Source organism: Drosophila innubila, chromosome X (assembly GCF_004354385.1).
Source record: "Drosophila innubila isolate TH190305 chromosome X, UK_Dinn_1.0, whole genome shotgun sequence".
In the NCBI taxonomy this organism is placed as follows: domain Eukaryota; kingdom Metazoa; phylum Arthropoda; class Insecta; order Diptera; family Drosophilidae; genus Drosophila; species Drosophila innubila.
This window is the reverse complement of record NC_047626.1, coordinates 25,243,022-25,387,200: the sequence shown is the minus strand read 5'-3', so window position 1 is coordinate 25,387,200 and position 144,179 is coordinate 25,243,022. Positions and strand designations below refer to the sequence as shown.

The window sequence follows — 144,179 nt, the reverse complement described above, 5'->3', positions numbered from 1 at the left end:
GTGGAGCATTGCAAGCAAATGAGAAAATTTATCAACACTATTTTTGTGTATAAAGTAAAAGGAGTAGGAGAAACAGATCTGCGAACATAATCGAAATTTCGGAGGATAGCAGCCTTGATAAGAAGAAATACTTTAAAGAGAGAGAGAGAGAGAGAGAGACCATTTAAAAGACACTTTCTTCTTTTCTGCTCTAACCTTTTTCCCTCGCTTTCAATGTGCTTGGCAACATGAAAGAAGAGGCCGTTAAATTCCTCTTTGAATGCTTTACATATTTGTTTCCTTTGTTAAGAAAATCGACGCACTTGCCACTTGCAAGCTGACCTCCACAGCTGTTGACCAATGAACTTTTTGCATGCATGTGTGTGTGAGTGTGAGTGTGTGTGTGTGTGTGCTTGCGCGCTTTGTTGTGTCTTACAGTTATGCTTCTTACTTGTCATCATCGATTGTCGCCTGCTGCTAATTATTGTTGCATATGCATACGTTGTTAAGGGTTAAACAATGGCACAAAAAGAGGTGTTCATAAGGTAGTGTAGTGTAGTGTAGTGTAATGTATTGTGGGGTTGTGTAGTGTCGGCTATTGTGGCCGATTATTAAGCACGGACAGCGGGCGAGTGTTTTGCCCTTGGGCCTAGCTTAAATTGCGCTAACATGCACGCGTGCTGTTCTCACCCCTTCCCCCTTCCCCCTTCCACCTTTTCACCACCCCTCGTAGCCGTTCGGTACATTGTTAAACCTTTCCATTGTTTGCATCGTTTTTCATTGCAATTTTTCATTTCGATTATGAAAGACGCCACTCGGTCAGCTGGTCTGTCATAATTTCAACACCCCTCTCTCTCTCTCTTTCTCTCTGTCTCTGTCTTTAGCTTTCTTTTCTCTGTTTCTCTGTGCATTTCCGGCGCTGTGTAAAAGCCAAGGTTTGTAAAGCAACCCTCGCTGAGTTGAAAATTAAATTAGAAACATGTTTGCCGATCGCTGGACATAACGAAACTAAAACCGAGGGAGGCCGACTGCGAAAGACCCTGTTCTTGTCTTGTAGTATCTGATACAAGCCAAGAAATTACTGTTCTCTTTTCTTCTGTTTGGAAGGTCTGTTAAATTGTTGGCTGAATAACTAGCACAGATCGCAACTACGATACTTATCATGCGTACCAAAGTTTTAGGCTATATACTATATAATTTGATATGGGAAGGGGAGCCAGACTCATTCTTATTTAAATTAAATAAGCATTGTATATATAGGGCTGTTAATGATCAAGCTGATCAAGAATATATATTATACTATTAACTATAGTTTCTTGGTGAAAACATTTTAGAATCGACCGTAGATTACGAATTTGGATTACCATTTTTTTTGCACCCTAATATATATATATAAATATATACTTTATAAGGTCTGTCAACAACTCTGAGCACACTTTATAGACCTTTTGTACTTTGTATGTACAGGGCTTAAAAAACCAATGCGAGTGAAAACATAGACCAGAGTCGTATTCCCGAAACCAAGACCCGTACCCGTACCCACACCCGGATGCAGACCCGAGGCATATACGCTATATGAACTGCACTTTAAAGTGACGCGCGTGTCTGTTAACATCATCATCGAGGTGCTCTGAATGTTGTCGTTGTTATCATTGCAATCGTTGTTATCGTTGTTATCATTTCGGTGGTTGTTGTTAATTGCGGTGCGAGGCGGGACAATTAAACTACAAAGCTGGTGTCGGGAATTATGCACGCGGCGACCGCGGTGCGTTCGCCAGCTGAGATGCGCCACAAGAAGAAGAGGTAGAGGATGATTTAACCAGTAGCAGTTGCAATTTCGATAGGTTAACGGTTCAACGGTTCAACCGTGTTAATGCAAATCTAACGAGCAACAAAGATTTTATTAAGGAGCGAGAGTTACGTAAAAGACAGTGCCAAATGTTGTAGCCCTATTTAAAGTTCTTTATTTTCTTCTCTCTTTTTTTTTCATTTACTTTTTTTGCATGTGTTTTGTCGTTGTGCCGTGTATTGTTATTTGTGGTCCAAACATCGATCAGGCAGAAGCAGTTCGTCATGCAGGACAACTTTAAGATGATGTAACTATATATTGATATTAATTATGTTAATAAATTATCTTGTTGATTAAGCTCGACTTGATTGAAGCGCTCTTCGGACTGTCTGACAGTAACGTAAAAATATTTCGATAAGCAGACAGATGTAAACAATAATAATTTAAAATATTTTAGCTAATTTAGATATATATATTCGTACCTTAATCGAGTTATCGATAAGCCACGACGATAATGCAAGCTCTGTTAAAGAGTTAATATCGTTAATAAGCTCTTTTCCAATAGAAATGTTATTTTAACTTTATATAATTTATAGTTAACGACTTTATCAAAAGCTTAACTATCGATAGTAAAACGCATACCTTCAATACGATCATTCCGATACTTTTGATAACTTTAATCTTATTTCAATTAATATTAAACCCATTTGATAGACATTTTTTCGCACATATTCTCAAATTTATTTTCAATCAGAAGAAATGTATTATTATTAGGTACGTTAAATATATCTAACAAATTCATGTAAAATTTATTTTATGCATTTTTATTAAATTTAAAAAATAGTTTAATGTTTTACTTAAAGTTACTTAAATTTTGGAATACCAACAATTGTAAATCAAAGATTGGAGAATTGTAGAACAGAAGCGATATTCTCTCTTTAGTCATTTCCATTTTTGATCTATCTACATTGTATTAACAGGGTATGATTTGTCAACAGAACCTTGAACATTATACAACACTGCACTATGGTCGTTTCTTCGATTTAGGCGGCATAAACTCTAAATGTGAAGCTAGAAGAAGCTATTCAAATTTTTTTTTTGGAAATTGGACCACTCCACCCCCAATCGGCTCTGGGCATAAAATTAGACATATTGTAAAAAACTCTAAACTCTACTCAAACAAAAGGACATTTTTTAAATGTGATTTATTTGAAAAGTAGCAAAAAGGAGTAAAAAAGGATAATAACATTATAGACTATAGATTTGCACCAGCGTGCACCACAAAAGTAATAGTCCACGAAAAACAACTTCTTTGGTTAGATTTTTGATATAAAAAATATATACTAACAATAACAATGGACAACAACAACACAACACATATAAATTTACTTATGACAGCAGATATATATTTTAAATACCTCAAGAATATTTATCCATATCAAACTTATTTTACTTTTAATAGTTTTGCTTATATATTATCTTTTAAAAGTCACCATGCATTGGTCGCCAAATTTCACAAGCACGTTTTATGAAAAATCAGCTGACTTTGCAGAGCTGCCACAAAATAAGTGTTGCCCCCCAACCGAAAAAATAATATTTTTGAATCTTACTGAAATATCTACTTGTAATAAATTAATTAATTTCTTGATTATGCTACCATAAAATCTTGGACTTTATGCCGCCTAAGCCGAAAAATCGCCCATAGTGCACTGTTAATATTCCAATACTTAAGATATTTGCATTGTCAGCAGTTCAGCTGAAATCTCAGACAGTCCGAATAAATAAAAAAATTATAAAAGTAAAAATTAGCTTGTGACTTAAACTTTAATCGTAGTTTTGCTAGTGCTAGTTGTAGCTGAATTTAAAGTGACCCCCCCCTCCATCTGTCTGCCCCTGCCAGAGACCGGAGGGCGAGAGAGGGGAGGAGAAGGGAGCTGTCTGAAGAGAGGCACAATGACTCGACCGCAGTTGAAGTCGCTGCCGGAAATGTCAGGCGGCACGAAAGAATTCCATCAAGTGGCGCTGCGAGGTCAAATACCGAACGAGAGGGGTTGGGGGAGGGGGCTAAACATAAAGTGAGGAAGGGCGGCGCTACTGAGAGTGGGTCAAAGGAATCTTGGACTCTTTGGGGGCCACCACAAACAATAAATATATATTTCGCAGTTCAGTCAACGTACACGTATTTCTTTTGCTTATTCGCTTAACGAAATTTTTTAATTGATTTGCTTGTTTTTCGCCTTCACCGTGGCCATGACCAGCTAGCCGACAAGCGAGCAGGCCTCCCCCTGCAATCCGATTGCCCCCCTGAGCCCCCCTAACCCAATACCCTAAAAACCAAACGTTCGCTCGCTTTGTCGTCATTTTGCTTGTTGTATGAAACACACACGCATACAAATGCAGCTCGCGTGTGTGTGTGTGTGTGTGTGCGCGGGAAAGTGAGCACTTGTGGGTTGGGGTAGTGCCAGCAGGGGTAGGGGCTGCAGGGAGGCTAAAAGACGCCATCAATTTTGTTATTTTTAGCACGCAAATCGTTTTGCCATTGTATGTGCTGCCTTCTGACAGAACACCAAGAGCCAGAGCAGGGGAAGGTGGAGGGGTGAGTGCAGGAGTTGGAGGGGTAGAGAACATGGTGGACATACCATATGTCAAATGCAAAGTGCAGCTGGAGAGACAGCCACACAGCGGGTAGAGTCTCCAGATGATGATGATGATCCATTACAGAGCGCGGTTGGAAACTGACAATTTATTTGTTTGTTTGTTTGCTTGACATTTCTTGTAGGCGGACAGACGATGGGAGTGGGTGGAACCACCAGGGAAGGGGGAGGAGGGAGAACGTTGGAGGTTGAGCGATTTATTTGTCCCGTGTTGCTGTTGTGGCAACGCTGGCAAACAAAAATTTGATCAATAATTTTTGTTACCTTTCCTCCCTATCTCACTCTCTCTCTTTCTCCCTTTGTCCTTCTCTCCGTTGGAGCAAGAGTGACCTATGCAAAATGCTGAGACCGAAAAATCAGGTCGTATATTCCACGTGCCGTGACTACAGCAGTCAGGCTGCTTATTAGCCATGAAGGTTGCCACTGTTTGTTGCCACAAATGCAAAACGAAACACAGAGAGAGCAACAACAACAACGACAACAACAACAACAACAACAATTATAAGTATATTCACAATGACACTGGCAATTTGCATGGCCCACAGGCAGCGTATGTCATGATCTGGCCATGCTTTGGGCTACGTTGCGTATGCGTCATATGACGACGCCATATTGCGCATGCGACGCGTTGTGCATGCAAAGCACTAAACTACAGCCAGCTGGTGACCTCCGAACTTTGTGAGGCCATAGTGCATGTACAAGTATAGCAGATAATCTGGACGTCATTAGAGTTGCCATCATGTGACCATGGATGGCATAAATGACAGACTAGCATTCAAACATGTTTAGGGATATAACAAGATAAATGTGTGAGTTTTGCTTTCATCGAGCGAAAAATACATAGGTATTTTAATGAACGCATATACAAATAATGTGACCATGGAGGACATTAATGACAGACTAACATGCTACAATGCGTAGGGTAATAAAAAAACACTAACAAATGGGACGAAACAGAGAAAGGGAGAGAGAGAGAGTTAATTCACGATTAATGTGACCATGGAGGACTTAAATCCCAGGTGAATGCATTAGTTTCTTGATAAGCAAAAGGGCTACGAATATATTTTAAAAGATCAGCTGATAGAAATTACAAAATGTGGCCATGGAAGTTGTTATTGACTAACTAATAATGCTAATATAAGGCAGTAAAACATGTATTTTATTCAAAAGTTATGTGACAATAAGTGTGGAATATGCAAAACAAACCAAAAATTGGGCGCTTATTATTTTGGGAAGGGGTACCTTAAATCTATGTTCATTTGGAACAAATTTTACCATAAAGGATTTGAGTCAAAAATGAATTCACATAAAGTCGCAAACATGAAGAACATGTGGGTAATAAATGAAAGGATTTCTTTGCAAATTAAATTCCCAATAATTCAAAATTAAGGTTGACTCTTATATGTAATATACCTCACATAAGTTTGTCGTGTCTACAGGGTATAAATGCACTGCTTAAAATTCATAAGTTTTCAATTGAGAATGCAGCTGGAATTGAGTTTATTGGCCAAGGAGAATATTTGTTATGGTTGTCTGAGCTGATTCATAAGGGGTTAAAGTATCATTGCTGCTGTCGCTGTCAACAACAGCAATGGCAACAGCAACAGCAACAGCAACAGCAACAACAACAATGACAACGAATGTTGTTGACAATGAAGCGACGCCGCGTGTTGCAGATGTTGTTGATTTTAAGCTGCGGCAATTGAACAAGCAGCAGCAGCTGCTGCAGCAACTGCAAAGAGAAAAGAGAGAGAAAGAGAGTGAGAGAGAGAAGGAGACACATTTATATTAATCGTCACACACACACACACACACACTCACTCACAGTAAAAGCTGTTACGAAATCCGACAAAAAAGGAAGCATGAGAAAAAGAGCAACTACAATAAGGATGACGAGAAACGAGAACTAAAAAAAAAAGCGGCTGCCGCACGAATCGCTAAATCCGAATTGAAATGTTGCCTTCTCGGCTGGCAGCAACAGCAACAACAGCAACAACAATAACATGAACAACAATAATATATTAGTTACAGTTACAGTTTTTGTCAGAGCTCACGAGTTGCCAGCCGATGAGTAGCCGAGTTGAGTTTAACTCGAGGGCATGTGTGTGTGTGTGTGATTGTGTGTGTGTGTGTGTGTGTGTGTGTGTGTGTGTGTGTGTGTGTGTGTGTGCGCCTGCTGCAGCAGCGCGGCATTTAGTTAAGTTAGCCATGAAGTGAACTCAACTGAACCGAAACAGTCCCGAAATTCAGCCCGAACACGACAACAACTATGTGTGTGTGTGTGTGTTTGTGTGTGTGTGCTTCAAGTGGTTTGTCTGCCGCTTTTGGCTTAGATTTCTGGCCAATTGTTTGGCATTTTTTGAAGAAGTCGCGACGCTGGCAGACAGAAAGCGCGCTCGATTCTCCAGGACTCAAACTTCGACTCTGAGTCTCGAGTCTCGAGTCTCCAGTTAGCCAACTCGTCGGCCCAGTTAACAGCAGCGTGCGCCTTCGTGCGTGTGCGTTTATATACCTCTCTCTCTCGCTCGCTCAATCTGTGTTCCTGTGTGTGTGTTTGTTTGTTTGTGTGTGTGTTACGACTTCGTCGTTGCTGCTGCTGCTGTTGGCGCTGGGGCATTGTCAACGTGGCGGCACAGAGTTCATACAATTGTGGCACGCGGCGCGTTAAGCACGTGGCTCTGACTGATAACAGTGTCTAGTGGCTAGCTCACAGTGTAGGCTAAGCAAGTGACAGAGACTGAGACAGAGGCAGAAGAGTGAAAGAGACAGAGCAAGAGACAGAGCCGCGATCCGTGCAGATTTTTTGCAACATTTTTTTTCTGTGCAATTTTTAAAACAACTTTTAAATACAATAATCATATGCGTGTGTATGTGTGTGTGTGTGTTTGTGTGTCTAGCCTTATCAATGCACTTACCAACACTGTGATAAACAAGTGGCTTACCACAACAACAACTGTTTTTTTTTTTTGTGTGCAATGTGCAGTGAATACAACACGAAAACTCATGTGCTTATCAACTTATTAAACTAAAAATTAATTAATAAAAAGCTTAAGCAGCACCACAATAATATAAAAATGCACAATTTTAAATAAAAACTTCACAATTTTTAGAGCAAACTTAAACCGACAAATAGAAATTATTTAAACGCTTTAACAACCAAAAATAAATATAAAATAGCAAAATTAAAACATAATAAAAATATATTTAAAAAGCCATCGTTTTAAAATAAAAATAAAAATTAATTGCAAAATTACAAAATTTTATAAACATTTTTAAAGTCACTTGCAAGAAGCTAAGCTTTTAATCAGAGTAGAAAAAAGAGAGTAAATAGTATTATACACTGTGAAAAATATCTGCAAATATATATCAATAAACAAAGTTGAAAATTTGCTCATCAATTGGTTTCAACAATGAGTGCACCAAATGGCAATGGCAACACCAACAGCAATGGCAACGAGCAGCAACAGCCACGTGCAACAGCAACAGCAACAGCCACAGCAACCAGCAGCAGTCGGCAAGTTGTTGACATTTCGACGACAACAGGAGCAACAACATCTGCAACACCGCCACGCCCAGCGACAGCACCAGCTCGCAGCAGCAACAACAATAACAATAATGACAACAACAACTGCAACAACAACCACCAGCCGCACAGCAACAACAATGCACCGCAAGCCAGCAACAACAACAATCCCAGCAACAACAATAATGAGAGCAGCAACAGCAGCAGGCTTGTTGTCAGCGGCATTGCAACATCAGCAACATCAGCAACAGCAACAACAACTCACGGCAGCAACAGCAACACCAACAGCAGCAGCAGCAACAACAACCACATCTATGTGAATCCACATAGCTATGATAGCAGCACCGCCGGCAGCGGCAACATCAGTGGCTCCACGGCGGTTATGTTGCCGCTGCCATTGACCTTGCAACTGCTGCCCGACAGCAATCAGAGCAGCAGCAATGGCTTCAGCCTTGGCGCGATCAGTCGACCTGCAACATCGACAACACTGAGCACTCTCAATACATATCTGTTTCCCTGTGGCGCCGACTCAGCTGGCACAATTGGCGGTGGCACGTTCAATGGCAGTGCCAGCTGTGATCTCGACAGCAATTTCAGCCAAATGGTTGCTGGCTGCGGCAATGGCAATGGCTACAATGGCAATGGCTACAATGGCAGCGATGCCGGCAGCTCGGCGGCCCACAGTCCGTGTCCAGTTGGTGGCACGGGACTCGGATTGGCCGTCAACTTTGGTGGATTTATCAACAAGCGACGCATCAGAAAGCTCTTTGGTGTTGGCGGTGGTGGTGCGGCCAATGGCGATGGCTTTGGACCCTACGGCGCCGCATTGCGTCGCCGCAGCTCCCAGATGGTGCAGTTCCACAAGAAGAAGCAGCAGCAGGAGCAACTCGAGCAGCAGCAGCGTATTGCCACCGTTGCCTCAGCGAATGCGGCGTTTCTCGAACGCAAGGAGCAACAGCAGCAACAGCAACAATTGCAGCTGCAGTTGCAACAGCCACACCAACACCAGCAGCAGCAGCAACAGTTGCAGCCACTTTTATTGCTGCCACAGCCCGAGAAAAAGAAGAAGAAGCCACCAGGTCCGCCGGCTCAAGTGCGACAACAAGCCTCACGCACCATGGATGATCCCATGATGAATCGACCGAGAAAGAATACGCCGGCAATCAACAAGAAGAAAGACAAGGACAAGGAGAAGGACAAATTCAAGGACTACGGCTATGAGAAGTACCCAAAACAAAGCAAAGCTCTTAACCCAAAAAAACAAAAAAAAAAAAACCAAAACACACACTCAACTTAGATACAAACACAGCCAAAATACCAAAAATGCTATAATGCCACCTGCCAATGGCCAATTGCCAATTGCCAATTCTCCAGCTGATCTTTGATTTTAACTTACTATACAATATTTATCATTTAGTAACATATTCTAGTATTTTAATACATTAGTCATTTAGTATACTTAGCATATTTTATTGTTGTTCTTTTTGTTGCCATTTGCTGCGTCATTTTGTTACATTTTAAAACCAAAAAAAAAATAATAATACATATTTGAATAAATACGTTTTAAAGCATATCAAATTTTGCCGTTTTCTTTATTGCTTTCTCTTCTTCCCATATTCCCCTCTCTACCACATTGAGGCTTCAGCTTTAGCTTCCTTATGAACCACAATTTCTTATTTTTCTTTGGCTTTGCACAGCTTTACACAGCGTTTGGAGACTGCTTAAGGCAGCTAACACGACTATTGTATACCCTTCACATACTTTATATGTAAAAAGTGGAATTTATTGCAATTTTTATTGTGAATAAGCTCACATATATTTATATATATAGCCTTTATAAGTTTGCATACAAATTTTTTTGGTATCTTGATGATCTTATTCAAATTTGGCCCAATTTAGCAATTGTCTCAGTTTGCGTGCGATTTAACCGTAAGTTAATTAACTATTTTGACAACATAAAAAATTCCCATATTTGCATTTTTTTTCTTCTTAACATTAGTAATAATAATTTCAATGGATCTAATGAAATACATTTAATAAAAAAAAATAAGTAAATAACCGATGAAAGGTGTTCTTGTTTACATAAGTATATATGTAAATTACTTATTTTTTTTTCGAAAAAAACTTACTTTAGTAAATTTATGTGTGTTTATTAGGGTACATCAATGTTTTTCACAAAAAATGTTTACCCAAATTCGTAATTTACGGTAAATTTAAAGATGTTTTCACCAAGAAACCATCGTTCTAAAATTTATTCACAAAATCCAGTCCTTTTTGGGTTGAACAATTTTGTGTTTTAGTCCTTGCATGGTTGAAAAATATGTTTTTAAGACAATTGGTCCTTTGATTCTATAAAACTAAAAGCACTAAAAATATGCCTTTAATAACAAGCTAAATGTCAAAAAGATCAATTTTTCCACTTAAAAAGCGGGAATTGTTTTAAGAACTTTTATTTATTGCTGAAAACATCTTTGAATTGACCTTGTTTGAAAATTTGGGTTACCATTTTAAAAATTTTTTAGGCCCAAACAAATCAAAGCAACTTTCTGTGTATTATTTTAGGGTGTAATGCAAATATGTACATAGGATATTATGCAGATATTTAGAAACCCAACATTTCAGTTTAAAGTTTGCTACATGAGTCTATATAGATATTAAGATATAAAAAATCGATAAAACTTTTCAATGTTAAAGTTGGTACAGGGTATCCTTTGAGTAGTGCAGACTCTGGTTACAGCTTCACTGCTTGTTTTACATGGCGTATGCGTAATGCCAGTCGTCTGGTGACGGCGACGGGTTCAAAATGCCAAGTCCAAGTCATTGCCCTGTCGCACTGAGACAACGACTCCAAAAAAGGCAATCACTTCCGCCTTCTTGGCCAGCCATTTTCTGCTTGTTAGTGTATATCTTGGCCAGATTTTGTAGCCGGCGCCGTTGTTGTCGTCTGTCGTCTGCTGTCTGTCGACTGTCGACTGTCGACTGTCGACAGTTGTTGGTCGTTGGTCGTTGTCGCCATTGTCGCAGCCAAAAATCGCACAAAAATATTCGATTCAGCAGAACAAAATAAAACGAATATGCGTAGTCATCTGTGCGACTAACTGGAGCCGACATAACTCAACACAACTCCACTCACAATCGCAATCACACTCACACACACACAATCGCAAACACGCAGAGTTGGTGACGCTCAATGCCTCATTACGCATACGCCATGTTGCATAAGAGAAGTTCCTGTAATTAACTTGTGTGTGTGTGTGTGTGTGTGTGTGTGTGTGTGTGTGTGTGTGTTAGCACATGAGCTCAAGGTCAAAGCCAAAACAGGTGCAAAAATATTCAAGTCAAATTTATTTGTTATGCAAAAGACTTGCAAACCAAACTTATCGATAAATATATACAAGACATTTTGTTGCTTTATATAAATTTAAGTAGTTTGATTGATTTAATTATTTTTTGAAGAGATTTTAGATCGATTTTAATGCGACAATATATTTTGTAAATTCAGAATATATATTATATTACCACATATAACTTAAACTGGTTATCGAAGATTTTATCTATTTGAATTTGTATTTTGACAATATTTATTTAGGTAATAGGGTAACTGGTAGTCGGATATTCCTTTAATCTTCTTCAATAAAAAACAGACTCAAATGATTCGTTGGTTTTTGGCGACATTTGACGGTAACCTTGAGAGATAAACGAAAAATATGCATTTCAGAATATACAATAAAACCATTTTAATGGCATCTGGGATGTGTATTCAAGAGATTGCTTACACTTGGCAAATAATATCATAAAAATAAAAATATAAAAATAATATAATATAATAATTATCACAGATCTTAAAGAGAACTATCTGAATAATTTCCTTAGTCTTTGACAACTTTTTCTATTTCAGACATCATAGATAAAAATATTCCTATGATATTAGGAGTTTCGATTTTGACATTTTTTCATCTCAGAATGACATTTGGGTACGATGTAGTTTATTTGGTATTTATGTAATGTGTCACAAGCACACCAACATCAACAACAACTATAGCAATAACAAAATTGCAGAAATAAGTAACAACAACAACAACAAGTAAAAAAAAACAACTAATAATAAAATGCAAACAGAAAAAAATGTTGCGAGAAAATTGCTTTAATGTTCCTTGCGTGTGTCGTGTGTGTGTGTCGTGTGTGTGTGTAGTGTGTGTGTGTGTGTGTGTCGTGTGTCGCGTGTGTTGTTTGCCCTTTGCATTGCGGTTGTTGTTGTTGCTATAATTATTTGCTTTGTTGCTGCCATTTCATTTGGCCAACCAAAATGTATGTCAATGCCACAACAACAACAACAACACGAACAACAACAGCCGGCACACAACAACAATAACTTAAATAATAAACACAAAGTCATTGTTTAAGTGTGTGTGTGTGTGTGGGTGTGTGCATTGTACAGGTGTACAAGTATGTGTGTGTGTGTGTGTGTCGACATGCAAAATAAAGTCAAACTTCTGACTGAGCTTCGCGCCTGGCAAACATTACTCTGCAGTTTCAGTTAATTGGCAACACCAACACAAGCAGCCACGCCCACTCAAACGGCCAGCCAGCCACCCACACACATATGCTGCAGCGGGGGGTAACAGGGCTTCTTTCTTGTGTCAGGCGACAAAAAATAAAAAGAGAAAAACAAACACCAAAAAAAAAAAAAAAAAAAAACATGCGACGTCGCGGCGACTTTTAGCCGCCATTTTAACTGCTATTGCCCGGCAACTCGCCCACTTGCCCCCTTCGAGTAGTAGGCGTGGCTGGGGGAGGGGGGAGCATGGGAGCAGGGAGCATTGGGGGGTAGTAACATGGGCCAAATGCCCTTGATTTGTGTGCACGGCATGTGGCGGCGTGTTGACTATTTGCATTGCATGTCAGAGACGCAGTCTATGTGTGTGTGTGTGTGTGTGTGTGTGCATGAGTGGTGTGCGAGTGTGTGTGCGAGTGTGTGTGCGTCGAATAATTTCGTAACATGGCCTTTGTGGCGATCTTTGTGGTGCGATAAGTGAAAGCAAAGTTGAAAAAAATTCAAAGCTTTTAAATGCTCGACTAAGACATACCCTGTTTCGTGATATATAAAATGTGATACATCAAGACTTTATGTTAATCGCAAATAAGAGTTATTTTAAATATTACAATTTATTTAAGCTCTTGTTTTTCTGCAAACATTTTTATAAAAATCATCATATTACTCTAATTTCACAATTTTTATAATCAAAATTGTAATCGTTACGGTCTCTGGTTAATGTACTATATTAAATAAAATGTGTAAGACTAGCGGAAACAAAGACGTTCGATTTAATACTTCAACTCTTCACAATTGCCTACAGGGTATACATAATGGCATACAAAATTTCGACGCCCAGTCGCAACTTTATTTTGCACTTTGTAACTGAAGCTAATTACAAAAAAGCTTGTGGCGAGTTTATTTCATAGGAATGAGAGAGAGAGAGAGAATAGGATAGGACAATCGAAGGAAAAAGCAAGGGAAGTGTATAGAGTTCCTTGGCGAGGTCAATTGGTTGCATGTGGGCGTGGCATTGTGCAAGTATTCAAATATTCAAACGCCTTCAGCAATTGATTTGCATACTTTAACGCCTTCGATTGTTTTCGATTGTTATCGATAACACTGTGTTAGCAGCAGTTTATATCGGCGTAAACCAACGGCGCCAGGCAAATATCGAGTACTTTTAAAAGTGTTTGAGGTTAAACTACTTTAGAAGTAATTATTTAAGGACTAACTTAAGCAACGAGCATTGTGTACTATTTACATACAGAGTCACAGATGAGGAAAGTCTTTATTTATCGATAGTTAACGATATATTGTAAAATATACAGAAGCTACTCTCAAACTGAAAGTCACACAAGAAATTATGGGAGGTTGTATAGTAATAGTGAGTGTAAGAAACAGTTAGATAGTGAAGAAGAAAGGGAGAGAGGAAAAGAGGGAAAGAGGGAAAACAGGAAAGAAGGATAGGCTATGATAAAAAAATGTCCAACGATTGAGAAATATAGATAGACTAAACTTTCTAAAGTAGATGCGAAAGATAGGACAATTGAAGAATCACATTGTTCACGTTTCTCTATCGAATCTACACTCATTTCATGTTATATTCATGTGTGCACTCGTTCTTAAATGAATAAATTTCATGTCACGTCATACGAGCATACAGTATAGAATATAACTCATATAAAATTGGACAATTGCAACTATTTTTGGGGCACGCGACATGAAATCCTTTACCACATAAATGACTTCACAAGGCTGTCGTCGCCTTGATTCATTCAGACATGTTGAGTATGGAAGAGAATGCCTAGCAAATGTGCATGAATATGCACAACTATTCGACGCTGAAAAGTATGCTATGAAATTTGTAATGTGGAGTATGTGTGTGTTTTGTGTATAGAAAATTTCTGTTCAAATGCCGCCAATTAGCTGCCGCTATTAACGAAACAAACTACCCAATGCCACGCCCCCCGCCCCGCTGAACCACCGCACCACCGCACCATCGGCCCATTGTGTTTGGCACTCACTTGGCCTTGAACTCGCGCCGGCAAATTGAACACGAAACAAACAGAAGGCGAATGAAAGTAAAAGTTGCACGTCGTCGTCGTTGCTTGCCACTTGCGGCAGCTGCATGAATAATGTGCATACGCTTATGTGTGTGTGTGTGTGTGCTTTCCGCATGCTGCAAGTGAAACGAAGGTCGGGACTGCGACGGCGCCTGACTGCAGCGCTCCCATTAGCCATGCCCACACTTCCTTGCCACTTGCCACTTGCCACTTGCCACCTGCCACGTGCCTCTTGCCTACTTAGCTCAGTTGATGAACTCACTGACGTCATGGCGTCTAGCCGTAGCACAAGACTTTGCACTCTCACCTGTCTCCACCTGTGCCACCTTTGTCTTATGACCTGCTGCCGACCCGCCCCCTCTGCTCACAATGTTGCTGCTGCTGCTGCTGCTGCTGCTGTTGATGCATTTATTTATTGGCCGCTGCGACAAAGTTGCCAAAGTTTCTGCCAATTGCCACAGTTGCCACTTGGGCTGCCCCGTGGCGACGATGACAGCGACGTCAGCAGCGATTTATTTGCTGCCTGCCTGTCTGTCTGTCGTTCATCTTTTTTTATTGCCTGACGCTGACTTTTAGCTGTTGTCATTTGGCTACGGCTGTCGTTCTTCATCTTCTTCTTCTTCTTCTTATTGCTGTTGCTGTTGTTGATGTTGCTGCTGCTGCTGCTGTTGTCATTTATTTGCAGTCATAAACTTTTCGTTCACATCACGCGAGCAACTCTCAGATTTCATTAGATCGCCCGCCTGCTGATTGCTTTTATTACACACACACGCACACACGTTCACTCTCTCTCTCTCTGTCTCTCTCTCTCTTTCTGTCTCAGTATCCCATGCTGTGCTGTTTTCAGGCGCTCTCATTGCATTAACTGCTGCTGCCAGCAACAGTAGCAACTTTGACATTGTTGTCGTTTATGATGTACTGTAAGATGTTCTTCTAAGTTACACAAACACTCTCTCTTTCACACACATTCTCATTCAAGCACACATACTCATATATATACATACATCTATATACATTTGTATATATATATATGTGTCTGCTTTGTGCTTAAATCAAATGTCTAAATATGATTCTTATTTTTGTCGCTTGTCAACAAATCAGCTGCAGAAAGCCAATAAAAATTGTCATAGTCGTCTAGAAAATACCCTGTACTGACATCTTAAAAAAAGCTCACCGATTACAGTTAATACGTTTTTTAATGAAAGTTTAGTGAAAGTAACTGACCACATTAACAGATACCCTGTACTTACGTTTTCTAATTTTGAACGCTATTACAGTTTTAATTATAATAAAACTAGCTTTTTAGGTTGACTAGCAGTTAGCCTGTAAAAACATTTCAATAATCATAACAATGTCGCCCAATTAAAAAATCAGGACCCTTACGGCAGGAAAACCTGTTCTAAGTGAGCAGTGAAATATCCTGTAATTTAGACAATGTGAATTAAAAGTATATGCGTACTTCCCAGATAGCTTAAAAAATCCAACACAAATAATTGGTCTGTGCAAATGCAAAAATACCAGATATATATTTTTTGAATTTGGCATTTTGGAAAAGGACCCAGTTATTTTCTCAATTTATATTAATAAAATTTAATTTTAGTTTGCAAATAAATATGCATGATAAAACATAAAATTAAATATTAAATTTCCATTCTTATAATAAAAAATATAAATTTTTTGTATAAAAAGCAAGAAATAATTGTTCAATATGTCGATTTGCCTAATTTTTAAAAACTACTAGTAATGCTCTTAAAGTCGACTGGCAGATACCCTGTACAAACACTTTAAAGTAACAAATTGTTTCATCTTGTTTATCAGCAACTTTGAACATAATAGAAACAACGAAACAGCCATATACCCCTTAGGGTATAGGTATAGGGTATAGTGTGACAACTGTTGCCTAGAGTTTGGTAAATCAATCGTACTCAGCAATTTGTCTTATACATAGATATTGCTTAACTTTCAGATATGATACACCCAATTGCTTTTACTTTTACAGGGTAGCAAGATCCAAACAGAGAGCGGGCAACAATATTGAGTCAAATGCCAACAAGCAAACAATAAGCGCATTGACTAAAGGGCGTGCAGCAACAACAATAAAAAGAGAGAGCAACAACTACAACAACAACAACAACAAGAACAACAACAGCAGCAAGAGAAACTCTTGGCCTGTATAAATAACTTTTTTGTTGAAGCGCCTTGTATGACAAAGTGTCCGCTTAAATGTGCGCGACACACACACACACACACACATATATACATTATATATATATATATACCTATTGCGGACTCAAGTGGCTGCATTTACTGCTGTCGTTGCTGTTGTTGCTGCTGTCGCAGTTCAAACGCCAAAAACAGCAGCAACTGCAACTTTGACGCTGACGCTGACGCTGACGTTAGCGTCGCTGCTGCAGCGCTGCGTTTTATAATGTCTTGAGCTGTTTTTGCTGTTGTTATTGCTGTTGTTGCTGTTGTTGCTGCTGTTGTTACTGCTGTTGCTGCTGTTGCTGTTGTTGCTGCTGAGGCCGACGCCTTTCGTCAATTGATGAGCGTCGGGGCCAAAGTTGAGCGGCAGCTGCGTCGCTGTTGGCGTCGTTTGTTCCACTTGTTGTTGTTGTTTTAATTTTTTGCTGTTGTAAGTTGACATTTTTACAGGCGACTGTTGTTGCCATTGCTGCTGCTGCTGCTGCTGCTGGTGACAAAAATGTTGTTAGTGTTGCAGCTGCTTCTGTCCCTTATGATTCTCTCAATGTTGTTGTTGTTGCTGTTGCTGTTGTTGTTGCTGTGGAGCGTGTGCCTTTCAGCTGTCAGCCCTTTTGCAATATTTGCAGTATGTTGTCGTTGTTTTAGTTCTGTGTTGTTGCTGCTTTTTTCGGCAGTCAGGCAAACATTTTTGGTTGTCGGCTGATTTTATTTCTTTTTTTCTTTTTGAGCCTGATGTTGCTGGCGGTTGCTAGTTGCCGTTGCAGTTGCAGTTGCAATCGGCGCGGCGCGGCGCACAAATAAAAGCGGAAGCGTCGCCAGTTAAAAGCACTTGCTAATTTTTTTTCCAGTGTATTTACCGGTGTGTCCCGTTTTCTTTCCGGTTAGTTTCCTCTATCTTCTTGCCGTTCTTTGTGGCCTGCGTTTTCCCGTTTTTTCCTCGCACACAAAAAAGAAGGAGAAATAAAAAAAAAGCATGACCACCGCGTGCAGCGCCCGCAAAGTTGTTGGGCCTGCGGTTTGTTTTGTTTTTGTTTTTGTTCAAGTGGCAGCAACATTTCTGTGACTGTGACCAACGTCGAGAGGAGCAGCAGCCGCAGCAGGAGCAGCAGGAGCAGCAGTTGCAGGAGGAGCAGCAGGAGCAGCAGTTGCAGGAGGAGCAACAGTAGTTGCTGCCAAGGATCTACCACGCCCCTGAGGATGTCCTGCACAAAATGTAAATACTCGTATTTACTGTATATGCCACCCATGCCATCCCTCTGACCATGCAACAAATACTACATACATACATAGTTAAATATTTCGCAAATTTCCTTCAATTTGACAACGGATATCACAGCACCAGACCACGCCCACTTGCCGCCCTCATTTGCTTAGCTTCTGCTTCAAAATCTAAATTTTATATGGAAAATGCGTTCAAGCATTTGCGCAAAATGTTGCAAATGGGGCAAAATCAATTGGTACGCAAATCAAATTGTCCTTTCTCGTCATACGTGTGAGTGTGTGTGTGTGTGTGTGTGTGTGTGTGTGTGTGTGTGTTTCTGGTTGACCCAGTCTAAAATAAAATATTTGCTTTATTGACCGCTTTCCTTTCACAATGACAACAACAACAAGAGCATTGAAGCCATTTCTACACTGCCAAAAAATCCTCGAAACTTTTTCAAAATGTCACTGATTCTGCAATTATTTTGTTGGCTTAAATGGTTGATATTTGGTTTCTCAACCTAATTAGAATTTCTAATGCGTATCATATACATGTTTCTACAGGGTATTCGTATTAATATCTGATCTGTAGACTTTAAGTAGAGGTCAAAAACAGTTTCTACAATTTTGTCAGTTTTAAATTGCGTTATGTGTATTTTGCGTGCTCTAAAGAAGTTTCATTAGAATCGGATCACTGTATCCCATAGTTGATATAGGAATCAAAAGTTATTTCCAGGGACGTTAAATAATGATTATTTGGTTTTGTTTTTTTTTTTTAATTGAAAAAATTCACTTACATATAGTAACTTTAAAGTAGCGTGAAATATACCAATATTCTTCTTTAAGATATTGGTATTATGAGATTTGAGGTTCAAACCATCGTCAAAGTCACTTCTTTTTGTAAAAATTTATTAAATAATAATATATTATATTAATATATAAAATTATAAATGGTATATAATGACAATATCGAATACAAAATATTTTAAAATGAGATTTTTTTTATGAAAAATATTTTTGTAAGTTGCTTTTTTTTTGTTCAAAAATGTATTTCAGAACTTTGTCTTTGTTCACTGACTAGAAATATAGTATTTAAATGTTGCCCATATTTTCTATGACAAAATCAAAATAATTACTGGTTGTTTAATATAACTCAAAATTAATCATTATTTCGTACATAAATCAGTAAAAATTACATATATTCAATATGTTGTAATTTGTATCATAAAACTTATAATAATTACAGTCCCTGAATAAAATACCTTTATTATATGAATGACAATACAGGTAGTAATGAAATTTTAACATAATCAAATGTGGTATTTAAGAAAAAAAAAAAAAAAAACTTGGTTTTTTATTTTACTATATTGTAGCTGACCATGGGTCTTAAAATAAAAAAAGTATAATACATTTTTTTTATATTGTCAGAACAATTACTTCACACACTGTATTTTCATTAATACATAAAAATGTTTGGGGTAATTAAATTTGATTCTCCAATAGTATTAAAAGATTGATAATTTGAGCTGTGATCTATAAATGTATAGTTCCCCTTTTCTCCAGTGTACATGTTATGGTTAAGTCCATTCGATATTCAATCAATTGAGTGAACTGCGTCAAATGCATGTAATAAGGGTAACTGTTATCTCCTCCCTCCATCTCTTCTGTCTCAGTTGCTGGCAGCTTCTGTTTTCCCTAGAATGTGAAAATTGCATCAATTACAATACGGAATTAATTGGACATTGATAATTAATAAAACACTTAAGTGTGCTCGTCTGACACTTGGGCCAATAATTAAATTGACATGCACTTAATTGAGTTATCGGTACGCATAGTGTATAAGTAAAAAAACACAGATAAACGATGTGGCAGTTTGTTTTGGCAAATTATAGCAATATCATAAATTACGTACAGTTAAGTCTGGTTTTATCGAACAGTCGATATACCTCAAGACTATAAGTATAAAGTAAATATGAGAATATATAATTTATTTAAAAACTCTTATGAAAGGATTGGAATTTTTTAAATTTTACTTTTATGTTTTTGTACCAATGAGATAAAAGAAAACAAACACTCTAGCCATAATATGTTAATAGAAAATTGAATTAAAAAACAGACAATTTTTATAGGCCATGAGTATATGTGCAATTACTAACGTTCTTAACAAAAAGAACAAGGGGGTTTCGCCCCCTGCTCGCTTCGCTCGCGGTGAGGTGCGGCTACAGTCAAACACGCTCGACAGTAGAATACCCTGTGCCCAGGTACTCTGTATTAAAAGTTGATTTTCGACTTAGCGTCTCTATGGCAGCTATATAATACATTGGACTGATTTGAACAAACTTCAGTCAGAATGCATAAAGCCAACTTAAATGTATATTCTATCAGTTTGGTTAAGATATCTTAAAAAACAAAAAACTTTTTTCATACTAAAACTTGAATTTTGACTGAGCGCCTCTATGGTATGATATGATATAGAGGTCAGATCCAAAGAAAAAAAAACAAACTTCTTACCAAGTTTGAAGTTTCTAGCACTTATGGTCTCTAAGATCGACTCGTCAAACAGACGGACGGACAGACGGACGGGCAGACGGACATGGCTCAATCGACTCTGCTGTTGATCCTGATCACGTAAATATATATTTTTTGGGGTCTGCCACGCTCCCTTCTGCCTTTTACATTCATTATGCCTCACACAGTATACCCTTTTTTGCCCAGTTCTAATGGGCTGAGGGTATAATAGCTACACAAATATGTTAACGGGCCTTGTACAAATTATTTGCAATACTATATACGGGCAATTTTCCAGAAATGTCAATCGCAGCCAAAAACTTAAAATTTATCAAAAACTCACATCTTGTAAAATTTTCTTCCAAAAACATTTTTAAGTTACTTGTTTTAACATTTTACACTTAAATTAGTTCATTAGTTTGAGCATGCCGACTGCATCTTTGAATTAATTAAGTTTTTTTCATTTTTTTTGGCCAGTTTTGCGGAAAGTTGACTTCCAAAATCGATTTTTTTTTATTATAATGATTTTTTGACGATATCTTTCTTTTAGGACCAACAATTTAATGAAAATGCAAAGAAAACACTTTCATTCTAGTAATACAGCTTCTTGGTGACTTAAAAAGTTTAAAAGTAATTCATACGAAGTAAACAAAAAACATAAAAAACATGATTGAACAAAATGTCGCGTGCGACAGTGATTCAAATTAAATTTAAAAAAAAACTACTGAATATTTGTAATTCAAACAAAAAATATTATTAAGAAATATCAATACATAACATTTTAAAATTAATTGCATCAAAATAATCGTTCACATTCGTTCGTCGCGTGCGAATGCCTTGGTTTTTTGACATTTTTTTGAAAACGAACAATTGCCCAAAATCCACCTTAGCACCAATAATAGTGCTAATCAAGACCTATAAGTTTTGCGTCTTGTCACAATAATATAATGTTTTGGCATATGTTTTTATTTCACTTTGAATGAGTACGAATGTTGCAGTCGACATTAGAGAATAACCCATATCCAGAATTAACTGTAATTAATAAATTTCAACAATTATTTATCGATATGTTTATCGATAATCAGCTGAACAAAAGATAAACAAATAAGCAACCGCAAATCCACAAACAATCGAATCATTCATTTAGCCAAAACTCATCAAAGTCAGCCACAACATGGCCAATTGTTGTTGTTGTTTAAACTGACTGACTGAGTGACTGACTGACTGATTGACTGACTGGCAGATCGATATCGATATGTTTATCGATAATCGGCTGAACAAAAGATAAACAAATAGGCAACCGCAAATCCACAAACAATCGAATCATTCATTTAGCCAAAACTCATCAAAGTCAGCCACAACATGGCCAATTGTTGTTGTTGTTTAAACTGACTGACTGAGTGACTGACTGAGTGACTGACTGACTGATTGACTGACTGGCAGCTTAAGCGTCATTAGAGCGAACACTTTGCGTGTTTTGTTTGCCCTGTCGCTTGTTGTTTGTTGTCTAAGCCCCAAGACGGTCTGAAATGCATATATATACATACATGTACCTACATAAGTACATACATGCAAACATATATATTACGAATACATATAAATATACAAATACATATCTTGGCAATGTGGAGCAGCTGTCTATAATTACACATGTATGTGTATGTCTGTGTGTGTGTGTGTGTGTGTGTGTGTGTATTTTGGTCTGTTTATAGAGTATTGTGTAACCAAGTCACAGCAATAAAATTAAAAGTAATAGTAAAAGTAAGAGAAACAAATTTTACGCCCCAATCTGTCCCCAGTCCCCAAGTCCGCTCCTGTCCCTCCCCTGTCCCCATCCCTGTCCCTCTCCGCAGGCTGTCTCGCTTGCACTCTATAGCCTTACACTTTCGAGCAAATTACTACAAGCATAAATTGCTGGCGCTAAAGTGCAAGTGACGATGAGGAAATGAGAAAGAAGCAGAAGGCGATGGCAATAGGTATTTTTTTTTTTTTTTTTTGGGTGAGCCGGTTAGAGGAGGTGTGTGGCGGTGTGGGGAGGGGAGGGGAGTGGAGAGGTTGGGTGGGTTGGACCAGCTGATGGCGCCAAAGAAAACGTTAAACGTTATTTTCATTCGCCATTTTCATTTTCATTGCATTTTCATTGCATTGTTTTGTGAGTCCTTCAGCGTTTAGCAATCAATTTTTTTTTTGTTTTTGACTTGCTGTAGTTCTTGTTCTTGCCATTTCAATTTCTAAAGCACCGAAACTCATCGAGGTGTGTGTGCGAGCTTATATATGTATATATATATATATATATATATTTATGTGTGTGTGTGTGTGTGTGTCGCTGCAATGGTAAAATTGTTCTGTGCCATCGCCAGTTGCATAAACGGAGCACGCGGACGCGCATGAAACGAGCGAACATTTTAATTTTAATGAAAATTACATAAATGAGTTGGTAAAAACTTAAAGACAACTGCAGCAATAACAACAACAACAACAACAACAGCAACAAGACGCCAAGCGGTCCAGCTGAGAGTTGAAGAGCGAGAGCGAGAACGAGAGCGATACAAAGTCCTTCATTTTATTGTTGGCTCATTACGCGCTTTGTCACAAAAGCACAACAAAAAATAGCATAGACAAAAAAATTAAAAAAAATAAAAACGCTGTGATTAACTTATGCCAAGACAATAACAACAATAATGGGAGCAACGACTGCCGCATGCTGCATTCCATCTCGTTCCCACACATGTGCACAATACGCTCTCACAAACTCAACTGAAATTGAAACGAAAGCAATGCCAAAGGCAAATGCAAAGTCAAAGACACGCTCTTGCTCTTGCTCTCGCTCTCTTACTCTCTTACTCTCTTTTGGTGTGTGTGTGTGTGTGTTTGTGTGTGTGACCTGCTCTCTGAACAGAATACTCTCACTTCGCATCTCATTGAGTGAGGCTGGAAACGTATTGGCAAAATGTGAAACTTGCAACGTATTTGTTGTTGCGCAGCATTGTCCGTTGACCGTTTATCGTTTACCGTTTACCGCTTACCGTTTACCGCTCACCGTTTGTCGCTTGTTTTCGCCGTCACGTTTATCAATTTCTTTAAAATTGATATATTTTTTCTACATATTTTTTGGATGTGAAGTTTAAAGTTTTGAGTGTCGAATGTTAATTTTGTTCGTCTGCTTTGACTTGCGCGTAACGTGACAAAACAAAGAAGTGCGTATGTGTGTGTGTGTGTGTGTGTGTGTGTGTGTGTGTGTGTGCCTTTACCACACTGTGCACTTAATTGCATTTGCAAACCACAAACATTTGACTAAAATGCAAATCAAGTTGAAATGTTTACAACAAAAGTTCCTGCCGCACCACATTACCTCCGTCTGCTCCCCATCCTTCCCTCCACCCCCTTGCACTTCCACTCTTACACTGAAAAATATAAAATTAGAAGTACGCTTATACCGAATTTTTTTAAACCAAATACAAAATGCTTGATTCAAGCACAAATTTTCTCAGCAAATAAGTATTTTGATTTTTAGGGCTCTGTAAGATATTTTCTTAACTAGCTCAAATATTTTAGGCTCATTGGACATTTTTTATTTTTATCCTCATACGGTCTTTAACAATAATATCTGGAATACATACTCAAAAAAAAATACATGCGAAAATCAAGAATTTTAAACTTGAACTTTAGAATGTGATTATTATTTTTTCCTGTGTACTCAATGTTTATGTGCCTGTGTCCCTGTGTGTGTGTAGTGTATGTCAGTGTGTCAGTGTTACATTGCCAAAGCCGGCGCTAGAAATTGTTTCATTGCCAAAACGTTCCCTTTGCCCGATGGCCATTGCCCGCTGGCCGTGTCTCAGCTGCTGAAACGTTTTGGGAATTGGAACATGCCCACAAATAGAATTGTTGTACTAGTTTCTGTTGTTGTTTTCCCATTCGCTAATGTTGTTGTTCTCATTGTTGTTGTTGTTGTTCTTGTTTACTTCATTGCGTTTGGCATCAACGCGCGCGCGGCATTTACGTTACGTATACGCAATGTGTGCCGCGAATGCTGATGTAAATTTGTTCGATGTGTTAATTTTTACAAAATTGTGTTGCTTGCAAATTGCTGCGGAATGCATGTTAAATTCGCTGATATTGCGTTTAATCTGATTAACAATGCAGCAAAACATAAAATGAATGAAAAGCACTTGCAATAGCAGCACCTTTATTCACAGTGCCTGCTGTATGTACTCGCACATGTACATGCATACATGCATGTACAGATCTGTGAGTGTGTGTGTGTTGCATCTTACCGCAGCGTTTACGTCGTCTTTTTTTTTCTTGTGCCCGGTTTTTGCAAATGTAAACAAATATTTTGAATGTCAAAAAAAAAACGGAAGGAAGTAAAAAGAAAGTGACGAGACCGCGTTTTTCCCAATTTATATGTATATGTATATTTTTTTTGGTGTATTTGTGTGTGTGTACATTTGTATGTGTTGCTGTCCGCTTGGCGCATGCTTATCCTACAAGCTCCTAAGCCAAGCGCCGCACACCACACACCGCACACCGCTTACTGCCCAAATGGCCATAACAATGACACATTTGCCGCAACTGTCGTCGTTTATTTACGTTTATTTAACGCCAACCAACTAACTGTTTTATTGTCTGTGTATATGTGTGTCTGTCTCTCTGGCTGTGTGTGTGTGTGTCTCTGTGTGGCGGCTTCTCTGCAGCCTCATGGGAATTGTTGGCGCCTTGTGGCGTATACTTAATATTTAGTTTTGTAATTATATGCGCGACCCCGTCGCATAAACGAAATTGTGCTTAATTAATTAATTAAAATACAGCAGTGACAACGACATTGACAACAGCAACAACAACAACAACAGTAGCAGCAGCAGCAGCTAAAAAAACGACAACAAAATTTGTGAGCTTTCGTTGCCGTTGGCGTCGTTGTCAGTTGGCCGCGTGGCGCCAAGTCGAGCGCAACTCAATTGCAGTTAACGCCGTCGCTTAGCTGAAAACTAAAAGACATTGGCCTTTCGCCGACACCCCCTTACCCGCAACCCCCTCAGCCACACTGTCCACCCGCCGCCTGACTGCGTTGCCTTCTCTCTCTCTCTCTCTCTCTCTCTCAGTAACAACAGCTGCTTGCAGCAGCAGCAGCAACGGTGGTAACGGTAGCAACGGTGGCAGAGAGCGACAGATGTGGCAAACAGCTGTGCGCGTGTGCAAGAGAGATGGCAATATGCCGTCGACCTTGTGGAACGCAACGAAATGTAACGAAACGAGACGATATGAAACGAAACAAAAGAGTCGAAATAAATAAGATACAAATTCAAATTCCAATTAACATTCAAAGCAAAATCAAAATCAAAGAAAAGCGCAAATGAAAAACTAGCAAAACAAAACAAAATCTAAAAAAGATCCAGGGAAAATGCATTTAAAAATGTTTTTGGGAATGCCCGAATAAGTAGGCAATGCCAAAGTGCGAAAGAGACAAAGTGTGCAACAACAATAATAACAGCAGCAGCAACAGCAACAACAACAACAAGAACAACAATTATTATAACGACAGCAGTACAACAACAGCAACATGTGGCCAAAGACAAACCACAACAACATCAGCAACAGCAACAACTGCAACTGCAACTGCAACTAAAATGTAATTGTGAGCAACCAAAAAATCACCAAAAAACTATCCACAACAACAACAACAACAGCAGCAACAACAAATGCGACAGTGCTTATGAAAAGTATGCAACCAACTAAGCGGAATTAAGCACATTTCTGTTTCCTCTTTTAGCTTGTTAGCAAGCCAACTGTCAACAAGACATAGAACTAAATACAAAGCTCAATTAGAATTGCAAAAGTAACTGCAAGTGTTAAGTAACTTATATGTAGCACTGTCAAGTGTGTGCCAACTTGTACATGAAAATAGTTTTAGTCCAAAAGTTTTGCAAAACTTTCATTTAATGCGAGCGAAACAAACACAAAACTTTTACCACATGCAGACATACTATACTTTTAAATAAACAACATTTGATACTAAACAGCTGACTGCCCAATGAGATATGGCATAACGTCAGACCGACAGTGTACACACTGCTTACAGTGGGCATTTTGAAAAGGAAACTGTGATTTACTTGGCATTTTTCGTACACAAGTAATGTGCAATGACACCAGCTGATAATAGATTTTTCTAAATTAATCAAACAAGGCATGCTCTTTCGTTCCTTTTCGGATTTTGGATTGATTTGAACTTTTTTAAGCCCAAAGTTTAGTTCGAACCTTGGTTCAATTTTATTCCAAATAATAAATTTTTATTGTATATAGTTTTTTTTTTTAATTTTTTTTAACGAAGTTAATTTAATAAAAGTTCAATTGTCTAAAAGTCTAAATTATTATTATAAACATGACTAATTACTCTATGATTTTTAGGTTATAATATAATTTAAGTGAACTTGTTTTGTTTCGAGTGATTGAATTCACTTCAATTCTCAATAATCACTAAATTCCAAGAAAAGTTTTGATTGTAGATCAATTAGTTCTGCAAATGAACTACGATGAACAAGCTCCACTGAGTTTTTGATGTTCTCATGGAAATCGATATTATCAACTCGATAGATTCGCTTTCGCAAAAATCAAGTTGTCGGTATTTTTCATCACTAATAAAAAGTATGTTAATATTTTTTTTTTCGAACCGAACCTTTTATTTAAGAAATTGGTTCGGTTCAGGTTCGGGTTCACGGAGTATATATTATTAAAGTTTTGGCTCATGATCCGGTTCGGATTGTTTAAAAGCCCGAACCGAACCGTTTCAGTCCGTTTTGCAGCCTTGCCTTTAACTTAATTCTGTTTAATTGGAGAGTAATAATTTTTTTTCAATTTACTAACTGATTATACATTTGAATTTTGCAAGTGTTGAACTTTTAAGGTATTGTATCAACGATTATAAAATGAGTCATAAGTTTAGATCGTGATTATATACTTATGTAGATTAAAATTTGATTCTAAATTTCTACTCAAGCTTTGAAAAAATCTTTGAATTCATGTTAGATAAAAAAAAAATATTTGTAATAATTCGAATTTTATCGATTTACAATTCGTATAATCTGAAAAGCATTTATATGATTATAGCAATTATCTTTTGGATTTAAAGTGTGCTCTACACGTATAAGTAAATAGCATCTGCAGCTAAACTTTACTAATTCTATATAGCTATTAACAAGATACAAACTTACTGTATAACAACTAACATAAATTCAATTATTCTGCAATTTATCTGATTTTAAAATATTTTCTGATTAGTAACAAAATGAGTGTATTCGTTGTTTTGTCTGCAATCAGATTTGCAGCTGGTGTCATTGGTTTCCAGCTTTCATCTGGCATTGAGAGCATTTCCCACTGATTACAGATATTGTCAACTTGTGATTGAATCTGTGGCTCGGATGCATTGCAAACTGTTATTATGTGCTTCAAATGACAGACTTCAGATTGGTTGGAAAATGATAGGATATTGTTGCCAATTGCTGTTGTTGTTGTTGTTGCCCACTTTTTCATTCACTCTTGATTAATGTGTGTTTGGGTGTATTTATATGTGTGTGTATGTGTGTGTGTGTGTGTGTGTGTGTGTGTGTTGCAGTGATAAACTAAAGTAAGCAAATGCTGTGCAGCAAATGAAAGTTGACAGCGGCAGTGACAGTGAAGCATCGCTAATACGACTAACCACTCGACAATAAAGCAAAATACTCGTTAAAAGGGCTAAAAAGCTGCCTGGCAAATTGTATGCTGGCCGTCATGTTGCAGTTGCAAGTGTTGCAGTTGCAGCCTCAGACCATGTGGCCAGGAGATGACCAGAAGCCAACTCGCAACAACAACAACAACAACAACAACATGAAGAGCGACAGCATTGCTGTGTGTAAGCGTGTGTGAGTGGAGAAAAGGATATACGCACACACTCACACACACACACACTCGCACATCCGACACACGGCACAACAAAGAAGCGTGCAACATGCAGATGATACTTGTTGCTGGCGGGTAAGTTAAAACCATGTCTATGACCCTTGACCACTTTCACCACCCCCCTTCCGCCACCCCCCTCTCAGTGAATCGGATAACCCCTAACCGTAACTAAATGTGTGGGTGTGGGTGTGGGTGTGTGTGTGTGTGTGTGGGTGTATATATACAACTCGTTGTCTAACAAAATCAATTGCAATTCTCGATTCTCGATTCTCGATTCGTATATTTATCTCAAACGCTTACCTTAACCTGAACTTTAACTTTAACTTTAACTTTATCTGTGCCTTTGCTTTGGGCTTTTTATTGCTTATAAGCACTTTGCACATTGCTTCTCGTTGCCTTTGCTTAATGCTCAACTGCAATTGTAATTGCCATCGTGTATCTATGATCTGTCAATATCTTATATCTTATCCCCCCTTTAACCACACATTTACTAATCGAAAACTATTTATTCTCTATTTCCATTACCATCTCTCGAATGTGGCTGCCTCTTTAATTGCAGGTAAGTGCAAAACAAATATATATTCTCAATCAAATATATTAGAACTGTAAGTCTATGGGTTAACTAAGTATATATCTATCTGTTTAGGAGTATGTATTCCTTCATATATTTAAAACAACTCAATTCTGATTATTTTCATGAGTTTGCAAAATAAATTGATTGAAATCATTTACCTTTCTAAAAATCATTGAAGGAAAATACAAATTTATATTAGAAATTTATTAGATTTGAATAAGTTATGAGATTTGACAGTCAAGTTTGTATCTGGATATTTTATACGTCGAAAATTGGTGGGCATTGTATTCCTGCATCTTGACAAAACAATGTTTATTATATCCGAATATGATTTACGGAATTAAAAAAGAGTCGTAATAAACTCCATTAAGTAATCAGAAATTCTCTTTTGAGCAAAGTAGTCCTATTACTTAACTTCTTGACTTGACATCCTATTTTTCAGATTTGTTAATTCTGATAAATGATATGTTTGATTTTATGCAGACATTAATATTTAGTGTTTCTTAAATTCGAAACAAATTTAACATGCAATTATCATCGGAATCGCAAAAATAAGTTTTTGTTGGAATAAATTGTTCAAGCTATGGCAATAATCAACCAGGGTATTAAGTGGGCGGCATACCACACTTTGTAATTTCGGATGCATGCAATAACGCCCAGTGCAATAACGCCCATGGGCATTATCTCACTTTTTAAATTGCAATAACGCCCGCGACAAGTGTGAATTAACCCGCGGACGTTATTACACTTTTGAATGTCCCATGAGTTGCAAACATTTTTTTTAAATCGGACTAATATTCGACGAGATCTTAGATCGATACAGTGTGACATCAACAAAAAATATAATTTCTTGAAATGGAATACTTCACTTGAAGCTTCCGATTCGGATTTCGAGTCTGCTCAAGATGATGTGAAGAGTAATGATCCTCTATTCGAATTAAGCCAAATGGTGGACGATCTTTTATTCAATATATGTTCCGATTTGCCACGCGATTTGTCTTTAATGTCCTGTAGCCACTTTAAGATTTCCGAAAATTGTTTCGAAAAGTAAGCTGCGAAAGCAAAGGAAAATAATTCTCTATTGCTCTGCCCATATTGCCGACAAATAGTTGAAAGTCATAATAAAATATACCAATTAAAAAAATAAAAAAATATTTAATTTGTGTTAAAAAGTTAAAAAAAAAATCGCGCGAATCCGTTTTCTTATTTTTATAGTCCTCGAACTTCCTTTTCAACGGAATTGAAACTTGGCAAAATATCAAAATGTATAGATATTTTTCATGACATTATTGATGGATTAAGCTTATTTACAATAGTATTGGTAAATATATTAGATTTTCAGAAAACTAATGTTGGTAAACGGGTCGTAGTATTGACATTTTGTATTAAAATTTTAAAAATATACTTGAGACTCTTAACTAATATTTATCTATGAATTCATTAAAATCGCTCTTTTTTGGGTTTTTTTTTTTTTAGGGTGCAATGCATGCACCCCTAATTTCCTCCTGCTTTCTTGAACAACTCTTAGACTTGACATAAATATTACACATACGCCTCGTGGCCGGCTCTAAAGCGCCATAGTCGGCTTTCAATTGTGCTTTGGCGGTGAGCTTTTTTGTTGCTTTCGCTGGCAGCTTTTGTGACTGCTAAACATAGCGAAAGCTTTCGGTTTGTGTCCTGCGGCAGCTTAAAGCCAACAGTGTGATGGTTGCTTGCAAAGCTCGCAGTGTAAGCTTGCTTTTGGAGGCAAAGCTCTTGCTCAAAGCTTTAACACACACACACATACACACATAAGCGCAGGGTGCAAAGCGTGCCAGGGATTGTGTGTTTACTTATTTATGATTGCATTACACATACGCAGCGTAGGCACACTTCGGATGTTGTTTTCGTTGTCGCTGTTGTGGCTGTTGTTGTTGGTGTTTGCGGCGCTTGTGGCTTATAGTTGGCGCGCTCAAGTGCACACGTGACACAAAGCGCCGCAGCACACACGAGCGAGCGAGAGCGCGAGAGAGAGAGAGAGAGAGAGTGTGTGCGATATGTCGAAAGAGTTGTGGTTGAAGTATATTAATTATATTTATAGTTTTTAAAAGCTTCAATAATTATTGATTGTAATCAAAGTCTAAGAGTTACTTTTATGGCGATCTGCCTCTATCTCCCTCTTTGTCTCTCTCTCTCTCTCTCTCTCTTTCTTTCTTTGTGTCGCTCTGCTTTTAACCAACATTGCTTACAGCCAATGCCTTTCAATTCGATTTTCACTTTGTTGTGTATTGCTTTATTTTTCTTTTATTTTCTTTTTTTTTTTTCATTTACACTTTTCACCTACTTTCGTTTTGGGCGCTTCAAAGCCAACGGCATTTGTTTGCCTCCCCACATATGACCAACTCTCTCCCCCTCTCTCTATCGCTCTCTCTATCTCTCTCTCTCTCGTTCTATCTGTATCTGTATCTGTGTATGAGTGTTGTTGTTCGTGCCACACGCTTCACTGAGCGCTGACCGGTCTGAATGACGCCTGTTTGCCTATTCGCCTAGTTCGTTTCATTCGCGACCGCGGTCTTTGGTAAGTCCAATGTTCCATGTTCATGGCTTTTAGCCTTATCCTCCTACCCCTACCCAAACTCATACGTCTGCCCCTGTCCCTGTCCCTGTCCCTTTTCCACTAGCTGGCTCTTTAGCTTTGGGCTTAGCTCTGTTTTTAGCCGTTACCCGTTACCCGTTGCCGGTTACCCGTTACCCGTTACCCTTTACCAGCTGCCCATTCTTATGCTCAGGCAATGCTCAGTCAGCGCTTCGTTTTGCATATATACTTAGCTACCAATATTTAGTATATATGTTCGCCGTTTAGGATTTTTGGTCTTTTGCTTAAGGCGTGCTCGAGTCCTTGTCGTTGTTCTTGTTGTTGTTGTTGTCCTAGTCCGAGTCCCATTCCGATTCCCGTTTGCCGCTTACCGCTTACCGCTTCCCGCTTTTTAGTGTCCAAGTCGCCGTCTCAGTTGCCGCTTTTATTTTCGTATATATGTATATTTGTTGTTGTTGCTGCCTTCTTTTTCGGTGTTCTTTTACATGTTCGTGCCAAGTGGCACTAAAACTATTTGCCTTTGCTTTTGGCAGTTGTTTGTTGTTGTTGTTGTTGTTGTTGCTGCTGCTGTCGAGCTGCTCAGCAGCAGCAGCACCTGCCGGGCACGCAACACGCAGAGTGCAGCAGCAGCGGCGACAGCAGCAACAGCAACAACAGCAACAACAGCGGCGGCAGCAGCACTGGAGCCGAGGCACTGCAGCAATCGCACGTGCTTGCCTCGGCATTCAGTAGTTTGTGTGTTGTTGTTGTTTTGTGATAGGAGCCGAAGCCTGAGTCGAGTCTGTTACGATTTGTGGATTCGGCACTGCGGCCTCGGGACTGCGGCGGAATCGGTCTACGGCTCGGGCCAGCTTTCATTTGCAGCGCTCAGTCGTCGCAGTCGCAGTCACGTCGTCACAACGTACCGCGTTTCACGTAGCGCGTTTTGGCCCAGGCGGCGGCTGTCGTCGTTTACGTCGTCGTCAGTCAGTCAAGCAGTCAAACAGTCAAATATTCAGACAAGCAGTCAGTCAATCAGTCAGTCAGTCAGTGAGTCAGTCAGTCAGTCGGTCAAACAGTGTGTCAATCAGTGAGTCAATCAGCTGGTCAGTCAGCCAGTCAGCCAGTCAGTCTGACCGTCAGTGAGGCGGTTGCAAGTACGGCCGCCTCGGGGCCCGGCAGATGCGTGCAACATTCCGTTTCCCGCGCGTGTGAATTTCTTCATTTTTTTTTTAATACTAATAATAATAATTTTTTTAATGTTTTTTTCACTCCGTTTGTTCATCGCTTGGTGGTGATGGTGATGGTGGTGTTGGTGGTGAAGGTGGTGATGGTGGTTAGTGCCTGTGCGTGTCACGTTAACTTGCAACTTCAAAAGGTGTTTAAAGCGTCGCCAAACACCTGAGAAAGAAACTTTAGCTGCTCGCTGCTTGAAACTTAAATCCTCAAGTCTCTGCTGCATGCTACCGACTACAACAACAATTATAGCAACAAGAACAACAACAGAAAAAAACGGGAACAACAACAACAACAGAAACAATAACAAAATAATGAAGCAAATGTTGCACTGTTTAAATCTCAGTTACATTCGTCCTGCCACCTCCTTCTTCACCTCTCTTTCACTCACTCTTTTCCCTCCCCTCCTCTTCCCTCTCTCTCTTTCACTATTTCTATTTCAGTCTCCCTCTCTGTATTTCGCTCGTTTGTTTGTTTACCTTAATTAATGCACTGGCAACGGGACAAACGGAGGCAACGTGCAGCATAATTTGACTAGGCAGCAACGTCTCCTCTCCTCTCCTCTCCTCTTCGCTCCGCTTGTGCCTCAGGCCTACTCAGCCTCAGCTTGCCTCAAGCTAACTTGCAACATGGCAGCAGCACGGCAAGTCGCCAACTTGCCCCGGGGCGCCGTTAGTTGCCATTGCCACAGAAACTGGAGGCGCAGTTAATGAATATTTTAGCCAAGTTAATTTCCATTCCATTCTCTATACAAATTGGCATCGGCATCGTTCAAGTCGCTGCCATTTGCTTGTAACACTTTATTTTTTGGTTACATAAGCCATAAACGGTTGCAACTTCAAAAAAAAAAAGCCAGAAAATCATATGAAATTTATTACGCATACGACGCGTTGACCCAAATTATCAAATCAAAGCAAATGCAAATGCAAATTCTAAAAATGAGAACTACAACAAAATATGATATCATTGCTTAAAAAAATATTTTAGATTTTTGGGTTTTTCAAAATTTTTAAAAATTTGTTCATTTTTTTTTTGGCATTTTTTTGAAGCTTGAAATACTGGCGTGACGACGCCGCTTGCTTAGCCTTGGCTTAAGCAATGCTTCTTAACTTTGATTGAACTTTGAACATGCAAGCAGCCAAAGAACCAACCATACAACAACAACAAGAAGAACAGCAACCACAACAACAACAATTGGCTGTTGAGGGCAGTTGAAGAACTGCGAACAATTCGCACGCACATTTTCGCTCTCTATATATTTTGTTTGTGGCCAGCGGGATGGAGTGGCTATAGCGGGGTTGGATGCAGGGAAAAGGGGGGTTGGTTAAAGCAGTCGTCGAGTGGTGCTGCTTGTGTGTGTGTGTGTGTGTGTGTGTGGTGCTAATGAATGCCCCATGAAAATAGGCTCAAAGCCACTTGCAATTTTAGCGCTATGCTATGGCAACTCCATTAAAATTTGAATTTTCTCTTTACGTTATTCTCGCTTTCTCCTCACTTTTGTATTTGCTTATTGTTCCAACTGTTTTAAATTCGAAATTGATTTTCTGTTTTTGTGGTTTTTTGTGATTGTGCATATATTTGAAAATTTCAATAATTGAATACAGTTCCCTAGTGTTTCGTTTTATTCTTTTTTCTATTTTAGTTCTATTTCGATTTATTTTTATTGCGTTGAAATAAATTTTTAAAGTGGCAAATATACCTTAAATACTATGAGTACACTGATAAAAAAAATGTTCTAAAATGTTTTGGTCTGAAAACTAAGAATTTTGGTCTAAAAAATGCGTTGAGAACATAAACACATCTTGGTTTTGACAACATTTCAAATAAGACCAAGTTCTTATTTTAAGAATATATGTTCTTAAAATGAAAATAAAAAAAAACTAAAAATATTTTTTTAATTTATTAATAATTTTTTATTGTTAATTTTGACTTTTACACATTTTATTCTGTCTTGGTAATCTTATAAATGTTATTTTATATATTGCTTCTCAACTGAAGCGGTTTCTTAACCACGGGTCCACCATTTGTTTTATATAGTACATATTTATAGTTTCCCAACAATTTAAGACTTTCATTCTTATATAAAGTACTTTGAATTTAATTAGATTAATATGCTCACTATTAATAATATGGTCTTAAATTGTTCTTATTTAAAAAAAAAAAAAATTTTTAAGATGAATGTTCTTGATTTTAGAAGTTGGTCTTTTTTTTCAGTGTATACACTTCAAAATAAGAAGAATTAATAAAATTTAGCAAACTATTTTATAGTTTTATTGAGCTTTTCTGACATCTCTTTTCCCTTTACTACATAAACACAAACGACTTTTAGAAATGATAAAGATTATTTCCATGTTGATCATTTCTGCCTATTTAAACTTAAAACTAAATGAAATTCTTGATGCTGCTCGTATTTTATTTAGTTTAATAACTTTTCATATTTGCTTAGCTTCAATAAACTACGACGACAACGGCAAACATAAAATATCCACACTAAACGAATAACATTGTATCAAAACCAATTTGAATTATTTTGCAAACCCAGCAAAAATATTTCGAGCATGCACAAATAAGCTGAATCACATTTTAAAGTAGAATTCTTCTGTTTGTGCTCAATTTTTCTACATATTTGTCAATTTTAATAACCTCAACTGTCAATTTGTTCAAATAGCCTAAGGTGACAACTGCTATATTATTATTTATTGTGCTATTATACATACTATCAAAAACGAGTCTGTTTAGTTTGACGCAAAGCTGCCCGAATTTTGATATTTCAAATAAGCTACCTCTGAATAAGAAAAAAAAAATTTTAATAAATATACCAGACAATAGCGAAGCTTTAATGCAAAAAAATTATATTTATAACATATGAATATATATTTGTTTATAAAAATATATTTTCTGCATTTAAAAAATAATTAAGAGGCAATTAAAAATAACAATTTAATTTAGCTTACGGTTTTTAATTGAATCTTTAATACATATTGTTACTTTATTTTTCTCATATATATATTTTTTTTTTAAATAATAAAATTATTTAAGATTAAGATAATAATGAATGGTTCGGTTGGGGTAAGAGGCATAGATAATTTAAATAGTTTAGTTCATTGTACAGTTCAAGGATCTATAAAAAACAGAGTTTAACTAGTCTTGGATTCAAATAAAGTTGAAGCTTACTCTTTTCCTATTTGCATCTATAATAAGCTATAAGCTCTTTCTCTATTTGTTTTTTTTTTGACTCCTTATCTCACTCTTGAGAGCAAACTCAGACTCGTTTCATTAATTAGACTTGCTTTAATGGACACCACTGTAGTTCTTAACCGCATTGCGCTGTCCTCGTAGATCAATTTCTTCATTTAAATTTGTCCATATCTTAGTGTGCCAAATTGGCAGAAGTTTATGCTTCCATCTCTGTTAGGCTTAGCAGTGTCCTCTCTGTCTCTCTCTCCCCTCTTTCTATCTGAGTAAGACACATGCAATGCCATATATTTTGAGACCAATTTGACTTGCTTTAAAGTTGTGTTTTCTAAAACTACTTTACTGCTTGTCCTAGTTCTTTCCTCTGTCTCTCTCTCTCTCCCTCTCCATCTCTATGAGCTTGGCCATTAAATTAACATTTGTCTCTTTCTATTCAACTGCTGACTGGGCGCTATATGGCACATATTTTTGGCAGTAGTACGACTGGAGTGTGTGTGTGTGTGTGAGTGAGTATGTGAGTGTAGCTTAAGTCCTGACCGAAAGTTACGCACTGCGGCGAGTTTTGTTTTTAATATGCCGTGACCCAGGAATGTGTGTGTGAGTGTGTGTGTGTGTGAGTGTTGGTGAGTGTGTATTTCACGTGTGCTGCGTGATTTTAATTTGAAATAAACACAACACACACACAAACATGCACACACCTCAGCTGAACTTCCTCGCACTCGTTTTTAGCATTTTTAGAGTTGATTTTTTTTTTTTTTTGCGTCCCATTTTTACACTTGGCCTTTGCGTAATTCTTTTTACGACTCGACAAGCAGTAGAAACACACACAAAAAAAAAGCACAACAGCAACAAAAAACTAAAAAAAAAAAGCTTAAATGAAATGAAATGAAGAAGGGAATACAAGAACTTATTGATCGGCCGCTTGAAGCCAATTTGAAGGTCAAGCATACGCACCGTAGGCCGTGCCACCAAGTCTCAACTGATGCCTAACGGGCTTTGACGGGTCTCAGAGGTTGAGTGGGTGTTAGGGTGATGGACTGAGCGAGTGATAGGGTAAGAGGGTGTGCTGAGCCCCTCTGCATTGTTATATAAACATAACATTTATGCAAGGCAAGCGTGCTGTATTTCAAACTGAAGCTGAATGTGAAGCTGAATGTGAAGCTGAAGCTGGAACTGAAGCCGAGAATGTAGCTAAAAGCTGGGGCTGTGGAGCCCTTCTGGCTGTCATGCCACATACCACATGCCATGATGACGTCATTTTAAATTATTTTCAAATTTTGCGCCAAAGGCCAAGCAGCTGACACAGCTGCTGTCTCTGCGGAAACGGAAGCAGCGACAAGACAGTCCACAGCACGGCATACACAACATGAACGGCAACACACACACACACACACACACACTCTCACACACTCTCATGCCTGGGCTAACTGACTGCACTTTGCTTTTATCCGTGTCAAACATTTTCATCCACTTGTTCGCATTATACTTGCACAGCGGGCGCATTTCTCTCCTTGTCTCCTTTTCTCCTTCCCATTTTTTGCTGCCCTTCGCTAGACATCAAAAGAAGCCGCCAACAGCAGTTTTGGAAAATAGGAGGTGCTTGCCACAAAGCAAAACCGAATTCAAATCCCTGCGACCCAAAAAAAAAATTAAAAAATAAAAAGAAAGACCAAAAAAGCACTCACATAACAAAGAGAAAAAGTAGAAATGACAGAGATTTCGTAAAAGGCGACAAGGAAAAACTCGTTTGCCTCAAATCATGCAGATAATCGCAACAAGTTCAAATATACATTTACATACATACATTTTAATATATTGCTTAACCATATGCTGCCAGGCAACGGTGGGCGGTGGGCGTGGCGGCATCCTTTTCATTTGTTGCGAATTTTTATTAATGCTTAAAAAGAAACTCGATTTAGTTGCGTTTCGCTGCGCTTTGATTCGATTCGATTCGATTCGATTTTGTGTGCAATTGCATGACACAGCTGAGCGTACAGCAAAACCCTCTTTGCCATCTCCGTTCCCCTTTGATGGGCTTCCCAAGTCCCCCTCAGGAACCTCTCATCTTAACCCCATCGTCTGCTCAGCTTTGCAGAGCAGCTGCAACAGTCGCGAGCCAATCAGTTGAAGTCGTGGATTTCCTTTAATTATGCAGGCAATAGGCCAACGGTGCTGCTTCTTCTTTCTCTTCTCCAAAGTTAACAACGAATGTCACTCAAGTCCCCCCTTAAGTCCCCCCTTAAGTCCCAAGCTCTTTCTCTTCCAATCGTGATTAAAGAGTGGAAAACCTTAACACAGATTATATTGATTACATTCGGTAAATTTTCTTAGTCTACATATACTTTTAAGTGATTCACAATGAGTTCAAAGATATGTATAATTGTTAAGCTATTAGATACCATATATTTAAATATTATACAGGAATTGAAACTACAAAACCAGTTTGTACAAATATCAGTGATATAAATATATTAGCTATAAACAAACAATTGTGTATGAGGACTGATGTTGCTTGAATTATTTTGGGTAAAAATGTAAATATTTGACATATTTGTGTACACTGAAAAAAAGCACAAAAGATGGACAAAAAATCAATAAAATTCATCTTAAATATTTTGTTTTTGAAATTAGAACATTTTACGACCATATTACTAATAATAGGAATATTAATTTTAAAAATCAAAGTTCTTAATGCAAGAATAAAAATCTTAAATTGTTAGGAAACTATAAATATGTACTTTTTCATATAAAACAAGTGGTGGACCCGTGGTGTAGGCGCCGGTTAGAATCCCACTCGTAACAAAGTAAAATAACATTTATAAAATTACCAAACCAGAAAAAATTGTATATAAATCAAAATTAAAAAAAAAAAATTATTAATTTCAAACTCATTTTCAATATTTTTAATTTTTTGATTTTAATTTTAAGAATTTTATGCTCTCGACGCATTCCTTAGACCAAAATTTTTAATTTTCAAACCAAAATCTTGATTTTAGAACATTTTTTTTATCAAATAAATTTTAAACCGATTAAACTCACTTAGAAAATCTTTAGTGCTCACCACATTTGATGTGTTCTGAAATTTCAAACATAACTTTTCCATCTTTTCTTTCGTTTCTTATTCTTTTCCTCTCTTCCCTCGCCACTCTACTTTTCCATAGCTTTCTTATATATATTTGAAAATAAATGTTACATCTGCACTTCATTATAATTTACTTATTTTGATGATTTATTGCAAGAATATTGTAAGGAAATCCATTTAATTATTTTTCTTACGACTAAACAAATCACACTAGAAACACACACTAAACTAGAATACTATATTTTAATAAAAAGCTAAAATATATATATATATACCTTTTACTTAAACAAAAAAAGTATCTATTTTCTCGTTTTATGTATTTCTTTCGAGTCCCCAACATAAACATATCTGAATGTTTGTCAACTGGCTGAAACGTGTTTTCTCGAAATAATTCAAAGCCATAGTTCAGCCATTACTTCAGCTATATTATCAAAATTTAGACTATATGATGATCTTCTAGAATGGTGCAAGCTCAGCTTCATTGCGAGCGTCAATCATTAAAAGAAATCTCAACATTCGGATGGTAGAATCGACACGCAAAAAAAACTATTTGAAATGTAAACAGTAGAAGAGGAAGCAAATTGATTCAGAAGCTCTGGCAAATTCGCCAACAAATTCCAAATCGCATTATACAAGATGAATATTCTGCTGCATTATACAACGCGTGCTGCCAATTGGAACTCGAGTTGAATGAAATATATGTGTGTGTGTGTATGTGTGTATGTGTGTGCATAAACCCAACTCCTAACCACAAGCCGAAAGAGGATTCCGCGGTTCGCTTTTGCTGGCTTTATCCTTGCAACTAGAAATAAGCAAAATATATACATATATAAAGAGGACAACGAATAAGCTTTGCGTGTATTTAGGCGGATTGTCTATAATTGTGTGCATGAAATGACTCTAAATGCGTAAGTGTGTGTGTTGGTGTGGGTGAAAAAAATACGATTTTTCGAAACTAAAGTGAACGAATTTAACAACAACAACAACAAGCGCCACGTCAAATTAAGCAAAAGTAAATAAACAAGCAAAAAAATAAAATAAAATAAAGAGAGCAAAAAAGAAGCCCAAAAATAAATAAAATTAATTCAAATGGGAAACAGAAACAGAAACAACAACAAGAATAATAAAAATCAGCAACCAGCGAGCAATAAAAATTAACATAAAATACTCCAATGCCAAAACAAGCGACTACTCTGAACAGTTGCTTTCTCTTTCTCTCGCTCACTCTCTATTTCGCTCTCTTGCTTTCTCCCTGTCACTTTTTTTTGGTGTGTTGTGTGTGTTTGCGTGGAGGCTATAAAAAATTGCGTTTTGCCTCCTGGGGATCAGCATGTGAATCAGGTGCAACATTTCGTCGACCAGTCGCAACAAAACTTAATTTAGTCGCGGTTTAAATTTAAAAACAACTCACAGATTTCAAAACCTTATGAAATGCTAGAATTAAAAATGTTTAACTAGCCAATTTATTTGATTTTTAGAGTATTATATGAGGTTTCTTTTGGCTCAATGGAAGATGACAATTTTTGAAACATTGAGTTGAAAATTTAGCACTCACTTAAATAAAACGTAATTGCATTACATTTTTTTCGGATTCAGTTGCGTATTTAATTTTGCTGTAGTAATTTGTAATTTAATTTTAAGCTGACAAAATAGACATAAACAAATTTAAATAGGCGTATTTTTCTACCCTGAAAGGGTATAATGTGTTTGGCAAAATGTATGTAACAGGAAGAAGGGGGCTTGGCAGACCCCAAAGAGTATATATTCTGGATCAGGATCAACAGTCGAGTCGATTGAGCCATGTCCATCTGTCTATCCGTCTGTTTGAGCCCGTCGATTTCAGAGACCATAAGAGCTAGAGACTTCAAACTTGGTGTGTAGGCTCCTGGATACCATACGCAGATCATGTTTATTTTTATTTTTGGATCGGACCACTATATCATATAGCTGACATAGGAACGATAGATCGAAAATTAAGTTTTAGTATGAAAAAGATTTTTGTTTGTTGAGGTATCCTAGCCAAACTAATAGAATATGCATCTGGGCTGGTATTAAACATCCTGACCAAATTTGGTATAAATCGGCTTACTATATCATATAGCTGTTAAAGGACCGATCGGTCAAAAATCAACTTTTAGTATGAACAAATTTTTTGTTCTTTGAGATATTTTAACCAAACTGATAGAGTATGCCTTTAACTTGGTTTTGTCTATCCTGACTAAAGTTCGTTCAAATCGGTATATCATATAGCTGTCGTAGGATCGATCGCTCAAAATTCAACTTTTAGTAAGAAAAAATTTTTTTCTTTGAAATATCTTATTAAACTGATAGAGTGTGCATTTGGTTTTGTACATTCTCACCAATTTTGGTTTAATTCGGTTCCATATATCATATAGCTGCCATAGGATCGATCGGTCAAAAATTAACTTTTAGTATGAAAAAGTTGCATATTTTTTTGAGATATCTTAAGCAATCTGTTAGAATATTCATTTAAGTTGGTTTTGTACATTCTGACCAATTTTGGTATAGTTTGGTTCCATATATTCAGTACAGAGTTCCTGGGCACAGGGTATCCTACTGTCGAGCTTGCTCGACTGTAACCGCCCACTTGTTTTTTTATATTGTTGAATTTTGGGGTGGATCTGGTTGGATTGGCCGAATTGATTCTTAATCCAACTGCCTTTCAATAAATCATTTAATCAGTTATAGAAATATATAATAAGAATATAGATTTATCTTGACGACTTATTTAAACTGCAAACGAAAAGACCACAATTAAAAAAACTCTTAAAAAAAAGAACAGCGAAATTTATTTTCCGACTTTTCGTTTCAAATTTGGTTTAAACTTCTCGCTACATTGTAACACTCCGTGTTGATGTATTAGAAATAGGTTTCAATCCTATTCTCGTTTGTTAACAATGCAAAAAATCAGCTCGTCAATTAAGAGCACAACAAGACATCGTTTTTTTTAAGATGTTGGAAAGGTGGAAAAGGGGAAGCTAATAAATGCCAATAAAATAAAGAACGCAGATATAAATAAATATAAGAAAATAATTTAAAAGTTCCTTTCAATGATAATATTAATTAAATTAAATTAGGTTTATACAATAAGCATGCATAACTATGAAGTTACATGCATACAAATAGCTTCAATAATTAATTGAACGCCACCCTCAAATTTCTTTGTCTAAGTTTGCATTTAATTTGTTTTTGTCATTTTTTTTTTTGCCTATGAACAGCTGATTTGGTTGGACAGCCCACAGTAACTTTGTTTTGCTAATGAACAGCTGATTTGGCTTAACAGGACACAATAACAATGCAAGGTCAATTAAATGCGTATATCGATAAGCAAAATACTACTATTCAGTAACGTTAGCAAACATCTGATTTTCGCTGAGGAAAAAAGGCAATTGTAACGTTTTCATTTCGCTTTCAGTCTAAATAGGAAGTTTTTGTAATAATTGCTTTTCTATAATAATTGCTTTTCTATACTCCTAAAAATGCTTTCAGTCATCTGCTTTATCTGCCAAATTTGTATAACAGTCTATATCCATTATTGTCAATATCTAAGTTGCAAATTTACTTATGTCTTTGTCCTCCTTTAAAGGATAACATTGCTGTTGCTGTGTTGGCAATTGATTGGACTGCAATTATCTGTGTTTCTGCCTTCCATTTGAATAACTTTCTAAAAAGTTGACATGGTATATTAATTGGTACAACTGTAGTTTGTTCGTTTCCTGCGATGGCGACTGGTTGGGGCATGTTGCATGTTGAATGTGTTTACATTGTTTTTGAACTGGACTAAGCCTTTGCTTAGTTGGGGTCAGTTTGGTTTCCAAACTATGGGAATGTTTTGGGGTTCATTGAATTTAAAATGCACTTAGCTTAATTAAATGTTGGTCGCTCGCTTAATGCCAAACGCAATCGGTAGGCTCTTACCGCATGCCACAAGCCGCATAGTTTTCGGTGGCATTCTCAAGAAATTTTAGCAAAGTGCAACAATGCAAATCGAAGTTTGAGTGTCGCTTGCAACGTGCCACGAGTTGCCCAGCCGCAGCCGCGCCGCACTTTAAGCACTTATTTCAGGTGCAGCAGACAGTTTATAAATTGTTAACCAGAATGAAGCAATTTAAGCATAGACACACAACCACACAACTCAATTCAACTGAACTGAACTGACTCGACTCTACTCGAATTTGTTGCCTCGCCTCGACACGAAACTATAAATGTTAATAACAAGCAACATTGTTACCAGTTTTTCCCTTAGCTGCCCATGGGCTCATCCCCATCTGCCACGCCCCATATGCCACATTGTGCAGCACGGCGACTCGACTTTTTGTCTCTCTATCTCTATCTCTCCGGGTTGTTGTTGGTTACGGTCTGTTAGACAAAAAGTTTTAATGGTATTAAGCAAGACAAAAATAACACACAAAATAATAGAAACTACCAACAACAACTATATGAAATTAGAGGCACACTCACACTCACACACACATACACACACACGTGCATTGAGGAGTTACTCTGCACTATGGAGAATTTCTCCGATTTTTTGGAATAAATTCAATTTATGAAAGTTATTAAAATACGTTCTTAATAACAGCAATTGATCGGGAAATGTCCAAACTGAAAACTTGCATACCAGAAATCTTAACAGAACTCGTCACTGTTAAGTTTTTACGTGTTCAGAGAGGTTTGTACTTTGTGTTTAAAAGCTTGGGTTGTAGAATTTTGTGGTATTGTCTTTGTAATTGTATAAAAAAGAGAGCCATCTCACTCGATGAAAATTAAAATTAAATCTCAACTTTAAATGGAAATATAAATAAAACTCCACCTAAGTACACAATAATATTTATGACGTATTGTAGATAAGTTAGTTCTTGTTATGTCCATGTAATTACATTTTGCGATATTTTATGAAAATTAACTTTTTAACAAGTTCAAAATGCAGGGTTTGATTTTCACATGAAACTTTACGAAGGTTAAAAGAGCAAATGAGGTCGCATTTTTTAGCTACTTTAACGCGATAAATATTTGCATTTTTTTAAGACTATTAAACTAATTTTATGAGATAGAAGTTGGAGGTTTTCTTTAGTTTTAAGATAGAGAAAAACAAATCACTGAAAATTGGCGTTTTACAGTCGATTTTTCTATTTGATATGGTAGTCTAACGTTGACTTTAATGCCAGAAACTAACAATCACTTAAAACTAGTGAGCTTGGCCTGAAAATATTTAAAAATAACAAGGCTTTCACAAAAAGGTGTTTTTCTTACCGATAAAACTGGGCAACAAATTGGAACTTTTTGGCTATTAAACGAACGAAACCTACATTTTTGGATGGATTTGGGGCCACAAACGACGAAAAACTTTCTTTTTTTTTCTATGGCATAGTATTTTTTTTAGAATTTTTAAAAAATTGTGCTTTTTTTCTTACTTTTATATAGAGCTGCGCCCACTTTTGTCATCATTACTTGTGAATGCTCAAAAGCTTTAATTTTTCTTAAAGCTAATGAATAAATCTATATTTCATTTATACACAGTTTTAGATTTAAACCAGTAGCTTTAGAGCTTTCAATTTTTGAATTAAGAAAATTATGATTTTTTGATTAGCTTTTTTCAGCTATTTTTACTTTAAAATTCACGGAAAACGCGGAAGAAATGAATTAATTACACGTCGTTTATATAAAAAGCAAGAAAAAAAGCCAGATTTTTAAAATATTCTAAAAAAAAAAATTAATTCCAAAAAAATGGCAAAATTCCCCATAGTACTCTGTCACGTTGTGCAATTCGGCGTGCAAAACGGAGAACTACAAAAATCGCTGCATACTTTGTGGGGCGCCGCCATAATTGCAGCTGGCTTTGGGGCCGTTTTTGTTGTTGTTATTGCATTATTGCTGAATACCGTTATAAAATATGCACTTAAATTAAAATTGTCGTAAATTAATTGTAAAACCCGGCAACAGCAACAACAACAGACTGATCCTTCAGACCAAACTACAGTCGACTTTGTTTCCTATTTTTTCGAACTTTTGCCACAAAATGAAAGCAGAAGCAATTTTGCTGCAATTTTTTTTCTACTTGCCGCTTGCAGTGGAAGTCGCTGAGGCATGACAAGACACTGTGACTGAGGTTGGGTGTGTGTGTGTGAGTGTGTGTGAGTGTGTATGTGTGTGTGCCAATTATCTGTGCCCACCCAACAGCGACCACGTGGCAAGCCGCAAAAAAAGAATTACAAAAACAACGACAGCAAGAACAACAACAGCATGAACCATAACCAAAAGTTGCGTGCGAAATTCACAACAGCAACAGCAACAAGAACAACAACATTTACAAAACCAATAAAAAGAAAACCTAAAACAAGAATAACTACAACAAACAACGAACAACTACAACCGACCACAAAGTGTAAAGGCAACTTTGTAACCTTTGCACTTTTATGAATTTCAATCTCTCGTTGACCCAAACTCACACACAAATACGCACACACATACACATACACACACACAAACACAAGCACACATGTGCAGGCTTAGTGTTTGGGCCAGGACAATTAGTTGAAAATTTTGTAGAAATTGTGCGGCGAACCAAAAGAGAAAAAAAAGAAGAGGTGAAAACTTTTTTGGGAACGCTTAAAAAGTAACTTTTTTAGTACAATACTCCGCACACCTGCTGGGGCTGTAAACTGGCCATATTAGCTATTACCAAGAACAACAAACCATGATAAACGTTAGTCATTTAACAAACATTCAACCAAGCTAATATCAGCAGGCTCCAAAGCATATTTGTTTATAATTACTAATAAAATTGATATTTCCAAAACGGTGTTTGATTCATTGAAAAATTATAGTAGCTTGGAAATTGCTTTGCTTTAATAAAGAAAAAATCAAATGTGAACTTTAAATTTAATTAGTACACTTTAAAGCTATAATATTGTTTATATGAATTTATATTTAAATTTATTAACTTTTCTTTATTTATTATTTTATTTAATTTGTATTCGCTGTCAACTTTGCATGTTTTAACGTATGTCATTTTTCGAGAGCATCATCAAATTAACTACAATATGTCTGCTTTTTGTTGTTGCTTAAATTAGTTGTGACATGTGGAGTGAGTGAGTGTGTGTGGGTGTGTGTTATGTATGTGATGTATGCCTGGGTTCTGCAATTTCCTCATTTAAAGCAACAACAATTTGAGCGGTCACAATGGTCAACGGAAGTTGGTCAAATGCTTCACAGCACTGAGGGAAAAGTCCAAAATGTGTTCCTAGTCATTTCTATGAGTTTCAAGCAAAGCCATTAAAAACTCAGACTAAATAATGTACATATTAATTAGACGAGAGCATAAAACAAAGTCTGTGGGGAAGTCCAACAAAGTACGGTCGCAAAATTAATGCACTAAGTTGGGCGCCAATTTTGTGAGCCCTTCTGAGGTATTTTTAATCAGATGCGAAAGCTTGACATCAATGTCAAATGAAAACAAATGAGAAAGATTCGTAAACAGCAGATTAATGATGAATCTTCTTAGCAATTTTGTTGATATTTATCCTGAGTTATGCCTTGATTCGTCAATTACTTGACAGCTCTCGGACATTATTTATTTAGACAGCCTGAATCTATCGAAATCCAGGACTCCAACTGCTGACATCGACTCTTCAAATATGCATTGTGCCGATTTCATATGCATATTTTGATTCCCTGTCTGTGAAATGCATTTTCTGTGCTTTCCTTCTATTTCGTTGTTATTGCTATCATTTTTGTTTCTTTAGATTTTATCATTAGCAGTTAAATATGTATAGAACATACATATTTACCTGTATAAATACATTTATTTGTATGCAATTAAATAACTATGCAGATTTTCATTTTCATTTTCAATTTCATTTTGTTTCTTTCTCGCTTCGACTATGATTTTAATTGGAAAGTGCATACGAGCAGATTGCTTTTTATGCAGTTTGCCTCATTTGCACTCTGGCTCACTTTCTATAAATAAACGAAGCCTTAATTGCGCATACGCCGTGGGTGCCGCGCTAGGCACAATATATAAATATCTTTAAAGAAAATTTATTAAAACTGCATTCAAATGTTGCTCGATTTAGCATATACCCAGTAATATTCCTTTATTGGGTGTCTTACTCAAAAATTTTGAGAAACTTTTGTTTAATGGATAAAATTACACATTTAGATTTCAATTTCTATACTTTATTTCAGTTTTTTGTTAGTAAAGGCGCAACAAATATGACTAAATATTTAGTTTAGACTATGGTGCTCACTGCATTTGGTAGTTGTACTATATATACCCTATGTTTATAAACTGCTTTGTGCAGGCACAGCATCCAGAAATAAGGAATTAGCTGCAATAACAAAGCTGCCTAAAAGCTTAAAGCAAAGTATCTTTTGGCCATAAATAATCAGCTAGATGTGGGTGGGCGTATATAGTGGGTGTGGCAAAAATTGTCGGTGTCTAGCTTATGCAATGCATAGTACACACTCGCACACACTCGCACACACTGGCACACACTCGCTTTGCTACAAATTGAATGCCATGAACGATGGCGCACAATTTTCCAATGATTTGCCTTCTTTTATTTTTGTGTGTGTTTCATTCGGTTTGTTTACACAATTGGAAAGTGCCGGACATGGATAGAGGTAGCGGGTGGCTTTGTGTAATGAAGTTTACCTGCTATACATGCACACATACACACACACACACACACACAGAGAGAGTTATACACGCACAGCTGTGATATTTGTCGGCGCTTGTCTGTCAATTCCAATTTGTTGTCTATGCCCGTTGGTATTTCTCTGTCATTTACTAATCGATAAATTTGCTGTATTTTCTGTAAATGCTTTTCGTTTAGACAACGTTGCATGCAAATAGCTAAAGCACCTACACACATGCACACACCAACATATAGATTGGGTGAGAGAGAGAGAGAGAGAGAGAGAGAGGAGGACGGGACATGCGTCAAGTCTGTTAACTTGTTCAGATTTGCACTTTTCTGCATCTTTTGTTCAATCAAACCATCAATCAATTGGCTCAACAGGACACGCCCACTTAAAGACTGGCCCTCTTTTACTCCCTCCCCCGTACCATTCATAAAAATAAAGTAATGGAAAAGGTTTATAAATAATAGCGACGGTTACAAGTTGCCCCTGTGCATAACACAATAAATTTCGTCATAGAAGCTTAAGCCTTGCTCTGGTTAAAGTTCTTTATGGCACCTCTGGGAGTCGGGTAGGAGGCCTCATCTATGGGCTATATTTAAGCGCCAGATTGGGCACTCTCTCTATCTTTATCCTCTCTCTCTCTCTCTCTCTCTCTTTTTCTTTCTATATATAGAGAAAGGCCAAAGCGCCGCATCAGCGTCCTTTTATAATGTGTATAAATTATGCATATGTTTTGTTTGTTGTTTTAAAGCATTTCGCGGAAAATGCACTGCATATTAGAAGATAGACAGAGCAAGAGCAAAACAGACCATGACAATGAGAGAATGGGATGGCAAAGGGAAATTGTGTGGAAACCATGGAAAACTCCCATTTCCATTACACTCTGTCACTGCATAAATTACACAAATAATCGAGAATTTTTGGCCTTTGTGAGCTTTGTTCTCTGACAGAAAGAGACTGAGAGAGGAGGAGATGGGGAGAGCAAAAGACTCGGCCCAATTGTCAGTTTCAGTTTTTTGGTTATTAAAACCATATGATAAATTAACTTTTTTAACTTATATTAAACAAATGCTGACACAACGATCGCATTTCGCAAAAAGTTAATGTAAAACTAAAATGTAATCTTAATTTAAGTTTTTAATTAAATAATTTTAAATAATGTCTCTCGACATAACTACGATTTTTATCATAGAATCAAAACGGAACAAATATTGGTTACGGTACGTCCCGAAACAAGTTCATCCTTTCAGTACCGCTACGACAAATCAGTTAAAAAAAATATATAATGTTAAATTGCAATGAATTTGATTAAAAGTTAAAACTTAAGAGATAATTTTTTTTTTTGACATAGTTTGATGTTAGATTTAAAATTAAGATTAAAAAGAAAACACAGGGGAATAGATTTGCATAAGTTTGAATGAAGAATGAATTAAGAGGTCAAACCTTGATCAAAATGACATTCCACATTAAAATAAATTTATCAGTGGTTAAAAATAAGTTTTAAATTCGACAGACAAATTAAATTGATTGAAAAGTGTTTTATTAATCCTGTCAAAAGTGATTTACGTATCTCATATCAATTTGTTAAGCCTTAAACTGTTGCCACTTGCCACAATTTGCACTTCATTTGGCAGTTTAATAAACTAATTTAAAACCATTGGCTTTTTATTGAGCTATGTTTGAAAATTGTTTTGTTTTCCATTCGGCTTTCATACATAAATGCGCTCCTTGTGCAGCCCTGAGGGGAAACCAGGGCTGATGAATAAGCCAGTGTAGGGTGGAGAAGGTGAGCCGTGTGCATGGTATTCACTTCAAACGCGTTTAGCCTTTGGCAGCTGACAGATTTATGGCACATAAACATTAATTACTCTGCACAAGTCGAGCTGCCAGTCGGGTGCTGTTTAAAGGTGGTTCGAGGGTGCCTGGGCGGAGGGTGGTGGGTTGGTTCAGTGGTTCAGTGGCTTACCTGTTGGGCTGGCCGAAATGATGACGACGCTGCTAAAAGCGCATTAAATACGCATTATGCGAGCTGTAACACGCCCCCTCATAAAACTCGTACAACAAGCAGCGATTCTCAGCTCTTCATCCCCTTCGCCCACCCCCCTCTCCACCCCTCTCCAGCTGATGTGGCCAATAAGTGGAGTCTCGTCGTTGCTTTCAAATTAGCGCACAGCTCAATTAAATGCTCTTTCACTGGCGAGGGGCAAAGGTGGTGGTGAGGTTGAGTGGTTTAAGGGGGGTAAGTGGGGGTACGGGGGTTGACTACTCGTTGCTTGCCTGGATGCGCTTCGACGCGCATTTTATGCTTCGGCACTCATACACACACACACCCACACACACACACACAGGTATGCATATGCTGGTAGCACACACTTATTTCATTTAGAAAATTCTAATTTAATAACGAGGTGACTAAATTCAGATGCAACCAGCAAGCAACAACGATAACCACAGCATATTAATGTTAATGATAATGCTGATGAGCATTGAGCAACGTCGCACAGCGCTAGAGATGGCACGCTGTGGCGATTGTATTGCCACATGCAAAAATAATCGATAGCATAAGTTAAAAAGCAATTCTTTCACTACAAAATAGTTATCGATAGTACCTAAAGCGATAGTATTTATTAATCTTGCAAAACTTACTTAGATGCTCGAAAAATTATATAAAAGTACAACTTATCGATATATAAGGCAAATCAGAGACTATCGATATTTTATTGAGAAGACATAATGTCAATAATAATACAAAATAATCGATCAAAAATATATAATATTTATTATTGATATATATAAATTTAGACTAACTATCGGCAGTTGTTTTATCGATTTTACTTGATGAAAATATGATTGTTTATTTCAATAACATCAATGATGAGTAGTGCACCATCGAAATATTTATGCTAGTATAGTATATTTTAGGATATAATAAACTATCGATAGTTTTGATTATTTAATTATTATTATTACTTGACATATGAGCATATCAATTAACTCACAGCTCTTACAATTGACAAATCAGAGCTTAGCCATCGCAAGATTCAAACACATAACAGCTCTAATGGATTACTCGTTTTTCCCCTCTCACTCTCTCTCTTTCTTCTCTCACTCTCTCTCTTTATCTGTCTCGCTTTTGACATTGGCTTTAGCCCTGACCTTGGTTGATAGCTTGTCAAGGCGTATGACCACGCCTACAGCCGCCTCTTCTTTCCCCCTTTGCAAGCCACACCTGACCGCTGTTGTGGTACTTGGACTTGCTCTTGAAATCGGTGGAAAGCGGGGGGAAATCGGTTGCAACTTAATACGCTTACGTTGACGCTGACGCTGACGCTAACGCTGATGCAAGTGGTTCGCATTGCATTTTAAGCTGTGCACTTAATGACCCAGTGGCTTGGTCAGATTAGTGCAACAGTGCCATACTGCCACACTGTGACAGTGCCACAGCAATGCCGCAGTTGCAACAACAACAATAGCAACGAGGAGCAACAAGCAGCAACAGAAGCAACAGCAACAACAGCAACAACAGCAGCAGCCACAACAGCAGCAGCTGCTATGCTCGTCCAACACGACGTATACGTGATGTGTGAGGGCGCATAAATCAATAGAACAGCTCATGACATGGCAAATGCTAGCAATTCCACTTGTTCCACCATCGACACCTATCTCCACATGCATCTAGGTGCCTTTCGTATGCTACCTTTCACCTACCTGCCCCCTTCTCCATTCGATTTGCGGTCGAGCAGCCGAGCAGCCAGCCGAGCATTGTTAACTCAATTTCGACACGGAAGCAATTTTCAAAGTGGCAGCAAAGCCAGCGACAAGTGGCAACTACCTCGGTTAGCCTACCCCAGCCCCTCTGTCGACCCTCTTGAACTATCTCCTTTTCAATTCCCACCCAATTTACCATCGACCCTTCATTTGTCGGTTCAATTTCGCTCCACACGACTTTACTCGTTCTGCGGTCTATTAAACTCTACCCACACTGTCACAGCATGTGCTTCTCATGCCACAATCTGTGACAAACTGCAGTCGCTGTCAAATCGACCTGGGAAATAGTAGAGAGAGAGAGAAAGAGAGGGAGAGAGGAGGGAAAAAATGGAAAATGAGGGTCATGCACCAGAAAGTGCTTGAGAAAGCAATTAGCAACAGATCATTACGTGATTCTGCATTTCAAATTAAGACTTTAATGTTATACAGCTCACAATATATATATATAGTATGTATGTACGTGTATCTAGCGATGGGAATTGTTGTGGTCACAACATCCATGGTTACTTTAGTTCGTAATGCAATTACATATATACTGTAAATTGAAGTATACATTTTGAAATTATATATGGGCATTTCCAGAAAAAGGTCAACCACGACCATAATCTTAAAATTGATCAAAAACTCACATCTAGTAAAACTTTCTTCCGAAAACGAATTTAAGTTACTTGTTTTAACAATTTCCAATTTCAAATTTAAACAAATTGAGTTTTTTTATATTATATTTTCTATATATCGAACTAATTGTAGTCCTGTCTCTTTGTTTTGAGTTATATCTCCATGGTCACTTTAAGCATTTGCGATTCTGTAAATAAAATCCAGTTATTGATATCAATCTACGATTACATTATAACGACTTTCTCAATTTCTCACTCTTTCTCATTATTTATTCATTATTATCATGTTAGGCTTACCTCCATGTTCACTTTGAACATATTCACAATTTATATTGAATGTGTATTGAATTATATTCATACTGTTGCCCCTTCATAAATTTCAAATCTTATGTGTCACCTCCATGGTCACTTTAAGCACTCCACATTCCATAGGTTGTTGCTGGACTTTTTTATGTGACTTTGCAATATCAATGGTTGAAATATATACAATTTCTCTTTGGCATTTATTGTATTTAAGTTCTTCGTTTCACCTCCATGGTCATTTTAATTTCTTTAAATTAATTTTTTATTAGAAATAAGACCTTTGGTTGTCTAGTTTATTGTAGGTAACTTCACAATCTCTCTGTCTTTTACATTAATTTCATTTTACCTCCCTGGTGACTTGAAACACCTACACATTTCATAGCTTCTATGCAAATATTTATTTATTAAATGGTGCTTTATGAAGTATCCCACGTTTATTCCATTTCAATTTTCATTTTATCACCATCGTCACATTAAAATCCCTATCGTTCTCTTAAATTCACTGTCATCCACTGCACAAACATCAATTGAATGCCACAGTCAGCCTATTTCTCACACTTTTTCTCTCCTCTCTCCCTGTTTCACTCGCTCCCGATGACAAATAGTATTAGATGCCATTGATAGGTTACGAGATAATGTGTGTTCAATCTATATCCATTGCAAATTATCCCGCAGTTTGTTTGTTCGTCTCTCTGTGCGTGTCTCTGCCTGTATATTGTGCGTGTTTGTGCATGTCTGTTTCTCTGTGTGTGCGTGTGTGTGCTGTGTTTGCGTTGCTTGTGTGTGTTTGGCAAGCGATACGCTGTAATGCGATGCGATACAATGCGATTTGATTTCCTGGGGTTTGTTTATGTGGCTTTTGATTGGTATGGAAATTGTGGCGATATGCTTAAAATTATTGCAATTACCGAACGTGCAACTGTATTGGTGGCATTCACATTTACAGTTACGCCATTAACATGCACATTAACCTTAGCCACAACACTTGCCATTTGAGTTACGTTCCGTTCTGGCGTTGTTACGTTACGCAATCGATGCTTTCCGCTTTTACGTAACACAAAAACGCCTTTCATAATCAGGCCATAAATGTGAGCCAATTGTGGCAAGAGCAATGGCAGTTATGTGAAGGGGGGGTGGGGCGGGAGTACCGTTGCTAATTGATTTCTGCGCACAATGCGATTGCATGAGAGCAACAAGGACAGCAAGAAAGAAATACAAGTTTTGCTTTGGCGCCGCAAGGTATGCAACGATTTTTGCAGCTGCCTTTCAGACAGCGGAAATTGATATGACAAACGGCAGCGACAACGGCAGCTGAAAAAAACCACCCAACTACTCCTTTTATACTCTTGCAGAGGGTATTAAAAGCTTGTGACGAATTGTGACTCCCATAAAGTACATTTTGCTCATTTGCCTTAAAACAGTCAAGGCTCAAAACCAATATTTGAGAATGAAATGTATTATCCGTTTCTATATTGTGTTAAAATTTTATATTTATATCTAGAAAGATTTTTTAGTTATATTTTATTTATTTTCTATGCAAGATAGTCAATCAATTCTTAAAGATGAAACTAGACACAGATTCTTTATTTAACTATAGGCAGCATCGGATCAATTTATTATATAGTGATCGGCTTGTTGTTTCTGGAAATATCTCAGCTTATGCCACAAAATATGCATTTGGCATTGCCTCTTACTTTCAAAAGCAATTTTATTAATTTAGTATATCTAAATCAAATAGCTCTCATACAGGGGTGTTCCAGAAATGTAAGACAACGAAAACAAACAAACGAAATCAGTCGGAAAACAACCTTTAGTATGTAATACTTTGTTTGTTTCTGTAGATATCTCAAGCAATCTCACTGAATATGTATTTGGTATTGACTTATATACCGTGAACAAATCTGATGATAATCGGAAAACTATATCAGCCATATGTAAATACATGCAAGGTATGCAAGGGTATCAAATGTTCGGCGTGCCGAAAGCTAACATTCATTTTTGTTTTTATTTTTCTGGCTTGCCACTTTTTGTTGCACGAAAAACGAAGCGTAAATCACAAGAGGCAAAAGCGAAAGTCAAACAAAGTCGCCGCACTGTCGCCAGCCTTGAAAATTTTAACTCTTTCTCGTTTGTTGTTGTTGTTTTTGCCTTATGTTGTTGTTATCTTAGCAAAGAGAGGGAGAGAGACAGAGCGAGAGAGAGAGAGAGAGTGAGGGGGACAACAACTGAGATTGAACACGTGCGCTTGGTGAAAATTGTGCTAATGAAATGCGTTGCAAGTGCCCCAAATGAAATGTGAATGCCTAAATCAAATGCAAAAATGGCTGCGGCCCAATCAACAACAGTCACAACGACCACAATAACAACAACAAGAGCAGCAGCTGAAGTAGCAGCAACAGCAACAGCAACAGCAACAACAAACACAACAACAACAATAACAACTACAATCAACAGCAGTCGATCTGTAAATGAAACATTTCAATGCCGCAAAAGGCGCGTCCAGTGTTAAGTGACCAACGGCGTCGTCGTTGGCTTCGTTGGTGTCCACTGTCCAGCTGCCTTTAGGAGCTTGCAACAGCAGCAGTTGCAGTTGCAGAGATGGCCGCCGTTGCGGGCCTTTATGGCCTCGGAGAGGATCGACAACATCGCAAGAAACAGCAGCAACAGCAACAGCATCAAAAGGAGCAGCTCGAGCAGAAGGAGGAGCAAAAGAAAATTGCCGAGCGAAAGTTGCAGCTAAGGGAGGCACAACAGCTGCGCAACTCACTCGATGGCTATGGGTATGCTTAATATAAAACTATCTTACAGATATAATCAGAGCTGACATATATACATACTATATATTCATACATTTTTATATGTTTACCATCTATAATATTTAAACTTACAATTTAATCAATATCTTTAATACAATTCTTTAAAAATTAGAAATGTTGTTTATAATATTTCCATACAAAAAAAAAAAAAAAATCTATTTATCTTGAAAAAAAGAACAAATTGTTATTCAAAACAATATATATATACAGAGAGTTTAAAATGCAATTGTTGCCATTCTGAAGTAAATAACCATTCAATGTCAAATGAAAATGCCATAATTTTATTTTCATAAAATTGTATCTTTTTTGCTCATTTTGTTAGTGTTAATGTGAAGGTTCTATTTTAAAATACACTTAATTGCAGCATATCAATTTGACCTCCACTTGTAATAGTTTTAGCTGTATTATAATTTAGTTAGTTAAGTAATCTGTCAGACTATCTGTTTGCATACTATCCTGGCTGTTTGTTTATCTCTTTGACAACTTGACGTTAATACATTGTTTTTGATATGAAGCGGGTACTGTAACTGTATATTAAATAGATACAGAACTACAGATATAAAAATACATAAATGCTGACAGATAATTTGAAATTCAGATAAATTAATTTAGAAAAAAAATATATAGATAGATATAAATAAAGACGCAGGTATAAATAAAAATATAGCTGAAATCTAAGCACAAATACAGATAGGATTTGTGAAACTCTAGCTATCGATAGAACGGCAGATACAGATGCTGATACAGGATGCAGATACAAATTAAAATGCATTTTCTGATACATTTTTATGAACAGAATCAGACTCATATTGTCACGGTTATAGCTACAGATAAATATATTTAAAAAAAAAAAAATGGATGCATATGCAATCATCGAAAAAGTCATAAATACAGTTAAATTTTACAGATATAGATATAAATGAAAAATACAGAATAAGCTACATATATAAACGCATATACATATGTTCACAATGGGTGTTATCACAGATACAGATATAGATGGAGATGCAGATACATTCATAGATGTGAGTGCAAAAAACAAAGATAGCAGTTCGACTTTCAGATACATTTACAGATACAAATAAAAAAAAGTATTGTATTACAGATACAGATGTTAAAATAGTTATAGACAGAATTTCGTGTATAGATGCAGATACAAACACAGCTTTCGACAAGCATGCAGATACAATTAAGGAGATAAACATAAATTGAGATACATATAGAATTGACAATACGAATGCAGCTCAACTTACACACACACACAGATGCAGAGACAATAAAAATACAGTTTCAGATACAGATACATTTATATAGTCCAATCGTAAATGCATTTATATCGTGGCCAAACCAAACAAAACGATAACAACATCCTCAACAACAACAACAACAACAACAACAAGTTGCAACCACAAAAAAACATTTATTTATTTATTTTTTATATACTTGTACTCGTATTTTGCCACATGCCTCGTGAGTGGCAACTGCGACAGCGACGCTGACAGCGCTGCCTCTTTGGCGCCGTCGAGTGCGCCTCCAATATATGCAATGTATTTTTCAAAGCCTCTACAAAAATTGTTCTACAACATCAGCAGCAGTAGCAACAACAATAAGAACAACAACAACAACTGCTGTGTGCACATTTCGAAGTTTCTTATTGGACTTTGGCTTGTGCTTAAACTCGTATTTTATAGAATGATATTTTGGCATTCAGCCAACCAAACCAAAGTCCCTTTGTATGTACGTCTATATACGTGTGTGTGCTTGTGTGTGTGTGTGTGTGCGCGTGTGTGTGTGTGTGTTGTCGAGTGACTCTGACTTTAATGCTCGTGTGCATTGAAAGTCTTTTGGTAATTACATTAAACATGCCCAAAACGCAGCAGCAATTTACACATTTTTTTAGACCCTGTGTTTCGTTAGTGGAAGAGTTCAATAAGTTTGTCAAAATCGGCGTACCAATAAAGTGTATATATTTACATTCTTTATCAGCAACAAAAACCGATTCGATATTGCCAAAGGGACCATCTGTCTATATTTCAGAGTCCATAACAGCTAGAGGTTATTCCATCAAGTTTGTTTTAGAATTTTCCACGTCACCTCACCCTCACAAAAAAAACAAAAATACGATTTACAAGAATGTTTTAAAGCTAGAGTCTTGGCTCATGGTATTAATTGGAAAGTATTAAAACAACCATTTTACTAGTGATATAAAAATTCTTATAATTCGATAACGCTATTTCGGTTTAACTTAATCGATTTTCAGAAACTTCAGTGTCATAGCTGGTCATAACTTTGACCATTTTCTTGAGGGAGAGAAGTTTTTATCATTTTTTAACCTCTTCTTTGATTCCGCAACAAAAATTTATTCCGTTTGAAAATTTTTGTTTTTTTCTTCATCATATTTGGAGAAAACGCGATATATCGATATTATTTGCCGATGGATCGACAAATTTGTACATTTTTTTCGATCTTAACATTTTGATTTTAAATTCAATTCACATCACTAAATTTTTCGCTCCAATATTCACAGATGTGATTATGTAAAATTGTTACATAAAAATAATATATTTTTTGTCTAACTACAAAAAATTATCGGCAAAAGAATTTATCGAGCACTTTTAAGTTTTCTCTTAAGATTATCTTGTTTTTAAAAGTTAAATATGTAAGGGAACTTTCTTAAATTTATGAATCTATCATTTGTATTAGTAAATATATAACGTAACAGATTTGAACAGAAGCGATTTATGCCATTATTTGTTTTTTTTTTTTACAGAACAAGTACAGGGTCTCGTACAGTCGAGTGCATTGAACCAAAACCTTTTCTACTAGTTTTGCCCTCTTTCATCAGAAATGTATGTTTGTGTGTGTGTAAGTGACGTCACGTGCAGCTGATGCGGTAGTTTCCAAAAACTGCAACACAAACTCCTCTGGCCATAAAAAAAAGCGGACAGACACACACACACACACACACACACACACACACACACACACACACTCACACATATGCGGCAAGGGAAGCGTGAAACAGAAAGAGAAAGGTTGAAAAAAGGACTTTGCCTCTGGGCAACGGTTAAGCAACGACATATGTGTGTGAGGTTGTATGTGTTCATGTGTGTGTGTGTGTCTGTAGCAACTGCAGCATCAACATCAGCAGCAAACGTTGCCTCAAGGACATTTCCACTTGCATCTACTTCAATTTTGCTGCATTAGTGTCAGTGCTGGAGTTGCTGCTGCCTCTGCCTCTGCTTCTGCCTCTGTCGCTGCCATTGCCTCTGCTGCAGTCTCTGTCTCTGTCGCTGATGTTGGCGTTGGGCGGTGGGCGGTGGGTGGCCGAAATGTTTTGTCTATGGGCGTGGCAGGACAGCTGGTCATAATGGCGCGACAACGAGGCATTGCAAATTGCTAGGCACCAAGCAGGCTCGGGTCATGCACGTGTCACACACACAAACACACACACAAACACACACACATTACATTTCATGCACTCATTGAGTCAATTGAATGCAAGCAAATAAATGATAGAACAAGCTTAGGCAGCTTAAATGCATACACAGAGAAAAAAAAGCCGTACTAAAATTAAATTCGAATGAACTCGAATTAAGTAATTTCAATACTTAAGGTTTATACTTTTAATAAGTACAAAATACTGAAAATAAGTTTAAAAATTCGTTAACCAAGTACAAACCTTCTTTTTATAAGAACAAAGAATCTTGAATCAAGTAATAGGCTATTTCCAAGACCACTCACATTTGCCACATTTGCCACAAAATGATCATTCGGATTTTGTACTGAAATGAAGTCCACATTTCGGCCAAATGATGAAAATGGCGTCGAATGAGCCAAATGTGCTGTCGTGGAAATAGGCTATAAAAGTCTTATATTACTAGAAATGAGTATGAAAATTCTTAATATAAGATCGGGACTTCGGCTCGACACACAGATCAAGTTCGTCAAATCTTGAATTGAGTTCATTAATTCTTACATAATTTTTGTTCTAGCTTGCCAGCAATGAGGAGTAGTTTGTATATTTTATGTATATTTTAAAAGTCAAATTTACTAAGGCTTGTGGAGAAATGAATTAGAATGATTTAATGATTAAATATAAAATAACTTAAATGATTTAGTTTCATAGTAAACTAATAGATTTAACTCAGGGAATAAAACCGAAACAAATATGGGTTCCATTACGTCCCCAATCAGCCACTTAGCTAAATGGTTCTATTTCGGCTCTATCCTTTCGGTTCCGGTATCAGTATCGGTGAGTTCCTTTACAACATATCAAGCTTTTTAAAATTTAAAAGTTTTTAAATGTGGTAATTAACGTATAAAACAATGGAAATTTTAATATCTTGAATTTTCGAAAAATAAATTGAAATGCAAAATGAGTTTAGAGACCAAACTATGATCAAATTGAAATTTAGCTTGAAAGTCGCTTCAGCTTTAACAAAGTTATGAAAGTTTTAAGTTGGTCCAACTTTTTTGTGTGATTTTTTAATATTAACAAAAATTGTGTGCATACAAAACATACAATAAATTTTTGTGAAAAATTAGCCGAAAAGTCCCGGTACAATCGTTTCGGTCTTCGGTACTCAAAATTAAACGGTTAGTTTCGGTTATTGGTTACAGTACCAGTTCTTACATTAATCCCTGATTTAAATAACTTTAGTGCTTATTTGTATTTTCTAAATTGACTTATACACACATGTAAATAATAAACTCAAGAGATATCTGCTTGTAAATTATGGAAATGGCGTATATAATAATTCAAATGATTTTAACAGTTCGAAATTAAATCACATATATACCCAAGAGGAAGAAGTCAGACATTTTTGAAATTCATTTTGTGATTTCACAATTGGATTAAACCACAGGTTTCGAACTATTTCAAAAACTCGAATCAATTTATCAATTGAAAATTTTGATTAGGTTCATTACACATAGATAACTAAAGGGACTCGACACTTAAAGTAACTATATTTATTTATTTATTTTTTGTTATATAAGCAGCCGACACTTAACTATACATTTAAATTAAAAATTTAAGTAAAAAATTATAATAATATGATTAAATTTAAAACACAAATCGAGACTAAAATAAAAAGTTGATTATTTAATAAAATATGTCTATGATAGCTTAGTAACATAATTAAAAATTCCAATGAATTGAACATGATAAATGTAATTAGCAGTTAGCAAATTGAAACTTATAAATAACTAACACGTTGCTTAATGAATATAACAAATGCAGCCAGCAGTTGCAGCTGCAACAGCAACAGCAACAGCAACAGCAACAGCAACAGCAACAACAGCAACAGCAACAACAACAAGAGTTGCCGCAAGTGTTTGGCAGCCAAAAAGCGAATCAAATATTGTTGCCAACTGTAACAGCAGCTGTCAATGAAGCAGTCACAGTTTAAATCCCAATCCCAATCCCACTCAGAGTTAGAGTCCGAGTCCGAGTCAGAGTCACAGACAGGCTGACGACGAGGTATGTTGCATGCAGTCAACACGACGCCATCTACAGGATGTCTACGTCTCTCAGTCCTGAATCCCTGATTCGTCCTCGGTCCTCGACTCTTGGTCCGCTGTCTGTAGCCGGCGGTGCTGCAAATTAACAACAGATGACACACATTTAAATGCAGATGCGAGCAGTCATCATCGTCATCTCTTCACTTGCCCCACAGGTGCAAGGCGGAATCTATCAGGGGCGCAGCAGGGAGGGGACAGAAGAGCGGGAGACGAGATGCAGCCAAATTGAGGTTATGTGCCTCGTCGCACAGACACAGACACAGACGACAGCGGCCGTTGCACGTGTGGATCGAGCAACGTGCAACATGGAGCTGTGGAGTGTGGAGTGTAGAGTGTGGAGTGTAGAGTACATGTGGCACTGCAACATCATCCATCAGGTAGCATCTAGAGCGAGCTCAGAGCTAAATCAGTTAGTAATTGCATTGAAAGAGAAACTGGCACAAGGCCTTCTCTCTTCATTTCTCTCACTCTCTCTCTCTCTCTCTCTCTCTCACACTCTCTTGCTTTCTTTCACTCAATTTCTCTCTCCTTCTGTGGGCCAGCATCAATCATATTAAGTAGTCGCAATGGTTTTCCAAAGTTTTCGGCAACTTCTCGATGTGCTCCAGAAACCAAATGGGGAAAGTTGAAAGTTGCACGTGGCACGTTGCAAGCTGCAAGTTGCAAGTTGCAAGTTGCGATTCGCGAACTGAAAGTGGCATGCAAAGTGCACGTGCATATTAAAACAAGACATGGATGAAGCCAATAAATGTATGTACATTGCCTAAAGGGAAAATCGAAGGCCAAGTTTAGAGCAGAGCGAAAGTGAAACAGACAGAGTTGCAAGGAGCGAGAGCGAGAGAGAGTGTAGAAGAGCTAGAATGATGGCAAGATTGAGATAAAGAGAGTGGCGGCCGGAAGTGACAAGCAATTTAAAAGGCGACGATGCAAGTGCCATGAAAATATGCAGAGAGCAAGAGGGAGACGAAAACAAAGGGAGAGTGCAGGGAAGAAGGTGCCGCCATCGCCTCCTCCCGCTCACTTAACCCCCCCTCCCCCCTTTTTAAAGACTTGAGTCGCTGTGACGCCAATTCTGCCACTGCAACACACTCGAAGGACTTGCCATAAATTGAGTACGTTTCTTTTTGGCTTTGGCGCTGTTTTTTGCTTTTCACACAGCCACATAAACAAATCTATTTATGTATATTACACTTTTTCGGCTTGTAGAATATTTTTATTTTTATACTCATTTTCATGTTTCCTTCTGCATTTTTATAGGCAGTTCTTTGCTTTGGCTACCTTTGGGACTGCATATTTTATGCAGCGACTTTCAGTCTCGGATCTCAGCGGTTAAGGGTTGGGCGAATCCTACCCCTCACCCCACCCCCACCCTCAATAGCCTGCTCAGGCGCAGCCTAAATGTCGGCCAAGAACTAAAAGGGAATGCAGAAAGTCGATGCGGTAGGGGAACGGGAAGGAGAAGGGGGATTGGCGGCTTCTTTTTATTTATTTTCACTATTCATTTACTTAGCTTTGTCGTAATTAACATTGCACCAGTGTCAAATATTTTAAATGCTTTTACTGCTAATTGCCCAACATGACAGAAGCATCAGCTGCCGTTGCAGCTTCCCTGCACACCCCATCCACCCTTTGCTCATTTTACCCCTTTCACCCCGTTTTGGGTGTTCCAGGTTACGACCTACCCCACTTGGACTTGTTATATTTCTCGGTGTCGTGTTCAGCTATATATTTACAGCTTAACCGCCGGCAATTTGTCCCCAAATGTACACTGATAAAAAAAGTTCAAAATTTAAGATTATTGTTTCAAAACATTCAATTTGCGTATCTTCAAATTAGAGAAAATATCATGATTCTAAAACCACATATATCACTTATTATTATTATACCCGTTACTTAACAAATAAGTAAAAAGGGTATGTTGTGCTGGTTGAAATGTATTGTATGTAACAAGGAGGCATCTCCGACCTTATAAAGTATATATGTTCTTGATCAGCATCAACAGCCGAGTCAATATATCAATATGTGTCTGTCCGTCTGTCTGTCTGTATAAACAAAATGATCTCAGAGACTATAAGAGATAGAGTAACCAATTTCATTATCTTTTATTATTATCTATTACCCCACTTAATCGCAGTAAGATCGGACAATTATAACGGCTGGAATGGCTAATTACTGTTATTAATAATTAAATTTTTATTAATTTTATATTTGCATACCCCAGATATAATTTTAATTTTTTTCTTTACAGTTCATAATTTTTATATGTAATATTAATTTGATTTTAATTCTTAACTTAATTTTTATACTTAGTAATTTTGTTTGCCGTCTGCTTTTATTCGTTCATAAATAAATAAATAAATAAAGCAATACCAGCTTCTAAAAGTATGTTACGGATATTCCTATAGTCGGGGGCTCGACTATAGCCTTTCCGTCTGGTTTTTTTTTTATTTTCTTTTTTTTTGTAATTTTAAAAAAAATAAAATATTTAAAACAAATACTCCTGATTTTAGAAACTGTTTTTTTTTTATCAGTGTATGCAACGTATCCTTGCCACCATGCCACTTCGCGACTTTGCTATTCGAATTTTGAATTTGAATTTAAAGACAAGATGCAAAGCGTTGAACTGACATATTGACACAAGAGCTTGCCACACTTCCCATCACACTTGCCTCACTCTTTTGAGCCTGCGGTTAAGTGCACAAATTTTGCCTCCACTTTGACGTATTTGCGTCACAATTTGTGGCACTTTTGCCAAAAAAAAAAAGTAATTATAACGAGGCGGTCAACCAACAAACTGCAACTTATTGATGAATGCCACAACGCAACGCCTCTTGACCGCTCTGAAGTCCACAAAAATAATCTTTGATTTATTTGTTTGATGGAATTGTTACTGCAAAGATTTCAAAAATGATTCAATTCACATTTTGCGCTTTCTACTTTTTTTACCATTGCTCAGTGAAGCTCAATATTGGTTTCAATAATAAATATTTCACAACTTTCGGCTTTATTTTAATTACTTGAACTAATGGCTTACCTCAGGGTGTCACAGATACATTGAAAATGTACAATATGTTGATCGATTTCAATAAAATTTAATTGCAACAGAAAATTTATTTTATGGTTGCTCAACTTTTCAGTAGAAGTAATTCTTTATATTCATTTGATGGTCTTATTGAAGTGGAAAATGTGATTGATAAGCAGATGTGGTTAGCATCTTAATCAATTAGTGTTGACTTTGTAAGGCATTTCTTATTTATTGAAATTTCACACTTGATAATTCAAGAAATTGTATAAATAACATCAAAGCTGTCACCTTTTGGACAGCCTAGATTTAATCTGAATCTATTAATAAGTTAATTTCTATAAGATATACGCTATAAGATTTCATCGAAGTAGTAATCTTAGATGTATGTACGCTATTTTTATTGAAAAAATGTATTATCAATTCACGGAGGGTAAAAAAGTGGATTAAAATTGGTGTAAAAGATCTCAAACTTGCGGCTCTCAAAATAAATATTAAATTGATATAATAAATATAAGATGAGCTGTTATCAAAACACAGTCAGAAAAAAGTTATACTAATTGAAAAATTAAGCATGTAAATTCAAAAGATCCCGAATAAGAGTTATGAATGCAAATTTTAACAAAATAAATCAAAAAAAATAATTTTGAATCGTAAAAAAAAAATAAACTTTGATTATTATCTTGCCATTTTTAAATGAACATTAAAAATACATCTTATTTTGTAACTTAAAAAAAAAAATTAAAAATAGTTGTTAAAATGCAAGTTCTTTTTTTAAACTTAACATATATCCATGTTCACTGTGTGCTAAATATTTCTAATCATCAATGATAATGTAATATTTAGATGTTGCTTCTCTTAAATAATCTTGTTAAATCGGTTCAAGTGGAAAAGGGAGTGTTAATTGCTTTAAGCTTTACCTTGAAGTGGGTCAAGCGTTAGACGCTCTGACGTCACATTCGACAACCGGCAGCCGATGAGGCAACGACCCACAAGGACAACGACAACAGCTGAATCTTACAATCTTGTTGCAATCCGAATTTTGAATGAACGCGCGCGGCAACATCTGTTGGATGGCCGCCATCTTTGAGTGAGCGCTTCCGGAGCAAGGGAGTAGCGCCCTCTGTGTGTGGTAGCTGGGCAGCATAGCATGTTAGCTTGGCAACAGCTTTATGTGGAAGCTGTGCACAGCTTCCGATTTCCCGGCTTCCATTGAAAGCTCTAGTGATGACACTTGCCAATGTTTCATGTCCATTGCATTCCCCCATTGACAGTTGGCGGTGCATCCGTGTAAACGTAGATTTCATGTAACCTGGACCACAAAGGAAGACAATGAGTGTGTGAACCCAAAATAATAACAAACACGATAAATGGAACAGTGAGAGTGAACTCGAAAAGCACGACAAAATGGGGAACGCTGGCAATGGCACACAACACGTGCGACGTACAATGTGCTACATGCGACGGCGTCTGCGTCGGCAATGGCAACGCTCTCCCGCAGAGCATTTGACAAATGTCAAAAAGAAAAGCTTTTTTCATTGAGAAAACGCAAAGCGTCTCATCCCTGTCTCTCTCGCTCTCTCTCTCTCCTTCTGTCTCTATGTCTCTCTCCGCGCGCGCTTTAAAGCTTGAGACTGGAAAAAGGCTGCGCCAGCTGACGCTGACAGTCAACGGTTTCCAGCGACGCGTCGCAACGCTGCGAACTCTGCTTCGGCTCAGCTGTGCGCTCTGTGCAGCATCAACAAAAAAAAAAAAAACAGAGTCGAAAAGCGCTGCGAAACGAAATGGGAAATGGAACGAGCAAGGCAAAGCTGCGAAACATTTGACGTTTAGTTGCGCGCCGCCAGCAGCCGACAACAGATGCCGAGACGAGAACGAGAACGAGAACGAGAACGACAAACGAGAGAACCAAGACCGAATTCGAAGCCGAAACTGAAATTGAAACTAAAACTGAAACTGAAACTGAAACCAAAACCAAAACCGAAACCGAAATCGAGTTCGAGTCTCTGAGAACGGAAGAAAAAAGGAAAATAGAAAAAAGTGCGTCGTGTTTCAGTTCCGTTTCGTAACGCTTGCGATTTCGTTGCGTGCGAATAACAAAAAGAGCGAAAGCAAAGCAAACACAAAGCTAAACTGCCGCGGGCAACAAAACCAGCAGCAGCAGCAGCTACTGCTCAAAAAAAAAAAAAAAATACAAAAATAAAACGATTAACCATTTCAAAAATTACTACAGATAAAAGTATACAATTTCTAAATCTATAAAATAAAATATTAATACACAACGCGAATAAAGTGCCATAACAATTATTAAGCGTTTCTTTTTTTTTTGTTGTGTTTTTTGTTTGTTGTTACTCTGCATAAAAGTATAAGCTACAAAAACAAGTGCAACAATCAGTGAAAATGCTAAAAGTTTGACAATCAAGCGAAAAGTGCATGAATTTAGCTAAAGATCAGATCGAAACAAAAACGCTTTCTTAACCTTGACATAACTCAATGCAACAAACACACACACGATGCATTGAAAAATAGATAAATAACTTTATTATTTGTTGTTGTTCTTGTTGTTGTTGTTGTGGTGGTGGCATGCAATGTCTCAATGAATTGCGGCATGCCAAACATTTCAATAATTAAACCAACTGTCAATGCATTTTATTTATAAACAAAAAAATAAATAAATAAATAAAAACAAGTGGTCGAGCGTGAGAAACGTAGGCTGGGTTGATCGGGAGGGGTTGCTATGAATAGCTGCAGCACAGCATAATATAACATATTGTTAACTGCACACACACACACACACACACACATACACACACACACACACACAGCCAACTGAACTGAGACCCAACCAATGGCCAAACAGCTGAGCCACAGGCAACGTCTTCATTTTCAGCGCTTTCGTCTTCTTCTCCATTTTAATATGGTTCTACTCTGTTTGTTGTTGTTGTTGTTGTTGTTGCTGCTGCTGCTGTTTCTTCAAGCACACCTGCGCAACAACAAAAACCGCTTATGCCTGTACAACAATAACAACAACAACAAGACGAAGAACAACGCCAACGGCGGCCACATAAGCAACGTTTTCGAGCATATCCTTCTTAAGGACGTTCCAAAGGCAATTTGCTGGCTGCTGCGGTGTCTGTGCCTCTCTATATATATGTATTTATATGTATGTATATATATATATATATATATATATCTACGTGTGTGTGTGTGTGCCTGTACCTATGTGCGTGTGTGTGTGTCACTCGCTTGTGCCTGCGTTCTCATGCTCGCTCGCTTTCTCTATCGCTCTCTCTCTCTCTCTCTTTCCCTCTTACTCGACGAAAATGAAATGCACGAAAAAAAAAATAAATAGCTAAAGAAAAAGTAAAAGCAGAAAAGAAAATGTAACAAAACGAAAAGAAACCCCAAATTCGTGAAAATCACTGAAATCGAAAACCGCTTAAAAAGTTCGCGTCAATCTAATAATATAAAATCTTATTAAATTCAGAAAGCAGGACGCAAGTATAAAGGTTTATACACATACAAAAACACACACATATATCATATATATGTATATATATAATATGTGTAGATTTATTTGAGTGCTGTGATTGATTTGTTTGAATGCTTATCGTGATTTCACGTCAAAAAACAACATATAACACACTTATCTCGGCTTTGGTCGACTATTGAAGTCCTTCAAGGGTTTTGTCAGAGTTTAACGGGATAGATGAAAGTCATGGAAGCGAGAAGTGTAACGAGATAAGAAAGAAAGCAGCTTAGATCGAATTAATGCGAGAAGTGTAGTGAGAAGTTAGGCGAGATGAAGAGAAAGGAACTAGGTGAGAAGTTGAACAATGCGAGAAGCGAGGATAATCAAGATGTTAAAAGCGGCGATGACCGAAAAGAAAACAGGTATCGGAAATGGAAAATTTATCAAAAAACGAAAGTAGAAGCAATGCGAGAAGGGAGAGTAGGAGCAAAGTGAGAAGCAAAGAGGGAATTGAAGAAACGAGTACATTAAGTTATCAGAGAGATTGGAGATCCTAGGCGAGAGTTAAGGCACAGCGAGAAGAGATAGGTAAAGTGAGAAGTAGCGAAGAGCGAAATAAATGACGAAAACAAAAGAGAAGTTCTGCAAAATGGGAATAGCGGCTCAAAGTAAGAAAAAAAGAAATGCATATGCAATCTCAGAAGTAAAATAATAATAAAAGAGAGAAGTACAGGGAGAAAAAAATCATCATGCATAGTGATAATAATTGTAAGTAACACATAAAGTAAACGAAGAAGGGAAAGGAATAACAATGAGAAGATACAGTTGTAAAAATGTCTACTTTAGACACAGAAAAAAGAAGCTCTTTTCTTTGACATCTTTAAAAAAAATTAAATATATCTTTCACTTTATCATCAGCTTAGTAGTCAGTAATCAAAACAAAGAGTTGATATTTGCCAGTTATATAGATTTTATGATTCCATGCCAAAAGAGTCTGCTTAAATCAAATTACGTATACGTAATACTTAAGTTTTCTCTTGGCTTAGTTTCAACTTTAACACTTGTCGCTGGGGACACGTTGATGTTGCAGTTGCAGTTAGATTTGATGGCAACAAGAATTTGCCATTCACTGGCTACTACTTTAATTTGCCATTCAATTAAATGTCGCAGTGAGAGGTGAGAATAGTACAGAGCTGTTGACCTTTAAACAATGCCACACACACAAATTGATGGATGACATTATGCGATATTTGCTGCACTCAGCACACGTGCCACTGCAATGTGTGAACTTCAAACTGTTGCACTTTAAGCACACACACACACACACACACACACACAAAGAGCACACTCATCTCAACAACAAAGAACACTCCCATCGTTGCTTCAGTTTGCCACTAATCGAAATTGATTAAGAGCATCAGAATGCAGTTAGTTAATCAATCAATTTGCTGCAACATCTGATAGCCAACAAGCTGCACTCGACTCTTGTTGCTGCCACCTTAAATGAAAGTTGCCACAGATATTTCTAACGAGCTCAATATCGATTTGAAAACCACGCCAGATATGACTACAGAAGCTGCAATAACTTTCACCGATTTGTATGTATTATAATTTGTATTTTTTGTTTTTTACTTTTCTTGTTTTGGTTTTGTTGATATTTTATTACTTTCGTTTTTATTTTTTTGAATAATCAACTTTAACAGTTTAATTAAAGCAAAAAAAATTAAAGTATTACTAAATATTTTTTGCTTATTCTTGTTATAGGATTCGTATTCGAATTGTATTTTAGTTATTGGTAAATTTATTCATATTGATTTTCTATTACTTTAAAATGTGTGACTATGGCGTATACGCAATTTCTTTTCACTAGCCAATTTATTTTTGGTTTTAAATACTAATACTTAAAAATTTAAATTTAAATTAATTGGTATTGTTTTTTTATTAATATTATAAATTTATAGTTTCATTATTGCAATATCCATATTGTACTCTCGGATTTAAATTCGGCAATCAGCTTCTGATTTTAAATTTCATTTTATTGCTCATCTAAGTATCTTTACGCAGCTTTACATCTATTGTCAATTTAAACTAGAGTTTTGCATAAAGAACTTGTCTAAAAGTCAGAAGAGCTGCAACAATCTCAATCTTTAACAGAATGTTGAAGAATATAACTTGATTAGTATTAAGGTGAAAACTGTCTGTGTCTGTCTTTTATCTTAATTTATGACAAGATTTATATTTATATTCATTTTATTCATATAAATTTATTCATTCATTCATTCAGTCACTTTTTTCCTCGAGTTATTCCTTTCAGAATGCGAAATTCCTGTGCGAATTTCATTTTCGGCGGCATTTTCTTAGATCTTCTGCAGTGTATCTATGAATGTGTAGACGAATTCAAATATACATATATTTGTATGTATGTATGTATGTGTTGTGTATGTGTATATGTACATTGTACAATCTGACACTGTTGTAAAGGACGAACTCAGACCAACTCTCTTGCATAGGCCATAAAAACGCGTGACAGGACAAAAAGCAACTGAGAGGCGTTAGACTGGGTGAAATCGCTAGGTGGTTTCGGGTGGTTGGGCGGATGTTTTGGGCTATGCTTTCATTCAGCCCTCAATGTGTGTGTGTGTGGTGTGCGTGTGTGTGTGTGTGTGTGTGGTGGAGAAAGGGAGTGAGAAATAGGGACAAGGTGTTGAAGTAGACAAAGTATTTGCTGCTGCTGCGCAACCAAAAAGGAAGCGAAATTCCGAATGCAGTAATGGAGACAAAGTCGAGAGTGGTCCCCCAATGGGATACACAGACGATCCAAGACAAAAAGAGGGACAACAAGTGAGGAAGGGGTGGGTGAAAGGCAAGGAGGCATTCAGTTGCAGCAGCAGCTGTAACAGACGCAACGTGGTGATGTGAAAAAGTGCAAAGCAGAAAGTAGAAGGAATAATGTGTCAAAGCGAAACGGCAGAAGCAGAGAAAAGAGCGTAACATAAAACAGGCAACTGCTAAACGCTGTCAGCTTAAAAGAATAACGTTAATAACAACAACGTTATTGATGATGATGATGTTGTTGTTGTTGTTGTTGTTGTTGCTTAAAGATGCCACACTTTCTCATTAAACTGTACATACAGCAGCGAAGCAGCGTGCAAACAGCAATGGACGCCAATAAAGGACGGTGCAAAAGCCACTGCCAGTGTGAAACGGTAAACGCACACGCACAAACACGCACAGACACGCTACGCACACATGCACAGGGCGCGACTTTGGGCCATGTGCGTTGTCGTGTCCTTTCGTGTCGCTTCGCTGCTGCTGCGACAAGTCTATGTGTGTGTGTGTGTGTGTGTGTGTGTGCTGCATAAATCCGCCAACAAGTTTCCCATTGTGCATGGACAGCCACCCGGCACTCCCACAACGTCTACGCCTCAGTCGCTGTCGCTGTCGCTGCCTCTGCCGCTCTGCCACCGCCAACACAACATCGTCCACTCAGCAGCCATTTTGCCGTCGCTTTGTTGTGGCCAGTGATGCCAACTACTCGCCATAAATTCAAAAAAAAGGACAAAAAGTTTTTTTGTCCTAATAAATAATTTTTAACAGGCAGCTCTTGTTTTAACAAACTAAGTGAATTCACATAATTGTTTATAATTTTAAAAAAAGTTAGGCCCAATCAATTTTACATTAGAAGCAAATTTAATAACAAGTTTTTTTTCTTTGCCAAATTTAGTAAATTTACAATAACAAAGTCTAGTTTAATCATTTTAGTATTGGAGTTGAGTTTTATATCGAAATAGAAAATCGCCCAAAATAAGTATCGAATTGTCAAAATTTCGGAGTGCAAATATCGAGTTTTCTGAATAAAAAAGGTTATATATTTCGCTCGTTCATCAAAAATTGAATCGCTTTCGGGAAAAATTCAGTTGTCGATATTTCGATGTATTTTTACATCACTAGTTAATATGCGATAAATTCACATTGGCGATACTTGCAGCAATTTATGTGCCTATGTATAAGGAAATGCATGAATTATATTAACAAAATATATAGAGTTTTTTTTTTAATTTTTGAACTCGATGAGATTCCGGGATAAACTTAATCCGATGTTGATAGAATGGTAAACCCGGATATTCTTAAACCAAGAACAAAATATTTAATTCAAACACGTTCTTTATTTGGCTCTCAGCAAATACTATATGTATATATTGATTTTCGGGGTTCTGCAAACTTTGTTTTTAGTTAAATTAAATACGTATTTAAGGCTCCCTTGACTTTATTAATGTTGAGTCGTTACTATTTTATCCGCATATTGTCTTAATTTAACAATATACAAATACTAATATAACAATAATTAAATGTCCTGAATAGATACTTAAAGCTTAAAACTTTTGATTTTAGAATTATAGAACTTTAGAATTATTTTTTTAACAATTGGATCATACACAAATATAAGAACTCAAATATGGCAATTTTTAGCAAAACAGGATAGTTTTCGGAATAGTAAATATTTGATACTTTATTTGTTAAATGAAGTAGTTTGAAAAAAAAAGGACAACACTGGTTGTGGCTGCTGTTTAGCATTACTCTAGCTCTCTCTCGTTCTCATTCTTGTTGTCGCACACGTTTGCTCTCTGGCCTCTGTCACGCTCTCTCGCTTTCTGCGGCGCTAACTCACGCTCTCTCTAGAAAGTACGCAAGCAGCGCTGTTTATACACACATTCGTCTGCGTGTGTGTGCATGTGTATGTGTGTATGTGTGTGTTTTTGTGTGTTAGTGTTTTACAACGGCCGTTAAGCGCTTACACGCTTCAATTTCTCGCTGCCACTTTGGCCACATTTTCGTTGTTCGCTTTGCTTCGTGTTGTGTTTCGCTTTTTCCTTTCCATTCCTTTCCTTTCCTTTCCTTTCCTTTCATTTCATTTTGTTTCGTTTGTTGTCGCTTGTTGCCATTGCCTGCGTTTTCGCTTCAGCGTTACTGCTGCTGCTGCTGCGGCTGTTTTTCTTCTTCTTCTTCTTCTTCTTCTTCATACAGGCTAAATGTTTCGCGCTGCTGCGTTTTATGCTCGTGTGTCGTCGCTTCGTGTGTCGCCTCGTGTATCCTCGTGTGTTTTCCTATGTGTCGCTGGAAACAAAAAAAAAAAAAAGACGCTTTGCTTTTGCTGCTAATGCTGCTGCTGCTGCTGCTTCTTCTTCTTCTGCTTCTTCATCTGCTGCTTCTGCTTCTGCTTCTTCTAGTTTTCTACTTTACTGTTGTTCGCTGTGGCTCACTTGGGATTTATATTCAAGTTGTCGTTGTTGTTATTTCTCGTTTTCTCATGTTTTTGCTGCCGTTATTGTTATTGTTATTGTAGGATGCGTGTGTTTCATTACAAACCATTTCATTCCGTTTCGTCTCATTTCGTTTCTTAGCGTTTCCATCGTGTTTAGATTTTTATTTTGGGTTTCCTCGCATATTTAATTATATTATTTTATTGTTATTACGTGCAAAAGTAATGTGTGTGTGTGTGTTTCTGTACATTAAAGTGCCATTAGATCTTGAGCTGAATCCTCAATCAATCAAATAAATACAAGTATATAAAGAAATACTATGTATAAATAGTAAAAGTACTATAAACATATAAATAAAATGCTATAGTTAAAAATAAACCCGTCGGGCTAGCATTTTACAAAAATAAATAAATATAAATATATAAAAAATAACATTTTATTGCGGATATTTATAGCGGGGCAAAGCTGTCGGTCTTTATATATATATGTGTGTGTGTGTGTGAGTGTAAAAGAGTCTTTACCTGTGCGGCAGCTTTTCACACTCGCTTTCTCTTTCTTGGCTCTATCTATCCCACTCTGCTGCTCTGTCTAGCTCTGTGTGTGTGTGTGTGTGTGTGTGCTAGTACCAAAAGGTTCAAGGTTGTTCAGTTCAGTACATGAAATGGAGCAACAACAACAACAGCACATAAAGCGCGCCAAAAAACAACAACAACTTGCTGCCCCCCTCCCCTCACCCTTTATATGTACATTCCGCTACGCACTTTCGGATGAAAAAAAAATAGGAAGCAGATGCATTTAAACAACTTCAAATCAATTAGAGCAATTAAACGGCAAATCAGACGCACAGAGAGCACGGCAATTCCAGAGAATAAGAGAGAAAACGAGAGAGAGAGAGAGAGAGAGAGAGAGAGAGAGAGAGTGAGAGGGGAAAGCTTACACGTGTGTGTGTATAGGTAAGGTGTGTGTGTGTGTGTGTGTGTGTATGTGTGTGTGTGTGTGTGTCAAGAAGAACACCGCACGGAGTCTCTGAAAATCAATAGGCAAAGGACATGTAGGCCTTCTCGCTCGCACGCTATGCCCCAACAACAACAACAACAACAATTCCATTGCGCCTATTTTAGCAACATAAACAACAACAACAACAACAATGTATATGTGTATGTATGTGAGCTGCGCCTAAAAGCGGAAATTAACATTTTCACTTGCTGTTTCCGGTTGCCACAGCACAGCACATCACGACTTGACACGACGCGACACGACAGGACACGAATCGAATCGTCAAATTGGGCCTTTTATTGACACCAATGTGCGTGTGTATGTGTGTGTGTGTTGTGTTGTGTTCATAATAACCAAGAAGTCTCAATAATCCAAAAATCTGGTAATTACAAAATCAATGAAAGCAGCAGAAATAAAATATAATGCGACAAACTGTCAGCAGTTATCAACGACGACGACAACAACAATAACAACTTTCACATCATGCTACAAAAGTGCAACAACAACTGCAACAACAACAACAAATGCAATGCGACCTTCAGGCAAAATGCGTCGCAACGACATAAATAATATAAAAAACAGCACCAACAACAGCAGCAGCAACAATAACAAGTGCAACAGCAACAAACAACAAATATTTGCCACTCAAGTCAACTGCAAAACAACAACTCTAACTACAAACAACTTTAAGCATAAATAAATAATAAAAAGCAAAGTAAATATATATCAAAATCGAAATCAAAGTCTGTTTTTAACTTACGACAATGCAACAATTGGCAACCAGATGTTAAACGGAATAACAACAACAACAACAGCAACAACAGCAACGGCAACAACAGCAGCAACAATAACAATTCGTCGTCGAAGAAGAAGACACACATTACGGACGACAACAAATGCGAGCGCTTTAATGGCAACGCCCAAAAGTATGCAACGCTTTGTTGGCCAGCCAAAGTTGAACAGAAAATAGCATCAAGAGCCAACGTGTGCCGCACGTGGGCCAAGAAGAAGAGGCAAGTGTGGTGTTGCGGTGGTGGCAGGTGCACGTGGCAACAAGCTGTTACTATATAGGTAACAAGGAGCGGCGCTAAACGTTGGCGCATTTACAAATTCCAACAACTTGCTCGTCCTCAACCATTTCCCGCATCGATTTCATCGAGAGATGGGGCCTAACGCCGGTTCTGCGACCGCGACAGGAGCAACCCTTGAGCGGTGAAAATCTATCAAACGCTTCGCCCCCTCTTCTGCGTGATAGGTAAAAACTAAAACCAAATTTATTACTCAAAAAAAAGGATTCAATCCTTTTACAATTGTTTACAACCATTATTGTATTTCTTCTTTAACCAATTATCTCTTACATAAACCATCGTCCAACAAGGTTTTAAGCATTCCGTGTGTTCGCAATAGTATTCTATCAAAGGTGTTCTACTAATCCCTAACAGCGCCAAAGCAACTCAAAAGCAATTGTTAGTGTTCCTCAAAACAAGCAAGCATTGCTTTCAAATGTCTAAAAAATTGTTGAGAGATTTGACAAAATGTAATATTTATTGAATTAAAATACATTACTTTTTAAATTGAAAAAAAATGCATCTTCAGATAAATATGTCATCCTAAAATTAGGTACGACCGTACTGGAATTTATACCGTTTCGTTCTTAAAATTTTAAGATTGCTGTGTACTAAAAATCTTGAATTAAGTATGAATCGATTTTTAATTTGGCATTTTGACTGCACATTCCTATGGCAGCTGTCCGAAATAGTAGTACGCTTTTAACCAAACCTAGTCAGAATATATAAGACCATGGAAAATATATAATACCTGACTCTCGTTAAGATACCTCGAGAAACAACTGAGTTATTTTTCCTTAATTTTAGTATACATACTAGTGTATATTTCAAGATTAAAATAAATTAATTATGACAATGTTTTATACTAGAAGCAAGTACATTTTGGATTTAGCTCAAAATTTTTGTGTGCTTAAAGTAGTATGTTTTCAATTTTCATAGACTTGAATTAAAGTATCCCTGAAAAATCTCATTTTAAGATTGCCGTACTTGCGAAAACCGAAATTGATATAAGAATTTTGTTCTTAACTTTAGAAATTCCGAGCTTGAATTTTGTCTGAGTGCATAATATAAATTTTGTATGGTCTTGTTAATCATATAAAATATTCCGAAACCAAAAAAAATGTTATTGAAACTAGAAGTAAGCCAATTTTTTTTGCTTCGAAAATATGTTGGAAAAAACTATATTTCTGACATTCAAGAAACACCGACATTTTGAGCGGTTGTTTTCAAAAGCTATTCTTTTCAAAAACTCTAGAAATTTCTGAATAATACTGGATGGAAAGGAAAATGTTAAAAGTGAAAAAACATAAATTTAAAATGACTGCGACAAAATACTAACTTCAATTAAATTGGACTTAATGTGACCCAAATAACTTGGCTAAAATATGTGCAAACTTAAAGCAAATATATGTATGAGTGAGCGGAAAAGTAAATGAATGGATTCTGTAAAATTTCACCACCATATTTTTTTGGTCGGTACGGTATGGATTCTCTTGGCCTTTAGCTGGTCTGTTGGTTGCTGGGTTTCTGTGGAAATTGCATAGCACAGTGACATGACTCGGTCTGGGGATCGGACCTGGGGACTCTAACTCTGACTTTGATACTGACTCTGACACTGACTGTGGTTGTGGCATTTTCAGACCTCTGCAATTTACTTTATAAATGTGTGACCTGCAGTTGCCAGGGCGCGAAATAAATGAATAGAGTCGCACAGAAAAGAGTGTAAAGAGTAAAAGAGGGGATATGTCAACTCCATGCGCAGCACAAGAGATAGGAATGGAAATAGAAAGAGAGTGGCAGAGGCAGAGGGATGGAGAGAGGGGAAAAGGAGAATAAGGGCACACAATGCGTTGCTGACAATGGAATATGCAGATGATGCAGAGCTGGTTGCTCAATTGGCTAACATTAAATTGAGGATACACACACAACAGACACACACGCACACACGCACACATAACAGACACACACAGACACAGACACATACACATGGCCAATTTGATGCCTGACAATGTGGCGTATGCATAATGTGCCATCAATGACATTGACAGCAGTCACAGCAACAGCAGCTGTTAACACCACCAACAAGAAACAACAACAACAACAGCGACAACAACAATGAGCATCATCATCATAAACATTTTTCGGTCTGGATTGAGACATAACAATATCCTTTGACAATATGCCCCATAATCATCTCAATGAAAATTGACATCCGTTTGACATTGATAATGAGATGTGTGGCATGTGAATTTTGTGTGCGTGCGTGTGTGCTCTGTATGTGTGTGTGCCAAGAGCACTTAGCTCGAGTGCAAATAAACTATTGAACCCAAAAGACCCAACGCTGATTGAGGCACCCGCTAAAATGCTTCGACTTTCACTTTATCCTGCTCCCCGTTTGACCTCTCCTTCTCCTTCTCCCTATCTCTCTCACTCTTTTGGTCTGTCTGACTGGCAAGTCAAACAATTGCCGCATATTTCAACATGCAACTTGACTTTTCAACCTTTTTCGCTATACCCTGTACTCAAATAAATTGTCTGAAAAGGTATACTGCAAAATTATAGAGCATCTTACAATACAAGTATTAAATTTTAAGGTGTGTTCCACAAGATTTTGATGACTATTGTTTTTGTTTTTAAACAACAGTGTTGACCTGTATTTCTGCACTTTCAGAAATTTCATTTATGGAACATATTTTTAGAGTCACAAAAATTTTAATGCAAAAAAGATATTTATTTTAAATTAATTAACAATATTTTTATTCACTTTAAGAATTTATTACATTAATACAAATGTTTAGACATTTAAAAGTATCCAAAGTTGGCTTTAGGAACACTGTTTTGTTTGTTTTAGAGTTGCTTTGGGGTTGTTAGAGTTTTGAACAATGCCTGTTAAGCTGTATATTTATACAGGGTATCTTCTAGTTGTTCATTTGGGTCACGTGCGTGTTGTTATATGTTTTGTTTTGTTTTGTATCGCAGCTGCTGTCATTGTTCTTGACTTTTGATCCTTGCTGGCAGCGACAGGCGACAAGCGACAAGCGACGTCAACGTCAGCAACATGAGCAACAAAAGCACCAAACAATGGAAACAGTTACACTTACACTAAGACACACACAAATACACATACATACATGTATATCTACTTGTGTCTCGTTGACTGTCTGCTGCGCTTTGTGTGTCGCTTTCACTCGCTTAACTTTGTCGCCTTTGTTTACATTCTGGTTACTTTTATTTTGCTCACATGCGAAAAAGAGTTTGTCAAGCATTTACTATTATTCTCTACTTCTCATTTTATGCTTCGCCTTCATGTTCACTTTATTATTATTGCTGTGGTGGTTGTGTAAGCATAAAAATTAACACCGCATGTCAAGCGATAATGAGACTTGGCTTAGACTCCCAACTTTAATGCCAGGCCAGGCCAAAAGCCAATAACCAAATGACAATTGGCCCATTGTCAATGCTTACAAAGTCACAAAGCCAATTTCCCATTGTGTAAATGTCTAATTCTATTAACTGTGCAACTGCTGACAAGGCAATTGTCGGAAGTGGTAGCTCGACAAATCTCTATAAAAGTTGCACAAATTCCATCCGAGAACTGCATATTTCAAATTGCATATTCTTGTTACTGACAATATCATACATTGGTTCATGTCGAAAGAATTCCTCTGAAATGCAATTACTTTCAGCTTTGGCTTTGATTTCCATGCTCTAAAATGTATGCAATACTTTTTATCGTTAAATTTCTGCAAAAGCCTAAAATTGCAACTCAACTGCACTATGGGGCATTTGACCAGTTTTTGTGGCATTAATTAATAACTCGTAAACTACTCATGATATTCTGATGCGGTTTTTTTTTAGTCTTATGGATAACCCCAGAAGTATTTTGGAAAATTTTTTTTCTTTTTAATTTTAATTTTTTTCTGGAAAAATAAGTGGGAATATTGAACTATTACTATTGTTAATAAACATTTCTTATATTCTATATTATTAGCATTAAAAATAATCATGATTTTTTGATACAAAAAGATGTGAGCCCTCTCAGATAACTGTTAGCTTAACTTTAGAAAAAACATAAGTGGAGGGCGGGGCTAGTGCCACACCCACTTTTCTAAAATACTTCTGGCGTTTTCTATGACACTAGAAAACAAGCCGCATCAAAACATCTTGCGTAGCTTACGAGTTATTAAATAATGTCATTAAAACTGCTCAAATTCTCCATAGGGGTCTGCGAGCACATCGTAATTTAAAAATGTGAGGTTGTGTCCTAAAAAACTAACTTTCTCAAAAAGCGCACATTGAGACCAACTGTGATAAATAAAGAATTAATGTCTCTGGATTAACTCACTTGCTTAACAAGTGTTAACATTTTTTAGCTCTTTGCAAAGTTAAACTTTTGTTTCAAAAAGCATCTATAAACAGCAAGTGATGTCTACAGAATACACAATACACAAATTATTAATAAGACACTCACAAAAACAACAAAATATTAGTTGCAACATAAAGTACAATCCCGAACTGTTAACATCCATCGCCAATTTTGATTTTTTAAAGTGATTCACTTTACAAATGAAATATATTAAAATGCACTGCAAGCTTATACTTTACCAAACCACGTGGTCTTTGGATACAACATCTGACTTTAACAGCTGTTATTTCAACATTGGACTTTTATGTTTACACTTTTGGTATGTAACATAACAGTTTGATGTATTTATAATGTATTAGGGGGCTCCGCCTCGGCTCGCTTCGCTCGCGGAAACGAAGCGTGAAAAAAGCAGCACTTCTAATATTTTTCTTGAATAAACTTTAACGCAAACGAAAAAAACTCCTGCAGTTTTTTTTATGAAGTTTGACAGGAATTTTTATTACCGGGCCGGCTGGAGACAGGCCTTAAAAAAGAATATGAATCCGATTGTTCCTATTTCAGCTATATGATATAGTAACGCGATTTTCACCATATTATAAAATATCGTAAAATTTATAAAAATGTTATAAAAATAAATTTAAAAATACCTTCCTAAGTACTAAACCCGCTGGCTGACCAAACGCTGCTTTATGTAAATCAAAATAAACACGAACTTTGGGCTCGATTTTGACACACTTGCAGGTCGAATTTTCCAAAGCGCCTTGCGCCTTATCTCTCGATAAAATTGTCATACCTTTGTTGTCCCAAAAATTTCAGTCGAGATACCGACCATAGGATACCCGTTACTTATTTTAATATATATAAAAGTACTTTAAAGAAATTACTACCTAGTAAAAGCTACTGCATACTTTTAGGTGATTGTATTGAAATAAAACCTTTATTAAAACTTTGGTTTGCTAGTAATCCCTTTCTACTTGTCCGATATTGCTGCGGTTAAGTGACGTAATAGATTATATTAATAGATAACGTTATTTACCATAAAAACTATATTATCTTAAAAACTGTGGGTGTGGTGTTCGCGATTCGCGGGGGCGGAAGGGGCAAGTCATAAATTTAAAACAAACCTAACCTGCTCCAATGCATTTGGAGTCTGTGGGTGAAAGTTTTGTATCTCTATCTCTTATAGTCTCTGAGATCTTGGCGCTAACACAGACGGACGGACGGACAGACGGACAGAAGAACATGGATATTTCAACTCGGCTGTTGATGTCGTCGGAGATGCCTCCTTCTTTCTGTTACATACATTCCAACGAACACAATATACCCTTTTACTTATTATTTAGTAGCGGGTATAAACAGGTCAAACGGCCTATAGTGAAATGTAAACTAAGCACTTTACTTTCCTTTAGTATTAAAAATAACTGTGAAATTAAATGGAAAATGCAATTGAGTATAATTTGGTCACTTCCTCTCGAATTCAAGACAAACGTTTAAAATGCGCTATAATAAGGAAATGGCAGAGGATGTCCTGCATTCGTAATTGATACAGCAGTCTAACCCATAGACTGAATGATGATTTTTCTTTGGAGTGGAGAAAAGAAAAGCAACAATAATTTAAAGTATATTTTATGCATCAACAAAATTAACATATGAATAAGTGCCAATCGAAAACTTGTCGTCAGTTTGCTAAAAGTATTATCAAGAAACCTGATTTAAATCAATGCATTCACCTATACTCATATTACCATAATATTTTAATCAGATACAATTATTTTTATGTCAGTACTCACAATCGATTACTTAACTTAAGATAAGCAATGGTTTTTAGCTATTTTTTTTTACTTAAGTTAACGTACTTTCTGCATTCTACTATACGCCCATTCTCCAAATCAATTATCCACAAAAATATTCAAGTAATACAAGGAAAGCATGCAATTTAATAATTCGGATCATGGCTGCAGTCTTAATCAATAGATAATAGATAATTTATCCATAGTTTTTATATAGTTGTCATTGCTTTAATTTAAGAAATATATGTTATTAATGCTTTTAGCCTAGATAGTTTTTGAAAAGGTTTAATCAATTAATTATGTTCTTAGTAAAATGAGCATCTATTACTCTTATTTTGTTAATATAATAACGGAATGAATGCTTCTGAATGATATCAAAACTGTATTATGTGCTTTAACCAGTTATAATTTAAAGTACTTTCAATTTAATTTCTTGATTCCGACATAGAATATTGAAGTAGATATCCAATTAGCTTGGCATACTTGTGTTTAAGCCAGCACACTGCAATCACGCGCTGCACTTAAGTGCAACTATCTACTGAAGGAGAGCAACAACAATTGCAACAACAGCAACAACAAGCAGTTACATCACTTGAACGAATCGCTAAAGTTGCCAAAAAAAAAGAAATGGCAGATAAAACAAGTAACGGCAAAAGGTCTGTAAAAGAAAAGTAAAGGAAAAAGGCAAATGTTGAACGTAGACATTGCACACTTGGTCACGCTTCGAACTGAGAGATAGTTGTGTGGTTGTTGTCGTTGTTGCCTTTCAACTCCTCCGTTTGTGTGTTTGTGTAAATTGCGCACTTGCCTCAGTGAAGTTTAAATTTGCTGCTTTTTGGATAATCAACGAGCTGGGCTAAAGTTTCAACAAGGCGGCACAGTGGAACACATTTCAAATGACCCCCTTGTCTTCCCCACCTGCCCGCACGTGCATTACCAGAGTTGCAACAGCAACAAGCGTCGCGTCGCTTGCATGTTGCCACAGCACCACACAATTTCAGAATTGCTGCCAAAAATAACAGCCAAAACAAAACACAAATTGTGCACGCAAAGCTGCGCTGGCCAAGGTCAGCTACCAGCTAACAACAATAAGATGCTTGTAGAAAAAAAAAGGAGCGGATTCAGGTTCAGGTATTGCCAAGTGTAAGTCAGACTGGCATCCGCATGAAAATTTAAGCTGCATTTGCATAATTCCAGCGATTTTTTGGCCGTGATTTCAGCTGACTAAGAGATTGATTGCATCGGTATCTTCAGCACCTCCCATGTGACTCCTATCTCCTCTTTCCAATCTCATACCTTATATCTGCTGTATGCTGTCTTCTCTCTTCGTTTTTCTATTCCCTTGTCGATACAAGTCTGACTCAGACATTTCTTTGAATCAAACTGCACGTACAATTCAGCGAATGAGTTTGGGGACTCAACGTGCACTCGCTATAGAGTGCACTGAGAGAAAATCCATTTTCAATTGTTAAATTAAGGGGTATCAGCAAGTGTGGTATAGCTGAGATACGGTATTGCATAAGTTAATCGACACGTAAGTTTGAATTTATTTTGACTTATATTTATAAATATGATTGATTTTGCAAGTCAAAATTTGAATTCAAGCATACTTGGCTGTAAATGCATATTTTGTTAGTTTGGTTAAGATATCTTTAAAAAAAAAAAAACTAAAAAATTGTTTAATCCAAACACTTAATTTTCGATCGATCGGTTCAGTGGCAACTATATAATATAAACGAAAGCAGAAAATGAGTAACTTAATTTGGTATAGCTGAAAGTTTAAGTGATGAACAAATGGTTATAAATTTATTTTCAAAGGACACAGGCTTTTGCAAATTTCACCCGCTTGACAATTCAATTAACGGGAACAATGCCGTCCTCCACTTCCAAAGTTTTTTTCTATTATTCTCCTTAAATATTTTCTTAAGCTCATTGTTTTAGTTTTTCTCTCAGCGTAGCACGAAAGCAATTTGCTGCAGTTGGTTGAAAGCCACACGTTACGTCAGCTCACGATACGTTGCGGCTTCTCCGCAGAACGACAATAGCTTTAACATTTAATGGACTCGAATCGAGATGACCTAAACTGTCTGTTCAGCTTTTATAACACGCATCATTTAGTCTCTATCAAACTTAAGCTTTAATTTTCAACTTGAATAGAGATTCAGTCAGTTTATCAAGCTTACTCTTGAAGCTTCTTGTACTCGTATAGGATAACATGATAATAAAATAGTTTATTCTACACTGAAAAAAAAGACCAAGTTCTAAAATCAAGAACATTCATCTTAAATATTTTGTTCTTAAAATAAGATTATTTTAAGACCAAATTACTAAAACTAAGATTATTAATCTAAAAAATCTTAAAATTGTTAGGAAAGTATAAATAGGTACTATTTCGTATCAAACAAATGAGCACCGTGGCGCTCTGGTTAGAGAGGCCGCTTCAGTTGTGAAGCAGTAGGCGGCGGTTCGAATCCCCCTCGTAACAAATTAAAATAACATTTATAAAATTACTACAATAGAATAAAATATAAATAAAACAAAATTTAAAAATAAAAAAAAATATAAATATAAAAAATAATATTCATTTATTTTATTTTTTGATTTTAATTTTAAGAACATTTATTCTTAAAATAAGAACTTGGTCTTATTTAAAATGTTCTTAAAATCAAGATGTGATCTCTTAATTCAAGAATTTGATGTTCTCGACGCATTTTTTAGACCAAAAATCTTAGTTCTGAGACCAAAATCTTGATTTTAGAACATTTTTTTTATCAGTGTACTCTTGCAATAAATTTGAAATGAAAATCATATTAAAATAAATTTATGCAATTTGAAACGAATTTCACAATTTTGCTTCTCATTTAAATTCCATAATTTGAGAGACAATTTAAAATTTCATTGTAAACTCATAAATATATTTGCTATTATGCAAATTATGGAGTAATCAAATACTAAAGCTTATGAAACAAATTTATGGGAACTGCTGCAGTGGAATCGTATTTGTTGTGGGTTTGTTAATTTAACTGTTGATTAACTGCAAACTCATTGAGACAGTTGGCAAGAACATGCGGTGTGGCAAGCAGTTCAAGGCTCTTCTTGTGGCAAGTCGGTCAATTGATGTCACGTAGTTGGCGCGCAACAGAATGTGCTGCTTTTGCATTTTGCATTTTGCATTTGCATTTGCATTTAATTTTAAGCCATTAATTGGCCCCAGAGCTGGAGAAGTGTCGCAGCTGTGGCAGCTGCATTGAGGAATGCATGCTTACCGAAGAGATGCTTGCCACCTTGCCACCTTGCCACCTTGTCTAAAAATAGTCAAACGTCGAACGAGGAAGGCAGATGATGCCGAGTGCGAATGCGAGAGGCAGGTTGCTCGTTGCGTTGCCTTGACCGGCATGCATACAGACAAGAGTACAAAAAGAGACCGAGAGAGAGAGAGAGAGAGAGAAAGGCTAAGATGAGGCCAAGATACGAGCCCAAAAAGATTTATGAGATGATTTTCAGTTGAGGTGGCGACCTGCTTTGATTTGGCTTTGGCATTGCATTGAACTTCAAACAAAGAATCTTATGCAATAACTACCGGAAGTACAACAAAAACATATACAGCAGTGTGAGTGTATGGGTGTATGTGTGTATGGGTGTGAGTACGAATGCGAGTGGAAGCCGGACTTGTAAATAGGTCGCGTTGCTGCAGCTGGCAAATGGCAAATGGCGTTGCACGAATTTGTTGCACAATGACGTCACAAGCACTCAGTTTCTGTAGTAACCGCTCTAGTGCCGCTGACCTATATACACACACTCACACAGCCACAGACGAGACACAGTGTGTGCGTGTATGTGTTTGTGTGTGTGTGGGAGAGAGAGAGAGCGCAACAGCCGCATAGTGTAAGCAGCTGGGTTGAGTGTGAGACATTTACATAGATAAATGCACACACTCACAAAAAGCAGGCCGCCTATCATAGCCTATGCTTATGTGTGTGTGTGTGTGTGTGTTAGCATATTTTTCATTGACACACACAATCACACACACACACACATACACAAGTGTTTGTTGTGTTGGCGTTTTGCATAAAACTTCAATTGTTTGTTGACATTTCGATGCAAATGCCGTGTGTGTGTGTGTGTGTCGAACTACTTGCCGAATATGGATAATTATCCATAAGCCCAGATGCTGCACATAAAACACATTTCCAAGCTGACGTCATGCGCCCTGAAACATGCAATGAAAATGGGAACAGAAAGAGGAATGGGAATTGAAGGATATTCAACATAACCTGCAAGTTGTTAGGCCTTTGACAAACAATTTGACTCGCTTGGCATTTCAATTATGCACAAATGCATTTCAATGCCCCGGCCGGACTTCAATTATTTGGCAGGAAGCAGGGGGAAAGGGTTCGGGGGTCAGGGGTCAAAGGGCAGTGCCAAAAACCAAAGCTAAACTCTATGCTCCTTTGCTCGGCATAAGCATAATATCTGTGCGAGTCATCAAATATGCAATTATGTGGCCAAACATTAAGCCAGTCACTTCGTGCGACAGAGATAGAGACAGCGAGAGTGAGAGTGAGAGCAATTGAGAGTGAGAGTGTGAGGGGAAGATTGGCAGACCGTTTGGCCTGCCGCCTGTCGTGCACTTACACGCTTAATTAAATGCCTAGCGCCAAAAAGTAGGCAACATGCCATGCCAAAAAAACAGAATGGGAAAAAAAAACAACAAGAAATGCAGGAACAAAATAACAACAATTACAGCTGCATACGAGCACTCGTATTGTTGGCAACATCAGCGATAAGGGCACACCAAATTCTCTTTGCTGCCATTTTTTGGGCACATTGCCAGCGACGCCTTGCTCAATGCAATGCCGCCATTTAATATACTATATACAAGTGTGTGTGTATGTCTATGTGATTGTAATACAATTTCAATTACATGTGTAAACATATATTGCCTTCCTGTGGGTGGCCGAACTGTGGCTGCAACGTGTGGCAAACACACGGCACAAGACTGTAGGCCAAAACCATATCAACTTTCAATGCGAATTTAATTGGTGGGAGGCAGGGAGCGAGGTTGAATGTGGTTTATTATATGCTTGCCAAGAAATAGAAAAATACCACACTATCTACATACTGAAATATAGTACAATAAAATAAATACGAATACGAAATATCAAATATCAATTACAGCTCAGCATTTGATTTGATTGTTGCATTATGTATCGCATGCATTTTGCATTGCATATCAAATTGATTTGAATAAAATCAAATTTATGGCAATCCAATTCAATGTGCAAGACGCCAGCTAAATTTGCATTGCTCTCTCTCTCCATTTTTATTTCTATTTGCTTAAACTTGCTTAAGATGAAGCGTACTAAGATTTTGTTTTGATTGAACTCAAATTCAAATTCCCCTTCGCATAATATTCTTAAATGTTTTTTCTGAAAATAGCTTTAAATATCAGTCATTGAAAAGTTATTAGTGATAGGGACTGCAATCAATATAATTTTTGCTTATAAATATTACAAAATAATGATTATTTTTAATCCTTGTTTCAATATATAGATTAATTTTGAGTTATACTTTACAACTCGAAACATAATCATTATTTTTGAGCAATTAATAGAACTCAAGGAATAATAATTATTTAAGAGTTTTATTTTATTTGTTTTTTTAATTAATTATTATTTTTTGAGTAAATTAATAAAAAACGTAATTTATTAAATCATGGTAAAAATGCAATGATCGCAAAAAAAACAAGGGGGCTCCGCCCCCTGCTCGCTTCGCTCGCCTACCCCCGGCTCGCTTCGCTCGCGGTGAGGTGCGGCTACAGTCGAGCACGCTCGACAGTAGGATACCCTGAGCCCATGTACTCTTTTATAAAGTTGATTGTTGCCCATTTTCAATGGGCTCAGGGTATCAAAATTACACACGCGAAACTATGAACAACTTTCGGTTTTCTGAAGTCACTGTGCTTATCACTGCAGACTACGTTATTAATGCCTCACTGAACTAATACATCACTCGATTACGATTACGACTTGCGATTTACCAATTTATCAATTTCTAATTAATTTTAAATAAGTTTAATATAATAAACTTTAATATAATCAACTTATTTAAAATTAATTAGAAATTGATAAATTTAAATCGCAAGTCGTAATCGTAATCGCTTTCAATCGATGTAGCGTGTGTCAAGAGTAGCCACAAACTACAACTTTGCTCAGCCTGCAATCTGGCAGCACCCATTTTCCTCTCTCACTCTCTCCCACTTACGCAACAAATTCAAGCCTGCCAAAGGCTGCTGCAGTGCGCGCGAAATTTGAAATAAAAGGCAATGTCTAATTTTATGAGATTCTTAAAGCGGAAAATGCTAAGTTTTTTTTTACAACGATAATAAGCAGATACTTATTATATATATGTGTAAGGAATTGAAAATATTAATAACTAAAATTATTATTTTGCAGCTTTCAGTGCTCGGCAAAGATGCAAGAGTAGTGCTGCATAATGATCGCTATTTCTCTCATGCAATTTCATACATACATAGCTATCAGCTTCTGCTGATTTTTGGCATGCAAAAATACATATTTATATATTAACACAATTATATTTTAATCAAATTGTATATTTGTATATACATAAATTATACATTAACATTTTCATTACATGATATCGATAATATTTTTGCTTATCGCTTAATTCTTATTTGGTACCAAAAAAAAATGGGTACTAATTCGTTCTGTCTTTGTGCGCGCCTTGCATACAAACGTGAACATGCTGTCTCGCTCGCACGTTTGATTTGCCATCCAAATGTAATTATTCAACTAAATCTAAATTCCGAAATAACTTCTTTATTTATGGGTCAATCGCTTTGAAATTTTCAGGGTCGTTTAATACGCATACTTCTCAACTGATTGTTCAGTTAGGGATTGCTATGTCAAAAATTGCGCCTGTAAATCGTTTTGTGCGATTTGTGGGCGAAGGGGGCGTGGCACCTAAAATTGGAAACAAACTTGACCTGCGTATGGTATCCAGGAACCTACATAACAAATTTGAAGTCTCTAGGTCATATAGTACTTGAAATCGAAGCCCAAAAGAAAATTGGTACTATTTCTTACTGTGTTTGTGCGCGCCTTGCATACAAACGTGAACATGCTGTCTCGCTCGCACGTTTGATTTGCCATCCAAATGTAATTATTCAACTAAATCTAAATTCCGAAATAACTTCTTTATTTATGGGTCAATCGCTTTGAAATTTTCAGGGTCGTTTAATACGCATACTTCTCAACTGATTGTTCAGTTAGGGAGTGCTATGTCAAAAATTGCGCCTGTAAATCGTTTTTTTTCAATTTGTGGGCGAAGGGGGCGTGGCATCAAAAATTGGAAACAAACTTGACCTGCGTATGGTATTCACAAACCTGCATTCCAAATTTGAAGTCTCTAGCACTTACAGTCTCTGAGATCGACGCGTTCAAACAGACGGACAGACAGACGGACAGACGGACAGACGGACAGACGGACAGAAGGACAGACGGACAGACGGACAGACGGACAGACAGACGGACAGGGCTAGATCGACTCGGCTGTTGATCCTGATCAAGAATATATATACTTTATGGGGTCTGCCACCCCTCCTTCTGCCTGTTACATACATTCTGCCAAACACATTATACCCTTTTTTGCCCATTTTCAATGGGCTCAGGGTATAAAAATGGGTATAATATGTTTGCCAGAATATATGTAACAGACAGGTGGAGGCGTGGCTGATCCCACTGGGATCCCGGCAATTTTCCAGAAATGCCAATCGCAGCCAAAAACTTAAAATTTATCAAAAACTCACATCTTGTGAAATTTTCTTCCAAAAACATTTTCAAGTTACTTGTTTAAACATTTTACACATTAATAAGTTTATTAGTTTGAGCATACCGACTGCATCTTTGAATAAATTAAGTTCTTCAACATTTTTGCCTGTTTTGCCAAAAGTTTTCATCTACTATAAAATGGAGTGTTTGTATTATTATGATTTTTTGACGATATCTTTCTTTTAGGACCAACAAATCAATGAAAATGCAAAGAAAACACTTTAATTCTATTAATAAAGCTTATTAGTGACATAAAAAGCTAAAATATAAATTATACGAAGTAAAAAAAAACATGATGGAACAAAAAGTCGCGTGCGACATGTCACGTGCGAAAGTGATTAAAGTTAAATAAAAAATAAACTACTTCATTTTTTTAATTAAATAGAAGACAATATTAAGATGCATCAATGCACAACATTTTGAAACTAGTCGCATTAAAATATTCCCTCAGGTTTCTCTAAAATCAGTGTTTGAACTTGAAGCCGAAAAAAATACTGTTTGAGTCGCGTGCGAATGCCTTGGTGTTTTGTTATTTCCTTGAAAACGAACCATTGACCAAAATCAACCTTAACACCAATTATAGTGCCAATCAATAGCTGCATATTTCGCCACATTTTGTCAACATTCAAAAATGTTTTAGCATACGTTATTTTTATGTTGAATGCGTACGAATGAATATAGAAACTAAGAACTCTTCTTAACAAAATAATAGAAGAAGTATAGATTGCTCAAAATATCCAAATAGACTAAAGATCCGAGCTACTTTATCTCTCTAATTTCAACTTGCTCTGTGGATTTGTCAACATTACAAATATGTTATTTTTTTAATAAAAAAATCAAATCTACACTTGAGAGAACTATCTTCTAACATACGTCTATTGACTTGACGAATATGAAACTCTTTTCGAATTAATGTGAACTTTTGTTTTATTTGTACTATTGTTGAAGTTTATACTAAATCAAAACTTAATTAAATCTATTATTTTTTTATTATTTACAGGTCTTTGCCCAAATTGAGCAGTCAAGACGAAGAAGGGGGGGCTGGTCATGGCTTTGGTGGCGGACCACAACACTTTGAACCCATTCCTCACGATCATGATTTCTGCGAGAGAGTCGTTATAAATGTAAGTACAAACCTGTCCCCCTACCCCCTTCCACCTTCTTCCCGCCACTCACTTACCTGAATCTTTTCATTGCTTGGTTTTTGTACTTTGTATTCAATAGGTAAGCGGGTTAAGGTTTGAGACACAACTACGTACGCTAAATCAGTTCCCGGACACACTGCTTGGGGATCCAGCTCGGAGATTACGGTACTTTGACCCGCTTAGAAATGAATATTTTTTTGACCGTAGTCGTCCGAGCTTCGATGCGATTTTATACTATTATCAGAGTGGTAAGTATTACTTCTGTAGCCAAGTAAGTGTTATTCACTTACATTCAACGGTTGCAATATGATTAAAATTATAAATATTAATTATTTGTCTAATCCGAATAACTCTTCTCTTTTCTTTCTATCCAAAAAAAATCCTCCCATGCCTATAATTACCCTTTTACCCCCTATCACATCAAACTGAACAACAATCACAACATACTCTATAATCACACCCTCGCACACACACACACACACACACCTGCTCAACTCGCACAACAACAATATGTACACATCTATTCACAGGTGGCCGACTACGAAGACCGGTCAATGTCCCTTTAGACGTATTTAGTGAAGAAATAAAATTTTATGAATTAGGTGATCAAGCAATTAATAAATTCAGGTAAGCCTGTTGCCCAAAAAAAAATCCTCAAAAAAAAACAAAACATAAATTCCAAAACAATAACTATTGATATAAAATATATTCACAAAAAAACAACAAACATAAGGAAACTAATAACAAAAATACATAAAGTGAATACTAACAAAAAAGGTTAACAAACTCAAAGAGTGCAGCAAAAGGCAAATTGGTTTAGCTCATTGGAGGCAGAAAATTGTTGACGAGGCATGCAACACGGCACCAACAAACAAGTGCCAGACCAAGACGCACACACGTATACACACGCACATACACAGTAACAAATACATTTGAACACAAGTTAAAAAATAAAATCTTAAAAAATTGCTTATTCAACTTACTATACATTAGAAATCAAAGTTAATTGCGAGTAGTGTGCACCTTAATCTAAGTACTTGCATTACTTAAATTTAGAGTTCAACACATGCCAAGAAAAACAACACAACAATCACAGCAAAGTTAATAATCCCAATTTAATCAGATAATTTCCATTCAAACTTGATGAGGAAATTAAAATATAACTTATTTTCCTCAAAATTTAAGTTATCAACTATAAATAATAAATTGTTAAGAAAGTCATGAAACGTGGAACGTAGAAATGGAGAATTATTACAGCTTTCAACAAGGTTTTAGGTTTGAGCATTCATTTTAATGCAGTTGAAAAATGTGATATGTGTTAGTAAACATTGTATAATTGATAGAAAAATGCTAAGAAATGAATGAGGACATACATTTGTATTTTGTGTAATTAAACTGAACTTTCGGGTCTTATTGAAACTATATGGAATGTGAATCTTTCTTTCAATCGATCTATTATAAATAATTGCTTACATTTGAGCCTTTATTCAAATGGAAATTTTACGCAAAGATTATCATTTTTGTGCTCATTTGTAAGGCTGTTGTGCAGTATGTCATACAATGCAGACATACACAAACATATTATGAATGTCAAATTTGTTGTTGTCGTCCATTTACATTGTTGTTGAGTTTGTGAATGTCCATTGAATTGACATGTTTAGGAATTTATTGAGCGTTGAACATATTTTATGGCATCTAGAATGTCAATTTTCTATAGGCATTGCAGATGCATTCTTCGCAAGACAAAGAAAACACACACACACACACACATATACACATGCACACATAGAGACACACTCACACACACACACAGACAAAGACATAGACTACATATAACAGTACGTAGACTGAAGATGAACTCAAATACCGTTATACTCGTAGAAGCAGTTGTTAATCACTTGACCACCAGCCTAAAATTTTGTTGATACGGCAAAGAGGGGGGCACTGTGGCCGGGATCGTCAAAAAGCCGAAGATGAACGAGTCCACGAAATGGGTTAACAGACACGGCGAGTCCAGAGGCCAGAGCCAACATTTGCATTCCATTTGATTCAATTCCAATTTCAATTTCAATATCAATTACAAATATTCAATTTACGATTGCGAAATCACAAATAAATTTTACTCTTTTCCACAAAGTAACTTATGTTATGTTATCGATTTTTATGTTGCATATCGATTATCGATTCTGATCGCGTTTTATACCAATAATTTAATTATATAGCTTGCTCGCTTAGCTATTCAAGGGCTGCCAAACCAAATCGCTGCTTAGGGCTTCAAAAAACAAAAGAAACATGAACTAAAACAAAACTTAATGCTTAAACACACAAACACACACATATACGCATACATATGAATATGATACTCACACAGACACACACACACACACACACACTCATTCAATCACAATGTTAATTAAAAATGCATTATTTAACATATTCTTGAACTGTTACCATTTATTTCTTTATTTCAACAGAGAGGATGAAGGCTTTATTAAAGAGGAAGAAAGACCATTACCGGATAATGAGAAACAAAGAAAAGTCTGGCTGCTCTTTGAGTATCCAGAAAGCTCGCAAGCCGCCAGAGTTGTAGCCATAATTAGTGTATTTGTTATATTGCTATCAATTGTTATATTTTGTCTAGAAACATTACCCGAATTTAAGCATTACAAGGTGCGTATCGCCAACAAACAATCCAATTATATAATATTATTATTTATTTGAAATATATTGAATATGTCTTTTGAATCTCACATTTTCTTTGCAGGTGTTCAATACAACAACAAATGGCACAAAAATCGAGGAAGACGAGGTGCCTGACATCACAGATCCTTTCTTCCTTATAGAAACGTTATGTATTATTTGGTTTACATTTGAACTAACTGTCAGGTATGTGTACTATCCATAACAATTATAAAACGATCTGTCTATACATAGTATATCTAAGTTAATGAGATTTAGAAAGTTTTTCTAACTTAATTAGTTTTGGTCAGAACTGACCGCCAGGAGGCGCTGCAGTAGCTATCCATGCTTATTATTTTATATATACCCTTTACATATGTATATATATATATACCCTGTGCACAAAACTAAAGTAAAATCATAACGTCATTTTCTGAATTATTGTTTAAGAACTTATGATTTATATCTACGCAAAAGAGTAAAGTATGGCTCGTTTCGATAACTGTGTACAGGGTAGCGCTCATAGTCGTGCAGCTCGTCTTAACTATATATAGACTCTAAATTAACTTTTCACTTGTCTAATTTATAGTAATTATTGTTATATTGATAGAACATTTTGATATACATCTGCAATATTTGTACGTTTTCTTTTTTGCTTTTTCTTTCTTTTCTTTACTGTAATTCTATCTGTGTTTCTCTTCCTCTCTCTCCCTCTCCTTCTCTCATTCTCTCATACTCTCTCTCTCTCTCTCTCTCTCTCTCTCTCTCTATCTCTGTATCTCTCGTATCGGTTCTATCATATCGCGATTTTTTGTGTTGCACCTGTGCAGGTTCCTCGCATGTCCGAACAAATTAAATTTCTGCAGGGATGTCATGAATGTTATCGACATAATCGCCATCATTCCGTACTTTATAACACTAGCGACTGTCGTTGCCGAAGAGGAGGATACGTTAAATCTTCCAAAAGCGCCAGTCAGTCCACAGGTATGAGATTTTGTTTGGCCAAACTGTAAAGCTAATCGTACACACATACACACACCCACACACACATTACCTTGACAATACACACATAAAAAATTGTATGAAAATAAGCTATAATCATCATGGTTTTATTTTGCATACAAACAAGAAATTAACAAATTAATTTAAATAGATATTAAAAAATTGTCGCGTTGTTTGCTTTGATTTCTAAGTACAAAAAATTGCCTGCTTTGTGATAATTTTTGAATATTAATAATGGATGTGGTTCCTAAATTTGAGACTGAACATTAAATACATTGTGAGCCAGAGCTTATGATTTATGATAGAGCAATGCTTTTGCCTAAGTAAAAAATAAATATATATATATACTTGATACTTGATACTTGATCAACTTGATTTAAACGCTATCCTTAGTGCCTTTTGTACTACTCTTGTAGCAACGTACTAAACAAACACTTGCTACGAATTATTGTTGTATATTAACTAACTAACTAACACACAAGTACACACACGTATACACACATACAATCAGCCAACACACAAATATAAATATATATTTATACATAACTAAATATACTACTACTTCTACTACTACTCCTACTCCTACTACTATTACTACTACTGCTATTTTAAATATACACACCAATACTTACATATGTTGCATACATCAATATACATAATATATATATATATATATAAATAATTATAAATTTTTAGGACAAGTCATCGAATCAGGCTATGTCCTTGGCAATATTACGAGTGATACGATTAGTTCGAGTATTTCGAATATTTAAGTTATCTAGGCATTCGAAGGGTTTACAAATATTAGGACGAACTCTGAAAGCCTCAATGCGGGAATTAGGTTTACTTATATTTTTCTTATTTATAGGTAAGTTACAACAAAACAGCCAACAAGCAAATACAACAAACAAAAATGAAACAAAATGCACAACAACACCATATTTATACACTCTATCTATCTTAAACTACCTAACTTATTTATGACCTCTACGACCAGTGGACCTCTTAACTAAAACTATAACTCGTCCCACTCCTTAACTCAGACAGACTGTCACAATGCTCCAAAATGAAATACTCGTACCTACTCGCAACGTTAGCAAAACAAATACTTCTCCTCAGCTTAAACTAATTCAATCCAAAGCAAAAAAAAAAAAAATAAATAAAAAAAAAACACCAACAACTACAGTACAATTTTAGATATACATTTTTTAATTTAAGTACATAACAGCCAGCACATTTTTAACTGCTCACCATTTGTTTAACAACAACAACACTTTCCCACAAATAAATACTATATATCAATCCCCAGCAAACAAAAAGAATTTCAAAAGTAAATTCACTACGTCAATTTAATGCTTTTTAATTATAATTTGTCATTTCAATTACCAAAAAACAAATACTTGAGAACTTATGATCATAACAAGTGATCAAACTGCTGTCTGATGATATGCCAAGAGGGTTACTCTATATATCATGCTGAAGTACTTTCTTTTAAGTAAAATTACTTACCGTTAGTTAAAGCTAATCACACAGTATCTTTTACGTCTACCTAAAAGAGAAAATGATGAAGAAGAGTGAACATACCTCTATACAATAATACTAAAACTAAACTATATACTAACTTTATACTACTTACTATACCAACTACTTAGTTACATAATACAAGTAGCTTAACTAGTTATACAAGATGCAGAATACACTTAGAGACGCCCCTAGAGCGTATAATACCTATAGACTACCTTATATGTATACTTATCCAACTACGTATATACTATACATTCATATATATATATGATGTTATTGTCGTCAATACTTAGCTTAAGTAATACTTACATATTTACCAAAAGGAACATTGCCCCAACTTACAATACAAAACCGCCACAGTATTTTTGTTAGTATTTTTCGGTATATATCCTTAAATTTTTTTTTTTTTCTGGTGGGCCGCCGTTTGGAAACATACAGAGCTTTAGATAGTCGGTAAACCAAGTAAACGTAATCGTATCCTTAAAAGTGTACACATACATCAATGTGTATATCAATCTTTAGTATATGTCTATAACTTTTTGATCGTCTTTGGCTAGAGAACAATCAATGTTAATGTACTCGAATTTTAGTCTATTACTCCTGATATACTTTGACAGTGTAAAAACACTATAACTATGGTTTTTATAAACGCCCCTCGCATAAGTCGTTGGCAATTTTAAGGCTCACACGTATTTTGTTGCAGTACGCAAGGCATCTCTTTTTAAATCTACACATTAATATATTTTATCTATTATCATTTACCACCTCACCTTTTGATTTTCTGGGAGCATCTTTTTATATATACTCTTACCTTATCTGTTGTACTCGAAAGCATTAATTTTCTCAGCGTCTTTGCACACAAACTACGCACCAAATGCCTTAAAATTGGAAAACTTCTTTGCGTTGAATTGTCCAAAACAAACCACAAAAAAAAAGTTTAAAAAAAATAAATAAATAAATAGTATAAAATACTTAGCGAAATAAACACAACAATTAGTGAAGATTTTCAAAGCTAAAAAATATATATAACATATATTTATAATATAAATACTTATTCTATTATATAACTAAACATACCTTGTATTGTTGTTCATGTTTTACCATAATCAAGTTGTTCGCATTACGTAACCGTAACCGTAATCGTAATCGTTATCGTTATCGTAATTATCGTAAACGTAACTTCATCTACGTTATTTTGATGTCGTTTCTTTGGCTTTTAGTTTATAGTTTGTTGTTGTATATGTTTAACTAATTAACTTTAACCAAAATATATGTATATATGATATACGATATCAATTCTCTACATTTATAAAAAATATATATACATATATATATGTATACAATATATATACATCTATATTAAACAAAAAGATCAATCTGAGGTGTTCTAGTTCCGTTTCGTTGCATTGCGTTCAGTTAAGTTTTGTTTTGTTTGTTGTGTTAATTATAATTAATTATGGGAGCTTACTAAAATGTGGGATTAAAGTTATTTAACTAGCGCCTGCTACTGAATATATTAATTGATCGGTCGTTATGTACTTACCATATGTAGATACATAAATGCACCTATAAATGATATACATTTATTATTTGACAATTTAACAATTAAGCTAGTTCGCTAAGCTTGAAGAACTAAAAAAGGTGATTGTAATCGTACTATTAAATCTTATTTCTATATGTATAATTCACTGTTGTCTTTTGTCGCTATCACAAAGGAAATTGTCAAAGTTGTTTTCTTTCTACGTTTAATTCCATTTAATTTTATTATTTTTTTTTTACTTATATAATTAGCCTTGTTGTAGTGTAGTATATATATATATATATATATATATATACACTCGCTTATATGTTTATATATCTATATACATAATATCTACAAATTACGTCTGTATATCATATTGTACAAAGTACTCTAACTAGTTAGTTTCTGTTTATATCTCAATATAATAAAAAATAGCAATTGAAACGTTAACAAATAACTACATAATGTCATTTAGCTAGTTTGCAACAAATCTAGAAGCATTACTAACCCAACACAAGTATCGATAAATTGATAGAAATATCAAGCCATCGATTGTTTAATATTGCTGGAAAGTATGCTACATAAATGTTGAAATAAATATTCAACATTCGTGCAGTTGAACTTCGGATTTGATCGAAGACTTTCGTTGTGAGCATTCCCCTTTATTTCGATTTGTAATATTTTGCGATCTAATTATGTGACACACACACACATACATACAAATACAACCACACACACAAACTCACTTACTTACTTACACACATACAGAGAGACAACACCTGTTATATATATAATGTGATTTCATCACGTTTTTGCCACTTATAACCTCTTTCTGTAACACCTTTCATTATAGTTTCTGCACAGATTAATATTATATTAAATAAATATTAGATAGAAAACATTTAAAATTGAAAGTAAAAAAGGTCTTTCAATTAGTTGATTATTGTATGTATAATTCTCTTGTAGTTGTTTTGAAACAAGAATCAAAAAGAAAAAAGAAAACACTGTCGAAATACTTTTATATAAATATACATATGTAGATATATCGACATTCACAATACATACTCAAACCTTAAACCCACCAACGTGTGGGTGCCAACCCTTCGATTCATATTTTGCACTTGCATACTCGTAAATATGTAAGTTTTGTAATTTTTGAAGGTTGCCCCGATCGACGATCAGCGCTCAGACCCAAGCAGAAAATTGAACAAAATATATAAGAGAAATAAAATTTGAATTGTATAGTACTCATACTGTATTCAAAACTCACTCAATTTCTAACAACTTATAGATGATATAATCAATTAATTAATTAACTAATTATTAATCGATCTCTGTTTAAAATTACGCCCAGGCGTTGTACTATTCTCATCGGCGGTTTATTTCGCGGAGGCTGGCAGCGAGAGTTCGTTTTTCAAGTCCATACCCGATGGATTCTGGTGGGCTGTGGTGACCATGACTACGGTGGGATATGGTGATATGAGGTACAACTTACATTACATCTACTCATCTATCAATCCAAAATGTTAACAACAACCAATAACCAATAACAATTGCAACTGCAACTGCAACTGCAACTGCGCTCATCTAAGTTAATTTTTACCTGCTAACTGTAATATAGCGCTACTTTCTATCTCTCTCTCTCCCTCTATCTCTGTTTTCCTCTCTATCTCTTTGTCTGTCTAACTATCATTCCATTTTTTCACTCTTTTATTTTATCTTTGTATACAATTTCGGTCCCCTTTAAGCGTTTTCCTCTATCTGTTTGTTATAATGTCAGACGATCCTTCAAATAAGTATGCCAAGGAGAGCAAGTAAATAACATCGAGAGATAGCAGCTTTCTCTATCCCTTGTTCTGTCGTTCCTATGCTTTCTGTTCCTATTTCATCTTTTTTTTAGTATGTAAATATGTGAAATCCATTCGATCGTCTCTTTAAAGCCGAGACTACATCTGTTTCATTCAGATCTACAAGTTAGGAGGGATTGTGCTTTAAAAGTATTCCCAAGAGAAACTTCTCTAGTGTAAAGTTATGCAATATAGTTATGTATATATGAATACCGTTATGTGTTTTAACCATCTGTAACTGTAACTATACTCTCTGTGTATCCATATCACTAACTTTTACTCGTATCTTTGCCTTGTATAGCCCCCATTCATAATTTATATGTCCACAACATCATAATCATCATCATCATCATCATCATCATCATCATCGTTGTTGCATCGTCGTCGTCGTCGTCGTCACGTCGTTGATTGTTGTGATCGCTCGCTGTAATCCCGCCAAATTCTCCTCCGTCCATCCTATTTCGAGCTGTATCTTTGTATCTCGATATGATTGTTGCTGTCGTTGCTCACTCGCTTTTCGATTTGTTTTAACCATTTAACAAAATGCGCTATATAATTTCAATAATTTCTTTTTCTGTTTTTGTCTACAACAATTTGTTATGATTTGATTTTATTTAATTTTGAAAATGTTGTTTGAATTCTTGCGATCAAATATTTGAAGTTTGTTTCGGCATGTTCTGCATTTGGGCCTTCACTTTCCTCTTATTGTTTTGTCTGGTCCTTCAGTGTTGAGTTTCCAAATATCCCAAGCAGAATATAATCCATAATATAAAATCGATAAATCAAATACCACATAAGCAATCTGAAAACATCTCCAAATCATTTAAAAACCATTTGTCCATTGTCGTCATCTTCGTCAACGTCTACGTCTACGTCAACGTCTCTGTATACGTCTACTTCTCTGCTTTCATCTACGTTGTTAAGCTATAGGATCAGGATATCACCATATTTCTAGGCCAAGCAGAGCACACCAGAAACCGATTCAATTGCCACTCCTACGTCCCTTCCTTCAATTATCTCCTTCCCACTCGCTGGTCAGCGTTTTCTGCTTGGGAATGCCGCGGATTAGTTTCATTTTTGTCACGAAGCTGTATGAAATCCAAAACTCCAAATCTTTTTAGGACTACAAACAGAATATAGCTGCAAAGCGTGTTACACAATGTGATCTGTGGTCGAGGGGGAGATGTAAATGAACAAAAAAAAGCACACGAAAATTCCCAAAAAAGGAATTCAAAAGAGTTTCGGTGCCGTTGCCTGTTCCGTTTTGTCTGCAAAATACCCTTAAAATAATAATAAAAAAAAAAGTCAAGCATTGTGTAGCACGTTCAACAGACAACTCATACAAACACCTACACACTTACACAGACACACACACACACATGTAAAGAATATTACCTGCGGACCGTTACTGCGAATCCAGCCAGAGACAATCCAACAGACAAGGACAAAAAACTGATTTCATTTCAAATTTTTTTGAGTTATAAAAAAATAAAAATTATAATAAATTCAAATAGATTATTATATTAAAAGAAAATGAAAAAAAAAAAATATAGAAATTTATAATTATGATATACATATATCGAGCCGGAACCAATGCAAAGCAATTTCTCCCATCAATTTTTTTAGGCGTCGTACTCTTCTCATCAGCGGTTTATTTTGCGGAAGCTGGAAGCGAAAATTCCTTCTTCAAGTCCATACCCGATGCATTTTGGTGGGCTGTGGTTACCATGACCACCGTTGGATATGGTGACATGACGTATGCAAATCTATACAATTACAATTCTAACTTTTCTGATTATATAAATGATCATAATTTAAATATTTTAATTACCATTTTCGTTTGTGTTTCTGAGTTTTCTGTTCATTTATTTGTTTGTTTTATGGCGCCAATTATTGCGTCAACGCGTTGTAGTTTATTTATACAAAACTTTCGTAAAGCGTTTATCATTATTTATAAACCACATACTAACCATATACTAAGTCGTAAGCCAAAGCAAACATTAAAAGAATATACAAATTTAACGCTTCAATTTAAGTTACATCTATTTCCATTTTTATTCCAATCTGCAAACTTCATTGTTGTTGCTACTTACTTTGACTCGCTGAGCTGTTTCTCTACTTTCGTTTAATTACATGATTTTGTTTCATTCCATTCTGTCTGGTTGCGTTGCATTTCGTTTCGTTTCTCAGTTGGCTACAAACTAAGCGTAAATTATATATATTTAGCGATTTTTCTTGATTATTTCTCTAATTTATATGCCTATTTACCTAACTGTCTATAAATTGTTCCACTGTGTTCTGTTACCGTTCCATTCCATTTTGTTTCGTTCCGTTCCGTGCTGGTTCTTTTTCCCAGACAAAAAAAAAAAATAAAGGAAAGTCCTTTAGCAAAAGCAATATTTTCAGTTGTCCCAACTATTGATTTTGTTTAACAATTGAAATTTTGCTATTGCCTAGAGGAGAAATGCTATTGAGAAATGCTTAGAAAAGCTCTATAAACTTAACCAGTTTTTCTATCATTTTCAATGTAACGATGTGTCGTTGTTTAGTTCACATAAACCAACAAAGATACAAGTGATACCAAAAAACCATAAACTACACACTACACACACAACTCTCATTGCTATGCACTGTCACACTGTACAGTGTTCACTCCAATGACATTGATAAGCTCATCAAAACAAAAACACATACAACAGTTGGACTCTTTACACTTTGGTACATAGTGCAGCATGCCACGCCCATTACAGCCCAACTGCGTGGCTGTTTCGATAACTAATATCGATCTCAATACCGATTACACAAATATAACGCAATATTGTTAGCTGCTCTTATCAAATGCATGCCGCATGTTCACCCAAAAGAAATCAAATGAAAAAACTCCAACAAATACTTATTCACACAAACCCACACACCCGCACACACACGCACACACACGCACACCTGTACAAACTCGTATACAAACACATGCAAAGTTTTTCAGCCGTGGATCAATCAATGCATAGAGCTGGGCCCAGAGCATCCTCAATGCCCGCCCTGCCCTGCCCTGCCCTGCCCTGCTCCTACCTTGTCCAGCTCACGTTACCTGCTACCCGCTTCCTGCTCCCGTCCCGCCCTGCCCCGCCCACGCCCACGCCGCCAGTTGCGCATAACTTTGAGTAGTTCTGTCACTAAAAGTTTAGTTACTCGCAACTTTTTTCTCTCTCTCTCTCACACACTCTCTCTCTCTCTTTCTTACACACACCCTTATTTCACTCGTTCACTCGCCCCTTGGAGCGCACCTGTGTCACTCGCTCGCACTTCGACAATACTCGTTATAATGTCTGCATATGTATATAAATACACAAACACACATACGTTTACTACTTAATTACTTAAAAAGGAGTTGAGAAAGAACCTTAACCAAAATTCGAACCAAAACCTAAGCCAAAATCACAGACCACTCGTTACTCGTTACTCGTAACTCTTTACACGTAACGCTACTTGTTTTAAGTGTTGTGTGCCTAATTTCGAGTACTCCTTGCTAAACTATTATTTTGTTTTAACTGTTTCTACTGCTTTTGCCTCTATATAATCAACTCTATATATATACTCGTATCTGTATACGTATATATCGTATAATTATTACCAAAAATATTATATATATACAGAACTTAAAAACTAAAATATATAAAAAAAAAAACAATTATTATAAAAGAATACCAAAACGAGAATTATTCTTACTTTACATTTCTTATATATTTGTATTTTCATTTTATTTATCGTTCGTTCGTTAACATCGCTCGCTTCATCCAAACAAACAAACAAAAAAAACCAAATATAATATAAAAAAAATATATATTTATATTAAAAAAAAATATATATATATATATATATCTATACCTCAAATCAAATTAACCAAAACAACAACAACCAAATCCAAAACGAAACTCGTTAAAAAAAAAAACTTAAATTAAAAAACGCACCGAAAAATCCATAACAAAAATATCTCACAAAAATTAAACAAAATCCAAAAACGCCAAAAAAAAAATGAAAATAAATAAAATGAAAACTGATTTGTAATTGGAATTTTAATTGCATTGAAATTCGTTTGACATACGATATGCAATAACGAAAAACAATTTGAATTGAATATATGTATCGATAAACGATAAACGATAAACAGACCCGTCGGCGTTTGGGGCAAAATTGTGGGATCATTGTGTGCGATTGCTGGTGTACTGACAATCGCACTACCCGTACCGGTTATCGTCAGTAATTTCAATTACTTCTATCACCGCGAAACGGATCAGGAGGAGATGCAGAGCCAAAACTTTAATCATGTTACTAGTTGTCCATATTTGCCAGGTACATTAGGTAAGTTGTTACCTACTTCTCTACTCGCATCACAATCACAAATACGACTGGACTGGCATCAAAGTAAAATCACACACACACCCACACACACACCCACACCACACACACCACCCACACTCACACACACCAGAGAAACACAAACACACACACACACACAAAATCGTATACTCGAAAACAGTTACCCGAGTCGAATAAAAATAGAAACATTTACGAAGAAAGAAACGAAAACGTAGGCATTTGAAAAGAAAGGCCTGATGCGGCGACGTTGCCGTACCAGCCAAGCTGGCCGACAAACGATCTGGCAGCCCCTGACCGTACTGCAAATCGCACGCATCACGCACGCAGGGTCGCATCGGAGGTTGCCACATGTGCTGTGACAGTTGACCGCATGTGGCAACACTGTGTGCGGCTGTGCTACAGATGGACCTACCAAAACGTACTTACACGTACTGTGTGTTTTGTGTGTAACAAGAACTACAACAAAAAGCATTTTTGTAATTAATACATTACAACTGTATGTGTGATCTCCTCTTTCTCTCTTCTCTCTCTCTTCTTTTTGTTTCTCTCTTTATTCCGTCAATCAATCGTATTGTCAATTCGATAAACGTTCTATCGACAAAAAAAAAAAAAAAAAATTAAAATATATAATTATATATGAAATAAACGAATTATTTTGTAATCAAAAAATCCCAAAAACCAAACTCAAAATTCCTACAAAACCCCACTCCTGAATAAAAATTCCAATTGCATTCCCAATCACTGTTAATCTCTGTAACAATAAAACACACACACAAACTTTGTTAACACTTGCTACAAAAACACTGCGACAACAACAACAACTGCAAACAAACAAAAAACTGCAACAAACAAAAACAAAAACAAAACAAAAATGATCGATAACGATCGATAACGATCATGAAAACAACACTAAACAAATGCATAAAACTACAAGTAGGTCAACACTTGAAGAAATCATCGTTGTCTGAGTCCTCATCGGATATGATGGATTTGGATGATGGTGTTGAATCGACGCCAGGATTAACTGAAACACATCCTGGCCGTAGTGCAGCAGCTCCATTTTTGGGAGCATCACAGGCGCAACTGCAACTGCAACTGCAACTGCAACCGCCGCAGCCACAACAGCAGCAGCAGCAGCAGCAGCAACAACAGCAGCAACAGCAGCAGCAGCAGCTGCAACTGCAGCAACAAAATGGCTTCAAGCAGCAACAGTCAACAATAAGCGTCAATGCGGCCACCGGCAGCGCTGGCAGCAGTCTCACAATGAGGCACAACAATGCGCTAGCTGTTAGCATCGAGACCGACGTTTGACTACTGGGTAAGTGTTCGTTCTTACTTTCCCCCTAAGCTCCCCCCTCTCTCTCTCTCTCTCTCTCTCTCTCTATCTGTCTCTCTCAATTTCTCTCTTTGTTTCTGTGTCAATCTTTCTGTACACAAACCCCGCTGCCTTCCTTCCAACCAACCCAATTTCGAGCAGCATTTCGTATGCTTATCCAGTATCAGTTAGGAATCCAGAGAAGAGCTTTCAGAGCTCTCTCTCTCTCTCTATCATTCTCTTTTTATCCATTTTCAATTCTTCTGTTATGAGCACCTGTATTGATTCCCAATTTCTATTGCACCAGCACCAAAAACTTTAGCTAATTCTGCATATACAGCGCCAATGACAAGGGTTGAAAGTGAGCTTAAAATAGCTTTGAAAGCTGATCCAATTTTATTTAAAACGAAAAATACCCCAAATTTATTTCTGCAACATAGACTGAAAGCTCTGATCGAATTTAATTGTAATCGACAGTTTAATACATTGATAAAAAAAATTATGGCTTTTTTAAATCATAAATGTTTTAAATTTCAAATAATAATACGTTAAAAGATTACATGCAAAAATTATTTTTGCATTCATCAGAATTTTTGGTCTTAACTCATTGTTTAAAGGTAAAATCTTAGATTGGACTTTCTGTATCAGTGTGTTGTCAAGGAAACTGACAAAATAAATAACCTTGAAATCAGCATCAGCTAAGACTAAACGAAGCTTTATTGAAAGCTCCTAGCTTTATTAAATTATAGCCACTTTCAGCTTGTGTAGTTGGAGGATGAGATATAGCTTACTATTGACATGCCAATAATATTTAAATTTTGTAATCGATAAATGTCAATTATCAAAAGCATTTAACTATTTTCTCTCTTTTTTCTATCCACGTCGCGCGCTCTCTTGCTCCCTACCACGCGATTTGCCCATATGTATGCCTCATTCACTCTATATACATATATGCATACGAACAATTTCTATATTCTAAAATATGTATCTATTTTTATGTATCTGTATTTTATACTTACGTATGTATCTGGGCAACTCAATGACACTTTCCAATCAAATTGCAGTAAAAAAGATGTTAAGTGGTATAAGATTGGCCTTGTCAAGTGTTACGTTGGATGCCAGAAACGACTACAAAAGCTGTTTAAGTTTAATTTAAGTAGAACAAATAACAAACAAATTTAATCTATTGCTAAATTTAATTAATTTTAATTAATATTTAAAAATTTAATAACACAAAACTACCAAAAAAAATACAAAGAAAAAAACAAAAGGTAAATAATATATTTAAAATATATAATTTAAATAATTTAATGCGTAAAGTAAACAATTAACTAAATTTAACATTAATTAATTAATAACAACATCGAACAAACCAATTGAAAAATATAAAAAATAAAAAACAAATAAAGATAATAATATTAATTATATTACAAAAATTATTATATAAAAATAAATAAAAAGAAAACTTTAATGCATATTAAATATAATTTAATCACACACAGAATCGTAATCCCAGCAAACGAAATGCAGTTAACTTAAAAAGCAAATTTAAGTACATACATTAAGACAATACACACACACACAGACACACACACTCACACACACACATACAAAAACACACACACGCAATGAAATAACGCCTTAACATAAAGATATTCGCAGTTTGCTCAATAGATCAGATAAAGCGTATCTCTTGTTTCGGCGCTCCGAATATTAAATACCCTTGCAGAGTGTTTCCATTTTTGGCCCAGTATCCATAGCGTACAGAGGCTATTGGATTTGTGAGAATGTCTGTCCTTCCGTATGAACACCTAAATATCAGAGACTTTAAGAGTTAGACATGCCAAATTTAATACTCCCATTTTGTACCCCCGAACGATTCCCGAAACAGTGAAGAACATTTAAATAAACATATTTTTTCACTATTTCACATTTTATTCTTCAATGAATTTTGTATTTTGTTTTTTTTTTTTTTGGTTATTTATAAAAAAGAAGAACATAATTTCCGAGTTGCAATCAAAAAAGTATTTAACCAGGAATCTATTCGCGTGTAATATGCGCTTTATAAAATGCTTCCCGCTAATTAGAAATTAGAAACTCAGAATGCAATCAGCGAGCCAGCTCAACTTTAGTAAACAGTAAAATCTCTGTAAAAAGTATTTCATACACACACAAAGAATCTCATACTTACACTAACACGATCACACATATACACAGAGAGAGAAAAGTAAACAAAAAGCATAGTCAACAAAAAAAAAAAACTGCCGTAATATTAATAACTACAATTTGTATAGTAATTAACAAAGAAAATAATTCAAATGTCAAATATGTATATGCTTTTTAACTGTGACAGATTTAATGCCCGTAACACAACCAAAATAATACAGAAACGCATACTACAAAAGTCACTAAAGATACACTACTCTAATCTATAGGCAGACTTGAGCTAATGATCTATTTGGCATTGTTGCAAAGCAATATCTACAGCTCGCAAAAAGAAATCTTAAACTACAAATCAACCCACCCATCCACCCAACCACCCAGCCACCTACCCACCCAAAACAACAACAACACTGAGACACACAGAGTAACTGTATAACAAATGAGAGCAAACCTGCTAATTTTCTGCTTAAAACTCCCCCCGAATAAAAACGAAATAAAAAGTACAAATATTCATAAAACACCAAAAAAAAATGTAACCAGAGTAAACATCACAACATTTTATCAAAAATATGAACTAAAGACAACAATAAAAAGAAAAAGAAGAACAACTGTAACAGCAAATAACTAAATAAGAAATAAATAAAACGACTGCAATTAAATGAAACTAATATTAATTTATTAAACTTAAAGTCACAGATCAGATATGAAGTAAAGTAAAACCAAAGCAAAAGCAAATAAAATATTTATAAAACAATGCAGAGAACGAAAAGGAAGAAAACGACGAAGAAGATGATAAGGAGAGGAAGCCAAATAAAAGAAGAAAGAAAACGCTCTTATGATTTTATAATAAAGCATAATATGTACGAGATGTTCAAGTACAATACATACATACATATGTATGCAATTGTATATTTTTTTTGGGTGTTGTGAGCTAATATCAATGTAAGCTCTATAAATAACAATGTGGATGCGAACTTGAGCCCAACAATAAACTAATGTTGCTTGCCGCAGGAGTAGCCCCAGGGATGTTATTCAGAATAGTTGAAATACTTTAAGCCAAACAAGTGTGTGTGTGTGTGTGTGTGTGTGTGTGTGAGTGTGTGTGTGTGTTATTGCTGACACTGTGACACGCCCACACACTCCCTAGCCATATGAAAATTTCGGATGCCGTCTACCAAAAACCAAAGAATAACTACGAAAATACAAAAAACCAAGTCGACTGAAACTATGCAAATACGCTTTAGCATGGATGTACTTATAAATTAATATCAACAAATACATATGCAAACATAAAGTATACCCATACAAATATTTAGTTATTTATGGCAATATATAAAGACAGAACAATTGTAAAAAGAAAACTGATTAAAAATAATAAGACGACCATTAATAAAAATAAAAATATTGATACTAGCTCAAGTGCTATCTTCGGTGTTCCGAATGCCAAATACCCTTGCAGCCAGCATTCTTTCAAGGGTATATCGATGCCTACGAAAATCCCTGTCAACTTACAGTTGATGTAATTTCAACTCCTAATTAAGGGGTAATTGTTTGAATGGATGTATTGCATTTAAAAAAAAGCCTTTCTGATCCGATTGTTTTACTATAGACAATGAATACAATGAAAGGAATGCACCCAATATTAAGGGGGGTATTGATGTAAAACAGAAGTTTTTATTATCAGTTTAACTACAAAAAACTGTAAGTAAATTCAACTAATCTTCGATTGATCCGATCGTTATGTAAAAATTTGATATTTATACCGTCTGCAAGGATATCACCTAAGATACACTGAAAATGTTTATTTGTAGGACGAAGCGACAATGGTATGATGAAGAAGCGTTCAAGCGTAAATATTAAGGCTTTGAAAACCGTCCACACACACACAGTAACACACACACACAGTAACACACACACAGTAACACACAATGCCAGAGACAAGGAAGCGCAGTACTTAAATGCTCACACACAAGGATACATCATATAAAGTAATAGTGTATAGTCGAATGAGCATTGACAAGACCATCGTGCTCTCCAACTACACACACACACACACACACACACACACATGCGTACATTTTGGCATATTTGTATAAACTTTTTTGAGAATGCCAAAAACGAAAAATAAAAATGAAACTACAGAAATGTGTTTTGGCCAACAGACAGGCTAAAAAAGAGCAGATATATCATTGAGAGAGAGAGTGAGAGAGAGAGTGATAGAGAGAGAGAAAGAGAGATAGAGAGAGCAGTGCAAGTGCAAGTGCAAGTGCCTTAAGGAACCCCACACATACTCGTAATGCGCCGGGTCGTGCCCTTCTCTGCGCATCTCACTGAAAACCAGATGCTAACCGAGTCCTATATCAAAACGGGCCCTGGCAAAACGGCAAGCAAACAATATTGGCAACAGCCATTAAATGAATAACTAACTAACTGAATAAAGCTACGACTAAAACACTCGACTACAATTCTACAAAACTACGCTACAGTTAACGCACGATAATGCGACTAAGCGACAGTCAGAGCAAAGTAACGGATATAGATAGAGATAGAAATAGAGATAGAGAGAGAAAGAAGTTACTCTAAACATAGATTCATATCAAGAAGATGCAAAGATTCTATATCAACTTGGCCAAGCTTTACTGTAGCGTACCTCTTCTCTGCTGTAAATACACTTAAAGCACTTTCCACTTTCGATGCAACAGCAAATTAGGTAAATAGTTAATTGATATTTTGTACAAAAGAAAGAAGAAAATTAAACAAAAACAAAACAACAGATAAACATTTAAATTAATAAACAATATAAAAATTAAACAAATGAAATTAATTCAATATGAAATATCATCTAATGTACTATATTATATTCTAATGTATCTAGTCGTACCAAATCCTGTATCTGTAAAATTGAACAAAAAACAACATCCAGGCATTTCAAGGCAAAACACCAACAAAAACAAACTAATATAAAAAAATTAAACATTTTTATTATTTAAAAGAAAAGAATTCGCTTATATAAACTTAAGTTTTATGATTTAGCGTAAAGGATTTTAGCATAAGACAAAATAAGAAAAAAAAAAAAAAAAACAAATCGACTCGTTGGAGTTCTGAGATTAAAATAAGATTTTTTTTATAGGCTTTAAAATAGACAATTGACTAAATGAAAAATGACAGCTAGCATGAATAACTACTTACATAGCATATATAGATCGAAGTATGCCGCGGGATTTAAAGCCGGCAATATGTTATTCATTTTGGACCCATTACACAACTTTGGTTATTCAAGAACAATAACAAGACGAGCCATGATAATTGATATCTAAATTTAGCAAAAATAAAATAAAATAACAATAAAATCTAAAATTAACAAAAACAAATTTGGAATAAATGTGTTCAGCGACAAAATGTTATTATATGTTTAAAAAAATAAAATGAATACCAAAATTAAGAGAAAGAATGTTAGAAAAGGCGGTAGCAAGATACCAAGAAGAAATGAAACAACACAAAAATTTAATTTAATTAAATTTAATTAAGTACATTAATAAAATTCTAAACAATTCAAAATTGTATATAAGTACATTTAAAGAATAGTAAACTAAAAATCCAGGCTTACCCTCCCAACAAATATATCAGTAATATTACATTGTATATTAAAAAAAAAAAAGAAAAAAAACGAATAGCTCATAAAACCAAAAAAGAGGAAAAACAAATTCAAAATAAAACTCAAAAGAAAAAGCAAAGAAAAACAAAACCCAAAAGCTGATCACTGAAATAAAAAAACGCTATGGAAATATGCGGAAAAAAAATGACATAACATGAATTTTTTTGTATTTTATTGAGAACAAAAAAGGAAACACTTTTGCCGTATAGAACTGTGTAACAGTTGCAATCCAACCTGTAAATATGTAATTGTAATTGGTTTTTGTATGTGTGCAGAGAACTTTCTTCGTACTTATCCATTTGTCAGTTCAAATCATGTACAATTTGTTGTAGTTTAACTGAATTCTTAGTTATTATCGAACAAATAAACTGCGCTCAAAATCTAATAGAAAAACACACACACACACACAATTACACATACTCACAGACACATTGAACGATTGTATATACATAGTCGCAATTCTTTAAAATATTTACCTGAGCTCAAGCTTCGGCTTCTCTAAACGTACTTATGTATTATGTATTACTTATAAGTTTTAATAATAAAATAGTATATCATAGCACAATCCATACAGCAGGTTGATAGCTACTTAAGATTCTACAAATCACTTAGTCTCTTTACTAGTTAGTACAGCCTCCATATGCTTATATTAGAGCCAACTTTCAAGTACCAAGTACACTCGAGTTTATTATCCACAATATTCAAGCCCATTCCAGAAAAGCGCTTTTGAGCACTAAGCTAAAGCATTTGGGAAGTTTGTCCATATCAACTGAATACTTTGTAGTTTTAAATGCATTTTTATCGTTTGATACAATCAAATGGGTATTTGAAATTAACTGACTCTGGTATATGTGTATGTAGTAGTGATGTAAATTCAAACATTGTATCGAGTTTTATATCGAAATAGAAATTGTCCAAAGAAAAAAGTATCGAGTTGCCGCTAAATGGGAAAATAATACATCGAGATTTCTCAAATAAACACTTTTTTCAAATTCAAAAACGCAAGTGTAATCTCAAAACTTTGGCATTTTTGTAGGCCATTTATTACGGTCGTTCATCAAAAATTGAAGAAATAAAATTAATTCTGCAAATTAACTACGATGATCGATCTTTCATGGAAATCGATTTAATCAACTCGGTAGATCGTAAAAAAAATCATCGAGTTGAAGTACTCGATAATCGATAATCGAGTTGTCGATATTTTTACATCACTAGTATTTACATAGGTAAAAAAAAAACAGCACTGTAGAACCAAGAGAACAATATGAGGCACACAAACACACACAAACCTACACAACAACACCCTCACAGCGAACTAGATGCAATTAGAGCTAAAAGCATTTTATTGGTTTTTGTAATACAATTTTGTTTAGAGACCTTTTTTTTATTAGAACTTTGTAAGCTTGAACTACGAGTACTAAAGTTACTCAGCTGCCTGCATTTAAAGAGCTATTTGAAAGACGAGACTACTTAATAAAACAATGAAAAAAGAGATAAAACGAAATGCGAAATGAAAAGTTAAAAAAATGAAGGACATAAGAAGCAAACATATCGTTGTTAATCAACTACGTATTAAATAAAAAATCGAAATTTACATATACATGATACAACCAACACGACAAGAAATTATAAATAACATAAAATATTTAAAGCGTTCACAAAATGAATACCACACATACATAAGAACTATATATAACAGCAAACATGATCTCAAAACGAATACAATGAGATTATGACATGAAAAGCAAAGTTAAAAAATAATAATACTATGAAAAAAAATTAAAAAAAAACAACACACAAAGTAAAAGGCGACACTCTGTTTTACACTCCTCGATTTCAATCCGAAACAATCCTTTCAAGTTTTCCATTACATTTAATTACATAATTAATAAAAAACAAAGGACAATTTAAAGTAAATACATATTTAATCTACAAGAAATATGAATACAAAAACGAATACTTACTAATCTACCTACCTATGTACTTACAAAACACATAAATATTACGAAAATATACTTAATACGACAACAAATCAAAAACCCTAACAAAAAATACAACACCAACAACAATAACAGACAACACTCTTTTCCATTCTTTATGAAAGAAACATGCTAACAAACAAAAACCAAAAACGAAACTAACAAATTTCTATTAAGGACAAAGACTGCAAATAGAGATTTAAAAATATATAAAAACAAAAAAACAAAAATTAAAATAATACTATAAATAATACTACAAATAAATAAAAGATATTAATAAAACTATATAAATATTTCCGACAAATTCAAGAAAATTTCGTTTGTTTATTTCAAGCTTACCCAAACATTTCAGTTCAAAATATTTTTTTGAATGTATTTTTAAGTATTGTGTAAAACTTTATATTAATTAACTTTTTATTACATGTATTTACAAAATTAATGTTAGTTTAGTTTAGTTAGATGCCCCACAAGACATTAAGAATTATTGATTACAGTCAGTAGTACCTTAATCTTAAATACCGGAAAAACCAAATGCTAAACAACGTTCATTTTGATATACAAAAGCTATAAAAAGACATTTCAAGCAAAATTTCCTCAACCAAACGCAACTACAATAAACAATAGTAAACAAAACACCAATAATTTATAAATAAATAAATCAGTAAAAAAAAATGGAAATACGAATTACAAGTGCAGCTACCGCATAAAACAAATATATAAATAATATCAAAAACTTAGTATTATGCATAATAAGATATTGTGACTACAATTAAAAAGAAAAGTAAAACGCATAAAACACATTGACACAAAAAAAAACAAAAACCAAGAAAAAACATAAAACAAAACCAAGAGAAATGTTGTTAAGATTAAAATGAAATGTTTTATAATCGTTATTCAATAAAAATAAAAATAATTAAAAAAAAAAAAAAAACAAGCATAGATCAAATAATAATCTACTAACATAAAAAGCAAGCAAATGCCGAAGCCAAAGAAATATTTATTGCAATTTGTTATCTAGTTACTTGCTAAGTATATTCACAACCTTCCCGTTTTAATTCTTATCTTAATGGTTAAGTAATGGCAATTTTAATATTAATCTAGTGCCTTAGATTATTTAAAGTAGAAATAATTTTTTCCCCCACATTGAACGCATGATAAGATACAACTATTTCGGATTCGAGTTCGGGATTCCCCTTTCGGTGTAAGCAAAGGTTTTCTGCTTTTTAGTTAGTAGCTTTAAGTTTTAAGGGTTCAACAACCTTTAACTTGTATATAAGAACAACAGTAATACTGTAGCATTGCCCATAACGTCAATAAATTGATCAATTAGCCAGTCCCATCATGCCTAGCTACAGACTGCCAGTTATATTTGTCCTTTAACCTTCCATTTATATCACCTACACTAGTATCTCTCTAATATATGTATATCATAGTCTAAAGCAGTTCAGTCGTATCATTTAGTGTTAGATTGGAAGTCAATCCTCTATGAATTATATAATGCTCCCCCCAAAACCCCTACAAAAATAAATATATATATATATACATATATATAAATATATATAAAAAATACCATCGATGCGACGTGTGCTGCATTCACTGAACATTGAGATAAGATGCGCTCTCTCTCCTCCTTCAGAAACGGTGAGTGTGCCCAGTTGTTCTGGTTGTGTAAACAAAAAAAGTAAAAAAAAAAAAAAAAAAAAAAAAAATGTGCCCAGTCATGTGTATTGTGCCTGTTATCGTCGTTATCGTTATCGTACTCGTATCCTATAATTGGCTTTGGTTCCCATCATACGCAATATACATAGTGCACTGTGGAAACGTGCACCAAAGTCTTTGATTTGTTATTGGAACACTTGCATATACAGTGTATATTATACATATGTACATATGTACATACATATATACATATGATCATATTGTTTGTGCGCCTTAATAAAAAAATAGCTGACTCGCTGAACAATTTAATTTTTTACTTATTTCACCCATCCATAATACTTATACATATATACATATGTACATATGTATACATGCATACATATATATGTACATATATCTCTATAATATATTTACTTAAATAACTGTACAAATATACAAATATTATATTAATGCTTTATACTTTCGTATTTTTATTTTATGTACCTATATCTCTTTTACTTTTTATTTGATATTCTCTTATCGGTTTTGTGGTTATTATCTATAACTGTAAGAAACGCTTCAGCGCTGCCTGCTGCACCCGCCGACATCAAATTCCTGCTACAGCTACAGCTACAGCAACCGTAACAGTAATAGTAACAGTAACAGTGACAGTAACAGAAACAGTAACAGTAACAGTAACAGTAGATGCAACAGTAACAGTAACAATAACAGTAACAGCAAACAAATGCCAGAGCTATCAGCAACAGCATTCGCAGCAAAACATCAAACAAAGCAAACGATTGAAAAGAATATAGAAAGAATATAAAAAAAATATAAATTATTAAAATGAATACTGATCAACTGACAAAATGAAAAAGAAAAGCGCCTGCTCTGGCTACGGCTACGGCTAAGGCTGAGGCTTTCGACGGCTCCTGCTTCTGCTCCTAAGTCCCGTTTCCCTGTGCTTCCCGATTCCGGTGCATGTGCGTTAAGTTGCTATAATCAAATAATTTGAATCGAGCAATCGATCAATCCCAATTACAATAAATAAACGAGCAAATCAATGCAAAATGCAGCAAGGCAATCAATACAAAAAATAAGAACAAAAATGAAAAGAAGTCGAAATGATAACTGATATGAAACCAACAAGAAACCGCTCGCTCGATCGCTCGCTAAAGCAAAGACAACAAATAAACAACAACAACAACAACAACAATAACAACAACACTTGGCGCACGCTTAGCACATTTTGCATCCACTACACACACACCAACACAAACAAGCACACACACACACTCAGACACAGAGATTAATTACTCGTAATTGATAACATATTCACACAGAATCTCTTGACTTTGTTTTATGATATCGTTTTTACGCTTACTTTTACCAAATACTCGAATGAGCATTATCCAACTACTTGCCTCCTACTTCAAATCGCTTAACTATACTTGAATTTAAATATATAGTTCTATATATACTTATGAATAAAAGCAGCAGCTACAATTACAACTATCAATTACCAATTACCAATTACCAATTACAATTACAATCACCGAAAGAACACCAACACCGATACCCATAAGAATCTCACAATATTCACAATTTTCTTCTTTACTTGACACAGTGAACAGTGATGAGCGCTTTAAATGACAATAGTGCAGCACTGTTAACGGTGACAGTGCAGCTCTGTTAATGTTAAGCGCTCTTCTGTTAGCCTTTTAACATTGACAGCTTGACAGTTTATTTGGCACATCACGAGCACCTAAAATTTTGTTGAAAGCACACAACAACAAAACACGCAAATATTAAATCAATCAATCAATTTATCACTCAATCAGTCAATCAATTAACACCCAAACATAGACACACACACACACACACACACACATATATATAGAGATAACACATACACATACATAGTATCTATCTATCTCTGTCTATCTAACTATCTATCTATCTGTATCATGCCAGTTACTAACTATATTTTCTTCAACGTATGTCGCTCTCTGCCGAAGATACACTGGAGTGCGTGCTTGGTTGATCAGTACTGATTTGATTTTGAGAATATGTAGTACTGATTGATCAGCAGCTAATCACTGATCAGATCTGATCCGATCGGATCTGGTTTGGTACCGTTTCGGTTCGGTTCAATTTGCTTTAGTTTTTCTATATAAGTTCATTTTTATGTCAAGTTTAACAGCGACGACGCCAAACGCCGGCACATTTTGTTTATTCCATTTTGGCAATACGCTTTCGGTTTTTTGTTAGCCAACTCTTTACATATAGCCAACTTTTCAGTTCTATGTTTAAGCGGTTCGGACGCAAGCGCAATTTATTAACAACAGCAATTTGCTTTCGATGTTTACATACCAATATACCAATACCAATATATCAATACCAATATTCCAATATCAATATGTCACACATACACACATATTCTCACACACACAAACACATCTACACTTATTACTATTTAAATACTTGGAGTTAAAAAATACATTTTTTGGGTTTGCTTTCTTCTGTGTTCCGTGTACTAATTTTTTTAAACTTGTATCGTTTCTAACAGTTATGTTTTTTGTTTGATCTTGACGTTCAGCTACTATTGTAGCCCATTGATAAATATATCGATATCTATTTTTATAACTTGTAACTCATTTCTATTTCTTTACCTTCTTTTTTTCTTATATACTTAAATATATATATAAATACTACCTTATTTACACACTGCGTTCGTTCTTCTTCTACGTTCTTCTTCATACCAAATCGACAACAACCAAAAAAAAAAAAAATATATATATATATAAAATAAAAACTATAAAAAAATAAATATATAAATATATATTTTTATGCAAATAAAATATATATTTCTATACCAAATTGAATCGAAAACAAATTTGCATATTTAAAAAATATCTAAATTCAAATAAAAAATTCCAAATAAATTAAAAAAAAAAATCGAATACTTCAATACTGCCACATGAAAAATGTGAATAAAATATGCAAACAAAAAATTAAATGATAAATAGGCCCGTCGGCTTCTGGGGCAAAATTGTCGGCTCTTTGTGCGTGATCGCTGGTGTGCTGACAATCGCACTGCCGGTACCGGTTATCGTCAGTAATTTCAATTACTTCTATCACCGCGAAACGGATCAGGAGGAGATGCAGAGCCAAAATTTCAACCACGTTACAAGTTGTTCATATTTACCTGGTGCACTAGGTACATATATATAACTAAATTACAAAAACGTTTGCCAAATGCCACGCCCATTCTATCATACCATGCCAAAGCAATGCTAATCGATTCCTTTTCTATATCATCCCCCTTTCCCGAAAAAAACGAAAACGCCCAACGTTATTTTCTCCACAAAAAAAAAAAAAAAAAAAAAACGAAACAAAAACTTAGGTCAACATTTGAAAAAATCCTCACTCTCCGAATCGTCATCGGACATAATGGATTTGGATGATGGCATTGATGCAACCACACCAGGTCTGACTGATCATACGGGCCGCCACATGGTTCCATTTCTGAGAACACAGCAATCGTTTGAGAAGCAACAGCTGCAGCTCCAACTGCAGCAGCAACAGCAAGAGCAACAGCAGCAGGGACTCCAGCAGGGACATCAACAGGGCCAAAATGGCTTGAGGAGCACAAACAGCTTACAGTTAAGGCATAACAACGCAATGGCCGTCAGTATTGAGACCGACGTCTGACTACTAGGTAAGTGACCACATAAATCATATAAACAACATTATTAAATGACACTAGCTGCCAAATTTGCATATACGATTTACCTTGAAAATTCAGTAAAGTAACATATAGCATGTAGCTGAGGGTATTATTACTACACTGATAAAAGTACGGGTTCTAAAATATACGAAACTGGTTTTTAAAATTTTTTGATTTCATATGTATTAGATACCATTATTTACTTGAGTTCTCAACTTTACTCGATATGCTGAGATTTTTCCAGGAACTATAAAATTTTCGAACAATTGTTCATATGGCAGAATTTCTCAAAAGATCAAAAAAAAATTTTAGTGTGCGAAATAATAAGTGAAAACTTAATTCTATCAAAAGAATTGCTATAATAATATTTTTATAACATATTTTATATTATTTTAAAAGGAAACATATATTCTGTTATATCCTGATATATTCTGTTATATCACAAAATAGATTGAACAACAGATCGTCAACTCCAGTAGCAAATTGCATCGAGATATTTGGATTAAATTGAACTTCAATCTATTTAATTTAACGTCAATAAAATGCACCAGCTAGTGTCATTTATAAACACGAATTTGAATCCGTCTTTGAATTATTAATTTTTTTTTTTTTTTTGGTACAGTCAAACAAATGGAAAATGGTCGAAGCTTGCGCAGTGAAATGTTACGTTGGATGCCAGAAACGTCATCAAAAGCAGTCTAATCTAGAATTTTATTAATAAAATAAATATTAAAATAATAATAACTAGTAAGCAGCGTAGTTGTAAATTAAACAGCAAATGTAAAACAAACGAACACACACAGACACACTCACACACACAGACACACTCACATACAACACATACAACATACACAAAGACACAGCCAGTTCAGCAGGCTTGATAAAGTAACATAGCTAAAAGTCAGGCTAGCGATATTTTTTTTTTTTAATATTCAACTTCGGCAGCCACAATTTACACAGCTGCTCAAAGAAGACCACACACACCAAAACACACAAAGAAAACCAAATAGAAGAACAAAAAGATAACTCAACTTGATACCTATGTTCAAATTTAGCAATTAACAACTAACAATCGTTATAGTCAAAACAAACAAAAAATTATAAGAAAAAAAAAAAAAAAAAAAGAAAAACCAACAAAAAAAAGTAAAGAAAAACCAAAAATAAGAATTATCTTAGTAGTCTAATCTAATTGGAGTTTCTTCCTTTCTTTAGAAGCTAGCTACAAAAACAAAACCAAAAACAAACAGAACAGACAACAAAGAAGCAACAATACATACAAACATACAATATCTCCTAATTTTATTTTCAACTTTAAATTACGCTCTATTATTAAATATTAGACAAATATTAGTAAAATCTAAAGGAACGAAAACAACAAAAAAATTACAAAATAAAGTCAAAAAGGATACAAAGAAAATTCAACAACAAGAACTAAGGCAGCGCAAAAAATAAGCAAAAAAAAAGAGGAAAAGCGATTGCGATTGACAACGTCCTCATCCTTGCTGTTCCAAAAGGAAAGTCCATATTTCGGTTTTTACTCTTCGATACTTATTGAAAATTGGCATTTATAGTGTAGTGAAGTTTTTATTTACAATTTGTCGCGCTGCCAGCAAAACGTTGCAGAATATGCGCACAAAGAAGAATGGAAAATTAGCAGGTCTCTCGGTAGATTAGGCCCGTCACAAACAGAGAGCAATTCTCGTAGACAAAAACGTTTGGTAGCGAATTAAAATATAAAATATAAAAAAAACATAAACGTCCGAAAAGTTCTCAATGAGAGAGGTAATACTGTACTCGTACAGTACAAATATTTATGTATTATAAAAAAAACTATCTAGAATTTAAGTAGCGCCCCAATTGGCATATATACATAACTAGATGAAAACTATGCTTAAGATGTGCACAGTCGGGATATGGGCGTTGTCAAGATACTATCGTCATTACACTAACACACACACACACACACACGACATTTATACATACACACACACATACACAAATACATGACAATGCTAAAACATCAAACTGCCGTTAAGTATAAAATAATAAGTAAAAGAAAAGGATTATATATATACGATTACATACATTAAATATATGTATATAGTATATATATTTGAATATATATTGATATTTATGTGTGTATATATATATATATATTTGTTTGTATGAATATATGTATATACATACATAGATATATGAATAAATATACATAACAGAACTAAACTGCTATTTTGTAAATAAATAAGTTGGAGCTGAAGCTGAACATATAGACATAGACATAAAACAAACCAAAAAATTAAAAAGAAACGTTTACAACAACAACAAAAAAGCTGCTAACGATACAAAAACAATAATTAAACTTAGCAAACTGCTATACAAGAAAAATCAACTACAAAGAAATGAAACGAACCACAACAACAACTACTCATAATGGGCCGTTGATCTTCCAAAAGACCCAACCCAATCCAAAAAAAAGCAAAATGCTTGTAGCATAAACTATCCACGTTTAGATCAGAAAAATTTCATAGACGTTGCTTCAGTTTTGTAGTTTGTATCTACATATATGAATGTATATATAAATTTATGCATATGTATATGTACGTACACTTTTTATGTCTCACATACTTAAGAACCCATTAACTGTTGTATAATTTCGAACTTATGTACTTTGTCTTCCTTTTGTATTGTATCAAATGCACTTCAGCATTTTTTTTTTACGTTCAATCTAGCGACTTCAACTTTTGTCAAATGCTCGCTAACAAAGCGAAGCAAATTGGTGGAATACCGACGAATAATAACATCAAAATGTAGGGCAAATTTATGATTCTAATTAGTACACAGACACACCCACACACACCGAAGGAACATGATTAACTACAAATATTGTAAAATGTAAATTTCTTGAGATACATGCATTCATATACTTCCATTTCAACTGAGGGCTTTAACTGAGAGGGACTGTAAAATTGATGTTTTTGGGGAAACAAAATTTTGTGTTTCATATTCAATATTCCAAATGTACGCTTTGCTTTACATAACATAGCATCAATTCCTTTGGACCATGGTAAACATCTCACGAACATACCAAATACGAACAAAACAACTACGCTGAAACAAACGCGTATTAATATATAGGAGTATATCTGTATATAAATAATATATAGATATGCATCTAGTATGTTTCTGTTAAAATATGCGACTGAATAAAAAGTTTTTAATTGATTTGCTGCTTGTTGTAATTAAGATGAATTTAAACAAAACGAAAAAATCATAATATTTATACTAACAAAACAAAAACCAAGAACAATTACTGTAAATATGTATAAAAATCAAGAAAGCAAAAAATAAACAAAATAAAAGAGAAAAACAAAAATGGCAAGAGAGTAAAATAAATCAAATCAATTTACAGCTTTGAATACCGTCCACACGCACACAGTAAAAGATTAAAGCAAATACATAGATAACCTCTGAGGAGAAACTATCATAAAAAAAAAAGAAAAAACAAAATTTTAAATAATAATTAAATCAGCAACAACAAAAAGAGGAAAAGAAAGAAAGAGCGAAACTGTAGAGAAAACATTTTTACGTATACTTAATTTGGCCTTAAGCATAAATATTGATAACGATGATGATAACTCTGATGCAGATAATGCAGATGATGACGTGCAAAATTTAGTTGTAAACAAAAGTTGAAGTAACCATTTGGGCGCCCATACGTGTATTTTTTGTATATTGGATAATATACTTATATATAGTTTGTATGTACCACATAGGTGCATATATATGTATATACACTAGAGTGGGTCAATATGTATGGAGTAAAATTAATGTACAAAGCGGTTATGAAAATCGTAGTTTACGATGAATTTCAAGAAGAATTGCCCAAGAAACCCTGGGTCTAAAATTAATATCGAGCTTCCACTTTTTTCGGAAAAGTTATACGTATTTCTTATATTGGTAATTGTCTGTTAGCGGGTCCTACATCTATACCAAAAAATTTGAAACCCAAATCGAGGGCGATTTTTGATAAATTTAGAGATAAGAAAAAGTTAGCGGTCTCTTTTCAATTGAATTTTAAATTAATGCAAAAAAACTTTTTTATTGAATTTTCTAAGAAACTACACAAAAGTTAAGACCTTCAACTAATTCTAATCTCTAAATTCATCATAATTTGGCCACTATCTGTTTTTTTTTTTTTCTTTGAGGTAAGTTCCACCTAACAGATAATTACCCATATTAAAAACACGAATAACTTTTCCGTAAAAAGTGGAAGCTCGATATTGATTTTACACCCTTGGTTTCTTGGGCAATTCTTCTTTGAATTTAACATAGATAACGATTTTCATAACCGCTTTGTCACGAAAAAAAATTGAGCCACTCTAATTTACACATTATAAATATATTATTAAATATTTTTTGACATATTTTGTTTTTGTGCATTAGTTTTTTGGTTCGGTTCCTGAGATGAGAGAAGAGTATAGTACAGCCAATTAATTAGACAAACAAATTGAGATCAATAAAATTGAAAAAATATGAATTATGAAAATATATGATACGCAAATAAATTATTATTAAAATATATATATTTACATATATATAAAGAAATATATATTATAATTATAAATATCAGCATACAATATACATAACAATAAAAATAAAAACATATCGTCTTCAAGTCATGCAAGAAATTTTTTTTGTTTTTTTTTTACAAGTAAATTATTCTAATGCTAGAGAAGGCTTATAATGTAGTAACAAAAGACAGAGAAAGTTAGATGCAAGTGTGTGCGAGAGAGAGAGAGTAGGACAGCAGAATGAGAGTGAGACAGCACTATGGTAGGGGAACAGCAGGTAAAAGAGCGAGCGAGAGAAGGCGAGGCGTTTGTCTGGACCACCGATTGGTCAGGCCAGACTAAAAAGTGATATAAATCATACATATAAAAATAAAATAACTTGCCAAAATAATTAAGTTTAAACATAATACATAATAACAACAAGAACACCAAAAAAAAAAATGATAAGAAAGCAACAACTGTGCATTCTTAATAACTAAGGATGCGATTAGTCTATGCCTAAAGTAAAAAAAGTTCAGCCAGCAGCAGCAAAAATCTAGTTTAATAGGCATTTTAATATAGGAAATCTTATTATAATAATTATAATAATACAGAATATTAATACCAAATACTAATGCTAATTCTAATATTAATACAAATACCGATACTAAAGCTAATACTAATACTAATGCTAATACTAATACCAACACTAATAATAATCACTATGGAATCTAATAATGCAACCTTCAAGCTGAGCTTTGCTATCAAGTAACAATTTCCAAACCGAACTACCAACAACAACAAAACCAATAAAGATACAAATAATAACAAAAAGTACTTATAAACAATATTTATCGTATAAAAAATCTTACCAATGAAGTTGTCAATTTGCGTTGCCTATTTTCAAATTTGGTTTAGAAAATTCATTAATAAAGAAGACTGGAATAATGCAAAAACAACAAAAGAACATTAATATACTTATATAGACATACATACATATTTATAAAATGAGAACAAGGTCAATACAAATACATATGCGAAGCGTTCGAAATGCTTTCGAATTATAAGCAAAAGGATACACAAAAACTACTTACTATAATAAACAGTCACGCATATTACATATACATACATCCCAACAATTGAAACCAGTTAAACTTTGATTTTGATATACAAATCCATCATAAATACACACACTCCACTCTCACATCGATATAACTAATATTTATCTCAGAACGCAAGCAAAGTCGAAGAAGGATACGCTACAATAATAAAGCACGGCCTGCCGTTAGCTTAAATACCCTTGCTTACCTGCTTAACGAACTGCAATAAAGTCTGTCCGCAATTAATACAATGCAACTGCCAAAGGTGTACTTAAGAGCACAACTCTTCGTTCAGCAGACTCATTCTAAAAAACGTGTAGCATACTTATAAGGACTATAAGATATTTGGAATATTTTCTCATAAACTCATCATAAATATTGCAGAGGTATAAAATAATCAATTATTATAAAAAAGCATAGGTATAATATAAACTAAACACATTCCGACACACCCGACACACACAACAACAACAGAAAGTATTAGTACACGTGCAATTTCAATTTTGTTTTAACAAATTACTTGAATAGTTTATAAAGAAAATCAACAAAAAAATAAAAAATAGAAGAAAAGTAATAAATAAAAAGCTGCAAAACTATCGCAAAATAAAAAATTCATGTAAATTATGCGTACAACAATACCAAAAATAAAAGTCGAAATGAAAAACAAAGAACTACTTATTAAAATAAAGCTAACTAATTATAAATATATATATATATATGTTCATATATATATATTATATATATGATAAAAGAAAATATGCCGCAGCAATTAAAAAAAAAAAAGTTGTTATGATTCTAAAAGTGAAATGTTTTATAAATAGTTAAACAAAAACAGAAAAGTAAACCAAAAAAAGAAAAAGTATACAAAAAACCGAAAATTATTATATATTAAATATGAAAACAAAACACAACAGCTAAGATACAAACAAACACAACACAACAAAACAAATGACAACAAACGTGCAAGCACAAAATTTCCCGTTTGACTTTCAAAATGAATTTCAATAAAAATTTTTACCAGCTGAGTAAATTGTAAGAAAAATTGGATTTCAAAATTAAGCAGCTTCAAATGAAATGTTAGATAAATGTAATATTCATACATTATGATGAACAGGGGCATCAGTTGAAAGCCGATCGATTCTACAAACACACAAACAGACACACACACACACACACACACACACACAGACAGAAAGACAGAGGCAGACACACGTTACTTTATGAACACAAAGCAAATTAAATGACAAAAGTATATAAAAATAAATTATGCTAAAGAGAACAACTTATAAAATACAACTCAAATCGCAATCATGTCTTTTATTTAAGATCTTCAATTATATTTGAACAATTTCAACTAGTTCCCCACTGAGAACTTCTTTAAAAACAACACCTGACTGTAAATTTTTGGATTTCAGTACGGATTGTTTTAGAACACGAGCCCCCCCAGAAATGGCCCCCCTCTGCCTACGCCCTTGAAAATTGTACACTGGGCGACATAAAAATTCTTATTAATTTGTTGTTGAGTTATTTATTAAGTTTTTAAAACCAATGAACCGCGATCTTGCAGCGGCGATAATTTGTCAAAAATCACTGAAAGCAGCCATTACAGGGCCACCCCTAGTTTAGGAGATTTTAAGTCAATGCAAATTTTTTTCGAAATATTTTCTTAATTAGTCCTTTAATAGGCTATTTCCACGACCACTCACATTTGCCACATTTGCTCACATTTGAATGTGGCTCATATTTGGCTTTCCACTACCAAATGTGAAACTGTTAAGACATTCAAAGCAAATCAGCTGTTCGGTTTCTGTGCACATATTATAAAAAGCTGACAATAACAACATTTTAATATTTATTTTGATACTATAATTGGCGCAAATTTATTGCCTACAGTTTTTATTGAAGGAAACAGCTGGTTAAGGTAATAATTGCTTTTTTTCAAGAGTCTATCGATAAGCATCGCGTGTTCGATAAAAAAAATACTGAAATTCGCCGGGGCGAATGACATAAAATCGGCTCATTCATTTTGAATGAGCCAAAATGATCATTCGGATTTTGTACTGAACTGAAGTCCACATTTGGGCCAAATGATGAAAATGGCGTCGAATGAGCCAAATGTGCTGTCGTGGAAATAGGCTATAAGTTAAAGTCAATTCAATTTGAGGGAATGTCGAAATGCTTGTGAAATATGATTGAATAAGAGAAACGCAAGTCAAGTTAATGTGTGTATACTTAAAACGCTATTAATTTATTAAATTGTCACATTATAAACTAAGTTGCTAACTTAGATGTAGAATTTTTGTCAACAGCAAGATGATGTTGAATATGAATTTAAAATTCCTCAAACGGTTATTTACAGTACACAGAGGGTAGTGTTGTTTTGGTAGGACGAGTAGGACGAGTAGCCCGATTATCGATTACCGATTAGAGAGCTTCGCGCTCAGCAATTAATTACCATGACCAATGGCAAATTGCGAATCGTTACCAAAAACAGAAGAGTTGCCCCACAGCAGCAGGTGATGCAGTGGCGATTTATCAGATTGTCATATCACATAATGTTTACATATATTAAGCTGATTAAGCTGAGCCAAATTCTAAATTCAGTTCAACTGCTGAACGCGTCCACGTCGCAACGCCTTGGCCTTCTCCTTGGATGCTAACGGCGGTCGATACGTGGGCAGATCAATGAAAACGGGACGATAATTGGGTGACTCTGGTCGCATTGACCGCGACTCTGTTAGCTGCATATTCGTGTAGTAGTTAATCTCATTCTGTGGCTCGCTGGTGGCAACTGGATTGGCTGCCTCCTGTTGTCTCCGTCGCTGGGCTGAACGACCTTGCGATCTGGCGCCATCCGAGCGCAGCAGCTTGAAGAGATTACGTCTGGCCGCTTGATCTGTTTGCTCCGTTGACGTCTCCGAGTTGCGTCTGTTGCTGCTGCTCGTGGTGTTTAGGAAGGCGGCCTCCTCGTAGCGTGGAATATAGCGTGGTTTGCGTGACTCGCCAGTACGCGATTGCTCCCGATCGTGTGGCGTCACGTTGAAGCCAAAGAACCGTGGCGCCTGCACGGAGATCAGTGGGAGCAGCGTCTCCCGTGCATAGCGCTCAGCACGTTGCAAGAGCTCGCCGAGTCGGAAAGGCAGCAGTTGCACCGTTTGTTGCTCCTCCTGCCCACTGGCCAATTGTGCCATCATTTTGGGTGTCGTTGGTGTCGCTGCACGGCTTTCCGAAGTGTTAGTCGTTTGAGTCGTGGCTTTATTGTCAGCTGGAGGTTCGACATCCGGCAAATGCAAATCCTTGCCGTGCTTGGCTCGCGGTGTGGTTGCCTTTAGCACTGGCTCAACAATTTCCTCCGTAGTCGTATACTCGTGCAGATTCCTGCCACGGTTAAGCGACAGACGACGATCCTTCAGGACGGGCTCAAAGATCTCACTCGTTGGCTGTTGTCCGGGTGCCAAATTGTCCGACAAACTGCGACTTGACTCGGCTGCCTCTGCTTCGTTGGCATCCTTGTCGAGGGAATTACCAACGAGGATGGGCTGCCAGGGCAACTCATCGGACTGATCCAATGGATACGTTTGATTCTGTGCAAGCTTGAAACTCGTGCCCAGATTGAAGATATCCTTGCGCTGTTTCACACTCTCGACACCATCAACAGTGGCACTCAGGCCAGACTCCTGCACACTCGAATCGAGCGGTGGGGCATCTGTGCCTGGTGGCAACGAGGCCGGTGGCTGTGTCGTGTAGGCACCATAATCATCCTGATTGTCCAGCTCACAGTTGCCGGCTTGGAGACGCATTCTTACCGGACTGCCGCTGCTGAGCTTCGTGCTGGGACGACAGAGGGAATGACTGCGACCAAAGCTATCCGTTAGCACCACCTTGTCAATGTCCCAGTGGGGCAGACCCTTCGATAGCCAGCCACTATACGATTTATAGTGTAGGCTCAGCGTGGTGGGAAAACCCAGAGCTGGATGTGGCACAATGATCTTGGACACAATGTCGCCAGCAAAGAATTCAGCGTCGTCTTTTCTGCAAAGATAAATAAATGAAAATGTTTAAGCAATTTGGAGAATTAGAGGGAGACTCATTTAGACCATTTAATTTATCATTTTTAGTAAAATATTTAAATGAAATCAGCTGTTAAAATCAGGGATGGTAAATAATAATTTTTTTTTTTTTTTTTTTAATTGAAAAAAACCATTTACTAAAGGTAATCTATGCCATTTCATCATGATCTTTAAATTTACGATTTCGGATCATGCTGTTTGTTTACTGACTATGAATATATATAAATGTTATCCATCTTCCTTATAATAGAGTAAAAACAAATACTTTAGTTTTATTTGAGATATCCAAAGCAATCTGACACAATGGTCTTATTCGATCTGACCAAGTTTGGATCAAATCGGACTACTGTATCATATAGCTGCCATATGAACGTTCGGTCGGAAATTAAGTTTTAGTATGAATAACGTTGTTGTTTTCAGACCAGTCTCACAGAATATGCATTTAAGTTGGTCTTATACATCCTGAACAAATTTGAATCAAATCGGTCCACAATATCATATAGCTGCCATAGGAACGATCGGTCGAAAATCAAGTTTTAGTACAGAGTACCTGGCCGCGAGCGAAGCGAGCAGGTTACGGAGCCCCCTTGTTTTTATGACTAAACTTATAATGCTAACGGTCCCTGTTAAAATTGTATATGCCAGAAACTGAATAAAATAAATGAAATTAATTTAATGATATTAATTAAACTTGAAGGCAGAATAAGCTTAAGCTGCGTTGGATTTATAGAAAACTGTGTGTCGAATTTGGCTGGGCTTATACAGACGGACTCGGCTGTTGGTACTGATCCAGAATATATATAATTTAAAGATTCTGTGTTTCTTTTTTCTCCCGATTTGACCGATTTTTTAGGTTAGAGGTATAAAAAGGTGAAAAAAATGAACCCGTCATTAAGATCAAACTTACTCGGATATCTCGAATGTCTCGTTTAGGCCACCATCGCCCTCGAGTATGGCCTCCAGGCGACCAATTGTACGCAGTGGCAAATCGTTAAACGAGTTAAAGATTTGCAGCTGGAACTGATGTGCACAGAAGGGTTCTTCCTCGCGGGTCAGCAAATAAAGTTGACCGCGTCCCGTTGATCTGTCGGCATAGTATCCCATGTTGCCACAGCGTGGCACACCCTCGGCCAGATCCTCATCGTCCTGGGCGCAGGGGAAGCACTTGCCTTTAAGAAAATCATCGTAATTGGCACAGGGAAAAGCTGGAAACATGCAACGTGGTGCCACCGAATCAATAAAGAACTTGTAGGCACGCCTATGATTACACAGTGAGCGTCCCTCTTCGTCCTCCGCTGCCTGAGCCGCTGCAGATCAAAGGATCAATTAATAAACAACGTCAACCTAAATAAACATGCATGCACAACTTACACCAAATGAAGTCCGTGACGGCGCCCACAAAGAGATTGGAGCAACCCGTCTGCACACGTCCTCCGTTTGGATAATAATCCACATGTCCCATGGGCTGCCAGGAGCCTAAGCCTCCGAGGATTAGATTCTCGCCATTCGAATGAATGACATCGACAAATTCCGCATCGCTGCTATCTAAACGCACCTTCGGATGTTGGGCCTCAAACAGAGGTCCTGCCGGATCCAAGCCTGTGATGCGTGAAAGTCCTGGCAGCTCAGCTCCTGCAAAGCCTGAAACATGAGCTCCAAGACTAAAACCAATCACATGGGTGCGCATCAGATTTAGACCCTTGTGCTGCTCCAGATGACGCAACAGCATCGCCAGCTGTTTACCCACGAGACGCGTATTTGCTGCAGCTCGGACATAGTTCGGAAAAGTGGCACCATTCTCCCAATCCACACAGATGACAATGCAATCCTCCTGTGAATGAAATGGTAACCAGGGATTCCCATTAGAAGCTCCCAATTCGATTTTAATCGCATAATTCCCCAGCAGTTGCTGACCTCAAGGAAAAGTTAAGGAATCCATGAGGAATTGAGGTCTTTGTATGAAAAACGTTGAGGACTTTAACATTGCGAGTTCCTGCAATCAAGGACTGGGGAAAGCTCCCTAGATATTCCCTAAGTTTTTCCTCACATTAAACGTTAGGGACATTAAAGTGAAAAAACAAATTTTTCAAATTTATTGTTTTTTTTTTCAGGTGTGTTGCAGAAATCTCTAGAGATTTTGAATTCAAATGTTTTTGAAAAATGTTGGTGTTCCTTAAATTTCAGAGATTACATTTTTTCGAACATATTTCTTTGCACTATTATTCAATTTAAAGGATATTTTAATTCAATTTAATAAATATTTAATTTAGTCAATTTTTTACAAATTTGAAAGCCATGGTTGCTTGTTTTCTGGAACAACAACAATTGCGTTTAAGCAAGGCTGCTAAACGGTTCTGAACCGAACCTCGGTTCGGTTCGGGTTTGTAAGCAGCCCGAACCGGATCATGAACCGAACCCTTGAAATTATTTTCTTTGCGAACCCAAACCGCTTTCTAAAATAAAAGGTTCGCTTCGAAAAAAAAAAATAATTACATAAATTTTATGGTTTTCTAAAAGCACGCAATTATTTGAGACTCGGATTAAAATAAGTCACATTTAAATCTTAAAATAAATTAAATTTATCATCAAAATTTGATTTATTATTTAAAAAAATTTAATTAGCTCAAAATGTAGAGAAAAATGTATAACAATAAAATTATTTATTTGTATTAAAGTGAACCAAGGTTCGAACCCAAACCTTGGGTTCAGGGGGTATGCAAACCAATTCGTGAACCGTCTTGCTCTATGGTTCGAACCGCCGAACCGAACCTTTAACAAAATTTTGGAGGTTTGCAACCTTGCTTTTAAATGTTAGAGATTTGTAGAACACACCTGTTTGTTTATTTTTTATTTTATTGTTTTTTTTCTTAAGCGACTCCAACCATTAAGCGGGACCTAAAAATTTCTTGCTTAACAATAATGTACCAATTGAATCCAATTTTAAAGTGCGAACAAAGTGCGAAACCTTACAACAAAACTCGAAGAAATGATAGCAACATCAAGAACACGTTGGAACTGCAGGGTCATATAAAGAAATCAAACTTTTTCGATTGAAATGATTACACTAATTTTGATTAAATAAATTTCAATCACTAAATTTAAAAAAATTGATTGCATAAAATTTGCAAATATCGTAAAACATTAATGATCGTGTGTAATGAGTGATTGAAATAAAAGAGTGATTGCGATCAATAATGCTTTAAATTGATTGCAGGCTGTAAGTAGCACAATCATATGTAATCGATTGTGTTTGGAATAAAATCGGAGTAAGACAATCATTGATTGCCTAACAAAGTTATTACAAATGTATAGAGTTTTGTCTTCCACTTACCACCGCCATCAGGGCCGTCTTCATCTCGTAGATCCAGACATGCGGACATGCCGAGCCAAAGCCGTGCACGATCACGCGCACGGAGAGTTCATCGAAGCCCTCAAGATCATCAATGGAGGGAGATTTCCTTGAACTTGAGCTTGTCGACTTCTCTGTGGTCACATTTAGGCCAGGAGTCGTGTGGGAGTTGGATGTGGAGGTGGAGCTGGAGGAGTTACCAGTTGGGCCTGGTGAACTAGTTGTTCCCGTCGGTGCTTCCGACTCCCGCTTAGCCTTTGCCTTGGCAAATGCTGCCGTCATGTTGAGGAAGGACAATTCCATAAGCGGTCGATCGGAGCGTTGTCGCGTCGAGTAAAAATAAAATTTAGTATTTATCTCCTCGGGTGATGAGGGCAACATCTCCAGATAGGCAAACGGTCCCGAATCCTCAAAGCATCCGAGCTCATTGTAACACACACGCTTCACCGCTCGCTTGGCTCGTCCATGTTGTTGCTGTTGCTTGTGGTGTTGTTGCAACTGTTCATGCGCCAACAAGGAGGCATGCACCTGTTGCGACAGTTCCGTGTAGTTCGCATAACGCTGCACTCGCAATGTGGGCGTGGCATCCTCTCCACTCACTACTTCCTCGCCATGAGCTGCAAACGATGAGTAAGCTAATCAATTGATTTTCAATTCAATTCAATTCAATTCAATTCAAATGTGATTCGTTTTTATGGCCCGACAATTTGACACTTTGCAACCAACTCACGTGCCCCACCCTAACAAGTGGCCATTTGCCATAGACATGCGAGAATGAATATACGAGAATGTATGAAGATATGATTTTATCTGACAAGGCATACATAATTATTTCGAGCTAAGTTTGGGGCTATCTTTAAGCTTGATCAATCTTCAGCACTCATAAAAAGTGTAGTTGCTTTCTAATTGTATACTTTTCTATTCTTTCTTACTTTGAAGAGGCTTCTGAGTTCGTATTGAGTTTGGAAATATTAAAATGGAAAATTAGTTCAAAATTATTTCAAAAATGTTTCAAAAAAATCTTTGAAATTTTCTAAAAGTGGGGAAAAATTTGTAAATCAACAAAAAGATGGATAAAATAAAAGTTAAAATTAAATGCTGAAAAAAAACACTGAAAAAACTTAAATTTTGAGAGTTGTTTAGCTCCTGACAGATTATTTTGTGTTTTGCTTAAAAGATGTTGGGTAAGAAAAAATAAAAAAATTATACAATGGTTCAAAAACAATGGTTGGAAAGAAAGAAATGGAAAGGTGTAAGCTACGGTAGTATTTGTAAAGCCCTTTCCTCAAGATTAGAAGAGATAAAATTTCAACTTATATCCAATCCGTTGGATAAGTCTAACATATGCTAGGAATAAGGGAATTCACAAGTCAAAAGGTCAGAGAGGTGAGATGAAGGAATAAGGTAAGGAACGAACATAAATCCTACCTAAGGTAAGCTGAAAAAAGGCTTCACATTGAGCTTTGAAGTAAAGTTGGTTTAAGAAAATCGGATTTCAAACGAATTTGCAAACGTCGAATGAACTCAAGTTATGCATTAGAAATAACCCGGAAGCTACTAATTTGGAATACTAATTGATAAAATAAAAACATTTTAATGTGCGCTCGTTCAACATGAACTCATCAGGGGATGATGTTAAAAAGACTTTGTGGAAAATTTGTCAGATGCATCCAAAATATGTACGTATAAATAAATAGTATGTATGAAGATTGTCATAGGCAATTACAAATAATAAAAACTTGTAGGAATTTCTTTAATGGCATCGCGTAAAATGTTTTCATTTTGACTTTTCAGACACGGCTCCATCATTTTGTGGAACGTGCCGATGACATAACCTCATCAACATGGATATCGCTGTGGATGTATGAAATCACATAAACAAATATGGCTCCGTTAGCTAAATGCGATAATAAATTACCGAGGCGTGATTACGTTTTCAAAGCACCAAAACACCGCAGAGAATAAGAGAAAAACAACAACAAAAATCTGTCCACGCTTTGCCACACACGTCGCCAAGTGGCAAAATAATTATACGCACTATCATGATCATCTGAACGAAATTCGAAGGGAATTATGAAGAGTTAAAGAAGCCAATGACTCTTAGTGTTCACTCTGATGTACAGGTAATTTAGCTAATACTCATATGTACATATATCTGACTAACCCATTTGTATTTATCATTAGCAACATCCAAAAGTGCTTGGACAAGCGCCCTCCATTAATCAACACGACGTGACTTATGAGCCCTTATGCAACCAAATGCATCCAAGTTTTTTTTGTTGTTTTTCCTTCTGTTTTCTGTTACTACTTGATTTATTTTTTTTTGTTTTTTTTTTTTTGAAGCGGCACAGACAATGGGAAGCATTTTACGCTTTAGACTCATAAAAGTAACGGCCACTTATAAATAATTACTGCACTTTTCTCGGGATTATGAGCCCAACCCCAACTGAAATTAAACTAAGCTTTTTAAACTAGCCAAATTTGTAGGTGTGTTTCTAACTAACAGCGGGAGAATTTCCTTTGCTGAGATTAGCAACAGAAAAAGATTGTGAAAAGATAATAAAGATATTGTATAGGAAATTGTATTAAGGGTGTATTTTCGACAACATTAAAGAGATTCCAAAAAAGACAAAAAATATGAAGGAGTCTTAGTCGACGGATGGATTTCAGATACCTTTTAGGTTTTAGTTAAATGTAAGATCATTTAAAAAAGTAAATGAAGATGTCCTATAACAAATATTGGGATTTTGTATATACAAATGAATTACATTATTTAAATTCTAGAACAGATGAAAGTTAAAAAATAAACAGAAACAAACTGAAAATTAAAAAAAAAACTTTAATACTACCAATTTTCTCAGAGATCGCAACACATAAAATCTAGAGCAGACCTTTAGAAGTGTATTTAGAAAATGTGTACATGAATCGATAACATATCTAGTACACAGTGTTAGATATTTATCTAATTAACAAGATATTGGGAGTATTTTTAATGGGTATGTCAGGGGTGCTGTTGTTGTTTTTGATGTTGTCACTTTTGTGTTTTCATTTGCGTTTAACACTTTGTACACATTTTTGGCATTGCACTCGCTTCTTTCGCTTTGTTGACTGTTTCCGATTACATGTGTCTGACAGTTTGTCTGTCTGTCTGTCTGTCTGTCTGTCTGTCTGTCTGTCTGCTTGTCTCTCTGAGTGTATGTGTGTGTGTGTGTGTGTGTGTGTGGTATTTATGGCGATTGTGCAATCTGTGAAGTGTTCACTCGTCGCTTCAATGGCAAAAAAATTGTCAAGTGAAACTTAACAGGGGCCAAATAAATTGAAAGACACCCACAGTATCCCCCGCTGGCCTTGTCAGGGCGGGCAGACGAGTGATGAGGGGAGTTGGTGTGTGCCAAAAAATAAAAAATAAAACAGTGAAACAAAAAAAAAACAATTTTAAACTGTAAGCATCCTCAGTAAGTTGAACAATTTAGCACACAATAAATCAATTAGACGAACGGAAACTGTAGAGTATGGGGAGTGAGGGGGTTGTGGGAGGGACGAGGAAAGGGGAAAGCTGGGTTCAAGTGTCGAGTGTAACTCAATTAGTTAATGGAGCTGACTACAACAAAGTTCGTCTACTTACCGCTAGAGTGTGTGTTGAGCAGCAACAACGACAGCACGAGGCAAATGTGCAGCATTGTTTTTGTTATTGTTCCTCTTGTTGTTGTTGTTGTTGTTGTTGCAACAGTTTATCCAATAGAGTTGATAGCGCCAAATGGCATTGATAGAGTTGAGATAATGTAATGACCCAAGAGCGCGGTCACGCTCTCTCTCTCTCTTTCTCTCGATTTTCCTACAGATCTTTTAAATTTTCTTACAGTTGAGTTTTTGGCATCGCACTTGTTGAGCTTTTGTTAATGTTATGTTGAAAATTAATTATTATTTTGCATTATTGATTATTCAAATTTTGTATGGTATAAAAGTATAAAAGTATATAAGTTTGTTTGTTTGTAATGCTTTCGGTATTATGCGCTTGTGTCTCTTTCGCTTTGGTAATAGCAATAAACCATAAACAAATTCACTTTCACTTATTTGTGAACCTGCCGGCCAAGTCGTGACTGGTTCCTGGCCACGGCCAATGGCTGCGATGCCGTCTGACTCACTGACTGACTGACTAAGCAGATGCAGATGGACAGTCGGACAGTCGGACAGTCAGACAGTCAGACGGTCGGACAGTTGCTCTATGAACCAAACTGCTGGGCGTTGGTGTTGGCGGTTGACTTTGCGCTTGATTGAATTATGTAGCAGAAGACGCTTCACCAACAACAACAACAACAACCACAAGCTGAGCTTTCACTTGGCCAACAGCAGCAGCAACAGCTCAGCTCTAATTTGTGACAGATGATTGAGCTCTGATTGATGGTGATTGCCGCTGATTGATTGTTTATGAGCTTTGATTGTGTGGTCTGCAATTACAAAGAAGCAAAATCGATTTTCAGCAATTGCTGTTGTTGTTGCTGTTATTGTTGTCGTTGTTGTTGTTGTTGTTGCTGTTGTTGTTGCAATCGTTGTTGCTGCTGTTATCGTAGTGTCTGCATATTGTATAATAAGCCGGTTACCAGACAGGATGTGCATTAGGCAATATTGAACTCGATAGGGTTATTGACCCCTTTTGGCGTCTTTTACTTCTCTGATTCTCTACAACAACAACAGCAACCACAACAGCTATGGATCAAATATAAACATTGTTAACAATCCCAGGCAAGCACACGTTACACTATGCTGCAGATTTTATGAAAATCTTAAGACCTCTACGAATCGAAGAAAAGTGTCCGAAAATATTTAAATACTGATCATTTTAAAAGATTTTAATGCATTATATATTTATCGATAATCGTTAATCGACTATTTGAGCTTGAGAGTTGTGCAGATCAAGATCTCAGTCATAAGCTGAGACCATTTTTAAATAATTATGAATAAAGAGACTAATTATCGATTGTTCCCGAATTGTCTACTGATAAATTTCTGCTGGACTTATAAAAATCTAAATAGATCAAGAACACAGATCTAAGCTGAAAGATAAGCAATATGTATATATGTATTCAATTTCAATATCCAAAAAAATCTCACGAGAAATTACTATCGATTATTTAGAAAACTATGTGTTTACAGATCTAAGATCTGAAAATCAAATCAATTTAAAACTTAGTGATACAGCAACCATAAAAACTGAAGCTTGAAGACTAAAAATATTTCTGTATGTTATATAAATACAACAAATGCGCCAAATTTCATAAACTAAGCGAAAAAAAAAATATGTACGTACAATCGAAAAAAGAGTTGGCAAAAATCTTGTTATTTTGTAGCACAGTGTTATACCATTGAGTTGAATGTTAAACATTGTTAGTTGAATGTGGACATTTGGGTCAACGGCAGCAGCAGTTGTCAGTTGAGAGTCGAAATACAAAAGACAAAAGAGCTTGTCATCAAGTTAACTTTTGTCGACATTTTAGCCAATTTTCAAAAAAACGCCATGTGCGGGAGAGTCGCCTAAAAGAAGAAGAAGAAGATGAAGAAGAAACGAGGTGTCATCTAATAGGTTGTAAAGCCCGCAACGAAAGTGAAAACTTTAAAAGATTCATAAAAAGCAGCTAAGATGAGAAATCAAAACAGAAACGGAAACTGAAACTGAAATCAAAACTGAAACTGTAACTAATATATATTAAAAGCGTGTGTAACTGCAAGTTGATTGATTTGTTGATATTGACTTAATATCCATTGTTCATTGAGCTTCACTTTCGTCGGTTATCGGCCTGTGATTTTTCAATTAGCACCTCTACTCGAGTATTAGGCAAGTTTTTCAAATCTTTGGCTTATAAAATGTTGTCACTACTGAATGTTTGTGCAAACTAACAAATTGAACCGTTGTGTCATCAAGGAGCTTTTGTTTTCTTAACAACTGGAATTCAGTTTAATTAAATTAAGCTGAGCTCAGCTATTAAGTGAATGAGGTCGCTTGCCATAAGGAATTTCCATTATTTCCCAACAGATTTGGCATTGTTCTCAAATTGGCACATGGATTTGTTTGCTTTCAAATCATAAACCTATAAGTGTTGCCACTTTAATTAACATCACAAATGTTAAGTACAAAGTTAACATTAGGGTGTTAACAGTTCATAAGACACTAAAGATTAACAGATGCTTCTTACAAAAAAAGAATTCTTAAACATTTAAATTTATTTTTATTTTATTTTAATTCCTTTAGACCCTGTACTTAAAATATACAAAGGGTTTGTTAATTCGTATCTGTTTTTTGACTTCAGATCTAGCCACACAAAATTTCGGTTAGATATCGATAAAAAATATAATTATAGGAGCAATTTGAAAGATGGAATTTGGGCATTGAAATTATGGTAACTCGGAACTTATTCAAGAAACAACTTCTACACTCAGAAAAAAATAAAGTTCTCCGCACTTTAACAGGGGATATTCAAGTACAAACGATCTCAAAAGCTGTCCAAGTTCGAAATTTCTTAAACTGAGAACAAAAATGTCATTTCAAGTTCGGTTTTGCCAAGTCCAGAAATCTTAAAATTATATTTTTCTGGAATACATTTAGTACTAGCTTAAGCACACAAAAATCTTTAGCTAGTCCCAAAATTTACTTTTTTTCTAGTACAAAACATTATCATATTTAATTTAATTTAATCTTAAAACATACACTAAATAAAATTAATAAAATTAAATACCATTTAATAATGGTGTACTTTGTTGGTTAGCGACCTTTTTCTCTTTTGGAATCTTTGAGTCGCTAAAATTTTAAAATAATAATAAAAAAAAGTCTTGAGCATATCTCAAAATGTACAAAACATTCTTAGTTTTAAGTACATTTCTTGAAAATTACTATTTTAAGTGCATAATATTTTAAACTAGTTATGTATAAATATCTTTGTTGTTTCTGGAGGTATCTAAACGAGACCTACAGGTTCTATACTTGCCGTGGTCTTATTTTAGATAGTTGCCATAGGAATATTTAGTCAGAATTCTAAATTTAAAATCGATTCATACTGAATTTAAGATTTTTAGTAAACAGCAATCATAAAATTTTAAGAACAAAACGGTATAAATTCATATACGGTCGTACTTAATTTTTAGATGGCATGTTTTTCTGAGTGTATGATAAAAGCTATGCAATTATATAAATGAAATACAAATTTCGCTCGATATATCGATAAACCCTGTTGTTATCGATTGCAAGCAACTGTTACAGTTGTCGTTGGCTTTACTGTTATTTGAGTTCATTCACAGCAAAATTCGCATCGATTTCAAAGCAAGTCGAATATGGTTGGGATTAATCAATCGATGGGCTGTGGCCACCCGCAAAGTCAACCGTTGAAAGGCGGAACCAACGAAGCGTAGCAGAGCAACAAAAGGGTTACAGTTGGTGGCATCAATCGGGGGCATATCTTGGCCAATTTCTCAAGTGATGATGACAGATGAAACTGTCGCAAGCTGGGAAAGCAATATCATTGGAGTACTCGGACAAAATGGAAAGTAACTGGCAATAATGCTTCTAAAGCGGCTTTCGCATGACTTCTACAGTGGCGTCGGTGTTGACGTCGGTGTTGACGTCGGTGTTGACGTCAGTTGTCGACGACAGTCGTCAGCCACTTTCAAATAGATTAACCCAAATTGGGGTGCTGGGTCCGCTTTCAGTTGCTGTTGGAGTTGGACTTCATTTTCGCATTTGCAGCTAATTTGGCTCATTAGATAAATATACGTCTGCATGTGTGTGTGTGTGTCTGTATGTGTGTGTGTGCAACTTCAAGACTCAAGAACTGGCTCTGCTCATCCAGCGCATTGGGAAAGCCAGCTGAGAAATCGAACCGTGCCAATGAAATGCAATGAAAAGCGCAAATGTTGGCCATAAATTGTGGCCCACTCAATTGGCCAATCGTTATGCTGGCCAAAATGGGTTTCCACTTGCCACATGGCTCAATCAGCGCTAACAATGCTGCACCATTGTGGCAACTTTTAGGCAATCGTTTTGATTGATTTGCAAACCAACAACTTCAGCTCAATATCTGCCAATAAATATATGTATATATGTGTATGTGTGTGTGTGTGTGTGTGCCATTTAATGCCTGTTGTTGTTGTTGTTGATTTCTATGGCCGTCACTAGCCATACAAAAGACTTAGGCAACGAACTTGCAGCGAGCACTGGCGCGCAGCCAAAAAAAAACTTTGAAGAAAAATTTGAAATTTCCTTAGCCAATTTTCGCATGACAGGCAAGTCGCATAAACAGTTTCCTGTTTGTTACGACGGACACGAGGAACCAAAAATAAATAACATAGCTGAAACTAAAGGGAGGCAGTCAACGGGCGCTGGACAGCAACAACAACAACAACAACGAGAAAATATATGGCAAATCAGCAGTGCATGAAATTTCCGCCGTTATTTGAGAGCTTTCAAGTTGTTGCTGCTGCTGCTGCGGTTGTTGTTGTTATTGTTGTTGCTTTTACGTTTAGCTGTACAAATTAGTTGCTTCTAATATCGCTGCTTGTTATTATCGTTGTTGTTGTAATTGTTGTTGTTGTTGTTGCATATGTTTTTCACAAGAATTTCCACAATCTCATTGTCCATGCATTGCATGCACTCAAGAAGCCAAAAAGACAATGCGCCATAAATCAACTGACGACGCCTCTGCTGAAGTCAGCCAACAGTAAAATGCACAGCCAACAGCAACAACAACAGCAACAGCAACACCAACAACAAAGATATCAACAATTACATGCATGCAATAACGAACGTATGTGACACACATTTTGGGCCATATTATCCAGGCTCCAAAGCCCAACCTGTTGTGTTGCCAAAAGGGAAAGACCACTTGAAAGTATAGAAGATTGAGAAAAGAGAAGGGACAGAGACAGTGACAGAGACAGTGACAGAGACAGAGAGAAAAGAGGCAGCTAAGAGAGGGTCAAGTGAGCATTATAAAAGCGTTGTATGTGACCCATTTGGAAACAGACTTGGATGTCTTTAATTCAATTTAATATGGAAAACAACGAGAACTGAGAGAATTAAGAAATGAGAGCCAAGCGATTAGTTTAGAAAGTTTAGAGAGCTTCAATTATTAAGTAAACTAATTGAAAATATACAGATATCAAACAAAAAATTGTTTAAATGCAATATACATTTCTTTAAATTAAGGGAAGAGTTAAATGAGAACTAGAAGATCTGAGAAAAGGTTTTATTGAAAGCAAATCTATTATTTATTGCATAGAATAGGAATAGTTTTAGGCATTCAATAAACTAAATGAAAATATAAAGAAATAAAACTTCACTTTTATACTTTTTTATATTAGATTTCTTTTTAATTTTAAATAAATATTTTTTGTTATTTTATTTAAAGTTTTAATTCAAAGCCATTTTTAATAACTTTATTTAAAATTGTAAATTACTGTTGACCTAGTTGAATGTATTTAGTTGAAATTAAATAAATAAATAAATAATAATAAATAATAAAAAAAATAGCTGAGCGAGTCAAGAGAAACAAAAATAAAGAGAGAATGACTAACATTAGCATTAATTTATCTAATTGTAGGCAGAAAGTTATGAGAGCAGTACTCCAATTTATCTCGAATTAACTTACATAAACATATTTACAACCGGATGCGAAAGACAATGAAGAGAACGATGCGAACATTGAATACAGAGAACCTTAAGTAGAGTCAACTGAGATCAGGTCAATTGCGAAAGCGTAGGAAGAGCACTTTAAGCCACATGACCCAATTTAAAAGACACACAAGACAAGTCAACACACAGTCATGACACTTAGAAGAAACACCTCCAATTACATACAAATACGAGTATCTCTCGTTTTATTTTTCACAATTAATTGTCTTTTGTCTACATGAAACGAACGTTCGTCGCGTTTGTGTAACTCGGATTTTCTAACCCACAGATAATGCTGATAACATTGTGTCACTGAAGCACCACTTGCCCCACAGACCTCAATACACTACAATGTAATGAGATCTATCTATGGTTACCACGCAATTAACTATCACTTAATGATCATTCATAATTGTATCTAAATCATACATTGACTTAGTTGAAATCTCTGGTCTAGAACATAAAAATTGCGTGAGAGTTGCAATTGGTATCGCAGCAGTTTAAGTAGCTAACTTAATAATAGACTAGATAACCAAACACTTATGTATCATAGAAACTATAAATAAATGAAAATGATCAATTGTTAAATTCAGAGATAGTTTTTGAAATCAACTGTGCCATTTCCTTGGAATGTTGAACAATTAAATAAGCATTTATCAGATCATTCTACACATCATTACATTATGTACATTCTTATTTGTTTATCTACCCTTTATCCTACCTGTTTGAAATTTTCAAAAATAAATACTGAAACTTGACTGACAATAAGAATTTAATTTTCTTAAAACAAACACTCACTCACATATGAAGTCTTTATTCCTCTTTAATCAATCATACATATAAAAATCGAGTATTAACAATTAATCTGCAGTTAAACCATGATTAACAATTTTCACAAATTGAAAGTTGTTGAATTTTGATTTGAATTTTCCACTTGTTGAGCTCAATTGACTCATGACCTTGCCCATGTCAACAACAGCAACAAAGTTGACAACATTAACAACAATTTGAGATAGTCTCAATCATTGTCTGTTAACTGCAGGTGAATTATGTTAACTGAAAAGCGGCAATCACAACAATAAACTGTTTAACTAAATTTTAATTTATTGTACTTTTTGTTGACATTTTTAATATTGTTGTTGCCTTTGTTGTTGTAGTTGCTGTTGTTATGCATGGCATTGAAGGAATTTATGCAGTTTAATTGAAAACAATTTTCGTCATAGGAGACTGCTCCAACGTGTGCTGTTCGTATGTGCTACGAAAATACCCTGTATGCATATCGTACTTGAAAAGGGCAGTATAAGCTAGTAAAAAAAAGGTGCATGAAAATACACTAGAAGCTGCCTAAAGCATTCAGTCTACTGTCATAAGATATGCTATCAGCTTCCAACATTCTCTCATTCTGATTTAAATGTAGAATGTATCTAAAAAAAAACTTTTACCACATGTGTGAAGAACATATACATATGTATGTACAAAACAAAGAGGGAAATTCCATGTCTAGTATACCATTTCATCTATTAAGCTTTATTATTCTACATAATAACTCGAGGATTTCTTTTGGAAATTCTTTAAACAAATATGTGTGTTCTATATATGAAATCTTTAATAGTTCTTACACACTCATTTGTGTAATGATATTATTCATTGATAAATATGTATTTTTTATATTGATTCCTATAATTTCATAATAATCTGGAAAACCTGTCCGCAGGGTATGTTGCAGTCAAGCAACAGGCGATCATTATCAGCAGCTACTAGTCTTTAAGTTTTTAGTTTGCACTTTTGTTGATTTAGACTTTACACTATGAATTTGTTTGTTGCTATCAAAATTGGCTGCCTTTTGTTTGGTCTCTGCAATTCGTGTCAATGTCAGCATGATTTTTTTTTTCTTAATATTTTTTTTCAGCTATTTATTTTTTTTTTTTGTATGCACAACGCATTATGACTGACGGGGGGTAGACAGAGGTGATGTCGTGTAATGCGAGCTGCGAACGGGTTTAAGCACAAAACATGCATAATAACAAAAAAAAATTTAAAAAACAAGAAGCAGCAGAAACTGCAGCAAGCAGTGCAAGCAGTTGCCAAAAAGACTTAAGCGACAAACTTGAAATGGAGCAAGTGCAAATGAACAAAAACTGCACAATGAATAAACAAAATTGTAAGTAAAATATGTGAAAAATGTGGGACTAATGCATAAACAAACACTATGTAAAATTGCCGATTTCTGATAAGCAAAAGATAGCAACAATAGACCATAGCAACAACAACAAAAACAACAAAATGCGGCTGTTGTTGCTGTTAGCTTTGGTTTTGGTTTTGGAGCCCGGGCCCAGCTCACAGTTTCACTTGAGGCGCGTGAAAGTTGCGCTTCATAACAAAAACAAAAATCAAAAAAAAAAAAATAAAACAAAAAAAAAAACAGCAACAACTACAGCCTACGCTCACACACATACACAGTGGCACAATTGAGAGACAACAAACAGAAAAAAAAGGGCGGGCACAGGCCAAAGCCAAAGACAAACATTAAATGCAAACACTGACTGCAATTAATATACGCACATTTTTTTTATTTATTACGATCGTTAAATATCAATGCTTGCCACAAAAAAGCTTGCGCTAAGCACACCGACCGAATAAAAAAAACCTGAAGATGCAACGCGCAAAGCCGACAACGAAGACAGCGACGTCTGCTGCAACTTTTGAACGCAACAGCAAAAAACAACAAATATATATATATATTAATAATAATAAGCAAGCAGTGCACGACAACATGCGACAACACGAACCGCAAACCGTCGCGGCTGAAGATCAACTGAAATACCGAAACGCACGAAACAGCTGCAAGAGCACCACGGGCTCGGCTTAATCACGTCGGCTGCTGTCGGTTACGTTCGTCGCGGCGCACAGTGGGCTAATTGATCGATGTAGCGCAACAAAATGTATAACTTCAAAATAATAATAATGTATCCCTCAAGATAATAATTTTGTATATTATTAACCCTTTACGGAAGTAAGTTCAATCAATTATTTATATTATATTTTATTTAGCAAATTATTTCCATTTTTTTAATAATTATTTATTTTTATTTAGATACATTTTTGATGAAATAAAAATTTTTAGTGAATATTTCAGTCTGAATCAGTTTCTTTAAAGCCAACGTTTTCATCGAGACTAGAAATGTAATAAACATATAAAAAACCAGAGGTTTTATTTTACCAAAATAAAAGTAACTTGTTAGAAAACTTACTTTCTTTAGTATATGTAGCATATTATTACTATTTACATTTTGGGTAATTTTTTTGTCAACTGCTTTGGTAAACGTAAAATAAAATAAAACGTCATGCCACTTTAAATTTATTTGTGCATAACAGTGATTTAAATGATCTTTAAATAGACTTTGTAAACTATTGCAGCTGTATTTTTGAAATTCGGTATATACTGAAATTCGAATTAATATGCGCTATATTGGCCATTTCTTCCACTGTGCAGCGCTGCCAGATTGTCATCAGGTGGTCATCGGCATCGTCACCAGTCGCGACACGTACGATTGCCAAAAGCCTTACCGCAACAACAACAACGATAGAAAAACCAGCGAGTTGGCAAGCTGCCGTCTACTGGGAATGGAAAGAAATAGTTGGAAGGGGAGAAGGGAAATTCAGCCCGATTGGCGATCGAACGATAAATGATATATGTACATACATACCTGCAATTGGTGCTCTACAGAAAGCCCAACCACGCGTTGCTCGGCTGCCCACAGAAAGTTCTCATTTGACCCACTTAAACGGCTCGCAAATCTGAGCACGCTCCAAAAAATGCCTTTATACCACTTAAGCCACAACAGCAACGGGGTATGCCAAATATTTACCTTGCGCAGATCAAAAAATGTAAAATGCAATATTATATTTGATGTGATATCTGTTCCTTATCTAAGTGTAGCATACTTTTGGGCTTCGACTGTAAGCGCAGGGTATCTCTTAGGTCTGTAATTAAATATTATCAGCTTTTTGCAGCGATTGCTTATTCAGAAATTGTTTCTTATCGTATTAGTCAGCATACATTGGCATGGGAAGTTTCAATTTATCTCTCATCGACCAAACCAACTACATAAACCAAAGATCAAATTCAATTTTTGTTGCTCAATGCGTCCATAAATTGCAATTCCTGTCAAATATATCCGAATAAATACCCTATATGCACAAAATATCATTAAACCGAGTTTCAATAAACTCAATTAAGAAAATATATCAGTTAAAATACAAAAACGGTTTAAATGTAATATTTGTAAAAAAAAAAAATACTAATGGAAAGATTCTAAGAAAGTCT

General features: G+C 35.7%; 4 protein-coding genes and 1 long non-coding RNA gene across 5 annotated transcripts; 4 read left to right on the top strand and 1 right to left on the bottom strand.

Annotated features, from left to right (window-relative positions):
• Window positions 1-8,123: 8,123 nt before the first annotated feature.
• Window positions 8,124-9,311, top strand: LOC117793750 (uncharacterized protein DDB_G0283357; the record flags this gene model as incomplete). Its single annotated transcript, XM_034634143.1, has 1 exon — window positions 8,124-9,311. A coding segment is annotated over one exon (1,119 nt), but the record flags the coding sequence as incomplete, so codon positions are not given.
• A 19,050-nt stretch (window positions 9,312-28,361) lies between these two features.
• LOC117793753 (potassium voltage-gated channel protein Shaker) lies at window positions 28,362-105,133 on the top strand. Its single transcript, XM_034634146.1, has 12 exons — window positions 28,362-28,465; window positions 89,553-89,676; window positions 89,777-89,945; window positions 90,228-90,324; window positions 92,172-92,367; window positions 92,462-92,583; window positions 93,207-93,360; window positions 94,075-94,246; window positions 99,898-100,027; window positions 102,437-102,627; window positions 103,583-103,963; window positions 105,025-105,133. The coding sequence occupies exons 1-11, from the start codon at window positions 28,440-28,442 to the stop codon at window positions 103,954-103,956; spliced, it is 1,755 nt and encodes a 584-aa protein (XP_034490037.1). The 5' UTR covers window positions 28,362-28,439; the 3' UTR covers window positions 103,957-103,963; window positions 105,025-105,133.
• Window positions 105,134-107,641: 2,508 nt separating this feature from the next.
• On the top strand, window positions 107,642-122,195 carry LOC117793755. The gene is made up of 2 exons (XR_004618308.1): window positions 107,642-108,336; window positions 121,925-122,195. It is a non-coding gene; the product is annotated as an uncharacterized LOC117793755 (long non-coding RNA).
• On the top strand, window positions 116,330-119,093 carry LOC117793751 (potassium voltage-gated channel protein Shaker-like). Its single transcript, XM_034634144.1, has 3 exons — window positions 116,330-116,615; window positions 116,802-117,116; window positions 117,748-119,093. Exons 1-2 carry the CDS (start codon window positions 116,414-116,416, stop codon window positions 117,107-117,109), a joined length of 510 nt encoding a protein of 169 aa, XP_034490035.1. The 5' UTR covers window positions 116,330-116,413; the 3' UTR covers window positions 117,110-117,116; window positions 117,748-119,093.
• A 2,797-nt stretch (window positions 122,196-124,992) lies between the features above and the next one.
• On the bottom strand, window positions 124,993-142,662 carry LOC117793589. Its single transcript, XM_034633948.1, has 6 exons — window positions 142,415-142,662; window positions 133,820-134,084; window positions 130,177-130,811; window positions 128,217-128,676; window positions 127,753-128,152; window positions 124,993-126,807 (listed from the first exon to the last, which is right to left on the bottom strand). Exons 2-6 carry the CDS (start codon window positions 133,872-133,874, stop codon window positions 125,376-125,378), a joined length of 2,982 nt encoding a protein of 993 aa, XP_034489839.1. The 5' UTR covers window positions 133,875-134,084; window positions 142,415-142,662; the 3' UTR covers window positions 124,993-125,375.
• Between the last annotated feature and the right edge of the window lie 1,517 nt (window positions 142,663-144,179).

Bases quoted from the DNA above. Each gene is read 5' to 3' on its own strand.
- LOC117793753 (XM_034634146.1), top strand. From the start codon at position 28,440: ATGCAGATGATACTTGTTGCTGGCGG. The intron at 100,028-102,436 runs GTATGCAAATCT...AACGATAAACAG, and splicing joins GTTGGATATGGTGACATGAC to ACCCGTCGGCGTTTGGGGCA. The intron at 102,628-103,582 runs GTAAGTTGTTAC...AACTACAAGTAG, and splicing joins ATATTTGCCAGGTACATTAG to GTCAACACTTGAAGAAATCA.
- LOC117793751 (XM_034634144.1), top strand. From the start codon at position 116,414: ATGATAAATAGGCCCGTCGGCTTCTGGGGCAAAATTGTCGGCTCTTTG. The intron at 116,616-116,801 runs GTACATATATAT...ACAAAAACTTAG, and splicing joins ATATTTACCTGGTGCACTAG to GTCAACATTTGAAAAAATCC.
- LOC117793589 (XM_034633948.1), bottom strand. From the start codon at position 133,874: ATGCTGCACATTTGCCTCGTGCTGTCGTTGTTGCTGCTCAACACACAC. The intron at 128,153-128,216 runs GTAAGTTGTGCA...TTTGATCTGCAG, and splicing joins CGTCACGGACTTCATTTGGT to CGGCTCAGGCAGCGGAGGAC. The intron at 126,808-127,752 runs GTAAGTTTGATC...TTATCTTTGCAG, and splicing joins GAGACATTCGAGATATCCGA to AAAAGACGACGCTGAATTCT.